This window comes from Mauremys mutica, chromosome 7 (genome assembly GCF_020497125.1).
Source record: "Mauremys mutica isolate MM-2020 ecotype Southern chromosome 7, ASM2049712v1, whole genome shotgun sequence".
Classification (NCBI taxonomy): domain Eukaryota; kingdom Metazoa; phylum Chordata; order Testudines; family Geoemydidae; genus Mauremys; species Mauremys mutica.
In genome coordinates, this window is record NC_059078.1 from 53,669,902 (window position 1) to 53,791,797 (window position 121,896).

The 121,896-nt window shown below is 44.8% G+C and overlaps 1 protein-coding gene across 6 annotated transcripts; it reads left to right on the forward strand.

The window, feature by feature from the left end:
* Nucleotides 1–19,716: 19,716 nt before the first annotated feature.
* Nucleotides 19,717–110,093, forward strand: RHOA (ras homolog family member A). 6 transcript variants are annotated; one of them, XM_045025836.1, is made up of 5 exons: nt 19,717–19,859; nt 84,743–84,900; nt 99,706–99,826; nt 107,029–107,159; nt 108,796–110,093. In XM_045025836.1, the coding sequence occupies exons 1-5, from the start codon at nt 19,721–19,723 to the stop codon at nt 108,967–108,969; spliced, it is 723 nt and encodes a 240-aa protein (XP_044881771.1). In that variant the 5' UTR covers nt 19,717–19,720; the 3' UTR covers nt 108,970–110,093. The 6 variants fall into 6 exon arrangements, with proteins under 6 accessions (XP_044881771.1, XP_044881773.1, XP_044881776.1 ...); XM_045025838.1 differs by lacking the exon at nt 19,717–19,859 and adding an exon at nt 20,729–20,875; XM_045025841.1 differs by lacking the exon at nt 19,717–19,859 and adding an exon at nt 38,578–38,659.
* The last annotated feature ends 11,803 nt before the right edge of the window (nt 110,094–121,896 follow it).

Sequence of the window (121,896 nt, forward strand, 5' to 3'; positions counted from 1 at the left end):
CCTCCTATTTGTATTCATGTATCATTTTTGTGTTCGAAGTTATGAATATTGGCTGTGTACTTCCTTGATTTCTAAGTAGCCTTAGGGTATGGCTACACTTGCAGTTGTACACCTCTGTGAGTTAAACCCACCTTTGTACAGCTGAGTAGGGAAAGCGCTGCAGTCTGTCCACAGTGACAGCTGACAGCGCACTGTCATGGCCACATTTGCAGCATTTGCAGCTGCATTGGAAGCGGTGCATTATGGGCAGCTATCCCAGCATTAAGTGGCTGCAACGTACTTTTCAGATAGGGGGGTGGAGTGTGACAGGAAGCGTAGGGGGGAGAGAGAGTGGGTTTTTGGAGTGATGAGAGTGTGTCAGCACGCTGTCTTGTACGTTCAGACCATCCTCCCTCCCCCACCCCCTCTCACTCACTGAAAGCTGTTTCTTTTTTTCTCATAGACCAGATAAGCTCCGCTTGCCAAAACGGATCCCAATTCCGACCCCCCCTTCAAGCAAACATTAGCTGAATGTTTTCAAACGGAGCCCCCCCCCCGCCTGTCTCTCACTCATTCAAAGCAAACAGTATCTGTGTTTGTTTTTTTGATAAGCAGCCCCCAAAACAGAGCTTTGAAAGGGCACTTCCTCCTCCGGAGTTCACAACAAAACAAGAGAGGACGCTTCAGTTAAAAGGATTATGGGGAATTTCTGGAGGTCAATCAGTGTGTAATAATGTTATTCCCCATTTACACTGGAGCAGCAGCATCTCAGCCAATACGCAACAGCTGTTATTCCTCTTGGGGAGGTGGAGTACCAGCAGCGCTGTAGCCACGGAGACCGCTCCATTTTGTCTTCAGCTGGTTCAAGAGATAGCCTCTCCACCCCCAAGGATACCTGAGAGAAACTGGAACAAAGGACAGTAACTACAGGGGGTGTGAGTGATTGCTAGACCCAGACTAGAAGGAGACTAGTCTGTAAAAGGAAGCTTACTGGAACACCTCTGAGGGTGAGGTTTTATCTGTATTCAGTTGTATTACTGTATTAGGCTTAGGGCATGGCTACACTTGCAGATGTAGAGCACTTTGAGCTAAACCAGCCTTTGGAGAGCGTAGTAGGGAAAGCACTACAGTCTGTCCACACTGACAGCTTCAAGCACAGTGGCATGGCCACATTTGCGGCACTTGCAGCGGCATTGCGAGAGGTGCATTATGAGCAGCTATCCCAGCATGCAAGTGACTGCAATGTGCTTTTCAAATGGGGCTGGTGGGGTGAAGTGTGACAGGGAGTATGATGTGTGTATGTGGGGGGAGAGAAACTGGGTTTGGGGGGGCTGAGAGCATGTCAGCATGCTGTCTTGTAAGTTCAGACAGCAGCAGACCCCCTCTCCCCCCCGCCTCTCTCTCTCACACACAGCATTACACAGTAATGGTTGATTTTTCTCGGGGCAGATAAGCAGCCGGCTGTCAGAAATGGAGCTTTCAAAGGGCACTTCCGCATTCCTGCAGCAATTCAAAACAATGACAAGAGTAGCCACTTGACTTAAGGAGATTATGGGACCTTTCCGGAGGCCGACCAGAACGCAATAATGCAACATCTTGTTCACACTAGTGCCGCAGCACTCCAGCGGGGGCGCAGCAAACGTTATTCCTCTCGCCGAGGTGGAGTACCAGGAGCTCTCTAGCCATGGAGTCAGAGCGTGCTCGGGGAGTGAGCTACTGCGCATGGGGCTCCTTTATTGCGCACTAACTCGCAAGTGTAGCCAAGCGCTTAGACTTGCGTGTTTTGTTTTATTTTACTTGGTAATTCACTTTGTTCTGTCTGTTACTACTTGGAACTACTTAAATTCTACTTTCTGTATTTAATAAAATCACTTTTTACTTATTAATTAACCCAGAGTATGTATTAATACCAGGAGGAGGAGGTAAATAGCTGTGCATATCTCTCTATCAGTGTTATAGAGGGCAAACAATTTATGAGTTTACCCTGTGTAAGCTTTATACAGGGTAAAACAGATTTATTTGGGGTTGGACCCCATTGGGAGTTGGTCATCTGAGTGTTAAAGACAGGAACACTTCTTAAGCTGCTTTCAATTAAGCTCACAGCTGTTAGGGGATGTGGTTCAGACCTGGGTCTGGGTTTGCAGCAGGCTAGCGGGTCTGGCTCAAACCAGGCAGGGCACTGAAGTCCCAAGTTGCCAGGGCAGGAAAGCAGGGGCAGAAGTAGTCTTGTCACATCAGTTGGCAGCCCCAAGGAGGTTTCTGTTATCCAACCCGTCACACTAGGGGTTTGGATGGCAGATCCCAGGGGAGAGAGAGCCGGGGGGGGGGAGGGGTTTTGCTTGGTGGTGTGGGCTGTGCCTTAGGGCACATCTACACTGGCAAAGTTACAGCGCTGCTCAGAGAGCACTGAAGAAAAACCGCTGTTGTATGTTCACGCTGACAGCTGCCTGCACAATAGTGTGTTCACACTTGTAGCACTATTCAGAGCAATGCAGTCTGGGCAGCTATCCCACAGAGCACCTCTTTCTCTTTTGCCGCTAAGACTTGTGGGAAGGCAGAAGGCATCCTGGGTCCTGTCCCAATGCCCTGTGATGCATTGCTTCGCATCCCAGCAATCCCTGTTCTTCCGTCTGCATTTGGCGCCATCTTTCAACGGTTTGTGTACTGCACACCCTGCTCTGCCTATTTCTGGCTGCAGGAATGGATCCCGAGCTGTTGACCAGAATGCTGCTTGCACTGACCAACATGTCATGAGTGGCAGTGAAGTTATTCCTTAAACTACAAAGGCAAGAGGAGTGCGACATTGATCTCAGCACATGTAGTAGCTATGACACGAGAATGCTTGTGGCATTCATGGAGGTGCTGACCACAATGGAGCGCTGCTTTTGAGCTCGGGAAACAAGCACTGAATGGTGGGATCACATCATGATGCACATCTGGGATGATGAGCAGTGGCTGCAGAACTTTCACATGAGGAAAGCGGAAGCCACATTCATGGGACTGTGTGATGAGCTCGCCCCAGCCCTGTGGAATAAGGACACGAGAATGAGAGCTGCCCTGTCGCTGGAGAAGCACATGGCGATTGCACTCTGGAAGCTGGCTACTCCAGACTGCTACTGATCGGTCACTACCCAGTTTGGAATGGGAAAGTCGACCATTGGAGTCGTGTTGATGGAAGTGTGCAGGGCCATTAATCGCATCCTGCTCCAAAAGACCATGACTCTGGGCAACGTGTGTGAGATTGTGGATGACTTTGCACAAATGGGCTTCCCTAACTGCGGAGGGGCGATAGATGGTATGCACATTCCAATTCTGGCACCAGACCACCTAGCCACTGAGTACATTAATCCCAAGGGATATTTCTCAATGGTTCTCCAGGTGCTTGTGGATCACCGTGGGCGTTTCACAGACATTAACGCAGGCTGGTCTGGAAAGGTGCATGACGCATGCATCTTTCGGAACACTGGCCTGTTCATGAAGCTGCAAGAAGGGACTTTCTTCCCAGATCACCGTAAGGGAAGTCAAAATGCCCATTGTGATCCTGGGAGACCCCTCCTACTCCTAATGCCGTGGCTCATGAAGCCATATACATGGCAACTTGTCAGCAGCAAGGAGTGGTTCAACAACAGGCTGAGCAAGTGCAGAATGACTGTGTAGTGTGCATTTGGCTGTTTAAAATCCTGCTGGACATGGCTGATGACAATATTCCTATGCTTATAGCTGCGTGCTGTACGCTCCATAATATTTGTGAAGGGAAGGGTGAAAGCTTCACTCAGGGCTGGACCACAGAGGATCAGCGCCTGGAGGCTCAGTTTGAACAGCCAGAGACCAAGGCTATTAGAAGGGCACAGCGTGGGGCCATAAGGATCATGGATGCTTTAAAGCAGCAATTAGAAACTGAAAGCCACTAATATTTGTTGCTATGCTCAGGATTGCAGTGCTTGTGATGCTAGGAGGTGATTGGTGCACATTATGCAAGAAGGGGCCTTAACATAATTGTATGTTGCTTTGCAGTGCTCTTTTTGCTTTCACTTAATAGAATAAAGATTGCTTTCAAACAAACACAATTATTTTATTGAAAGACAACAACCAGAGGAGAGAGTGAAACGAAAAAATTAATCAGCAGGGAGGGGGAGGGGGGAATGGAAGGCCTCAAGAGGAGGAGGGGTCCCGGGATGGCTACAGATTTGTGTATGTCCAGGGATCATACCCAGCCTTCTCCTTTGGAGTATGATGCAGTGGATGCTACACTTCAGCAGGGCCAAACTGCAAACGGATGGGAGTTGAGTGCAGTGTGTATTGGGAGTCCACATTGCTGGACTGTGAGGAGGGAGGAGTGGAATGCTGCGGGTAGAGAGTGGAGCAGGATGTTGATAAGAGTGTGTTGGTGATGTATGTGTGGGGAGGGGGCGCATGGAAAAGAGTTTTGCAACAGGGAAGGGCGAGTGCAGAGCTGCTCAGTTTGAAGAGCTAGTATTGCTTGGAGCATGTCTGCTTGGCACTCCATAACTGTTAAGAGCCGTTCCATGGCTTCTTTCTAGTGTGCCCTGTTCTCCTTTTGTTCCCTCTTCCTGCTGTCCCGCCAGGAGTGCATCATAACCTCACGCATAAAGTCCTCCTTAGTTAGAGTAACCAGATGCCCGATTTTATAGGGACAGTCCCAATTTTTGGGTCTTTTTCTTATATAGGCTCCTATTACTCCCACCCCGTCCCGATTTTTCACATTTGCTGTCTCGTCACCCTATCTTTAGTTTTTCTTGGACACTTCCTAATTCTTCGCAACCGTTCTGCCACCGATAACAAAGAGGGAGACCAGGCTCCCAAGGTCATCTCTGTGAAGTTTAAATTCAACATTTTACAGAAGCCGTATTGTTTGCAACACAGACAACACTGTTCCAATGCTTTAAAACACAGCCAGTACTCACACACCTGTCACTAACTGGCTGACCCCAGGCAAGCACACATAAGCCATAAGACCCCCAAAATGGTGAGTAGCCACAGGGGCAGGGTAAATCACTGTTCCTGGACCCTGCTGTACACTGGACACGTGGCTCTTGGGCACTTGGGGAGAGCCAGCACTATAGGGGGGGCCTGATAATCATTCCTGTCCCCACACTTTCCACAGGAGGTGATCATTATGGAAGATATCTCGCTGCTGAGGGTGAGCAGGGAATCAATGGAGTGTCTTCTCCAAGTTTGCAGCTTCCGCCCTGGCCCTATGCGGCTAGCCTGTGTACGGCAATGATCCCCCCCGAGATGGCACAGTGGCACAGGAAAGTTACCGTTAATGGGGCAAGAAACAAAGAAGCTCTGCTGAGGAACCTGTGGGAGCGGATTGCCCAGTGTCTCCACAAGAGTTTCCTGGCGATCTCTGAGGGAGATTCCCATGAAGTGAGGGAGTGTATCAACAGCCTGTTCTGCTGCTCAAACTAGGCATGAGGGGGGAGACAAGTCTGCTTTCTGCAACCCTCCTGCCCCCAACAACTCATTTCAGCAATTCCCAAAATCAGATCGACTTACCAAGGGCCTCTTCTCCTGTTTGCGCTTTGCCAAGGTCCAACCGCTGTGACTGGCTAGGCTCCTCCAGGGAAGAAAAGAGCTCCTGTCTGCAAGCATCTCTGGCCTCCAAGTCATTCTCTGCCTCTGGTTCCCCCTCCCCTTCTTCATCCAAGATTGCCTCCTCCTGGCTTGATCCACTCTTGACTGGCACATGAGCCAACAAAGTATCCACAGGGGCCTTCACAGTGAAGGTGGGGTCACCACTGAGTATCGTGTCCTGCTCTTTGTAGAACCGGCAGCTCATGGATGCGGCATTGGAGTGGCAATTAGTAGGCATTCCACAGCTCCTTCACTTTGACCCTGAACTGCAATGTGTCCCAGTCATGGCCCTTTTCTATCATGCACCTAGAAATCTGTCCGTAGGTATCATAATTCCAGTGGCTGGAACGCAGCTGTGACTGCACTGCCTCCTCTCCCCAAATGCTGATGAGGTCCAGCAGCTCGGCATTGCTCCAAGTGGGGGATCGCCTGGTGCATGGAGCAGGCATGGCCACCTGGAAAGATGTGCTGAGACCACTGCACACATCACTGAGCAAACAGGAAGGGGACTTTCAAATTTGCAAAGGAATGTGTGGGGTGGGGCTAGGGTGACCAAATGTCCTGATTTTATAGGGACAGTCCCGATTTTTGGGTCTTTTTCTTATATAGGATCCTATTACCTCCCACCCCTTGTCTCGATTTTTCACATTTGCTGTCTGGTCACCCTAGGTGGGGCTGATGGTTGGTCACCTGAGGGCAGGGCAGTAGAGTTCAAACTGATGTCCAGAGAGGTGAGAACAGGCATTGTGGGACAGCTCCCGGAGGCCAATCACAGTGCTGTAATCACCAGTGTCTACACTGGCACGGCAGTGCTGTCTATGCCTCTTGTCGAGGTGTTTTTTTTAGAGTGCTGCATCTGTGCAGTTTCTGCGCATTAAGTGGCTTGGCAGTGTGTACACCTCAGGAGTTACAGCGCTTAAAGCTGCTTTCCTATGCACAAACTTGCCAGTGTAGATGGGACCTAAGAGTCACAGGCACTATTTAACTTGCCCCTCTCCCCTATTTAAAGATAGAGCTTATTAGGCTCCATAGAGAGTCTCTTGTTTTGTTAAGTGACCACTAGAGCTGAAATCACCAATAATCAGGTCTGAGTGCTTAGATCTGCTGCAGGACAGCATTTCTGTGGAAAAAACAGCCCAGCCTGCACATGCTGTAAGGTTCCCCCACTGAGAGCTGAGTGGAACCTCAAGAGACTGACTCGCAGGGGACCAGGTTCTGGAACAGCTTCCCACTAGGAGTTGTGAGGTCAAACAACTTACTTAGTTTTAAGAGCGAGCTGGACAAATTTATGAGTGAGATTGTATGACAGGGTTGCTTGTGATCATAGGTGCCGACTTCTTCTCTTCCCCGGGGGTGCTTGACCTGCCCCAGGCCCACCCCCACTGTACCCCTTTCCCCAAACCCTACCCCTGCCCTGCCTGTTCCCACCCTCGCTCCACCTCTTCCTGCCCCCTCCCCTGAGCGTGCCCCATCTCCACTGCTCCCCCTCCCTCCTGGTGCTTCCTTCATGCCACAGAACATGCAGAAGGCAATGGGAGGAGGGGGAGGAGTTGATCAGTGGGGCCACCGGCAGGTGGGAGAAGCAAGGGCAAGAGCTAATTCTTTTATGCTCCAACCCTGGAGCACCCATGGAGTCAGCCCCTATGCTTGTGATAGTAGGGGGTGGGGCTCAGCAGCACTGGAGGGTCCCTTTGGGTTATTGTCTTATGTGCCTACAGCTCATGCTTCAGGGTTTCAGCGATCTTCTGGGGTTTTGAGGGGGATGAGGGTTGGTCTCCTTCCTCTGCATCAGGGATGGCCATGGATGGAGATGGGGCATTGGGCAAGGTGGGCCAGGACTCTGAGGTGGCACTGGGCATTCTCTTTCAGGTGCTTGGCCAGTTGATTCTTGCTTATGTGCTCAGGATCTAAAATGATCACCATATGTGGGGTCAGGAAGGAATTTTCCCCCAGGTCAGACTGGGAGGGACCTTGGGGATTTTTTTACCTTTCTTTGCAATGTGGGGTATGGGTCACTTGCCAGGATTATCTGAGTCTCTCTCACTTCATCATTTCCTTGCCATTGCAGGAGCCTTCAGCACCCAGTCTCTCCTGTTCTCTGCCTGTGGCACATAATAGTCTTGTCTCCTATGTGCTGTAATACTTGGGTCAAATTTTGCTTGTTGGGTTTAGTGGGCTGGTGCTGGGGGGTGCTAGTGGCTTGTGCTATACAGCAGGTGGTAGGAAGTCAGATTAGAGCAGCGGTTCTCAACCACGGGTACGCAGAGGTCTTCCAGAGGTACATCAACTCATCTAGATACATGCCTAGTTTTACAACAGGCTTCATAAAAAACACTAGCAAAGTCAGTACAAACTAAAATTTCATACGACTTGTTTATACTGCTCTATATACTAGACACTGGAATGTAAGTACAATATTTATAATCCAGTTGATTTATGATTATATGGTAAAAATGAGAACATAAGCAGTTTTTCAGTAATAGTGTGCTGTGATACTTTTGTATTTTTATGTCTGATTTTGTAAGCAAGTAGTTTTTAAGTGAGGTGAAACTTGGGGACATGCAAGACAAATCAGACAACTGAAAGGGATACAGTAGTCTGGAAAAGTTGAGAGTCACTGAACTAGATGATCTGGTCCCTTCTGGCTTTGAACTCTGACTTTGTTGTCACAGTTGAGAGCAACTGGACCTTTATTTCCCAACTGTGGTCCAGGAAGGGCACCCGCTCCTGGACTTTCAAACTCCCCAGCTGTTGCCTTTCTGGGTGGAGACCTATGTCTCTCTCCCTTCTGACTGGGGTTATTTCCAGGCTGCCAGCTCTCTGCCTTCACTGTGTTATTCCCAGCAGAGGCTTACTTTCTCTTCAGAAAGGGATAAGAGTGACTGTCTGTAAATTACCACACTGTACCACACTGAGATATGTTTCATTCTATGCATCCGAAGAAGTGGGCTGTAGCCCACGAAAGCTTATGCTCAAATACATTTGTTAGTCTCTAAGGTGCCACAAGTACTTCTGTTCTTTTTGCAGATACAGACTAACACGGCTGCTACTCTGACACACTGTACTACTTATGCAAGCCTGTCTTATTCTTAAGGTGAAAGTATTACAGGAAAAAAAATTAAAAACAATAAAAGCACCTACATGCCTGCTCATACGGTTACCACAGGTCACCCCAGTCCTAACATGGGCTCTGGCAACAGCAGTCTTTAAACATCCATGGGGTCTCCTGTGTGGTCACATGTTCATCACAGATCAGTTCAGAACAAGCACCCAGTCTTATGGGGCTTCAGCAGGCCCAGTCCTTCCAACACTTCCGTAAGGATGGGAGGGCCTCCATGGACCAGGAGTCCTATGTTTGCTTAATCAGAAAGAAGGCCCTGAGCCAGTTTAAAACCAGGCTCTTTATCCAAAAATCCTCTTTGTCTATTGGTCCACGGAGAATCTGGTTTGTACTAGTATACATGCACATCTCCAGTGGGTGGCTTCGAAGTACATTAGCCTCCCCCTGCTTCTAAAGAAAATACATACAATGCCACAGTAACACATACTTAATTTCATTTTTAATACAATATACCCCAAAGGCATTAACCCTAACTCAGTAAGATTTAACTTAATTTGATAGATTTTATTTTAATTCCATAAGGTTTGTTCAAGATCAGGTCAGTCTATCAAGCTGATTTTTTAAAAAGGCTCCAGAGGCAATCCTGGCAATTACAGCCTCTTAAGTCTAACTTCTGTACCATGCAAATTGGCAGAAACTATAGTAAAGAACAGAAGTGTCAGACACATAGATGAACACGATTTGTGGGGAAGAGTCAACATGGTTTTTGGAAAGGGAAATCATGCCTCATCAATCTATTAGAATTTTTTGAGGTCAACAAACATGTGGACAAGGGTGATCCAGTAGATATAGTATACTTGGACTTTCAGAAAACCTTTCACAAGGTCCCACATCAAAGGCTCATAAGTAAGGAGTCAAGGGATAAGAGGGAAGGTCCTTTCATGGATCAGTAACTGGTTAAAAGACAGGGAACAAAGGGTAGGAATAGATTGTCAGTTTTCAGAACGGAGAAAGGTAAATAATGGTGTCTCTTAGGGATCTGTAATGGGACCAGTACTGTTCAACATATTCATAAATTATCTGAAAAAAGGGTAAACAGTGAGATAGCAAAGTTTGCAGACGACGCTAAATTACTCAAGATAGTTAATTCCAAAGCTGACTGTGAAGAGTTACAAAAGGCTCTCACACAATTGGGCAATAAAATAGCAGATTAAATTCAATATTGATAAATGCAAAGTAATATACATCGGAAAACATAATCCCAACTATAGATATGATATGATGGGGTCTAAATTAGCTGTTGTCACTCAAGAAAGAGATCTTGGAGTCACTATGGATAGTTCTCTGAAAATATCTGCTCAATGTGCAGCGGCAGTTAAGAAAGCTAACAATGTTAGGAACCACTAGGAAATGGATAGATAATAAGACAGTAAATATCATGATGCCATATATACTCCCCCACCTTGAATACTGCATGAAGTTCTGGTCACCCCATCTCAAAAAAAAATTAGAGTTGGGGAAAATGCAGAAAAGGACAGCAAAAATTATTAGGAGTGTGGAACAGCTTCCATATAAGGAGAGAATAATAAGCCTTGTACTGTTCAGCTTGGAAAAGAGGCAACTAAGAATGAACAGTACTTGTGGCACCTTAGAGACTAACAAGTTTATTTGAGCATAAGCTTTCGTGGGCTACAGACCCACTTCATCGGATGCTTGTAGTGGAAAATATAGTAGGAAGATTATATATATATATTATATATATATACACACACACAGAGAACATGAAACAATGGGTGTTACCATACATACTATAGGGAGAGTGATCAGTTAAGATGAGCTATTATCAGCAGGAGAGAAAAAGAACTGTTTGTAGTGGTAATGAAAATGGCCCATTTCCAGCAATTGACAAGGGGATGTAAGGAACTGGGGATGGGGTGGAATTAGCATGGGGAAATAGTTTTACTTTGTGTAATGGCCCATCCACACATTCAAAAACCAGTTGGAGAACACTTCAATCTCCCTGGCCACTCGATTACAGACCTAAAAGTCGCAATATTACAACAAAAAACCTTCAAAAACAGACTTCAATGAACTGGAAATTGGAATTAATTGGAATTAATTTGCAAATTGGACACTATCAAACTAGGCTTGAATAAAGACTGGGTGCTTCAGAATCAATGAACTGTAAATGGCTCTGTTTACTTGCAAACCTTCCTGTGTAGGTATGGGCCAGCCCAGGAAGAATGGAGGCTGGGGTCTCACAGGACATGTGACCATGTCACATGATACTGGAATCCATCTTAAATCTGGTACTTTTCCATTTACAAGGAGGGGTGGGAGCCCAGAGAAACAAAAGATTCCCACCTTGTGCCAAAGCTAGAAAAGGGGCTGGAGCAGGACAAAGGAGGCTGCCAGTCATGAGAAAGACCCAGCTTACCATCTGAGATGTCTGCTGGAACTAACAAGGACTGTACCAGGGGAAAGGATTGGGCCCAGACTAGGAAGGAGTCTAGTCTGTGAAAGATGCTTATTGAAACATCTCTGAGGGTGAGATATTACCTGTAATCAGTTTCTTAATGTATTAGGCTTAGACTTGCATGTTTTTGCCTTATTTTGCTTGGTGACTTACTTTGTTCTGTCTGTTATTACTTGAAACCACTTAAATCCTACTTTTTATACTTAATAAAATCACTTTTGTTTATTAATTAACTCAGAGTGATTAATACCTGGGGGAGAAAACAGCTGTGCTTATCTCTCTATCAGTGTTATAGAGGGCAGACAATTTATGAATTTACCTGGTATAAGCTTTATACAGAATAAAACATATTTATTTGGAGTTTGGATCCCATTGGGAACTGCATGTCTGGGTGCTGGAGAGGTAACCTGCTGAGCTGTTTTTGGTTAAAGTCTGCAGCTTTGAGGGCGTGTTGAAGTCTGTGTTGCAGCAGGCTAGCGTGTCTGACTCAACAAGGCAGGGTTTTGGAGTCCCAAGCTGGCAGGACTCTGAGCCAGAGGTAATTTCAGCACATCAGGTGGCAGTCCCATCACAGATGGCCTCTGCAGTGTGTATAGGAGAGTTTAGTAACACTTTTCTCTGAGCAAAGCTTGTACTCCACTATGTTTTCCAGAGAAGTTTGCAGCTGCCTCAAATGCACAAGCAGCCATCTCTTTGGGGTTCAATTTACAAGCATTTAACTCTTCTAAGATGTGGGTTGTCTAAGATACAGCCGATGTGTCTTCCAGGGCCGCCCAGAGGATTCAGTGGGGCAAAGCAATTCCGGGGGCCCCTTCCATAAAAAAAATTGCAATACTATACAATACTATATTCTCGTGGGGGCCCCTGTGGGGCCCAGCACAAATTGCCTCACTTGCTCCCCCGCCACGGGCGGCCCTGGGAAAAATAAACCTTCTGTATCTTGGCACAAACCCAGTTTTGAGAAAACTTCTTTACAAAGTATCACTTGTTCTCAGCATCAGCTAGTGCTATAAAAGGCACTAAGGCTCATTACAAGGGTTGGACAAATATTTTCCGTCAAAACTTTTTCTGGATCGAAAACTAGGGGTTTTTAAAAAGCAGAAAAAAAACATGGATAATGTCTGCTTTCCTTCAAAATTTGTTGTTTTTTTTAATTGAAAAGCTGAAATTAATCTGCCAAAACCTGAATATGGTTTGGGGTTTCAGAAGTGTGTGGCCAAATATTTGCTGCTTGCTGTGTTTGATTGTTTAAAGAAACAATAAAAAAATTCTGCTTAAAAAAAATCCAAAACTTTTGAACCACCTCAGCTTGTGACCAAACGCCTGAGCCAGTCAGAGATTTTTCCAGGTTTCTGATACTCTGCTGGCTTCCTTGACTCATATCTGTCTCCATAACTTTGGGTTCATTTAGGTTAGAACATAAGAACAGCCATACTAGGCCAAACCAAAGGTCCATCCAGCCCAGTATCCTGTCTACCGAGAATGGCCAATGCCAAGTGGGAGTGAACCTAACAGGTAATGATCAAGTGATCTCTCTCCTGCCATCCATCTCCACCCTCTGACAAACAGAGGCTAGGGACACCATTCCTTACCCATCCTGGCTAATAGCCATCAACGGACTTAACCTCCATGCATTTATCTGTTTCCTAGAGACTGGCTCCATGGGGTCCCTCACAAACTGGCAACGGTTACTGTGGGTTTGTCTTTAGTATAGCTTATGTACATACTGCACGAACTGAGCATTTGAGCTTGTTCCAGAATCTGGGATGAGCCTATGTTGTGAAAACTTAAATGCTCAAAATAGCACATGCATGTGAATGGACACAGGGTGCTAAAATTAAATTAACCCAGGGGTTCTCAAACTGGGGGTCAGGACCCCTCAGGGGGTCACAAGGTTATTACTGGGGGTCGCGAGCTGTCAGCCTCCACCTCAAACCCCACTTTGCCTCCAGCATTTATAATAGTGTTAAATATATAAAAAAGTGTTTTAATTTATAAGGGGGGGGGGTCGCACTCAGAGGTTTGCTATGTGAAAGGGGTCACCAGTATAAAAGTTTGAGAACTACTGAATTAACCCCTCTGGAGCCTCAGGGAATGTAGAGGAGGGGGGGGGGTGTCTCCCTTGGTAGGGTTGGGAAGGATATTGCTCTTCTCATGTGATCCCTCCCCCAGTGGCTAATTTTAAATGAAGCTACCCTCCTCTGACATGAATCTCCCTATGGCACTGAAATTAAATATAGACTATAATTTGGCATTTGAGAAGTGAAAGGGATGGTAGCCCTAACGGAAAAACTAACAGCTTGGCTCTTCTGCAAGCCTCAAACTGCTGAATGAGCTTTAGGGTAGGGAAGGCTGTGCCTCCCACACAGCCTGGCCCTGCCCCCTATCTGACCCCACGCACTTCCTGCCCCCCCTCAGAATCCCTGACCCATCCTGCTCCTTGTTCCCTCACCGTTCCCCAGAGACCCCCCAACACACCACCCCAAGACCCCACCCCTGCTCCCTGTCCCGTCTCCTATCCACACACCCCCCGCTGAGTCCTGACAGACCCCCTGGAACACCTATACTCCAACCCCCCTGTTCCCTGTCCACACCCCCAACTCTGCCCCCTTCCTGTCCCCAGGACTTCCTGCCCCGCAGCCAAGCCCCCCAGCCCTGGCCCCTTACCCCTGGCTCCCCCCTCACCCGGAGCCTCAGCACATCCAGGAGCGTCCCTTGACAGCTGCAGCATGGCTCCGGCGGGGCCTGAGCTCCTCCCCGCTCAGAGCCACGTGGTAAGGGGGCGGGGCTGCGAGCTCCAGGCTGAGCAGAGGGAGCTGAGCTCAGCCCGGAGCTCGCAGCCCAGGGACGCTGCTGGATGCACTGAGGCTCCGGGAGATGGGCAGAGACGGGGTCGGGTGGGGCTGGGGAGGGAGCCTCAGCCATTCTTGTGGGGGCCCCTGTGGAGCCCGGGGCAAATTGCCCTAATTGCCCCCCCCCAGGGGGCCCTGGTGTCTTCTATAACCTGAACATCTCGAAATTCATCTACTGCCCCTACCACTGACATTAAGAAAACATATGCAGTGACTTAATACTTGACACTCATTTGTATTGGTTCATTCATCAGCCGTGTATGCATATTTTCTGAATGCGGTGAGAGTTCTTCACTTTTTCAACAGCTGAGTCTTTCACTGTTACACTGCATGATTCTAACCAGTCAGTTGAGTTTCTTGCAGAAAGATAGTGAGCATTTGCTGATCTTGGTCAGAACCAGTGTCCAACTTCAGGATTAACAAATGACAATACACTTAACATTGGTCTCCAATTTCTGGTGTATGGCATCTCTTGCTTAAAGAGAAAGTATGATGTGACAGCCATGTTTGTTTGAATAAACTGTGTTGTGTCTCCAGCATTTTTAACAGCCTTGGTAAGTACTACTAAAATTGACTTTGACAATGACTGGCTTATAAGGCTTTCTGTATATCAATGCAGTCCAGAGGATTGGAGTTTCGCAGCCTTTTCACATAGTTTGTCAGCGTTGGCTTTGCTGATCGGTCTGGCAAGCCAAGCTCCTCCACTTTTACTATCGAAATCCATGGTATGCTCACCTTTTGAATACTGCATGCAATTCTGGTCACCCCCCTCTCAAAAAAGATATACTGGAGTTGGAAAAGATAAAGAGAAGGGCAACTAAAATGATTAGGGGTATGGAACAGCTTCCATATAAGGAGATTAAAAAGACTGTAATTTTTCAGCTTGGAAAAGAGAGGACTAAGAGGGGATATGATAGAGGTCTATAAAATCTTGACTGGTGTGGAGAAAGGGAATAAGCTCCTTCACATAACACAAGAACTAGGGGTCACCCAATGCAATTAATAGGCAGCAGGTTTAAAACAAACAAAAGGAAGTACTTCACACAACACAGTCAACTCATGAAACTTTTTGCCAGGGGTTGCTGTGAAGGCCAAAACTATAACAGGGTTCAAAAACGAACTAGATAAGTTCATGGAGGATATGTCCATCAATGGCTATTAGCCAGGATGGGCAGGGATGCAACACCATGCTTTGAGAGCCTCTGCTTGCCAGAAGCTATGAGTGGATGACAGGGGATGGATCACTCGGTAATTGCCCTCGTCTGTTAATTCCCTTTGAAGAACCTGGCATTGGCCTCTGTCAGAAGATAGGATAATGGGCTAGATGGACCATTGGCTATATTGGGTTAGAACATTCTTATGTAAAAATTGATTATATGACAAAAATATTGCAGAAACTGCTCAAGATAACCTCTTGAGATACGAACAATGTGAGATAATGACCTTGCATTTTAAAAATCTTGGCCTATTAAGAAATGTATATTTATGTAAGTTTCTCAGTCACAAATCTAGCATTCTGTAGCAAAGTCATTAAAACACAGTCCCACAAACATGTCTTTATAGTGCCCCTCCTTTCTCCCTCTACACACCTCACTCATAGTTGTTGTCCTTGGTCAGTGAAGACTCAGTGTTCAGAGCTGCTTTCACATGAGTTCACCTCCCACCCTGGGAGGGTGCGGGGATGAAGGCACCTTGCTCATTCCTCCAGCTGCTTGCCACTCTCTAGCCACTCACTCTGTCCACTGTTGTTTGTTGTGCCACCATTCACTCCACCGCCGATGGCCCTGCTCTGTCACCTTCTGCTGCCACTGTCCTAAGTTTCCTGTAAGCTGCGTGGCCGTGCAGCAACCTATTTAGCACTATGCAAGCACTTAGGGAACCCACCCTGGGACCTGCCATGGCTGGGGGAGGGGCATCCCTCCTCCAGACCCAACTCACCCTGCCCAGGCATGCGAAAAAATTGAGGGAAAACTGTGTTCCCTATAAGCTGTGCACTTGAGCAGCTATACAGGAGAGATATAAGTGCTGCCCAGCCAATTAAGAGAGCATGCACAGCTGGCAGCATGTGTTCACGTGCCCCTCCCCACACATTGCTCCATCCTGCAGGCTGTGCAGGGGTGGGAGGAGGGTGCTGATGTCAGCGTGTCCCCCTCTCCCCAGCCCCTGTAGCCCATCTACAGAGTAGGGGAGAGACAGGGGACAGAGCCTGGCTCAGGACTTGGAGCTCCAGCAAGGAATGGTGAGGGGTTGAGTGCCTTTCTTAAAGAGACAGTTCACTGTTTCAGAGATTTCCCCAGCGGCCAGCTCACAGTCTCTGTCTGTCACACACCCTTTCTCCCACTCTCTCTGTCCATGTACCCTAATCTCTGCAGAACAGGGGAGGGGAGACCACACGACTCAGGACAGAGCAGGAGAGCTTTCAGTGAGTGTCTTAAAGAGACAGTGCAGGGCATCTCAGAAACTTTCCCAGCAGCGAGCACAGATGCTGTCTGCGTCTCACACACACAGTCTCTGTTGACACAGTTGCACACACTGTCACACACACACACTCCGTCACCACACAGCCTGTCTCTGTGTCACACTCACCTCCCAACACATACTTGTATTATTTTTGTTGGTACTTCTTGGTACTTCCTGCAATGCACATATATTCTCTGTAATTTTATTCTTTCAAAGTGTGTTATTTTAATGTTTTGACTGGTCTATGCATGTCATAATTTTTGTTTCTCTTGCACTTAATTTAATTCTTTGAGTAGTGAGTTCTAAAATGCCTAACCTGTCTTGGCTGGAGTAATTATCCCCATTTAACATTAAAAAAATACATATTTTATCTAGGTTTTTTGTTTCTACTGGTGGCGCACAACCGCACATACCTTGCTGCACATAACATTTATTCCACACATGGATAGAAAAAATCAGAGGGAACATTTACCCTGACCATTAGAAAGCTTTTTCTCATTTCCAGCTTGAATTTGTTCATGACTAGTTTATATCCATTTGTTCTTGTGCTAACAGTCCTTTAGCTTAACTAGCTCTTCACCCTTCCTGGTGGTTACCCACAATGTGTTTAGAGAGAACAATGAGATCTCCTCCTAGCCACCATTTTGCTAAGCTAAACAAGCCAAGCTCTTCCAGTCTCTTCTCATAAGACAGGCCCCTTCATTTTCCTGATCATCCTACTATCTCTTCTCTGCACCTGTTCCAGTTTTGAGTTTATCATTCTTGAACATGGGTGACCAGAACTGTACATGGTATTCCAAATAAGGTCTTACCAGTACCTTATACAATAGCATTAATACTTCTATCTTCACTGGAAATCCTCGCCTGATACATTCTAGGACTGCATTTGCCTTTTTTGCAGCCATGGCTCATAGTCATCCTGTGATTAACCAACACATCCAGGTCTCTCTCCTCTTCTGTCATTTCCAAGTGATGAGTCTCCAGCTTGTAGCAGAAATTCTTACTGTAAGACTTTAAGTGCTTTGCACACTTTGGAGTAATAAACATGGGATGAAATTCTATAACAGTGTTCACATACAGATCTTCCTGTATAATATTCCGATCCTCCTCAGTATTCATGATGCCTCCCAACTTTCTATCATCAGCAAATTTCATTAACACATTCTTACTAACTGGGGAAAAAGACAGACCTGACACTGTAAGAGTGTGGTCCTGCTGGGTTATGGGAAGTGGGCAGGCACAAGCCCACCCATGGCTAAAGGCCCCTCCCTCAGCCTAAAGGGAAGATCTACTGAACCTGGGACACAAATGAGTACAGGGGACAACAAAAGAAAAAACAGGGATAGGTGTGATGGTCAAAATTAGGGAACCTGATGGGGACACAGAGCAGAGAACCCCAGACAAGGCCCACTGCTCCTGAAACGTGTCAAGGGAGCCAGTGATGTGGCCCAGAGGAACTCTGCCTGGATATGTGAATGGAGAGAGGAATAGAAGTAGGCCCCACAATTGCAGAGAACCCTTCAGCAAAGAATTTTTTTTCCCCTTCTCTCTCTCTAAAATCACAGAAAACTAGGATCCCTGATCACTACTAATCATTTTAGGGGAGTAGGAGTGAAACCCACCGGAGCGGAAATTGGTGGAGAAGGGAAGAACAGCAAGAGACAACTGCACCTCTTACAGTAACAGGCCGTTGTGACTCCTCTTGGCCATCTGCACTCCATGGCCACGCTCCCGCCCCTTTATCCCAGGAACCCCGACAATGACCTCTAGCTATAGATCAGCTCAGATCCCATCAGCAGAGGCAGTTTATTGTTGAAACACAAATGAAAGACACCCCCCATGTGACACTACAGAATACAAAAAGACACAGAAAGCTCTGAAACCCACCCTGCCCAGAGAGTTTATCTTGGCACATTACCTATTCCCGTCTCCCCTCGCCAATCACACACTGCACATCTACTGCTCTGCTCACAGACTGGAAGGATGGATATAATTTGACATTTTTGCTACGAGATATGAGTTGCAGTGTTTGCTAAAGGAACTGAAACCACCAGATGAGTGGCCCGCCAACAGCATGGACACCCACTTCCTCAGCCAGTCAGCTCCCAAGAGAAGTTTTCTTCCCCCAAAGCAACCTTTGGCCAGAGAGATTCTGCAGCTGCAAAATGTAGGCGTTCTACATGCACAGCTGGCAATGAGAGAGAGATTAAGGGGTGCAGGAATACTTGACATCTGCATGAATCTGTCTGTACAAAAATCACTGAATTCAACATGCTCATTTGCATTTTATCAATTTCCTCTGGAGTCACCCTGGAGCCATGCACTGAAGGCAGGGATACTGCATCGCAGAAACAAGCTACGGTCCTGTCACCAATAAGAAGTAATGAAGAAATCACATTCCTGACAGTCAACTCTAGCACAGCTGCACAATCTTCTCCAGGTCAGCTCCCCACCAGCCTTCCGCAGTTAGGTCAGAGTTTCGCCCTTTGTTACCTGCCAAAGGAGAGCACACCCTGCAGTCACTAAGGGCTAGCCAGTCCGCCCACTCAGGGAAAGTTAATGAGCTCCCATACACTGGGAACTGGGTAAAAGTCATCCCTCACAGCAAGGCTAGGCCCAAGGCAGAGTCACTGATTCACCAAGATAATAAAAAATAATAATTGGAGATATACCAATCTCCTAGAACTGGAAGGGACCTTGAAAGGGCATCAAGTCCAGCCCCCTGCCTTCACTAGCAGGGCCAGTTTTTGCCCCAGATCTCTAAGTGGCCCCCTCAAGGATTGAACTCACAACCCTGAGTTTAGCAGGCCAATTCTCAAACCACTGAGCTATCCCTCCCCTCAGATCTCAGTTCTCTCTCCAGCCCTGTTGGCGAAAACCAATGTCACAATGTAAGTACTGCTGGGATGCCCACCAGCATGCAGAGGGCAGGTGCTCCAGGACTACTGTTCAGGAGAAAGGCCTGCAACACCACCCCTCGGTAACAACTAGCGCAGAGGGGCTGTGTGTGGGAGTCCCACACATCCCCCCCCCCCCCACATAAAGAGAAGATTAGCTGGTGCTGGGCACAGCGTTACTGCCTAGCTGGGCGGTTTAGGGGGGATAGCATGACAATACCCACTGGAGATAGGGTAAAAGCCGCAGAGGGGCTTGAACAGCAAGGTCCCAGCTGTCCCTGAGCTGCTAAGCACAGGCTGAGCCCGCACCGAGCTACTCGCAGGGCAACCCCTCCTCCCACGCCAGGGCTGTCCCCTAGTGTCACCTCCCCTGCTCTACCCCCTCACCCTGGCCTCGATGTACTCGATCCGTCGCTCCAGCGCGGTCAGCTTCTCGTTGAGGGTGGCGAGCCGGGAGCGGCAGGACATGTCTGCGGGAGAAGGGTCGGATCAGGGGCTGCACCGGGCTCAGGCTCCGCGGTACCCGGCCAGGACAGGTGCGCCCCCCACTCCGCCCAACGGGGAGCCCCGACCCCAGAACCCGCCCGAAGAGAGCGCGGCGGCCGGCGGGGCCAGGGTGGGGTGGAGACGGGCCTGGGAGGATGGAGTCTAGAGCCGGGCCGGAGGGTCGAACTGGGTGGGTAGCTGGGTGGGGGCGAAGGTCGAGCCGGCCCGGACCTCACTAGGAGAGATGGGGGCTGGAGTCGGGGGGTGAAGGTGGAGCCGGCCGGGGGAAGCGGAGGGAGGAGCCCGACCGAGCCGGGCCTGAGGGAGGAGCCGGGCCGAGCCGAGCGCGCACGCACCGAAGGAGTTGAGGAAATCCGCGATCTTCTTGATGGAGCTGGTGATCACTTCGATGTACTCGCGGTTGGCCCAGTCCTGGTGGATCTCGCGCTGCACCGGGTCCTCTTGCAGCGACATGGCCGCCGCCACCACCGCACACCTAGCCCCGCCCTCCGCGGCACCACCCAGCCCCCTGCCGCATTGCGCATGTGCGGGACACGGATCACCAAGGGGCCTGGGGGCATGGAAAGCGGCTTCCCATACAGGACGGAGCCCCGCCCCCTGCAGCCCTAGCCCCGCCCAAGTTGCCGATCCAAAGGGCCAGGCAACACCAGCCAGGCCGTGCGGCGCTCCCGCTTTCCCGTTGTCAGGAAACACCCACAGGCTCCCAGCCCAAGATCCTGCCCCGCGCGCGGCCCCGTGTCTCTAGTACCCATCCTTGCACTCTTCCCCTATTAGCCTCAAGCCGTCTCGGCCCGAGTGCGCAGGCGCAAGAACGGTAGCGGGTACCAGCGGCGTAAATAGCTCCCGGGCTTTTATAGTGCCGCTTCCCGGCAGCCCTTTCGCCAACTGCGCTGATTGGCTCAGCTGGTGGCGGCGGGCATGCGCTGTGCTGTCCTCCTGTGAGCGCGCACGTCCTGCCTCGCCTGTTGCCGTTCGCTGCTGCTGCTCGCGGGGCCCGTAGAGCAGGAAGCGGCGTTAGCGAGGCGAGACCGAGTCGGGCCTGCAGGTACTGGGTGTGAACTGGGCCTGCCTTCCCCTCGCGCTTCCAACGCGGGCTGCGGGGCTGGCGCCTTTCGGCCGCATCCTGGAGCGCCCCTCCCCCCTTCTGCGGTGCGAGAGTGTAGGGCCCTGGGGACAGGACCCCGGGGATGCCCCACCCTGGGCCTGGTGGGAAACCGGGGGCGAGGGGGTGATTCCCCTCACTCTGAAGGGGACGTGTGAGACCTGTGGGCGGGGTATGGGGAGTTACAGGGGCAGAAATCGTTGTATTGTCTTCCTACGAGCCCAGTGGGTGATACCTCAGGGGTGGACAGGGGTCTGTCTCTCTCTGCTCTTCGCCCCCGGGCTCTGGGATGTGCCTGTGTCATGGGTGCGAGCTGGATCTGTGGAATCGTGAATAGGCGGGGAAGGTGTCCATGTGCTAATTCTCTACTAAAATTCGTGTCCCCTTATGGGAAAATTTGAGGGCTCACTAGTCTGATTTTTCTCTGTTCAAGGCTAAACAGCTATGGTTTCAGTTTTTGCTTTAGGTCCAGTTTAATAGTAATCGTATGTTAATTTCTCTGGATTTCTGTTTTTGTTGACGAAAGGGTGACATTTCTGCAGGGCTTGATAGAGAGAATATTTTTCAAACATGGATCTTGTGTACATACAGAAGTTGTACTGGTTTAACTTTGTGTGGGGATCAGCCTTTAGTAAACTACTTTGAGCATGTCCTTTACTTAAAGAGAACAGGTATGAAAGCCATAATAGGATTCTTTATGAGCACAAGGACATTTATGCGGTGGTGGTGATGGTTCTGTGTCCTTGAGTAAATGTTTTTCGTGTGGTGGGGTATATATTTGCTGTAATTACAGAGAGAGTTTACTGTGAAAATTGCTATTTCAGTTGGTGTGGGAAGTTGGTTTCTTGTGTTAGTACTGTTTGCTACACAGATAATTTTATTTCGTAGTGTGTATATAGCTGGCATATTTTCAGGTTTTTGTAGTAGGTTCTAGTTAAGCTCACAAAGACATTTAAGTGTGTATGGTTGTCACAGAATTCAGTTTTAAATACAATTGAATTTTAAAGTTGCAGGGAAGCACTGTCAGCTGCAAATGGCATAACAACCTTACATTAAATATAGCTGAAAATTGATTGTTGCTCAATATGTCCTTTGATTATTAATTTCTTCCAGTGCAAGATGAAAGTAAGTGAGAGACTTCAGTACAGTGGCTAGAGCTATGAATTTTGTCATGGAAAATATTTGAAAGGACTATTGCTCAGACAGAGTAAATTTTGATTATAAAAGATCAGATTTATCAACATTTGACATATCTAGAATGTCTTAATTTTTTTCACTTTATTCCCAGCTCTTGTTTTTCTTCTAGGACTTCTCTTCCCTGACACCCCCACAATAAGTAGGTAGATATGTGAGGAGCAGTGGGGGGTCTCTTCAGATGCATTAAGCCTCACCTTCTCATATTGCAAGTCATGAAGGCTTCAGGAAAAACTAGATTACTCACAAAAATCTAGCTATGGGCTGAAAGGCTTATTTCTAATATAGAGCAGATAAAACATCTGGTGTTTAGATAATCTAAATGACATAAGTTTTTAAAAGATGTGTAGTCTTACTTTTTGACGCTCAAAAATACCCAAACTTGAAGATAATACTTAAGATGCGTAACAACTTAATACTCAAGTTTTCCATGACTCAGATTGCCAGGCTGTACTTTGGAAATACAATGTTTACTGGTTGAGACCAGTGTCAAGTCTGTACCTCCCTGGAAGGACCCTGCTTGGAAATTTTTGCTGTTTTTCTGCAGGTGAGCTGATCTGTTGTAGCAAACTCCACCCCCTTTCTGACAATCGCCAGAGCACTAGCATTTTAGATTGAAACTCTTAATTCTGGAGCATAATGGCAGTTCTGACTTGACTGTTCTAATTTTTTATTATCTCAGCCCAACATTTAATTTCAGGAAGTTTTCATGGGAATGCTTAATAGGGTGTTCAACTAAACAAAGTAAATCTTGCATTATTCCCCATAGTTTATCAAACCCAAGCTCTTGCAGATTGCCATATGGAGTGAGTGCCAAAGGCAGGGACCCTGCGCTGAAGAAACAGACAATTAAAAACACCCCAACTGATCTTATTGACCACCAGGGTGTAGGACTAGCAACTGCACTTCGGATAACCTGGTCTCTGATCATTCCAGGACTTAAGGGGTGCTTTGGCATCAACTGAAACAAAAAATGGCAAAAATGAACTCTTTTCCTCTTCCCTTCTCAATTGCTCTGGCCTCCCTGTCTGTGTCTCAATCTTTTTATCTTCAGCTCCCCTCTTATCTGTTTCCTCAAACTATTTACATGCCTCCAAATCCTGCCAATTTTTCCTTGACACAATTTCTAGAATCTGCCCAAGCCCTGACTTTCTCATTTTGACTGCTGCAATGTCTTACTCTCTACCTGGCTGCAAGGAGAGTTGAAACAATTGCAGCAAGCCAGACATTTCTTGAGAAATAGTTCTCGCTGCTTTCTGCATGAAGTCCATATCTTGCTTTTGGATGCAAAGATTTGCACTGAGACAAGTTCAGGATCTGTCAAACCGGTGTACTAACTTTATCACTATACAAGTCAGAAATCTGCACCCTCTGACAGGCAGACTTGGAGCAGCTAGAGACATTCCATATGCGCTGTCCATGCCAAATCCTGAGTATAAAGTGGTTTGAGAGACAAAGTTGGTGATATATCTTTTATGGGACCAACTCACCAACAGAAGTAAAAGATATTTATTCACCCACCATGTGTCTTGAATATCATGGGACCAACACAGCTACAACAACACTTCATATGTAAAGTGGTTTGCGAGATTGACATTTTGCAGAAAATCAAAGATCTGGCTTTTCTTCACTCACTCATTATATTCAAAAGTGACATTGCTTGCTCTTTGGCCATGTTGCCAGGATGGAACACCCCAGTTCTCAAACTCTCCATTAACTTTGCCTACTGCGCTGACCACAGTAAGTCCCTCTTCAAATCTTTCAAGCTTTCCTTTACCTTCTATGTTAAATTTAAGCATCTTGTTCTCTGCAGAGCTTTATAACAACCTGGATGTTCTTATCTTCCCCATCCACTTGGTCTGAGACATGCTTCTCTGTCCTTTTAGGGCTTGTTTGAAGTTTTTGTTTTTTTACCTATAGTTAATTATCAGATTATTTGAGGTAGTTAACATATTTTGTAAAGGTTAGTCTGGACCTCCTCTAAAACTTTGTTCCAAGATTCAAACATCTGTAGCTTGCTCTAGTCTAGCAGTATGTCTATACTATGATCAGGATGCATGATTGCAACACATGTTAGCATCTCCAAGCTAGCCAACTTTCTGAAAATAGCAGTGTAGCTGTGGAGGCACACGCTTTTAAGGATGTGTGCCCCCCCCCTTAGGTTAAGTTATTTAGGTTTATAAGTAATTGCTTTTAAATTAAAATAAAATCCTGGTGCCACTTTCTTTTATAAGAGAAGCCTTTAATGTCCGCTCACGCTAGTCTGTGAGCCACTTCGTCTGCAGCTCCTTATTCCTAAACACCTCTCCTTTCTTAAATCAGCCTGCCATGTCTTCTCTCTCTTCTTCCAAGTCCCTTCTTAAAATACACTTTTTCAAAAGGTCTTTTGACCTTCAACTCATTAAAGTAGTACTAACAAAGTAGGTGACTGAAAATCTTTACCAAAAGGGTGAAAAAATAAATCTCAGAGCCAGTGGCACATTTGGAACTTTTCTTCTCAGTCATGCTGTTTTCCATTCCCTTTTCTATTCATCTGTGCTGTTCCCAACCACCCTTTCTGCATTTATACACTTTTTTTTTGTAAGATCTGGTTTACGCACAATTTTTATGCCAATGTAATTTTCAGTTGGGGGTATTGTTAATAGTTATACTGGTAAAAACCCTCGAGTGGATGCAGTTTTATTAATATAAAGGTGCCTGATACCAGTACAGCTCATTACCTTTCCCATATGGAAATAACTGTCAGTATAAAACACTTCTTTAGTGATGTTACTGCATCGACTCAGGGTGGGGTGGGGCATGGAGGGCTTGCGCAACTTTCACTATACCAGTATAGTATGCAGATAATAGTGCAAGCTCTTGTTTTCATGCCTTTCTCTAAAGCTCCAACCACACTGCTGCCGTACCAAAAACAGCCAAGATAATTGCTAGTACTTTGGATTGAATCTGGAAATGAAGCTGTTGCAGATACTTGAGCAGTTCAATCCACTGCTGTGATAGGTGCCCTGACAAACCTAAAATAAATAGCTGCAGCATTCTTCTATAACTGAAGCTTCTAGAGTAGCCTTAAATAGAGTGCATTGCAGTACTTTAACCTGGAGGTGACAACGGTCTAGATAAAGGTTGTGAAGTTTGCATTAGAAAGGAATAGCTGTCTTGTTGGCTGTAGCAGATGCACCATCCCACATATCATCACTGCTACTTGAGGATCCAATAAGACACACAGCTATAATCAATTTTAGTGGAAGCTAGTCATACTCCTTAAATAATGGTGCTGATACCACTTCTTCCTGTTCTCTGCTGATCAACAAGTATCACATCAGTCTTATCTGGGTTGAGTTGTAGCCTGTTTACTTAAATCTAAACATCTTTCCCAATCAGAGGCAGAGTAATGACATCACAGAGTCTGGGTGCAGTAAAGAGTGATTCATAGATTATTAGGGTTGGAAGGGACCTCAGGAGATCATCTAGTCCAACCCCTTGCTCAAAGCAGGACCAGTCCCCAAATGGCCCCCTCAAGGATTGAACTCACAACCCTGGGTTTAGCAGGCCAATTCTCAAACCACTGAGCTATTCCTCCCCTCCCAGGTTAAGATGGCATTGATAGCAAGCCTGTCTAATGTTTCCATCATAGAAACCTAGAGAACTGCTATCTGGAGTTCTGTATGCACATTTATGCAGCACTGTTTTCTCAATTTGGCATCTCAATCTGATGCGTGCTTTAGGCAAACGATTCTCTAGTCCTTGTTTAGAATTAGAAATCCTCAGCCTACTTCCCGGGGGATTGTACTGCTAGCTGTACTCCTATAAAAAGAATATTCAGAGGCTCCCTGGAAGGAAGGCTAATTACCATGGTAACTAGGTTGAAAGTGTTACCTTTGCGTATTCATAATATCCATGCACCTTCCCCTCTTCCACAGACTTCTAACCTTATGGGACTCTGCAGTTTAGCAGAAGAATTGGGTTGGGTGGGGGACTTCATGACTACTTGTAATCTTGCCTCTAAACTTTTAGTGCTATGAGGGGACACGCATGTGATCCAAACAGGCACTGCTTTTCCAGAAGCTCAGTGTTGCTGCAGTGGAAAGTGTCATTCTACAAATGTGAATACAAAAATGCAATTGTCTCCAAGAACCACGGTGACTGTTAAATAGCCTCTTCTCCTATGGGTCTGTCTGCTCTCTTCTGTCCCAGCAAGAGAAGATAAGTACCAGAAGAAAAGAGGAGGTCAAAGGAATTGAGGTGGTGCATCTAAAAGGTTTATCCTCAAGTCCTTGTCCGTAATGCAGGAGTACTAGAAGTGTCAGGGATGAGAGTAACACAGTGGGTGAGGTGACCTGAAGAAGAGCTTTGTGTAGTTTGAAAGCTTGTCTCTCTCACCTGCAGAAGTTGGTCCAATAAAGGATATTCTTTCTTAATCTGCCGTGTGTCTCTAATATCCTGGGACTGACACAGCTACAACTGTACTGCATACAGGGATCAAAGTAGAAAGAAAGAAGGCAGACTTTTTTCTCCTTACTTGAATGCAAATCTAATAAAAGCACTTCACACACATTAGTGAATGTGCACAACTTCCCTGTAACTACATCAATATTAACCTAATTTTGCTTAATATGATCTTAGTTTCCATGGTATTACATGAAGTGCTCTCAAAAGTAGCCAGGAAGGACACACGTTATATAAAACTGGTCAACACCAGTTTGTTGAATAGTATTATCATTAATTTGATACACACAGTCCATGTTTGACACTGTGCAAGGCATGGAAAGGCACAGAACCAGGGGGTTCACAGTTTTAAACTGCTTTTGATAGTGTTTGCAGTGCTTGCCGAGCTACCCAACAGCAGCTTCATCAGCACAATGAAGGGCTCTAAGTCCACCTTGAAATCTAGTCAGTTGACACTCTTCTACAACATGCGTCATTGACTGATGGAGGCCACAGGGACAGAGTGGGTCGTCCTGCAGACCCCATGTTTAGAGATGGGCTGTGCATATTCATTGGCCAGTTTGGAGCTTGTTCAGCAGAGCCCAAAGGTGACGTGGTAGGTCAAATCCAGGAAGTTGAACGCTTGGATCAGCAATAAGGAAACCATTCTAAATGTCTTTATCCAACCACTCACCGCGCCATAGGGTTGCTGCTGACAGATTCAGATCTGGCAGTTGAAACCACAGTGGACACCTCAAAGTAAGTTGTGCTTAGGGGTGACTGAAAATGTCCATGTACAGTGAGAGACCTGGATAGGCAAGTAGCTTTTCCACCAATCTGGCTGTAGACTCTCTGCGATGATTGGCGGGGGAGGGAGGGATGGGGGAGGCTGTGTTGTTCAAAACTGGTAGCCATGGGAAAGGCGTGAGATTCAGGGTACCTGTGTTGATATACATGGTCGAGTTCAATTAGACGTCAGCCAATTTAGTGTGGGGCAAATGATACCACACAGGGGCACAGTATTGCACTGAGGAATAGCAGAGTGCCAAAGCCAGTGTGCAAAGTCTGTACACCTGTATCCCATGTCAAACCAGCTAATTAGTTGATTAGTTTGTTGCTGGCCTTACTTTTTTAGATGGTCATGGAAAGTCAAAGAGCAGTCCAGTTTGACAAGGTAGAGTGGTTTTGCCTCATGTTTCAGTTTTCTATTGAGGAAGATATTTAACTCATATTTAGTGCTTGCATTGTGGAGGTGGAAGACACTCAGAACTGTCTTAGTCACAGTTGGTAGGCGCTTCCAACTGCTATAGTAGTCTGCCATCTTGATGTTCTCCATTCAGTGAAAGAGCATGACTGGGATGTCATCGGCATAGATAAATTTGCGTGACAGTCAGTGGCAGGACATTTGTGCACAGAGTGAACACAGGGTGAATGCAAACACAGAGCCTTGGGATAAGCAGTTGGATTACCTTCTCCATACATTGTTCTGTCTCCCATATGTACCCAAAAATGCCTTTCACGAAGTAGAAGTTCAGCAATATCCACCAACCATGCTGGGAGAGCTTTTGACAGTTTTACCGGAACACCAGCATGCCATATTTTATCATAGGCTGCTGTCCGGTTCAAGGAAACAGCTCCTGCCTTCAAGTTCCATTGAAACCTGTTTTCTTAAATTGGGAGAGAGAGATGATGAGTGATGGTATAAACCAGACTTTTGTAATGTCTTGGACTTAGTACCGTGCAGCATTCTGATTTTTAAACAATAGTGCTGTACAATATCAATAAAGCACACATTTAAACAGATTAACAACTGGCTGGCTGATTCCTCTCAAAGTCAGTGGGCAATTGTTGTTGAAAAAGGAGTTAGTGGGAATCTGCAAGGATCAGTTCTTGTAGGGCTGCACTATTCAATATTTTTTTATCAATTATAAATAAATATAAAGTCACTGCTGAAAAAACTTATGACAAAAAGACTGGAGTGGTAAATGACTGCTCTGTAATGACTGCCCAGAGAATGCAGGCTATTATTACAAGAATGGAGCATTAGCTCCAAAACTTTATTGGTTCACGTATCACCTTCTTAAAAAGTTGTTGTGAAGTGAGTGGATGGAACATCAACCTTATGTACCACCAGTGGTACACATACCAGTTTGGGAATTCCTGGAATGGAAACAGGGTCCTAATGGACAAACATCTCCATGTGGGCTCTCAATGTGATGCTGTGGCAAAAAGGGCTAATATGATCCTTGGATGTATAAACAAAGTGGGAGTAGGGAGGTGATTTTACTTCTGTATGAGGCATTGGTGTGATTGATACTGGAATACTGCATTCTGTTCTTGTGTCAACATTTGTAAAAGGGATGTTTGAAAAACTGGAGAGGGTGCAGAGAAGAACCAAAAAAAAACTATTTGAGGACGGAAAAGGTGATTTACAGTGAGAGGCTTAAATCCGTTTAGCTTATTGGAAAGAGGATCAAGAGGTGATTTGATTACTGTATAAGTACTTTCACAGACAGAAAATACTGAGAACTAATGGGTTCTTTTAGAAAATAGAAAGGGCATGAAAAGAACCAATGGCTGGAAATTGAAGGCAGAAAATTAAAATTAGAAATAAGAGTGTGATTTAGCCAATGGAACAGACTGCCAAAGGAAGTGGTGGATTTGCCATATCGTGAAGTCTTCAAATCAAGGCTGGAAGCCTTTCTGGAAGAGATGCTTTAGTCAATCACAAGCTACTGAGCTCAATACAAGGGTAACCGGTTGCAATTCAGCAGCCCTGTCTGATACCAGGTATAATACTGATGATCTAAAGGTCCTTTCTTGCTGAAAAATCTGTGAATGCTGACACTTACCCAGAGAAGGAATTGAAGTCAGTTTAGACTGTGGAGCGTAGGTGTGAAATGCTGTCTGTGAGAAGCACTACTAAGGAGGTGGTCCTTTATATTCTGCATTATATGAAGCTTCCAAATGCTGGTCAGGTATAACCACAAGTGGGGTGCATGGCAGTAATGCAGTCTGAAGGAGCTGCCTTGTGAGTTCCATATCCAGAAGAGATCTCCATCTCATAACCAGGTGAAGAGGAAAAAGCATTTTGACTGCTGCTGCTTGATCTAAAAGCAGCAGGGATCCAGCAGGGACCCTAGGTCTTCACTGACAAAAGGTGTAAAAACCCTCTATATGGGAACAGAAATCAACTCTTGTTATCTCCTCTGAATGCTTTCCCCAGCTCACCAGCGCTATCTGTATTGAGTCTCAGCCAGCTAGCCATCATCCAAACTGTAGTCTTAAACACTGGGATAGCTGAGACTGCACCTTCCACATCTGATTTGAAAATAAAAAAGTGTAAATGACATATTGATGTCTGCAGCCTGTACTACCTTATTAGCTTGCCTGACAGCCTCCTATTCTCCTTGTCCTTACAATATAAGCTCAAGGAGGTATTCAGTTAAATGTGTAACTAAACTTTGGAACTCACTGCCACAAGTGATTTTTAAAGCCAAAAATTTAGCATGATTCAAAGAAGGATTGGACATATATACATGATAACAAAAATGTCCAGAGTTGTTGCAAACAGAAATTTTGGAAGAGAGAGAAACCCTCATTCTTCAGGGCTTAAACAAACCTCTACCTATATGGATTGGTTAGGAGAAACTTTTGGGAGGGGGCAGAATATCTCACAAATACATTCTGTGGAGTTTGTTCACTATCCTCTGAAGCATCAGGTACTGGTCACTGTCAGAGATGGGATACTGTACAAGATGGACCATGGGTCTGATCCAGTCTGGTGATTCCTATGTTACATGTACGCTGAATGGGAAGGGTTACAAAATAGAACTTTGTGGTGTCCTCTACAAGAAAAAAGAAGAGCAAATGCTCAGCACATCCTGGGGTCTTTCTTGCTGCCTAGTAGCAGCGAGAGCAGGAATTTAGAGTGACATGACTAAGATGCTAACAAATAGGCAAACTCATTAAAATCTGCTTTGATACTTGAGCAAAGCAAGTGATATCCCATCTTTATAAAAAACCCTATTGTTGGTCTAGTTGTCAAGATGATTTCAAAATAGAATAATACACCTACATAGGAACAAACCAGCAAAACATCTATAAAGGAAAATAGTGCCTCTTTAGTCTACTACAGAACTTTGAACTTGTCCAAAAAAAGAATGGATAAAGGATAACTGGTTGTTCTAAGGGCTTGCAAGTTAGTGCGCAATAAAAGAGTCCCATGCGCACTAGCTCACTCCCCACCCACATTGGCAAGGCACGTAGAGCGCTCTGACTCTGCCGCTAGAGTGCTCCTGGTACTCCACCTCGGCGAGAGGAATAACGTTTGCTGTGCCTTGGCTACAACGCACGGGCGTCAGTGTGAACGAGGTGTTGCATTACTGCGCTATGATTGGCCTCTGGAAATGTCCCATAATCCCCTTAAGTCAAGTGACCACTCTTGTCATTGTTTTGAACTCCTGTAGGAATGCGGAAATGCCCTTTCAAAGTTCCGTGTCTGATAGCCAGCATGCAAGCCATTACTGTGGAATGCTGTGTGTGAGAGAGGCTGGTGGGGGTCTGCTGCTGTCTGAACTTACAAGACAGCATGTTGACATGCTCTCAACCCCCCCCAACCCCCCCCTCACATACACACAACACACTCCCTGTCACACTCCAACCCCCACCCCCCATTTGAAAAGCACGTTGCAGCCACTTGCATGCTGGGATAGCTACCACAATGCACTGCTCTCTGTGGCCGTTGCAAGAGCTGCTAATGTGGCCATGCCAGTGCGCTGTCAGCTGTCAGTGCGGACAGATAGACTACAGCACTTTCCCTACTGCACTCTACGAAGGCTGGTTTAACTCAAAGCACTTTACATCTGCAAGTGTAGCCATGCCCTAACTTACTTGGACTTTCACAGAGCCTTTGACAAAGTTCCTCACAAGAGGCTAGTAGCTCATAAGTAAGTTCTGTCATGGATTAGAAACTGGCCAAGAGACAGAAAACAAACCAGAATAGTCAATTTTCAACATGGCCAAAGGCTAACAGCAGGGAGCTGCAAGGTTCTGTACTAGGGCTGATGTTGACCTTATGCTTTTTCCAGAGACAAAGTGGGTGAGGCAATATTTTATTGGAAGAAGAGTTCTGTGAAACTTGAAAGCCCCCCCGCGCCTCTCTCTCCCCCTGCCCCCAACAGAAGTGGGTCCCATAAAAGATATTACTTCACCCATCTTCTCTCTCTCTCTCTCTCTCTCTCTCTCTCTCTCTCGTATCCTGGGAGCAACACAGCAGCAACACCACTGCATACGCCTTTTCCAGGTCATTTAATGTATTAAAGGGGCAACATTTGCAGATGGCAAAGACTAGAGAAAACTTCAAGTAGAAAGAACTGAACAGGTATCTGGGACACAGAATGAAAAATGAAGTTAACTGTGGACAAATGCACAGTTATACCTGATAGAAGGAATAATTTGATCTACTCAAACACCCCACTGGCTTCTAAATTAACTGTCATTTAAGCCATGAGTTATTGTAGTCAACTAATGAAAACATTTGAACAATTTGCAGTAGTGGTCAGGAAAAATGCATCCCAACACTTTTCTATCTAATTCTATATACTATAAATATTTTAATGCCAATATATAAATTGGTGGTACACCATCAAATGGAATATATTTTTTCAGTGGTCATCACCTGTCTCAGAAAGACTATAGAAGATATTGAGGAGCTCAGAGATAGGCAACAAAATTATTAGAGGCATGAAAAGACAAAATCCTTATGAAGAGACTGGAAATGTGTATTGTTAAGCAGAAGCAAATGGCTGTGATAGAGAGATTCGTTATTTTGTATAGTATAGAGAAGATAAATTGCGTGCCACATATTCCCCTGCCCATACCACCACAATAAAGGGATACTAAATTTTCATATGAAAGGCAGCAAATTAATCAATTTTACATCAATGATTAACCTGTGGAACAGATAGCCAGTTGGTGTATGTCAACACAGCAATTTGAGCCTGGGCTCAAGCCTAACTCCCCCTTGCGTCCACACACCCATTGTGTTAACCTAGGGTCCGAGACTGTGTTAAGCTGGAACATAGGGTCCAGGCCTATAGCTTTCCTGTGTGCACACAGCCTTGGCTTGACTCTGGTCCTGAAAATCCTCCGGATGTATTCTAGAGTTCCTATGGGCAGAGGAGCAGCACTCCAGGCAGCCAGCGCAGCAGCCAGAGGTGCCATTATTGGCTGACCAAGGGTGCTCCCTGTTCCTGCTCCTCTTGTGGTGATGGCAGCTCCTGTTCCAGCTCCTCTTTGCTGTTGTGTGAAGCTTGGCTGGAGCAGGGAGCAAAGCTGACAGGCAGGAGGTGGCTCCCTGCTGCTGGGATGTTGGGGGTTATCCCTCCCTCAGCAGCACTGAGCTGGGAGCTCTGCTGCTACCCCTTCCTGCAGGACAGTGCTTGGTCACCATCCTCCTCTCTGGTCCTTACTCCTGGGCTGCCCTTCCCCTCCCTGGGGCTGCATGTGCAGGGGCACCCAGGACCCAGGATGTGTGCACTGTCAGGACAGTGAGTGGGAGCCAGCCTCAAAACTTCCCCACAGCCCCCCATGGATCTTTTATGCCTACCTCCTGGGGTGTGGGGGGGCAGATATAAGGGATCCCGAGGGGTGCTGGAGCACCCTGTACCTCATGCCCTGGGGATGCACTTCATTGCTCTTCAACCAGCAGCAGCCAGGATGGAGGTATGTGCGTGCGTGTTTTTCATCTGAAACCTGCATTTTATGTCAAACTTCAAAACAGATAAAAATAAATAAAACCAAACACATGCTTCCATTCAATGTCCCATTTTAAAAATTAAGAATCACTAAAAGTTTTAATTTTCATACTTTGACAGCCTTGGAGCCTGATGCCTAGTTACCCTTAGAACAGGTGCACGAGGACATTTTCCTGCCAGTGTGACTCCCCCTCGAGGGGGAGAACCCAATTCTCAGATTAGATGGTAGTTCAGTATAAAGCCTCAAACTGCAGTCACTCTACTGGGACAGCTATCAAAGGAGCTCATTATGCAGTTTGTCTCTTCCTTATGGGCACCTGAGTCCCATCAGTAGCACCATCACAGTTAGGAAAAAGGGTGGGCAGTAGAGTTTTCCTTCAGCGCAACACATTTATAGAGCTAGAGTATTGACCCTGGGGGGTGTGGTAGGTACTCTGGGATAAGGTTACTTTGACTTGGATCTGTGCACCACAGTGTGGATTCTAGAGCCCTAGGTTCAAGCACAGTTCAGAAAATCCTTAACCTAGGGTTAAAATGCTGTGTAGATGCTCAAACCCAGAGTTTTCTGATGCAGGTCAGCTGATTTGAGTCCCTCAACACTAGGCTTACACTGTGTAGACCTACTCTTGATGTCACTGGGATCAAGAGCTTAGCGGGATTCAGAGATTGGCTAGGGGTGTGTGTGTGTGTGTGTATAGATGGATATAGATATAGGCAATGAGAATATCCACAGTCAAATTAGCTTGGATTAAAAATAAACTGAAAGATATAAACTTGTAGTTTGTAAGCCAACTTCCATTACATAAGAAATTTCCCCAACAGGCCGTTCATTCCACTATTGTCCATTATGTTGCACCTTCCTCTGAAGCATCTGGTGCAGGTCACTGTGAGAGACAGGACACTACACTTGTCTCTAATCTGGTTTGGCAATTCCTGTGTTTCCGGCCTCCTTTGCTAGTGTTATGCTTCCAATATAACTGTTATGGAAGCTACAATGCAGTTATATTGGAAAGCTGCTCCTCAGTTATTACTTCCTTCCTTCATTTTTTTTCCCCACTCTTGGTATCATTTCCCTAATGTTGAGTAAAATTCTGTGGTCAAGTATTGAAAATCAGGCAAGAAATCTTTAAGTTCTGAAAAACAAAGTGTCTTGTTGCTGCCGTAATATGTTACCCTTTTAAAAATGGTTGTTAGTCCAGTATTATTGTGGTGTTGCAGCAGGTCTTTGGGTTGTTGGTATTGGAAAGTACTTATTTTTCCTAAGGGCTTGGCTACACTTGCGAGTTACAGTGCATTAAAGGAGCCCCAGGCACACTAGCTCACTACCTGTCCACACTGGCAATGCACGTAATGTGCTCTGACTCCATGGCTAGAGCACTCCTAGTATTCCACCTCGGTGAGCAGAATAACGTTTGATGCATCCCCGTTGGAGTGCCCCAGCGTCAGTGTGAACGAGGTGTTGCATTACTGTGCTGTGATCAGCCTCCGGAAATGTCCCATAATCCTCATAAGTCAGCTGGCTACTCTTGTCATTGTTTTGGATATGCCCTTTGAAAACTCCATTTGACAGCCAGCATGCTTATCTGCCCAGAGACAAAGCAACCATTACTGTGGAATGGTGAGTGAGTGAGGAGGGGGAGGTCTGCTGCTGTCTGAACTTACAAGACAACATGCTGACATGCTCTCAGCCATTCCATCCCACCCCCTCCCCGTTTGAAAAGCACGTTGCAGCCACTTGCATGCTGACATAGCTACCACAATACACTGCTCTCTGTGGCCATTGCAAGAGATGCTAATGTGGCCACGCCAGTGCGCTGTCAGCGTGGACAGACTACTGCGCTCTACGAAGGCTGGTTTAACTCAAAAGTGCTCTACATCTGCAAGTGTAGCCATGCCCTAAAAATCTGCTGGGCAGTGCATGTAATTTCTCTTTCTGCAAATGAGCCCCAAATCAGACCCTGCAAAGGGTCTATTGAAACATTCACTGTAGGATCACAAACCAGTTTACTGTATAACTTGGCTGCGTGTCTCTTTCTAACATTGAGATTAACAAAAGAGAGGGTTTTTAGGAGAGGGTTTCCTGCTTCTGCACATTATAGTTAGCTTCTAACCATTGGTTTTCTTTTTAAAATTTAAAAAAAGGAAACTTCTGAAACTACTTTTTAATTGATCTTTGATCAATTTTGAAAACCTCGGTGAACCCTTATTAATATTTCATTGAACTTTCAGCATAGACACTTCCAGCAGTAGAAGTGGAGAAGGCAGGATATGCATTGATTCATGAGGTCTCTGCTAATGGCTGACATTCAAAGCAGAGTGTCTGGAGGTGGCAGCTGCAAAATGGATTAGTTAGTGAAAGGAAAGCAGAATGAGCTGTCCCACACTCATTACTGTAATAGTTGAGAAGCCAAGCGAATTCTTCAAATCCAAGAGTAGCATGCCACTCTGGGTGCTAGCTGAATTGTATGTTGTAACTCAGGATTTGCCTAGATAGAAAAAATGATTTGTGTGTGGATCAGGTAAGTTAAAATGTGTTAGCTAACCCAACCTAACCTTGATTGTTTCCCCCAGTCTAGACAAACTGACTGGAAAGTCTCAACCATCTCACTGACTGTCAGAAACATCCAGAAGATTATTTTTTTACCCTGTTGCTTTAAAGAAGAATGTACTTTTAAAAAAGCCTCAGAATCAGTAATGAAAAGATGACAGTTATTCAATAAGCATTATACGTTATCAAAAGTGCATATGTTAAAATATATGGGCTTTTAAATATCTTATCCAAACAATGAGAAATTAGCAACTCTGGTATGTTAGTGTTACGACTGAGTATCTGTTTGAAATGAGAGCAGGGTTTCTAGCAACTGTCTGTGGAAAAACTATATCAGAAGGCTGTACACATTGTATAGGAGTAGGAAATAGTTTCAATAACATTTGGTGATAACTTTGAAATAACTGCTTTTTGTTGGCAGATGTGTCTCCTGGGACTAGACTTGACTCCTAACTTCTAAATCCAGTTTCTAAAAACTATATTTGGAGAAGCAATCTTGTTTATTTAGATGTATCCAAGTTGCACATTTGAGGGAGGCAAGGGAAGAGAAAATAGGAAGAACTTATTTTTATAAAAATTGTCTCTTAATATTCACTTTATGATATGGCCATTAAACAGCAGAAGATTTAATCATAACTTTCTGATTTTTGTAGTTTGATTTTTATTCTGATGTGTAGCTTCAGAGGAGCAGCCCAACCCAGGAAGTGATGAGATGAGTCAGTTATCCAGTGGTCCACGCTAGTTCAGAAAAGAAACTATTCTCAAGGGCCCTGCGTCCCATGAGGCATAGAGGAGCTGGTCGCATTCTTGCTCAGGCTGGATTGATTTTAAGTCATTTTATCTCAGTCCAATTCTAATAATTTAAATCAGTGAGTGGAAAATTTGGATTTAAAGAAAGCTTAATTGTTTTGTTTGCGCTTCTTCATTCCTTCCTAAAGAAAATATCAATTTATGAGAATGAGCCAACACGTTGATTTGACTTATCACAAAATGTAGCCTTTATACTAGATCTGGTATGCCTTTATGCTAACCAGAAGAATACACTGTAACTATACACATTTATTTATGTAATTACAGTGTTATAGAATAAGAATTTGAACATTTTAATGTGATACATTTTTCAGTAGGTTAGAAAATGACTGTTGTACAGTATTTCTTGTTTAATAGGTTGAACATAAAGCATTGTGCTAAAAGAATACAACTTAAAAATTAGGAAATGAAAGTTTGCATGGGCAGCTGAAAACCAACTTGCATGTCAATTTGCATGTCCAACCTGTGCACTTACTGAGGCCAGGATCCTGTGGAAAAAACAGAATGTGATCCTGCAATTGAAGACTCTATTGTATTGGGTCAGAATTGTGCAGGCAGCCATAACTCTTTCATTTTCCAACTTTTGAGAGTTTGACTTTGCAACCGAGAGTTATTTTAGCATAGTTTGTCTATGTAACTTCTGGTTTTTTAAAAGAAAAAGGTAAACTGTTGTGCAACTGTAACAACCACCTTCTTCCACATCCTGAATCACCCACCCTCAGGGTTTGAACCCCAAACTGTCAGCTCCACAGTACAGGCTGCTACTTCTTGAGCTACAGGATTTAATTATATTAGCTGTCAGCAGGGAAAGGGTATTTTGCCAGAAGAGGGGATGGGAGTCGGGCCCCACCTGGCTGACCCTCTCCTGCCTCCAAAATGGGAGGAGCTCCTGCCCCAGAGCAAGATTGGCCACTGAGTCCAAGGAGTATTTAGGAGGTGCCAGACCTACAGCATATCTCTCTCTCACTGCATGGGAGTTTTCCAGGCCCCTACCCTATGTGGTGCTCTCAAAGGGATTGAGGGTAAACGTGCCGCTGAAGCAATGTGCTGGATCAGAAGGCTAACAGGGTGAGGGGCTTCTCCCGCTACAACTCCTGTCAGCTTCCATGTTTTCCCAATGTAGTACAATGTGTGTTGCTGCTGCTGGTCTGGTGACAGGCCTCAGAATATTCATTTTGGAAGGTTGTCAGATTTTTTTCTGAGGAACGAAAGTGAAAGAAGGCAAAGGGCATTTTTTAGCACTTCATGTGTCAGCCAAATCTAGAATTTCATGAGGCAAAGAAAAGACACTTCTATAGTCTGAAGGTGTTCCCTCTGTCTAATATCAAAAGCCTGCTGCAAACAGTAATGGTGGGAGAGCTTTTTAAAAGGAAAATGTAGCAAGAATCCTTTTGTAATGGAAAGTATTAAGCAACCTAAATAGAGTGGCTGATACTAGCTTCCCCCCCCCCCCCACAATAAAAGATTTACTTATCATTTGTGACAACCTGAATTTGAGTGAAAGTTGAATTCAGTCTAGCACCAACATTTTAAAAAATGTTACCTTAAATGTGTGGATACATTTAAGAAAGTTTATCAAAACATGTTTTACATCTACAGCTAACAGATTTACTAAACAAAGGAAGCTTTATGTGTAATCATTGAATTCATAGATTCTATTGTGACGATCTAGTCTGACCTCCCATATAGCACAGAGTATAGAATTTCTGAAAATTATAACTAAAGCATATCTTTTACAATAACATCCTATCTTGATTTAAAAATTCAGTGGTGGAAAATCCACCACAACACTTGGTAAATTGTTCCAATGGTTAATTATTCTCACTGTTAAAAACATAGGCCTTATTTCTGGTCTGAATTTGTTTAGCTTCAACTTCTAGCCATTGGATTTTGTTAATTCCTTTCTCTGCCAGATTGAAGAGCCTATTGTTAAATATTGAGAGCACCAGAACTGGACACAGTAGAGTTGTTTCACCAGTGTCAAGTATAAAGGTAAAACAACCTCTCTACTCCTACTGTTTTTGCATCTTACAATTGCATTAGCTCTTTTGGCCATAGTGTCACACTGGGAGCTCATGTTCATGGATAATCCACCATGACCCCCAAAACTCTGTCAAAGTCACTGCTTCCCAGGATAGTGTCCCCAACCCTGTAAATACAGCCTGAGTTCTTTGTTCCCAGATGTACATGTTTATGTTTGGTTGTATTAAAACACACATTGTTTGCTTGTGCCTAGTTTGCCAAGCGAGCTAGATAGTTCTGAATCAGTGACCTGTCCTCTGTTATTTACCACTGCCCAATTTTTGTGTCATCTGCGAACTTGATCAGTGGTGTTTTTGTGTTTTGTTCCAGGTCATTGATAAAAATGTTAAATATCATAGGGCCAAAAACTGATCTTTGTGGGACTTCACTGTAAACAGACCTGCATGATGGCAATTCCCCATTTACAGTTACATTTTGTGATCTTAGCCAGTTTTTAATCAATTTATCAAGCATCATATTTACTTTATATCATTCTATTTTTAATCAAAATGTCATGCAGTACCAAGTCAAACGTCATACAGAAGTCTAAGTATATTACATCAACACTATTACCTTTGTCAACCAAATTTATAATCTCATTAAAAGCAAGTTAGTTTGACATAAACCTGTGTTGATTTGCATTATTTATATTACCCTCCTATAGTTCTTTATTAATTGAGTTTCACATCAGCTGCTCCATTATCTTGCTTGGGGTTGATGTCAGGCTGAGAGGCCTACAAGTACCCAGATCATCCTGTTTATCTTTGTTGTTAATTGGGACAACATTAGCTTTCTTCCAGTCTTCTTGAATGTTTCTGGTGCTTCAGGACTTCTTGAAAAACAACACTAACATTCCAACAACCTCCTTATGCAGCTCTTTTAGAACTTCTGGATGCAAGTTATCCAGACAAGTTGTTTTTAAAATGTCTAACTTTAGTGTCTCTGGAGGATGTTAAACAGCAGCTACTAATGTAATCATCACCACATGAGACTATAACATCTGTGTTTTCCCCAAATACAAAACAGAAATATTTATTGAACACTTCTGCATTATTATTTATAAATTTACCATTTCCATCTTATAATGGATTCTGGTTCTTCATAATATATTTTAAAACCTTTGTCCTTAACTCTGCTGGGCATAGAGTTCTCCTTGTGTCCTTTGCTTCCCTTATCAATTTTCTACAATTCCTAGCTTCTGGGTTATATGCATTTGTGGTGTGTGGGTGTTTTTTTACTGCTGCCTTTACTTCCCCTCTAAAGCAGGTTGTTTTTTAGCCAGCACAGACTTCTTAATTGTTGGATTGTGGCTTTTTGGGCATCTACTGCAATGTTTTTCAACAATTTTAAATTTTCATTCACATTTTCTGATTAAATTCATTCTCCCAGCTGATTTGGCTCGTAATTTTTTAGCTTTGTGAAGTTGTCCCTATTAAAGCACCAAGTATATATATTACTGATCTGGACTTCATTCTGTTGGCACATTATAAATGTGGTCAAATCGCGAACACTTTTCCTAGGCGACCATTAACTTCTGGGATCAGTCCCTCTTCATCTGTTAGGAAGTTGTCAACTACAATGTTTAACGTTTAGAAAACTAATGTTTTACAACTGGCAGTACAAGACTTCCATCATATGTCACTCAAACTGAAGCCCCCTGTGATCATGCGGATTTTTTCTGTGCATTATAAATACATGTGTAGATCTCCATGTGTTTCAAGTTCTAGAACTAAGAGCTATTATCTCCCACCTCATTTTTATTTATAAAGTAGAAGATTAAGACAAACTGTCCTGCTTTTTCAATACCCTGTCAGGTTCTAAACTTTGAATAAGTTAGTCCAACTGAAGAAATTATTTTTCATCTCAACAGATGGTATTTTTGTTTAAAAGCCATTCAGCACTTTAGCAAACTCTGGCTCCAGGTGCCTAGCTGGTGACTTTCACCATTTTAGCAGTTTGACTTTCTTTATGACTTTGGCAGAAAATATGTACTGTTTTATGGTGCACCTCAAGCCCTGACATTGATTATGATTGATAGACTATTAGGGGCTCATATCACAGCAGCATAGCCTAACTGACAAAGAATATCCTGGTACTTTGTGTTACAAGAAAATGAGGTGGAGTGAGTATTCGATCTATCCACTCCTTCACTGCCTGGAATTTTTCTGTAGTTTTGTTGAAGTTGTTTCCAGATTTCAACAGTATCCGCAATAGAGAAGGTTCTTTTGCATTTGGTCACTATGGAAACGGGTTTCGGTAAATGCTGCATATTTTCTACATCTTTATTTCAGTGGTGATTGCTTTGGCTATAATAGTTCCATCTGTTTTTGTCATGACTTTCTTTACAAATTGTAGCAGGATTGGTCCGTTCTTAATAAATAGTTCAACACTATCAACAATGTTGACTGCAGACAATGGACTAGATTTTGTAAAATAAAGGACTGTTTTGCCAACTGTCATGATACTGTTGCGAGTCTCACAATAACTGGTATTTTCTTTAGAGCTCAAGTGTATAGAGTCATATGAGTATGTGACAAACTGTTTTCATTTAAAAAAAAAGACCAAAAAAACCCCCAAACGTTCATACCTTCCTGGCTGCAGCAAAACACATGGAAATCTGACCCCTAAAAGGTTCCCAACCCAGAAGGCAAATAAGCCAAAAGTATATATTTTTAGATCTTGTGATCTTTTCGTGCTTCACTCATGAGGCGTTTTTTTTCTTTTTCTTTTTTTTTAATTCAAGCAGTGGAGGGGATGATTGCTCTTTTCCTGCCCTTTAATCCTCTGACCCCAGCTTTTCAGCTGGTCCATTTCAGTTCAGCCCCCTTCCAGGGAGTAACAGATCCATATACAGTCCTTCCCTAGGCCTGTCTAAATTCCCTTCTCTCAGGGCACAGACACTTCCCCAATGGCTGTTGGGAGGGCGGGGGACAGAGGACCCAGGCCCACCCACTACTCCAGGGACTCTCCGAGTAGCAGCCACATGCCACATCCCTTTAACTAACTTCTTTTCCCTGGGCCACTTCCCCATAACCTATCTTAATTGAGTCCTGGTAGCCAGCCAGAAGCTATTCCCTTGCTTCCTCAATCCCTGCCAGCAACAACTTGCTTTAGCCTTTGCAGTCAGCCAGGAGCACCTCTTGCTCCCCCGGTCCTTGCTATCAGACTGAACTCACTCTGGCTGTGCAGCTCCTTTTATATGAGCCTGCTGAGCCCTCGTTGGCTGCTTGCCCTGCAGTGACTGTAGTGCTTAGAGGACCTCCCTAATGCTCCTTCCTGAAATGGGTGTGGCAGCACCCTAAGGCCTCCAGCAGGGGCCTTTGGGCCTCATTACAGGAGGGATTTAAGGGTATGGCTACACTTGAGAGTTGCAGTGCTGGTGGAGGCTTTCCAGCGCTGCAATTAGTAACTGTCCACACCTGCAGGGCACATCCAGTGCTGCAGCTCCCTGGCTGCAGTGCTGGCTGTACACCTGGGTCTGCTTGGGGTATAACCATTGCAGCGCTGGTGTTACAGCGCTGCTCGTAAAGTGTGGCCACACACTAGCGCTGTTATTGGCCTCCAGGGTATTAGGAGATATCCCAGAATGCTTTTAACTAAATTACTCCCTTTGTTTTGTTATGCTGCCTCTCTTTGTTTTGTTGTGACTGAACAATCAATCTGTAACTGACTGAACAATCAAATGAGAGAAACCCACTACCTTGCTGTGAATGAGGCAGGCAGGGGGATGAGTGTTTGCTTGACAAGAGAAACAGCGGGGGCAGGGGTGAGAAAGGGAGTCCGTTGGAGCAGCTGCTTATCTGGTCTGCAGGCTGTTTGCAGTTAAGAGTAAGGGGTCGGGAAAAATTTCTGATTTTGCAAGGCAGGGAGCTGATACACAGTGTCAGCTCCAAAAATCCTCTCCTTCCCCCCCCCACCCCCGGTCCCTGTCACACTGCACCCCACCCCCCTCTTTTGAAAAGCACGTTGCTGCCACTTGAATGCTGGGATAGCTGCCCATAATGCATCACTCCCAACAGCACTGCAAATGCTGCTAATGTGGCCACACTGCAGCGCTGGTAGCTGTGAGTGTGGCCACACACCAGCGCTTTCCCTACACAGCTGTACGACCAGCGCTGTAACTCCCAGCGCTGCAACTCTCAAGTGTAGCCATACCCTAAGGAAGATAATGCTGTAGCTTTGCGGATGTGTATATGAGAGGCAGTGAAGATTGCTTGTTTGCAAACTTAACAGGTGGGTGGGCGATGGAGGCTAGCATCCTGGGGAAGATTGTTGATCAGTAAGGAATGGAAGATGGTAGATAAGGTGGGGGGTGGGCTTGGAAAGTGAAGATAAGCAGCTTATGTTTGATGTAATAGGAAGGGGGAAAACCAGTGGAGGGATTCTTAGGGAGAGGGTGACATGGTCAAAGCAATAGGCTAGGAAAGTGATCTTTGTAGAAGCATTGTGAATGGATATGAACAGGGCAACATAGCATTTGTCAAGGCCAGAGAAAAGAATGTGTGACAGGTTACAAGGGTTCAGAGTAGCAGCCATGTTAGTCTGTATCCGCAAAAAGAACAGGAGTACTTGTGGCAACAAAGGTTATAAGGGCACTCCTTAGCGTAGATCCTAAGGGGTTAAAGCAGCAGCCAATTAACCCTGACCTACTAGAGAGAGCAAGGGCAATATAATGGGCCACCCGGAAGGCAGCAGTGGGAAACAGCTGGGTGTGAACTGTTGCTGTGCCCCCAAGTCTATATATGGAAATTGCTGTTTGTATTTGTTTCTACTGGTTTGTGTTCTGCTTGGACTCTTCATAAGTTTTCATAAACATGTCCCAGGGAAGAAGGGATGACAACTAACTGAAAGCTGCCTGACTGCTTTATTTTATGAGCGGGGAAATCAGGGTGATGTTGCAGTTCTTGAGACATGCTATAAAAGTTTAGATGAGAATGTTTGTTGTGTGGATGGATAGGAAAGACTTTATCTTAAAGATGTTATGTGGAAAGAATCTGCAGGTTTTAGATGTAGCTTGAATATGAGGACTTAAAGGTCCAAATCAAAGATGACTCCCCGATCATGGACCTGAGTTACAGACAGGAGGTGGTGTCCACAGTGATTGAGAAAGGAGCAGAGGGAGAGCTTGGGATGCGGGCGGGGGGGGAGCTCTGTCATAACCATGTTAAGCGTGAGCTGACAGACATCTGCACAGAGATGGCAGGGAGGCTGAGATTTTAGTTTGGACAGAAGGAATAGATGGGTAGATCTATGAGTCTTCAGCATAAAGCTAATTGAATTTGTTTGCAAATGAGATTACCCCAAGATTGTGGCAGTGAAGAAAAGTAATAAGTAGTTATTGCTGAAAGCAGGACTGGGAGAAACAGCAGAGCAAAACAGACAGCTGCAACGTCCCGTGGTCCTGTTGAAGCAAAAAAAGAGAGCTGCTCCTCACAGTAAATGACATGGAAAAGAGAAAAGAAACTGTATTAGAATTGAAGTCTGCCTGAAAAAGTTGAAGGAGGAAATCCTAGTATCCACAAACTTTAGTTAAGGGGTCATTAAATTTGAGCTCTGTAGAAGAGGTGACACAAAGCCTATAGACTTCATGAAATTTCATCACTGTTGTCAAAATGAATTTACTATGAAAAAGGCTAGAGAACATTCAGAACTTATACTCCAAAGCCACAAGCTCAAGTTTGTCCAAAACCATTTCTCTCCTCTTTTAAAAAAGAGATTAGAGCTGGGTGAAATTTTAGCAACACTTAAAAGATCAGGAATTGACTATAGGTGGGGGTTTCCATTTGACTTCTAATTAAGCTTTCAGTATCATTCACATAGACTCTAAAGAAGGGAAGAACTGATAAATCATGACCGATGGTGAAACCCAAGAAAAAGAGGGTAGGAAAAGAGACCCTCTATAGAAAAGTCAGTGACAGATGTGGTATTGTGAAACAGGAGAGCTCGGATACCTGAAGATTAACCAAAAGGGATTTACTGGGCATCATCCAAAATGAGATGTTGAGTAATAACTATATTAATGATAAGAAAATACACAGTTCAGTTTTGATTGGTGTAAATGTGTATGTGTAGTAGCTGTGCTTAATATTTAAAATATAGAGTAAATTAATGTTTAGGGGGTGTTGAGTAGAGTTGTGGAGTGAGTGATCTTGAGAAATTAAAGAATAGATCCAGAGGGGGAATCTCCATGGATTCTGTGTAAATCTTTCTCGCATAACTCAAAACGTAATATAATAGACTGTTCCTAAAGGTGAGAGTTGAGGTTCCATGAGTGGAGAAGGTATGCCTCCGGGCCTGCAAAAGGTAAGTATTCCCAAATATTTAGGAAGGGAGAATACAGGGGGTTGAGGTTCAGCAAACAGATCAGTTATTTGGAGACTGACATTATTGTGATTTTTTTTTACTTTGGGGTTTAAGATTGGGAATACAAATGGAAATGATACAGAAAGGAGAATGTGGGTGAGTGGAAGCGAAATGGCTGAGGTTGGGAAATTTTTATATACATAAAAATAAAATATGGAAGTTTCCAAGAAAAAAAATATGCTAAATCCGGGCATACAGAATTGTGGGGACAATATACTCAGCAATGGACATTTGCCAAACAAAGGGCAGCATATAGATGACTTCTTCAGAGACATAGTTTCCTGCAAAACAAACCAAAAAAACCAAAACCAAAAACAACAAACATATATTATGTTTGGAGGTTTTTTTTGTAGTAATAGTAAGTTTGACAGACTTCTCTGGGTTTGTAAACGTTAGTAAAGACAATTTTCTTTCAGTGTTAGAAAATTCTCAAGCCGTACATTTTGGGTAGTGTAAATGTTTCTCTAAACTAAGTGATAAACTCATTTTGTAATGGTTAATAATTTCTTCCTGGGGCTTGCAAGGAAATGAGTTGTACATTTGTTAAAACTTCCTAAGTAAACCTTTAATTTGAGAATCCTATTTATAGTTGTGTACAGTATACTGGTAATGAAACGGCACATGTAGTTAGGGCTCAATAGCTGTGAGAGAACCTCTAATCTTAGGGCTGGTCTACACTGAACATTTAAATTGGTGTATCTACACCTTGCAGGACTTGTCTATGCTTGAAACGCTGCAGTGGGGCTAGTGTGCCACTGGATTGCTTTAATGAAGACACTACCTACACTGATGGGGGACGGGTTTTCCCACCAGCATAAGTACTCTATCTCGACCTACCACTGCCTACACTGGAGATTAGGTTGGTTTAACTGCATTGCTCGGCGGTATGAATTTTTCACACCCCGAATAATGTAGGTATACTGACCTAATTTCCTAGTGTAGACCAGATTCTGCCATCACTGTAGTTAATTCACCTCCCCGGGAGTCAGTAGCTAGGTCAGTGGAAGAATTTTTCTGTTGACCTAGCACTGTCTATCCCAGGTGTTGCGTCAGCATTGCTATGTTTCTCGGGTGTGGATTTTTTGCACCCCTGAGAGACATAGCTGTATGGATGTAAGTTTTCAGTGTTGATCAGCCCTAAGACTAGAGCAGGGGTAGGCAACCTATGGCACGTTTTCTGAAGGCGGCACGCAAACTGATTTTCAGTGGCACTCACACTGCCTGTGTCTTGGCCACCGGTCCGGGGGGCTCTGCATTTTAATTTAATTTTAAATAAAGCTTCTTAAATATTTTGAAACCGTATTTACTTTACATACAACAATAGTTTAGTTATATATTATAGACTTATAGAAGGAGACCTTCTAAAAAGGTTAAAATATATTACTGGCACGCGAAACCTTAAATTAGAGTGAATAAATGAAGACTCGGCACACCGCTTCTGAAAGGTTGCCGACCCCTGGACTAGAGGTTCTCTTACTGCTGGAAAAAAAGTGCTGCAAAGGAGGTTCCCAATATGTTCAAGAGGGAAGGATTCTACCAAAGTGCTTTCTAATTCCCACCCCCACCCCCCAAAAAAGTGTGGCTCCCCCAGCCCAGACACACCCTTTACCCCTCAGAGGCCAGCTGCATGGACCCCCAGCCCAGACACCCACACTCCCTATCCCTCAGAGCCTAGCCAAATCTCCCTCCAAGCCCAGACACTCTCACCCTCTATTCTCCAGAAGCCAACTGTGGGGACCCCTGGCCCAGACACTCTCACCCACTACCCTTTTAGAACCCAGGGATCCAGAGGGAGAAACAGCCTGATACTGGGCCTTGGCTTGTACAGAGTTTCCTGTGCGCTGCCACCTCCTTCCTTCAGAGCATGCTGGGAACTTGAGCTGCTGGGATCCCTCCTGCCAGCCTTGTCTTTTATTTGTGAGCTGGGCTGTGCCGGGTCCAGCAGCCCCTAGTGGTGGCCAACATTTCTGCAGCCCATTTCTGTGGGAGGAAAAAGAAATTCTGCTCTCCCAACATTAATTTCTGCAAAATTGTGCAGTGGTGCAGAATTCTCCCAGAGTATACGGTGTTGTCAGTCTTGTACCAACTGCCACTGGTGTACATCTGGAACTTTGTGTGTGTGTGTGTAATCTCCTTCCATTTTCTAAAATAATATAGGGCTTTCCTGTTGAAGGTTTTAGCTGTGTAGGTGGTGGTGGGGCACCCACAAGGGAAAACACAGGAAGTGGGGAAGGACTATAAACAGCACTTCAGCTCTTACAAGCTTTTTACAAACAGTCCTCCCTAAATCCCAGTGGAAGTAGGTATTCTCCATTTTGCTAATAGGGAAACTGATGAATGCACGTGAAATGACCTCGTCCAATGCCACAGATCAGGTCAGTGGCAGAGCTTGGATTATAAATTGGGACTCCTGATTTCCATTCCCATTGTTGTACTGCTAGAACTCTCTCATTCTTGGTAGAGGCACAGGGTGCTGCTAAAGGCAGTTGATTTAACACCTAGAAGTATGTGCCTTTTGACAGTATGTGTTGAGGTGACTGAAGGAACAACACAAGCAGGCTCTGGAAGGCTGCTTCCTACTTCCTCCCAATATTCAGGCACTAGGAAAATTGTCACGGCGTGGGCTATTAGGAGAGGAAATAACCAAGGCCCATGTCCTTTGTGGCAGAGATTTGAGACTGTGGTAATTATATCGGACTGAAATTATCCAGGCTTTCTTGTCATCAAAGGAGTATATTTCAAAGCTTGAGCGGTAATCAGATGTCCTGAGTATAAAGAGTGGAAAGAAACGTACTCCTTCCATTATAAAAACTATATAGATTCCGATGACCTTTTAAGCAGCTTTTCTGCCAGTGGCTAGAGGTGGAAAGTTAATTTGGCTTGGAGGTAGCTTTCATGGAGAAGTGCCTTTGAGTTATGCAACAAAAAAAATGGTTTGGATGTGGCAATGGAGCCTTTGAAAACAATCTAATTTTGCACATGTGTAGTACAAATTAGCAGGGTGGATTTGATTAAAATCATGATTTAAATCACTGGTCATAATTTCTACATAAAGGTGCAATCTTGTTGGTGGTTATAAGCTTAATACATATTCTTCACAACTCAAGATTTAGTTTTCATTTTTAAGAAGGTACCCACTATATACATTGTTGTTTTATTTTGAAAATGTTTCAGATTAGTTTGACAGCTATATCAGAAAATGAATGATTATTTCATTTAGCAAAGGTAATTGAAGCAGATATTTATGAAGTCATTTGGAGGTGAACTATCTCCAATTCAACAGGTTAATTATTAATATTTGGAGGATTTTCTTGCCATTCTGTATTACGAGCTCAAGACAGACATTAAAATTGTTTTATTTAACTAAAACAACAGTGTTATGTATTCTGGATTTTTTTTCTTCAACAGCAAACATATATTATTTTAACAAAACAAGCATATGAATTTTTGAATTTAAACATTCAAGTTTTTTAAAATCCTGTTTTTTGTTTTGTTTTTTAAACTAAAATAGTTAAATGAAATAGTCAATTTAATTTTTGTTTTTTTTTAAATGTCAGCCAGGTTTACATGAGAAACTTACAATATTGGCTTCTGCAGCTAACTCAGTCATCTTCTCCTTCATTTTCCTGTTTGTTCATAATATGAAAAGGAAAAACAAGCTTTCCTGCTTTTTCAGGTCCCAAACAATTTCTCAATTTGGAATGAATTAGTCCAAAGGAAGAAAATATTCTTTCTACACCAGCAGAAGACGCTATTGCTGTTAAAAGTGAGATTATCACTTCAACAGTCTCTGAACCCAAGTGCGTAAGTGACTTCCACCAGTTCACTGGTGTGACTTTCTTTAAAACATCATCAGCAAACACATTTCTTGAATGGTTCACCCTTAGCTCTGAAGTTTATTATAGTTGGCATTATGGAGTGACGATTGCTGGATGTCCATGTCATAGCCAACTCCTCTTCTTCAGCCGTTAGGGTTTGACCCTAGTACCGAGTATTGAGAATATTTACAAGAAAATGAGCTGGCGATAGTGCTTGTCCCATTTGTTTTATTACTACTTGTAATTTAATTTTGTCATTGCCTATTTTTCTTTTTAAGATCTCACTCAGTTCCTTCCAAATTTCAACAGCATCAGGAATAAAACAGCTATTTCCCTGCATTTTGTTCAAGGCTACAGAAATAGGCTTCAGGGTACTCAGCATGTGTTCAACATTTCTGTTGAGAACTTTGGCTGTGACAGTGCCATCTATTTTTTCACGATTTTGTTCACAAACTGTCATCAGATTAGGCCAGTTCTTGATATAGAGGTCAAAACAGTCCACTACTGAGTTCCATCACATGTCTTGTGGGAGAGTTAGCTTGATTCCTCTCACTTTTTTCAGAGCAGCTGCTGCAAAGTTGTTGTTACGGAAGGAATTTGGAATTTCAACAACATTAGCCTTTATTTCTGGAACACTGAAGTCTTTGGCTCAAAGGTGCATTAAACGAGCATTGAAACCATATGTTATTAGCTTGTGATTTTCTTCACTCTCTTCTAAATAATTTATTCTCATCTTGGACAAATTTGCAGTATTGTCTGAGACCAAGCTGCGTACTAGACATTTGAATTTTTTTCCCACGGTTTGTTGTTGCTTTTACTGCTACTTCCTGTAACTATTCTGTTGTGTGTGCATTTCCTGATGTATCAATTGTTTCTGTAGGGAAGACATTCTCTTCTTCTGTTGTCACACAAGCATATACAACAGGATCATTGTGGACATTGCTCCACCCATCAAGACTCAGGTTAACAATTTTACCCTCTAGACCTTTTGCACACTGCCCAATTTCTCTTTCATACACTTTATCCTGCAATTTGCCTGTGACATCTGCTCTGTTGGATGGACTGTATCCTGGTCTTAATGACTGAACCATGTTAATGAAGTGTGGGTTCTCAATCATATGGAATAGAGAGTTTGTTGCATAAACAAACCAGGCAATTTTTTAATCAATTACCTTTTTTTGTAATCTGCTGGTTCTTATCACAAACTTATCTGTGGTTGTTTCTGGATGATGGAGATTTTTTTATTCTCTTTTTGCTACAGGTGATACTGTGGCTCTGTGACATACATGATGTAACTGAAACACTATCATTGGCAGATAACTCTGAAACTATAGAAAATGATGGTGATCTTGAAGGTGGATAGTCTTCAGAGTCCTGTATGTTGAGTAGGGATTCTCCAAACAAAATAAGTCACTGCAGTTATTTAATTATTATTACCATACTGCTCATTTAGTATTACTCATTGTATTCACTGACACTCAGTACTACTTTCAAGTTGAAATTGTAAAAGGAAGATCTGCCTATTTCAGCTATTTATTTTTTATCACAACTGCATCTAAAATGATAGTACCATAGAGTACCAACTATATATTTTTGCTCAAACATTAGAATTCAAGAATAGTCCATTATAGGTTTTCTCTTCTAGTGAGAGAATGGTATCTATGATAGATCTCAAATCAATGAAGGCTACACTCAGACCCCAAGACTTCTGGAATATGCTGCTCAAACAGTTTCACTTTTTGTTTCTACATCCTGTCCCTCCCTTCTCACATTTATCTCCAGACTTCTTCTCCTTGTCCAGATCTATTCTGCCCCCAACAATCTTCTATTCATTGAACTTTTTGAAACATTGCACTTTTAGAGAGAGGCAAAGGATTGACTGTGTACACAAATTTGCAGAGGGATAATAAGGTTGAGGTCTGTTATTTCTCACCTCTATTTATTTTATTTAGAAACATTTTTGCTTTAACAGCATATTATCTCTGGAGACACAAATCCGCAGATTGAGAACTGCAAAACTAAGCATCTCTGATGGTAGCTTCTAGACTGAGCACTGAGTCCGATTGGGTAGATAGAAAGTTCAGCCTAAATAATCGATACAGAAACCGCTGAAACCCCATAAGGTTGGGTCCCTAATCCATGAACTATTGGAACTCATTTGCGAAACTTTTCTTAAACATTGCATGAATATATTGTCTCATACTATAGAATTTATAATCCCTATTCCATGATGAGTTATCTTTGAGCTATATTGTATCTTAACTAAAACTACCTTTAGATAGGTTTTTTCCTCAAAAAAATCCAATTTAAATAAAAATCTGTTTTTTAATATCACTGATTTTTATCCACCCTACAAAGTAGACTAATTATACATAAAATAGAGGGGTTTTTTAGACAGATGTAGGATAAGTTGTGCTGTTGTAGTGAAAAACTTAACAAATGATGTGCTGTGAATGAAGCAGAGTTATGCAGGAGCCCTTGATTCGCTCTACCCACATGTTTTTTGGGAAACATCTTCCAGAAGATGGGCATGATGGATCATTACAGTGGTGTCTAGCAAATGTTTCCATACTGTGGATATTCTTTCTTTTCTTTCAGAACAAATCTCTAGGAAATTCCATTATTAAAAATATATAACAAGGACGGTAAAGTTGCACACTGAATCAGCCTTTTCTGACTTTGGAGTCTTTCAGGTTGCCTGGGCAGCCTTAAACTCTGTTAATTTGCATATGTTGTTATAGTCTGCTGGTACATAATTAATATTTCTCTGTTCAATACTGTTTTCTACAACTTCAGTCGTATGTAGCATCTTGAAAAGTACTCCAGTTTTTCTCTTTACACTAACTTCTTTTGCACACTTGTGTGAGAATCTTTGATTTTTGACTTTATAAATAAACTTTTATCATCCGAGTCAGATAGGAAATAAAGGCCTATGATGGGCAAGTCATTCATCTGACATCTCTGATAGACAGTTTTATTTGCCTCCATAGAGCTCCATATTATTTTTTTTTCAGCTGGCTGTTTTTTAAAGAACTTTTTTTTTCCCTAATCATCATCTCTCGAACTCCATACAGCTCCTGTCTAGAGGGTTCTTGAGGTGATTTAAAGCACAATTGAACCTTTCAGGCTACTCATTTATACAATAACAATGAATACTTTGCACACTCCGTAGTATCTTCCACCTGAGTATCTTGACGTTCTTTTACAGAGATATATTAGTCTCTCAATTCCTTGTGCTCTAGGTAAGTATCTCCATTTTTTTTGGAGGAACATAAATCTTATAGCATTAGTAGTTGGCTTTAATCTTGTGGCTTTATGGTAGATTCTGTCATTTCCCTTTCTAATCCATTCTTCCTAGTGCTAGTCATTCCTTCTGATCCCCCCAAGATGAATACATAAAAATGGAATTTTTTTGTAACCCGTTCATAAGCCAACCCTATAATTCAGGGGTCAGCAGACTTTGGCTCCCGGGCCATCAGGATAAGCTGCTGGTGGGCCAAGATGGTTTGTTTACCTGGAGCGTCTGTGCACACGGAGATAAACCTAAGTAAACAAAGTGCCCGGTGCGCCAGCTGCTTACCCAGATGGGCTGGGACAGCAACTGGTGGGGAAATTTTTTTGGAGGGAAGAGCTGGGAGTCAGGGGAGTAACCCCTGTGACCACCCCCCACACAACCCCACCCCTAGCCCAGGACCTCCACGCTCTCGCCATCCTATCCCTTCCTGCCTTATCTGGGAGGGCCAGGGGAGGATGTCTCTGTCCTGGCCGCAGCCTGCTCCGGCGGGCCGGGCCAGGCGGTGCGTCCGCAGCCTGCCAGCCCCGGAGCTGCAGCTGCTTCGGAGGCTGTGGGGAGAGCAGCATGGCCACAAGCGGAGAGACTCTGGCCCCGCCTCTTTCCTTCCCTCTTCCCTTCTGGCTGTGCTTCCTCTCCTTGCTGCCTCTGTTGGCGGGAGGGGCTGTGTCCCACCTCTCCCTCTCTATACCCGTTCATAAGCCGACTCCCTTCTCTGGTGCTTCCCTTTTTAACTAAAAATATTTGGCTTATGAACGAGTATATACGGTAGATATTTTTGCTTCAGTTTGTGTGTAGACAAGCTCTGAATTTGGCCGAGAGTTCATAATAGAGAAAACAGTTTAAAGAACTATTCTTAAACCTTTGGCTTTTAGTGAACTGTGTAAATACTGAAGGACAGCCAGTATTTGAGACCTCACTTTTAAGCTTTACTATTTCCAAAATGCTTTTCCTTTAAAGTTGGAAGTCCTATGGTTTTACATCAAGATTAACTACTGTACAGCAACAAGAATCTACATTCTCACTCTTCATCCAGACTTCACTTGGAGAGTTTCCACAGGCAATGACATTCCTGCTTATAACCAAGCACCCTGTCCAAGAAAAACCATTTGCATTTCCTTTGAGAGAAACTTGGCATAGTTTTAATCACAAGTCTGACTGAATACATTATTTTTATTGAATCACTGCTGACAGAGTATTTTGCTGTAATTCTAGATTAGAGAGCATATTTTGATGGGAAGGAGTGTAACTTCTAAAGCTGAAATTTTAAATAAATTTGTTTCACAGGGTTGAAAGTAAAGCAGTAATTCTTTTTCTTTACATTTTTCATGAAACATCAATGTTTTGTACTCCTCTTTTTTGCCAGTGAGTGCAGTGTCCAGGGTTTTTTCATGGTTTTTCTCCTCCTAACTTCTCCATCTTTAGAAAAGTTAATGGCACAAGGAAAATTGAAACACTATAACTTTGTCACTCTAAAGTTGGGCGTTTTAAAAAGTTAGAGTGGAAAAGATGAGGTGGGGGAAAACAATGTTTATCCTTGTCAAGGCTGATTCCCCACTCTGGCACTTTGAGTGCAGAAGGTGGGGGCCCACAAGGACTCTAAAAATTAATATTTCCACTCCAGGTTTGTATTAAATTCCCAAGGTTACAGCTTTTTCTGACCTTGGATTGGTAAATGCTGTCACCACCCAAGTGAAAAATCCCTCTGAGAACCCAGGAAGGTGCACTTGGGGAATTCCTTCCTGTGGGGTACCCTCAAGCCCTTTAACCCCTGCTCCAGGGAAGAACTGAGAAAGAAAAACAAAGAAAATCAGCTGTTGCTACCAGCTAATTAAATAACATGTGCAGAAACCTCTTAGGACACACAAATTCAACTCTGTTCTTAAAAAAAGGTAAAGTTTATTAAAAAAACAAAAGGAAGAAAATACATTTTGGGAACTTAGGCTATTGCTAGATTTAAAGAGAGCAACTACAATGATTAAGCATCAAGAATAGTCTCTTGAGGTCCAGCTTAAAGGTTATAAGCAAAACAAAAGCATCTGGAGTTAGCACAGAAGAGTCCACAAGCCATAAAGAAATAAAAGGAGATAAACCTGATCGCGTCTTCCTAGACATTTCCTGATCTACTTGCATATCTGGGGTTTCAAATGAGTAGTTTCTAGGTATGATACTGATGATTTTTCATACTTGGCCCCAAGCTTCTTACCTCATGGTTCCAGCCCTCTCCCCGAGAACAACAGACAGACTGAAGGAGAGTTTTGTTTCAATTTTAAAAAGTTCTACCCTTCCCATTGGCTCTTTTGGCCAGGTGTCCACTCACTTCCTTTTACCTATGCATAGCAGTGACTTTTAATCCTTTACTGGTAAAGCAAGTAGAGAACAGCTACTAAGAGGGATTTTATAGCTAACTGCCTGGCTGGGTCCATAAAAGGGAGCTCTTCCTCCCCCCTCATCCCCCATTTTACTTATCACAATCCTATTGCAGTCGATAGTAAAAATTTGGGGGCAGGGGGAGAACCACATCTGAATTTTTGAAAAACAGAAGTAATGATTTTGGCTAACTTATAAATTTTCCATTGAAAAATTACATCAAGATTTGGCTATGGAAAATTTCATTCTTTAATGAAATTTAATTTTTCAGCTAGAAAATTTTTTGGGTGAAAAACTTCAACCAGATTTAGTAGCTTCCTTTTCTGTCCAGGTTCTACAGACTTTAATTTTTATAAAAGTTCCTTATAGTGAACAGTGCTGTTAACATGATTCTAAACCCACGCACAAGATTTTATCGGCCACATGCACCAATTCTGTTGGTACTGAAAAGATGTAGGTTTCATTGCATTCCATAAGGCTCTAAAGCTCTGTTTCCACTTTTAAAAAAAAGTCCAATTGATAGGTCTCATGACTGTTACATTAGAAATCTAGTGCAGTGCTATGTGGATATTTATAACTTCTTTGAGTACTGGTCCCTATGTATATTTCACTGTGGGTGCATACACACATACTTCATGCACTTGAGACTAGAGAAATCTTGCAAGCAGTGTCTGTTGGTCCACACCTGCGACCCTGTTTTCCTCATGCTCTGCACGGTGGGTATGAGGGCCAGGGTGGACCAACTGCTTTTTCAGTTCCTTCTTTACTGCCACATGGCCTTAGTCAGGACTTCCAGTATCTAGAGCTTCTTCTTTCTCTCCAGCCATAAGAACATAAGAACGGCCATACTGGGTCAGACCAAAGGTCCATCTAGCCCAGTATCCTGTCTATCGACAGTGGCCAATGCCAGGTGCCCCAGAGGGAATGAACCTAACAGGTAATGATGAAGTGATCTCTCTCCTGCCATCCATCTCCACCCTCTGACAAACAAACAGTATAGGGACACCATTCCTTACCCATGGTGGCTAATAGTCATTAATGGACTTAACCTCCATGAATTTATCCAGTTCTCTTTTTTTAAACCCTGTTATAGTCCTAGCCTTCAGAACCTCCTCAGGTAAGGAGTTCCACAAGTTGGCTGTGCGCTGTGAGAAGAACTTCTTTTTATTTGTTTTAAACCTGCTGCCTATTAACTTCATTTGGTGACCCCTAGTTCTTGTATTATGGGAATAAGTAAATAACTTTTCCTTATCTACTTTCTCCACATCACTCATAATTGTATATACCTCTATCATATCCCCCCTTAGTCTCCTCTTTTCCAAGCTGAAAAGTCCTAGCCTCTTTAATCTCTCCTCAGATGGGACCTTCTCCAAACCCCTAATCATTTTAGTTGCCCTTCTCTGAACCTTTTCTAGTGCCAGTATATCTTTTTTGAGATGAGGCGACCACATCTGTATGCAGTATTCAAGATGTGGGCGTACCATTGATTTATATAAGGGCAATAATATATTCTCAGTCTTATTCTCTATCCCCTTTTTAATGATTCCTAACATCCTGTTTGCTTTTTAGACTGCCTCTGCACACTGTGTGGACGTCTTTAGAGAACTATCCACGATGACTCCAAGATCTTTTTCCTGATTAGTTGTAGCTAAATTAGCCCCCATCATATTGTATGTATAGTTGGGGTTATTTTTTCCAATATGCATTACTTTACATTTATCCACATTAAATTTCATTTGCCATTTTGTTTCCCAATCACTTAGTTTTGTGAGATCTTTTTGAAGTTTTTCACAGTCTGCTTTGGTCTTAACTATCTTGAGCAGTTTAGTATCATCTACAAACTTTGCCACCTCACTTTTTACCCCTTTCTCCAGATCATTTATGAATAAGTTGAATAGGATTCATCTTGTCTACAAACCTGTAAATGTTTCAGTTTTAGTTTCAGCTTTAGTTTTATTAGTATAGGTAGTGGTTAGTTAGATTCCCCAGTCTAGGAGCCCCTCTGGGTTCCAGTATAGGAATTAGATTATGCCCGGAACACCGGGCTTAAAAAGTGTCTTCTGTCCCCACTCCTTCTCAGTCACTGATGACAACCAACACTGCCTGTACTGCCTTGGAAAAGAGCACACCTCTGCCAGGTGCACCATCTGTCACTCCTTCCTTAGTCAGACTCAACGGATGCAGAAATTCTGATTTTAAAAAGCACCTCATTGAAAAGATTGAGGGCCCAGTCAGACCTGGGCCACCCCCCAACTTTCCTCTAGTACACTGGACAAAGTATCAAGAAATGTGCCATCTATCACAAGGCCTGACTTGGGAGCTAGGGAGATCATGCCTACGGATCCTCTGTCAAGATTTCATCAGTAGAGCAGGGATTGGTCTCATAAGCACAAGAGAAGATCCCTCTCTAAGTCAACTCTGAAGAGGACAGATCCCTCCCGAACACTGATCATGTTGGGTAAGTCTTTGAACCCATCTCCCAAAGACTAAGGATGATCTAACTTCCAGGACTATGATAAAAAGGCTCATGGGACAAGGCTGTGCTGGTACCAGACTCCTCACTAGCAATAACTTCATTAGTAGTACCATCTGGGTCAAGAGGCCGAGAATTGCCAATTCAAATGAAGAGTTCTCATTGGGAACCTCAGCCACCGGCAGTACTACCACAATATCATATGGATGTGGCAACCCAGAGCCTTTCTACATTGGTTCTGTCAGTTTGAGCAGACAGAAACCCCACACGCTCCAGGGAGAGCATAGAGATGCAACACTCCAGAGGATATCTTTGCTCTCCCAGATCTGCAATCTCATTGTTGTCAGGACCATCCCTCTTCTGATCCCACCCGAAGACACTATGGGAGAAATAAATACTCCATCCTGCCTACTATCTGAGACTTTCCTTTCCTTTAGTGGAACTGATGGCACTACTGACTCAGCTGGATCTGGCTTTCTCATCATAAGGGGAAGTACAGTTACTGAAGCAACCATCGTCGTCTCCTCTGAAGGAGATCAGTTCAGACAGGAAAATGAGTTTCCTGGAACCAGCCTCCTCCCCAGTCAGGACATCCCTCTTGGGAACAGTGATGGTATACCATTCCTTGGGGACCTCCATAACCCACCATCAATCCTTCCTCCTGGGACCCATATGCATGATGATCAGGAAGGGTCTGTGCAGTCTGATAAGGACCCCTCCCCTCCAAGAGAGTAAGCAGAGTTTCCTCCTGGCTCTATAGGAGAGGAAGACTATGAGCCAGGTCTGCCAGTACAGATAGGGGTATCTTCCTCATCTCTTGATGAAGTGATCGCTCCAGCTTTGCTGTCCCTTCTTCTCTCCCTATCCCACCCCATGACAAAAAGTAGTTCCAAGAGCTATTGTGCAGGGTAGCAAGGAGCTCAGTCTCCTTACAGGAGGTCCAGGACACTCAGCACAAGCTCCTAGACATCCTGCAGGGTCCAACCAGGTAGCACTCCCAGTGAATGATGCCATACCAGAACCAGCAAGAGCTGTGTGGCTTATACCAGCAACATGTGTCCCTACCCCCAGAGAGCTGAGCAGTGGAGCTTTTTCCTAGCTAAGGGATCAGAATTTCTGTCTACCCATCCTGTACTGAACTCCCTAGTTATTCAGGCTGCCCCAGTAAGATCTAGGCAGCAACACCCAAGAGCCCCTACCCTCCAATAAGCATCTAGACCTAATAGGAGGAAAGTTTTACATCTGCTAGCTTCCAGGTTAGAATATTGAACTGTTGAGCACTCTTGGATAAGTAGGAATTTTGAATTCAGAAAATTGTAGCGTTCAAGGATAAATTACCTCATCAGGCTAGGGCTCAATTTCAGGACCTTATTGATGAAGGAAAGCAGGTGGCCAGAACTTCACTGTAATCTGAGATAGATGCAGCCAACACTTGCATAGAGGTTGATGGCATGTGTTGGGAATCACGGCTACAATCTTCAGTTTCCCAGGGCAGTCCTCAACACTGTGGAGAACTTGTCCTTCGATGAGACCAACCTTTTCAACAAAAAGACTGATGGGTCTTTGCATTCACTAAGGTCTCCAGGGTAGCCCTCCACTCCCTGGATGTATATGTACTCACCATCCCTAAAGAGAAAATACCACAAACATCCCTACCAACAAAGGTCTGTGCTTCAGCCATTTTACTGTCAGCAGTCTTGTGAACCGCCACATAAAAGACAGAGTACAAAAGGAGAATGCTCCACCTGCCCCTTCCACATCAATTGAACCTCACCCACCAGCCAAAACACACTTTTTCAGCTCTCAAACATTCTGTCAACCACTATTGATGCCATGTTGAAACCCACTCCTCACGTGTCCTGTGACTGTCCAATACTCTGCCATAACTGGAGTACAATAACAATGGATAAGTAGATGCTGGATATCCTCCATTCCAGCTATACTATCGAGTTTCACTTCCTACCCCTCCAAAAACCCCTTTCTCATATCCAGGGACCATTCTCAGGAGGAGATCCTACAGGAGGTAGAATCTCTGCTCAAATGGGGAATGATAGAGTGAGTATCTCTACAACTCCAAGGACTAGTGTTCTATTGGCAAATATTTTCTAGTTCACAAAAAGAAGGGAGGATGGAGACCCGTTCTTAACCTGTGCTAATTCAACATTTTTATTTGCAAACTAAAATTCGGCATAGTTAAACTGGCATTGATATTACCATCCTTAGGAAAGGACACACAGTTCACAGCTCTCAGTCTGAAAGATGGTTTATGATGGGTCCTGACCACTGAATACATGGTACTTGCATTTGAAGTCGCACCCAGGGTCTTCACTAAAGTGTTTCTAATAGTATCAGCACAATTCAGACAAAACAGCTTCACAGTCTTCCTGTAGTTATAGTTGGCTTCTCACTGGCATCACTTGCTTAGAAACTGCTTAATCTTCTATCATCCCTAGGAGTCTGAGAGAATTTGGAAAAGTCTATCCTGATCCCAATGTAGATTATAGAATTTATAGGAGCAACCTTGGATTCAGTCAGGTCAAGGACTTATCTCCCAGTAGACTGATTTGATACCATGAGCAACCTGATAGACCAGGTTACATGCAACCCTCAAACATCAGTTCGGATTTGCCTTTCTCTCCTGGTGCTCATAAAATCATGTACATACTTTGTGCCATTCAACAGACTCCATCTCCATTACCTGCAGGCTTGGCTCTGAACAGTATATGTGCCAAGCAAGTATAGCATGAACACCATAGTGACAATTCCCAGCATGGAAAAATCCTGGCCAAGTGTGTTGGTATCTTTCTGACAAGATAATTACAGATGTCTCCTTGCTAGGCTGGGGAGCTCACATGGACAGACACACCGCGGGCCTCTTAGATGCCCTGGGAGACCAGAATGCACTTAACTCTTTGGAACGCCTTCCAGTCTGAGAGGCTTGCAGAGCTTCTCTATCATTCATCCAGTTTCACCATGTACTCATGTCAGACAACACAAGTCTTCTACAGAAACAAGCCTGAGCTGTGAGATTCATCCCTCTGTATAAAGAAGTGGTCACCTTATGGACCTGGTTTATCAAAAGCCGTATCACTTATCAAGCTGTACCTTCCAGGAGCCCAGAATTCATTGTCAGACAGCCTCAGCAGTCATTTTGCTATTGATCATGAATGGGAATTATATGATTCAGGGGTGTAGAGCACTTTCACTCAGTGGGGAACCCCCACTTTGAAGCAAATAAGAAATGCAACGTATCTGCTCTAGGGGAGCTGAAGGAAAGCATTCTAGGCAGAGTGGATAAAAATAGATTATTTTATTTAAATCAGTGTTTTTATATTTACATTATAATTTTTTCTTTTTAAACTTAAATCTGTTAACATATTTTGCATTAAAATGCAGATTTTAAAGGCCTAAACGTATTATGATATTTTAAAACATTTAAATGAAAAATAAATATGCTAAATCCATGAGCCTCTGTCAAAAACTTTGAGTTAAAGCTACTTTTTCTATATAAAGAAAGAATCAGGAGAAAACATCTAACTTTTTGAGGTCAGGCTTTATAAATATGGCACAATAGGTCACATACTATATTATGGGCTTGATCCTGACCCAGTGGCTGTGCTATTAGGGTTAGGAGACTGGCAAACTCACCACAGGCATTGGGACCCAGCCTCTGACATCAGGAGACACCATCATATATCTCATCACGATCATGCACTGAGCTCTACCAGCCCTTGGTTCTAGATGGTTCTGGGTACTTCAAGTAGATGGTTGTGCTCTGTCTCCTTGAGTGTGTACGCAAACAGAAATCCATTAATTTCATAATTGCCTCCCTCTGTCTCTGAACAAATGAAATACTGCAGTGCTAAAGGCATGTGCATTACATGAGAAGTAGTCTTGGTTTATTAGTTCATTGGTTTTGTTTTTTGGGGAGAGAGGAGTTGTGTAACAAGGGAGAAGAAGCAGAGTATGCAGCCAGAAAGAAGCTACACTGGTGTCAAAGCAAGAACTCTGGAAGAAGGGACAACATTCTTCAAAGTGCAGCCTTTAGTGTTGATTTTAACACCTTGGAAGTGGAGGAAAAAGCCTGCCACAGCTACAAGTTGTTTAAAAAAATAATTAAAAAAAAAATCCTATTTGGGAATTTTTCAAGAAATTTCTGAACCTCCAAGTAAAAAGGGGATACATACCAAATCTAAACAGTGCAGCGACATAGAGATATGAGGCCTGGTTGCCCAAATGATACAATATTGCGAAAAATGGTCCTCAGAAGGCATTGACTGACTTTGTTCAGTCAAATCCCCACCACCATCTTCAATCTGGATCTAATGGTTACTAAACATTTTTGCACGATTCTTATGGACTGCCTACCATGTCTTACTATGCTAGTAAATGTATTTTGGATTGATTATTTATGCATTTCAGAATGTTTATGTTCAAAATATAATTGGTATATTTTGGTGGTATTTATCAATTACACTTTTATTGTTACTGCTGGACTTCTGAAATGATTTTTCTTTGCTTAGTATAATCAGACATCCTAGATGTAGATTTCCTGTTTAAAAGTGAAGTTTTATTAGGCATTTACTCCCCCCCCCCCCAAGCTCTTTTGTATGTTAGAGATAAGGGTTTAAATAGATTTTAGATAATCTTTACAATTAATTATTTTCCTGTAAAACTGGGTTTAGAATAAATTATACAAACAGCTGCAGCAGGAGGAATCTGTCATTTAAGTTGTTTATTCATTCATTTATTTATTTATTTTAAGAAATGGACTAATAGTGAGAGTGACTTACTTTGCCATTTGATTTCAGGGTCCAGATTAGACATGAGGTTATCAATGTTCAGTATCTGCAAAGTTGTCAACTTCAGAATCATATGCTGGTACTGCCAGCAGTGCTGCAACTAAACATACTAATCATGGATGAGTTCATAATCAGGACTAGCAATTTCCAGTTGCTCGGTTCATTTATGCAACAAATTATCCCTTTCATCTTGTTCAGAACAAACATTGCATTGGGACGGTTCAATCATTACAACTAGGCTATGCTCCATCTGGTGCAGCTGAATTTGTAGGAGGGTTGATGGATACAGTATATGAGAGGAAAATTGGACAGTGTGCAAAAATTACTGATGGGAAACAGGGTGCGTTTGATTAAATCAAATTGATTTAAATCACTAGTCAGGAAGACTCAATTGAATCATGGATTTCTACATAAAAGTTCATTCTTGTTTGTTCTTATAACCTTAATACATATTCTTCACAACTCAGAGATGTAGGTGTCATTTTTAGAAGGTACCCACTATACATTTTTAAGTGATTTATTTTGAACTTTTCAGATTCATTTTCTGATATAGCTGTAAAACTATATCACGAAAGCTCATGCTAAAATAAATTTGTTAGTCTTTAAGGTGCCACAAGTACTCCTGTTCTTTTTGCAGATACAGACTAACACGGCTGCTACTCTGAAACCTGTAAAACTAATGATTGTTTATTTCATTTACCAAAGGTAACTATCTCCAATTCAACAGGTTAATCATTAATATTTGGAGGATTTTCTTGCCATGCTGTATTAGGAGGAGAACATCACGATATAGACATTTAAGTTGTTTTATTTAAATAAAACAACGTTCTGTATTCTGGATTTTTTTCTTCAGCATAAATATAATATTTTAACAAAACAAGCATATGAATTTTGGAATTTAAACATTCAAGATTTTTAAAATCAGGTGTGCTTTTTTTTGTTAAATTGTTTTTAAGTAAAATAGTTTAATTTTTTTTTTAATATTTTATTAAACGGGACTGTCAGCCAGGTCAACATGAGAAACTTAAAATTTTGGCTTCTGCAACTAACTTCACCTTCATTTTCCTGTTTGTTCATAATCTGGAAAAGAAAAACAAGCTTTCCTGCTTTTTCAGGTCCCAAACAATTTCTCAGTTTGGAATGAATTAATCCAAAGGAAGAAAATATTCTTTCTACGCTGGCAGAAGCAGCTACTGCTGTTAAAAGTGAGATTATCACTTCAACAGTCTCTGAACCCAAGTGCGTAAGTGACTTCCACCAGTTCACTGGTGTGACTTTCTTTAAAACATCATCAGCAAACACATTTCTTGAATGGTTCACCCTTAGCTCTGAAGTTTATTATAGTTGGCATTGTGGAGGGATGATTACCGGATGTCCATGTCATAGCCAACTCCTCTTCTTCAGCCGTTAGGGTTTGACCCTAGTACCGAGTATTGAGAATATTTACAAGAAAATGAGCTGGCGATAGTGCTTGTCCCATTTGTTTTATTACTGCTTGTAATTTAATTCTGTCATTGCCTATTTTTCTTTTTAAGATCTCACTCAGTTCCTTCCAAATTTCAGCAGCATCAGGTATAAAAATAGCTATTTCCCTGCATTTTGTTCAAGGCTACAGAAATAGGCTTTAGGGTACTCAGCATATGTTCAACATTTCTGTTGAGAACTTTGGCTGTGACAGTGCCATCTATTTTTTCACGATTTTGTTCACAGTCATCAGATTAAGCCATTCTTGATATAGAGGTCAAAACAGATCTACTGAGTTCCATCACAGAGCTGTAAACAGGGGAGTTTCAATGGGAGTTCTGTTGGAGGAGCAGTTTCTATGTGTGTAGGCTGGTAGGGGCAGTGTGCTGGGAGAGGGGCTGAGCCCTGATTAGGTGGCAGGGCTTCCCTGCTTAGGAGTCCTATAAAGGCAGCCAGCCAGTCAGGCAGCGGCACAGCAGCCAGAAAACAGAGCTGTAAACAGGGGAGTTTCAGTGGGAGTTTACAGGGGGAGGTTGCGGGGGAGACTTAGAGACCTAAGCAGAGGAACTGACAGGCTAGTGAAGGGAGTGGGTGGTGGTCTGCCAGTGTTCTGGTGCCTGTTGGGGGTTTGTTTTGGTTTGTGTTTCTTGGACTAACAGGTTTTAGGTGGGAAGGCTATGACCGATACAGAGGCAGCAGTAAAAGACACAATGAGGATGACTGGATGTGGAAGCTGCGGTATGTACATGATCCTGGAGGGGTTACCTGAAAAGTTTCGTCTGCATGAAATGTCGCCTGATAGAGCTGATGGAAGAAAAGATCCGAGGATTGGAGATGCAGGTGGAAACTCTGGTTGAGTTTAGAAGGGGGTTCGAGCAGGTAATGGAGCAAAGACATGAGGAGGCTGAAGGGATAAGCTCAGACTTGCAGATGGAAGCAGGACCAAAGAATTCTGAGGGGAGACTGCTCAGTAGGAAAGTGGACGGTGGAAGCATGTGACTAAGAGAACCAGGCAGGAGAAAAGACGGGCCAGTGAAGGAAAAATAGAGCTCAGGAACAGGTTTGCAGAGTTGGAAAATGAAGAAGGGGCACAGCAGGTGGTCGCTGAAGGTGAGAGGGCAAGGAAGAAGAGAAAAGCAGCTAGTCCTACAGGAAGAGGGGAAGAGTCAATGGAGACAACACCAAATATGAGCCCCAGGAAGGATACCGGATGGGTTGCGGAGGATTGCAAGGGTGAATAGGAATCGAGAGGACTTGCAGCCAGTGGGAGCAGGGGATAGACCAGAGAATCATACTGTCACCAGGAAAAGGCAGGTCTACGTGATTGGGGACTCCTTACTGAGAAGAATAGACAGGCCTGTAACTAGAGCTGATCCGGAGAACAGAAGGGTGTGCTCTCTGCCGGGTGCTAAGATACGGGATGTGGACCTGAGGCTGAAAAGGATCCTAACGGGTGTGGGAAAGAATCCATTGATTGTCCTTCATTAGGGAACGAATGATACGGCTACATTCTCGCTGGAACATATCAAGGGAGACTATGCCAGACTGGGGAAGATGCTTAAGGAAATAGAGGCTCAGGTGATCTTCAGTGGGATTCTGCCTGTTCCTAGAGAAGGGCAACAAAGGTGTGACAAGATTATGGCAATCAACAGATGGCTCAGGCAGAGGTGCTATAAGGAGGGCTTTGGGATGTACGGCCACTGGGAAGCATTCATGGACAGAGGACTGTTCTCTCGGGATGGACTTCACCTGAGTAAGGAGGGAAATAGATTTCTAGGATGGAGGCTGGCACAACTAATTAAGAGAGCTTTAAACTAGGAATTTGGGGGAGATGGTTGGGAGATGTCCAGGTAATCTCCATGCCGGAATTTAACATTGAGAGGGAAGAAAACAAAGTAAGAGGATACAGCCGTGGGCAGAAGAATGGATATAAGGAGGAAGGCTAGTGTAGATATCAGTCTAATAGGTGATACTGGTGGTAGAATATCTGTGCCTAATCGGGTAAAGAATGTCAGTGAAGCCAAATGGCAAAAATTAAGATGTCTGTATACTAATGCGAGGAGCCTAGGTAACAAAATGGAGGAACTAGAGCTACTGGTGCAGGAGGTGAAACCGGATATTATAGGGATAACAGAAACATGGTGGAATAGTAGTCATGACTGGAGTACAAGTATTGAAGGCTATGTGCTGTTTAGGAAAGACAGAAATAAAGGCAAAGGTAGTGGAGTAGCATTGTATATCAATGATGAGGTAGACTGTAAAGAAATAAGAAGGGATGGAATGGATAAGACAGTCTGTCTGGGCAAAAATCACATTGAGAGAGAAAGCTACTAGAGCCTCCTCTGAGATAGTGCTTGGGGTGTGCTACAGACAGCCGGGATCTGATTTGGATATGGATAGAGACCTCTCTAATGTTTTTAATGAAGTAAACACTAATGGGAATTGTGTGATCATGGGAGACTTTAACTTCCCAGATATAGACTGGAGGACAAGTGCTACTAACAATAATAGGGCTCAGATTTTTCTGGATGTGATAGCTGATGGATTTCTTCACCAAGTAGTTGAAGAACCAACAAGAGGGGATGCCATTTTAGGTTTGGTTTTGGTGAGTAGTGAGGACCTCATAGAAGAAATGGTTGTAGGGGACAACCTTGGTTTGAGTGATCATGATCTAATTCAGATCAAACTAGATGGAAGGATAAATAAAAATAGATCTGGGACTAGGGTTTTTTATTTCAAAAGGGCTAACTTTAAAGAATTAAGGAAATTAGTTAGGGAAGTGGATTGGACTGAAGAACTTGTGGCTCTAAAGGCGGAGGAATCCTGGAATTACTTCAAGTCAGAGTTGCAGAAACTATCAGAAGCCTGCATCCCAAGAAAGGGGAAAAAAATCATAGGCAGGAATTGTAGACCAAGCTGGATGAGCAAGCATCTCAGAGAGGTGATTAAGAAAAAGCAGAAAGCCTACAAGGAGTAGAAGATGGGCGGGATTAGCAAGGAAAGCTACCTTATTGAGGTCAGAACAGGTAGGGATGAAGTGAGAAAGGCTAAAAGTCTCATAGAGTTGGACCTTGCAAAGGGAATTAAAACCAATAGTAAAAGGTTCTATAGCCATATAAATAAGAAAAACAAAGAGAGAAGAAATGGGACCGCTAAACACTGAGGATGGAATGGAGGTTAAGGATAATCTAGGCATGGCCCAATATCTAAATAAATACTTTGCCTCAGTCTTTAATAAGGCTAATGAGGAGCTTAGGGATAATGGAAGGATGACAAATGGGAATGAGGATATGGAGGTAGATATTACCACATCCGAGGTAGAAGCCAAACTCCAACAGCTTAATGGGACAAAATCGGAGGGCCCAGATAATCTTCATCCAAGAATATTAAAGGAACTGGCACATGAAATTGCAAGCCCATTAGCAAGAATTTTTAATGAATCTGTAAACTCAGGGGTTGCACCGTACAACTGGAGAATTGCTAACATAGTTCCTATTTTTAAGAAAGGGAAAAAAAGTGATCCGAGTAACTATAGGCCTGTTAGTTTGACATCTGTAGTATGTAAGGTCTTTGAAAAATTTTTGAAGGAGAAAGTAGTTAAGGACATTGTCAATGGTAATTGGGACAAAATACAACATGGTTTTACAAAAGGTAGATCGTGCCAAACCAACCTGATCTCCTTCTTTGAGAAGGTAACAGATTTTTTAGACAAAGGAAACACAGTGGATCTAATTTACCTCAATTTCAGTAAGGCATTTGACACGGTTCCACATGAGGAATTATTAGTTAAATTGGAAAAGATAGGGATCAGTATGAAAATTGAAAGGTGGATAAGGAACTGGTTAAAGGGGAGACTACAACGGGTTGTACTGAAAGGTGAACTGTCAGGCTGGAAGGAGGTTGCTAGTGGAGTTCCTCAGGGATCAGTTTTGGGACCAATCTTATTTAACCTTTTTATTACTGACCTTGGCACAAAAAGCGGGAATGTGCTAATAAAGTTTGTGGATGACACAAAGCTGGGAGGTATTGCTAACACAGAGAAGGACCGGGGTATCATACAAGAAGATCTGGATGACCTTGTAAACTGGGATAATAGTAATAGGATGAAATTTAATAGTGAAAAGTGCAAGGTCATGCATTTAGGGATTAATAACAAGAATTTTAGTTATAAATTGGGGACACATCAGTTGGAAGTAACAGAGGAGGAGAAGGACCTCGGAGTATTGGTTGATCACAGGATGACTATGAGCCGCCAATGTGATATGGCCGTTAAAAAAGCTAATGCAATTTTAGGATGCATCAGGCGAGGTATTTCCAGCAAAGATAAGGAGATGTTAGTACTGTTGTACAAGGCACTGGTGAGACCCCATGTGGAATACTGTGTGCAGTTCTGGTCTCCCATGTTTAAGAAGGATTCAAACTGGAACAGGTTCAGAGACGGGCTACTAGGATGATCCGAGAAATGGAAAACCTGTCTTATGAAAGGAGACTCAAAGAGCTTGGCTTGTTTAGCCTAACCAAAAGAAGGCTGAGGGGAGATATGATTGCTCTTTATAAATATATCAGAGGGATTAATATCAGGGAGGGAGAGGAATTATTTAAGCTTAGTACCAATGTGGACACAAGAACAAATGGATATAAACTGGACACTAGGAAGTTTAGACTTGAAATTAGACGAAGGTTTCTAACCATTAGAGGAGTGAAGTTCTGGAACAGCCTTTCAAGGGGAGTAGTGGGGGCAAAAGACATATCTGGCTTTAAGACTAAGCTTGATAAGTTTATGGAGGGGATGGTATGATTGGATAGCCTAATTTTGGCAATTAATTTAGCAATTGATCTTTGATTATTAGCAGATAAGTATGCCCAGTGGTCTGTCATGGGATGTTAGATGGGTTGGGATCTGAGTTATTATAGAGAATTCTTTCCTGGGTGCTGGCTGGTGAGTCTTACCCACATGCTCAGGGTTTAACTGATTGCCATATTTGGGGTCGGGAAGGAATTTTCCTCCAGGGCAGATTTGCAGAGGCCCTGGAGGTTTTTCGCCTTCCTCTGCAGCATGGGGCACGGGTCACTTGCTGGAGGATTCTCTGCAGCTTGAGGTCTTCAAACCACAATTTGAGGACTTCAGTAACTCAGACATAGGTTAGGGGTTTGTTATAGAAGTGGATGGGTGAGATTCTGTGGCCTGCATTGTGCAGGAGGTCAGACTAGATGATCATAATGGTCCCTTCTGACCTTAAAGTCTAAGCTCTGGTCTACACTGGGGGGGGGGGGGGTGTCGAACTAAGGTATGCAAGTTCAGCTACGCGAACTACTCACCCGTCCAGACGCCGCAGGATCGAAGTCTGCGGCTCCCCCGTCGACTCCGCCACCGCCGTTCGCGGTGGTGGAGTTCTGGAGTCAACGGGAGCGTGTTCGGAGTTCGATATATCGCGTCTAGATGAGACGCGATATATTGAACTCTGAGAAGTCGAACGCTACCCGCCGACCCGGGTGGGTAGTATAGACGTAGCCTAAGAGTCTGAGTCTTGTGGGAGAGTTAGTTTGGTTCCTGCCACTTTTTTCAGAGCAGCTGCTGCAAAGTGGTGGTGATTGAAGTATTTTGCAATTTCAACAACATTAGCCTTTATTTCTGGAATACTGAAGTCTTTGGCTCGGAGGTGCATCAAATGAGCACTGCAACCATATGTTGTTAGCTTGGGACTCTCTTCTAAATAATGTTTTCTCATCTTGGATATATTTGCATCAATGTCTGTGACCAAGCTAGATGTCATACTAGACATTTGAATTTTTTTTTTCAGTTTGTTATAGCTTTTACTGCTACTTCTTGTAAGTATTCTGTTGCTTTTGCATTTCCTGATATATCAATTGTTTATGTAAGGAAGACATTCCCTTCTTCTGTTGTCACACAAGCACATACCACAGGATAATTGTGGACATTACGCCACGCATCAAGACTCAGGTTAACAATTTTACCCTCTAGACCTTTTGCACACTGCCCAATTTCTCTTTCATACATTTTATCCAGCAATTTGCCGGCAACATCTGCTCTGTTGGGTGGATTGTATCCTGGTCTTAATGACTGAACCATGTTAATGAAGTGTGGGTACTCAATCATACGGAAAGGAGAGTTTGTTGCATAAACAAACCAGGCAATTTTTAATCAATTACCTCTTTTTTTGTAATATGCTGGTTCTTATCACAAACTTATCTGTGGCTGTTTCTGGATGGGGATTTTTTTTCATTTTGCTACAGGTGATATACTGTGGCTCTGTGACATACATGATGTGACTGAAACACTATCATTGGCAGATAACTCTGAAACTATAGAAAATGATGGTGATCTTGAAGGTGGATAGTCTTTCAGAATCCTTTATGTTGAGGATGGTTTCTCCTAAACAAAATAAGTCAATGCAGTTATTTAATCATCATCATCATCATACTGCTTATTTAGTATTACTCATTGTATTCACTGACACTAAGTACTACTTTCAAGGTGAAATTGTAAAAGGAAGATCTGCCTATTTCAGCTATTTATTTTTTTATCACAACTTCATCTAAAATGATAGTACCATAGAGTAACAACTATATATTTTTGCTCAAACATGAGAATTCAAGAATAGTCCAGAAGGAAGACAGGCAGTCCTTAAGAAAGAAGTATGAAATAAAAAAGTTTACCAACCTGAAGATCCTGCATGTTCAGACATGTTCCTTTCATCCTCTTCAGTGCAGCTTCCTCCTGAGAAAGAACACTTCTCGTGATGTTTCATTTGGGCAAGCAGGCCTTGCATTTCGCACTGTTTGCATTTTGCACGCATGCCTGTCTTACCCACAGGTATAGGAACTTCATTAAAATATTCCGAAACTGGGTCTCTGTTACAGCCTGTTGCCATTATAGGTTTTCCCTTCTAGCGAGAGAATGATATGGTAGATCTCAAATCAGTGAAGGCTACACTCAGAAAGACCTCAAAACTTCTGGAATATGCAGCTCAAACAGTTTTACTTCTGTTTCTACTGCCTGTCCTTCCCCTCTCACATTTATCTCCAGACTTCTTCTCCTTGTCCAGATCTATTCCGCCCCCAACAATCTTCTATTCACTGAACTTTTTGAAATGTTGCACTTTTAGAGAGAGGTAAGGGATTGACTCTGTGTGCACAAATTTGCAGAGGGACAATAAGACTGAGGTCTGTTATTTCTCACCTCTATTTATTTATTTATTTATTTAGAAACATTTTTGCTTTTAAGAAGCATGTTATCTCTGGAGACACACATCCAGTTTGAGAACTGCAAAACTAAGCATCTCTAATAGTGCTCAGTCTAGAAGATACCGGGTCCCATTGGGTAGATAGAAAGATTAATCTATACCGAAGCTCCTGAAACTCCATAAGATTGGGTCCCTAATCCATAGAATCATAGAATCACAGGGTTGGAAAGGACCTCAGGAGGTCATCTAGTCCAACCCCCTGCTCAAAGCAGGACCAAACCCAACTAAATCATCCCAGACAGGGCTTTGTCAAGCCTGACCTTAAAAACCTCTAAGGAAGGAGATTCCACCACCTCCCTAGGTAACCCATTCCAGTTCTTCACCACCCTACTAGTGAAAAAGTTTTTCCTAATGTCCAACCTAAACCTCCCCAACTGCAACTTGAGACCATTACTCCTTGTTCTGTCATCTTCTACCACTGAGAACAGTCTAGATCCATCCTCTTTGGAACCCCCTTTCAGGTAGTTGAAAGCAGCTATCAAATCCCCCCTCATTCTTCTCTTCTGCAGGCTAAACAATCTCAGTTCCCTCAGCCTCTCCTCATAAGTCATGTGCTCCAGCCCCCTAATCATTTTTGTTGCCCTCCGCTGGACTTTCTCCAATCTATCCACATCCTTCTTGTAGTGTGGGGCCCAAAACTGGACACAGTACTCCAAATGAGGCTTCACCAGTGCTGAATAGAGGAGAAAGATCACGTCCCTCGATCTGCTGGAAATGCCCCTACTTATACAACCCAAAATGCCATTAGCCTTCTTGGCAACAAGGGCACACTGTTGACTCATATTCAGCTTTTCGTCCACCGTAACCCCTAGGTCCTTTTCTGCAGAACTGCTGCCCAGCCATTCGGTCCCTAGTCTGTAGCAGTGCATGGGATTCTTCCGTCCTAAGCAGGGGCGGCTCTAGGCACCAGCAAAACAAGCTGCTGCCTAGGGCGGCAAAATATAGGGGGCGGCAAAATCCTGCCGCTGCGAGCCGAGGAGTGGCCTGTCCCACTTGGGGGAGAGGGATGGCCCCTTACCGGTAGCGCGGCCCCGCCTGGCTGCAGAAGACGGGCCGCTCCTCCTCCGCTCGTTCCCCGGGTCCTAAATAGCCCGGCAGCAGCTTGGCTGGGGGGCGGGGCTGAGCCCCGCCCCGCTCAGAGCCGCGTTGTCAGGGGGCGGGGCTACAAGCTCCGGGCCGAGCGGAGGCAGCTGAGCTGAGCCTGGAGCTTGCGGCTCCGCCCCCTCCCCACGCAGTTCTGAGCGGGGAAGAGCTCAGCCCCCTGCGGAGCCATGCGGCTGCCGCGCAGTGAGCCGGGGGTAAGCAGCCGGGGCGGGGGGGGTGGCTAAGGGGCAGGGAGTCCTGGGGACACTCAGGGGGCACAGGTTCTGGGGGGGGGGCGGTCAGGGGCCAGGGAAGGGGGGTTGGATTGGGGGGGGTCTCAGGGAGGTGTTTGTCAGCTCCAAGCCCAGCCCCTCTGAGGTGGGCACCCCCCCAACCCATCCTCCCCACCCAGCCCTGACCCCCAGCTCCAAGCCCAGCCCCTAGGAGCTGGGCACCCCCCCGGCCCCATTCCCCTCACAGCCCTGACCCCCAGCTCTGAGCCCAGCCCCTCTGATCCAGACACCCCCCTCACCCCATTCCCCCCACAGCCCTGACTCCCAGCTCCGAGCCCAGCCCCTCTGATCCAGACACCCCCTCACCCCATTCCCCCCACAGCCCTGACCCCCAGCTCCGAGCCCAGCCCTTCTGATCCGGACTCCTCCCTGACCCCATTCCCCCCACAGCCCTGACCCCCAGCTCTGAGCCCAGCCCCTCTGAGCTGGGCACCCCCGACCCCATCCCCCACTGCCCTGACCCACAGCTCCGAGCCCAGCCCCTCTGATCCGGACACCCCCCTCACCCCATTCCCCCCACTGCCCTGACCCCCAGCTCTGAGCCCAGCTGCTCTGAGGTGGGCACCCTCCGACCCCATCCCCCCACCCCATCCCCCCAGCTCTGAGGCGAGCCCCTCTGAGCCAGACAACCTCCAACCCCATCTCCTCACTGTCCTGAGCCCAGCCCCTGTGAGCCGGGCACCCCCCAGAGCCCAGCTCCCCACACAGCCCTGGGCAACAGCAGCACCACCGCCAGGCAGTGACAGCCCACTGGCACCAACCATCACCATCACCCAGCAACAGCCCATTTTGTAATTGCAAATGTAGACAGACCAGTAAAGCGTTTAATGTTTTTAAATAATGTATTTGGTGTACCGTATTTTCCGGCGTATAAGACGACTTTTGAAACTAAAAAACAACCCCCAAAAATCGGGGGTCGTCTTATACGCCGGGTATAAACAGGCTTCGGCTGAGCCAATCCTGGGAGGCGTCTCTCTGGTGTATGCCATTAATGCATACAAAGCCTGCTCGGATTGGCAAAGGTTGTAATAGCCTGCCTCTCTGATTCAGCCAATCCGAGCAGGCTTAATAGATGACACCGCTCCCGTGAACGCTCCGCCTTCCTTCTCCTCCCCTTCCCCGGCTTCCCGCGAATCAAATGTTCGCGGGAAGCCTGAAAAAAGGAGTGGGCAGGTAAGCCGGGCGTTTGGGGGAGGGGGCGGGAAGGCTTACCTGCGACGCCGGTCCCAGTGTTGGCCCGGGGAGCCGGGCCCCGCGGCTGCGGCGCCGGCTCCGGCGTCGGCCGGGCCCGGGGAGCCGGGCCCCGCGGCTGCAGCTCTGACCCTGGCCCCCGGCAGGGGCAAGAGGCCAGGGCCAGGGCTGGGACTGGGGCGAGGGAGGAGGGGTTGGATCGGGCAGAGGTTCTGGGGGGGGCAGACAGGGGATGAGTATGGGGAAGGGGGCGTTGGGTAGGCGCCGCGTGGGAATTCCTGGGGTCTGTTGGGATGGTGGTGGATGGAGTCGGGGCAGTCAGGGGACAGAGAGCGGGGCAAGTTTGGCAGGGGGTGGGGTCCTGGGGGGGAGTTAGGGTTGGGGGTCTTGGGAAGGAGTGGTCAGGGGACAAGGAGCAGGGCAGGGGGGGTTATGGGTTGTGGTTTCTGAGGGGGGGCAGGACGTGGGTGGGGGGGGTGTACTCACTGGACGGTTCCCTACCGGGTCTTCGGTGGTGGGTCCTTCAGCCTCGGAAGGGGGGGTAGTCTTATACGGCGAGTATAGGCCAAAACCTATGTTTTAAGTGGAAAATTAGGGGGTCGTCTTATACGCCCAGTCGTCTTATACGCCGGAAAATACGGTATTTTCAAATTATTACAAATTAATTTTCACTAGTTATTTTTTACATTTCCAAATACATGTTACTATAGTATTGCAACTTTTTTTTATGGAAGGGGCCCCCAAAATTGCTTTGCCCTGAATCCTCTGGGCGGCCCTACCCAGTGTGTGTGAGGAGCCGGGGAGGGAGGGAAACGGGGTCCCCTGGAGCCGAGCCCGGGCTGCGATGGCGGCGAGGGGCTCCTGGAGTGTGTGAGGAGGTGAGCGGCCGACTGGGTTCGTCGGTGCTGAGCAGGTAGCCCCGCAGCCGGAGATCCTCGCCTTCCCTCCTGCCAGGGCTGGGCCAGGGCACCATGAGGCTGAAGAGCAGCAGGTCCAGGGGGCTCTCCAGGTCTTTGGCCGCCAGCATGTCGAGGGTGAGGGCGGTGAGCACGAACTGATCCACCTTGGCCACCAGCAGTGCTGCGAAGCCCAGGGAGGGGGCCGTGTTCTTTGCGCCACCCCGTAGCCGTGCCGCCACCTGGAAGTACTCCCACTCCGTGCTGCCCAGCAGCTCCACCCGCATGGGGACAGAGTCGCAGCTGGGCCAGGGCTCGGCTGCAGTGTGCTGGTAGCGGATCCCACATTTGGGGGGGGAGGCCAGTGCTGGGGCAACAGGGGGTGTGAGTGAGGGGTACTGGTGGGTGGGGGGGGCTCATGTCTGGGGGCGGGAGGGGGGGCAGCCAAAAAAATTTTTGCTTCGGGCGGCAAAAAACCTAGAGCCGGCCCTGGTCCTAAGTGCAGGACTCTGCACTTGTCCTTGTTGAACCTCATCATATTTCTTTTGGCTCAATCCTCTAATTTGTCTAGGTCCCTCTGTATCCTATCCCTACCCTCCAGCGTATCAACCACTCCTCCCAGTTGAGTGTCATCTGCAAACTTGCTAAGGGTGCAGTCCACACCATCCTCCAGATCGTTAATGAAGATATTGAACAAAACTAGCCCCAGCACCGACCCTTGGGGCACTCCACTTGATACCGGCTGCCAACTAGACATGGAACCATTGATCACTACCCGTTGAGCCCGACTATCTAGCCAGTTTTCTATCCACCTTACCGTCCATTCATCCCGCCCATACTTCTTTAACTTGCTGGCAAGAATACTGTGGGAGACTGTATCAAAAGCTTTGCTAAAGTCAAGAAATAGCACATCCACTGCTTTCCCCTCATCAACAGAGCCGGTTATCTCATCATAGAAGGCAATTAGGTTAGTCAGGCATGACTTGCCCTTGGTGAATCCATGTTGACTGTTCCTGATCACTTTCCCCTCCTTTAAGTGGTTCAGAATTGATTCCTTGAGGACCTGTTCCATGATTTTTCCAGGGACTGAGGTGAGACTGACTGGCCTGTAGTTCCCTGGATCTTCCTTCTTCCCTTTTTTAAAGTTGGGCACTACAATAGCTTTTTTCCAGTCATCCGGGACCTCCCCCGATCGCCATGATTTTTCAAAGATAATGGCCAATGGCTCTGCAATCTCATCGGCCAACTCCTTTAGCACCCTCGGATGCAGCGCATCCGGCCCCATGGACTTGTGCTCGTCCAGCTTTTCTAAATAGTCCCGAACTACTTCTTTCTCCACAGAGAGCTGGTCACCTCCTCCCCATACCGTGCTGCAGAGTGCAGCTGTCTGGGAGCTGACCTTGTCTGTGAAGACAGAGGCAAAAAAAGCATTGAGTACACTAGCTTTCTCCACATCCTCTGTCACTAGGTTCCCTCCCTCATTCAGCAAGGGGCCCACACTTTCCTTGACTTTCTTCTTGTTGCTAACATACCTGAAGAAACCCTTCTTGTTACTCCTAACATCTCCGGCTAGCTGCAACTCCAAGTGTGATTTGGCCTTCCATGAACTATTGGAACTCATTTACAAAACTTTTCTTAAACATTACATGAATATATTGTCTCATACTATAGATTTAGAATTTATAATCCCTATTCCATGATGAGATATCTTTGAGCTATAATGTATCTTAATTAAAACTTGATAAGTTTTTTCCTCAAAAAGCATTTTATCAAAACAATCCAGTTTAAAAAAAAAATCATCTCTTGTCCACTCTGCCAGGAAATTCATTAATGTGCACACAGTGATCCAGTACTATGCACTGGTAACAACAGAAGATGGAGTTGTCTGTCTTTCAGAAACAATTGAAACATCAGAAGATGCCCATACAGCAGAATATTTAAAAGAAGTAGCAGTAAAAGCTGTAACAAACTGAACAAAAATTCAATTATCAAGTGCATAGCTTTTGTCTCAGGAATCCTGGAACTTGCAATATATAGGTGCAGTGCTTATTTGAGGCATCTTTTAGACAAGGGCATTAGTACAACTTTCGGAATAAAGGAAAATGGTGAAATTGCAAAATACTTCCATAACAACCACTTTGTTTCAGCCTCACTGAAGAGAGCAGGTGCATCCAAATGAATTCTCTTCCAAAATGTAGGATGGAATTCAGTGGTTGACTATTTTGAGCTATTTATTAAGAACTGGCCTTTCCTGATGACAATTTGTGAAACAGATTGTGACAAAACAGATGAAACTGTCACAGCTAAAATAGTTAACATCAGACTAAATGGAATTGGAGAAGGTGCACTGAATATACTGAAACGTATTTCCATGGTCTTGGACAAACGGCAGAAAGATTGCTTCTATATTGATGTCCAACAGCAGTGAAGAAGAATACTCAATGACAAAATTAAATTACAGGCAATAAATAAGTGGATGGATCAAGCACTTAACTGCATTTTCTTGCCAATATTCTCAACCTAAAGTACCAGGGGAGATGTCTAAGTGCTGAAGAAGATGATGCTTTGACATGAACATCTAATAATCATCCATACTATGCCAACCATACTAAATTTCAGGGCTGGAGGTGAACCATTCAAGCATTACATGTGTGCTGATGATGATTTAAAGAAATTCCCACTACTGAACAGTTGGAAGTCACTAGCTAAAGCCCCTGGAGCTAGAGTTATTAAAGTGCTAAACCAGCTTTTGACTGTAGTTGTCTCTTCTGCAGGTATAGAGAAAATTCTCCATTTGGACTAACTGGAAAAATCAATTTAGGATTGAAAAAGCAAGAAAACTTTTCTCTCTTCCAGTCTGTGAATAAAAATGATGAGGGAGGAGATGAGATCTTACTAATTTTATAAGTCTGAAGGACTACCTAAGTAATTTAGGAGACTGGCTCATTTTCAAGAGACTTAGGTGAGTAAGAGCTTACGCTCCAGTCACTTTCATTTAGGCATATTTGAAAACTTTCCCTAGCTGATCTGAAATAATCAGTTTAATTCACTGACTATAGTTAATCCTTCTGTTTAATAAATCACTTATTAAATTGCCATCAAATGAGCACAGACAGCCAAGGCTGAGCCTCAGCCATGAAGGATCTCCAGAGGATGTGGAGGGCAAAAGAAAATGAAATTGTATACAAAAGTACAGATTTATCAAACCTATGTACTTCCAGTCCTCTTATATGGACCAGAAACATCTTGTTTAAGCAACATCTATATCAGGAGACTGGAGGCATTTCATATGCCTTGACAGCAGTGAGTACTGGGCATAAAGTGGTTTGATTTTAATCGGGATGAATTACTGAGAACTGACCTTGAGAGGATTACGACCTCATCGATCACCACTGGTTGGCACTTTTTAGTCATATAACCCGCATCAGAGATAAAGTCCCACACACATCGAATCCTGAAGATCAGAGTTGAGGTCAGGAAGGGACATTGCCTGGCCATGGACTGGTGGCAGCCACACGGCCATCCGTGATTAACTTGGCTGTACCAGATCAGTAATAACCCCGTGGAGCTTTTAGTTGCCTGGAATAAAGCCATACAAGGTGGCCATGGACATTCGGCAGAATGGACTCTTGCTGTCTGAGTGTGGTGGTGGTGAAGTCATTTAGCTGTAAATGTGAAATATTGTTTTGATAAGAGAAGTTTATGTATCCAAAACATTTAAGGTTGTTTTGTTTTAATAAAAAATTTTTTGTCGTGTGTGTTTGCATTAGAATGGCAACCTGAATTTAGCTTGACATGAATCACGAGCAAATAGTTAATTAGTAAATAAGATATCATTCACCATTTTCTAATGTACTAAAAATGTACAGTTAATAGGAATCTGAAAATATTAAGCTATATAACTGCTTAAATAAATGTGTATAGTTATAGTGTAGCTTTGTAGGTAGAAAAAAAGAGATGCATCAAAGTGTAAAGGTTCTGTTGAGTTGTAAAGCAACATGTTTTAATAGTTGTATCGACCAATGAGAGTGAACCTTCAAAAAAAGAACAAGATAAATTCGTGGAAGATAGGTCTATCAATGGCTATTAGCCAGGATGGGCAGGAATGGTGTTCCTAGCCTCTGCTTGCCAGAAGCTGGGAATGAGGGACAGGGGATGGATCACTTGATGATTACCTGTTCTGTTCATTCCCCTTGGGACACCTAGCACTGGCCACTGTCGGAACATAAGATACTGGGCTAGATGGACCTTTGGTCTGACTCAGTAGGGTCATTCTTATGTTCTTACCTTTCTTTAGAAAAGTACAAGTACAAAATGGAGAAGTTGACTAAAATAGATTGTTTAAATCAAGGTTTTCCACTTGATGGTTTCAGTCAATCCACCTTGACTACAGGGGCATGCTTTTGTGCTACTTTGCACAGATTAGTTCAGCTATGCCGTCCCTCCTATCCCACTATTACCTCGGGTTCTGTGGAAGATGCAGTTGGATAGGGCATGAGTCATCCTCATCTCCCCCAAATGGCTCAGACAGTTCTGGTTGACACTTTTCCTACAGATGTCATCCCCGTCACCTATAAGCAGTAGGTTCTTCCCTGTTTTCTTGACCCAGCAGAATGGCATAGTCTGGCCTCCCAACCTGAATGTGCTTAATCTCACGGCTTGGTTCCTATTCTGAAGCCATGCAAACCATTCTTAATATCACAGAAGTCTCCAAGAAATGTTACTTAGCCAGGTAGAAAGGTTTCTCTGTCTGGGCCCAGCCAAATCCTATATCTTAGATGGTGGATATTTCTACTATTGTAGACTGTCGTCTTACTCTAAAGACAATGGGCCTTTCCCGTAGCTGGCTACAGGTTCACCTGGTGCCCATCAGTGTATGTCACCTGCCATCAGACAGTTACTCCATCTTTAACACCAGAAGTTTGTGAAGAGACTGGAGAGCAAGCCTGCCCTGGCCTGTTGATGGGGCTAGAGATAAGTCAGCTGTGGTGAGGGGGGCAGGAGCTGGAGAGCCAGGCCACCCCGTACAGAAGTGGCTCCTGTCCTGGGAGCTGGGCCTAGCTCTCTGCTCTTGGCATTGTGACCTTGTGGTCTCATTGTCTCAGTCATCCTCTGAACAAAGAATCCTAAACAAGCATCAGAGGGAGATGAGACTCATGCTTTGCCAGTGGGTTTCACATATATTTGCTGACAGCAGAGGAAGGGTGAGGCTTATGAATCTCCATTCTAGGTTCTGGAAGGAAGTGTGCTCTAGTGGTCACAGATCCTTCATCTCCCCCCCCCCCCCCCACCCTTTCCTTCCAGCCTTCTCCAGTTTTCCTCTCAACTCTTCCCCTATGCTTCTAGTTCCAGTCTCCCACCCCTGGGCTCTTCATTCAGTTTTTCCCCCCACCTATCACTCACACCCCCCCCACACACTTGTTCTCTCTATATCTGAGTGAGATCACTTCCTGCTCCATGCTGCTTGGGAGCCTGTAGAGAGCTTTGAGAGCACAGAAAAAGCAGTCTCCTTGCTCTCAGTTCTGGCATCCAGCAGAGTGCAGGAGCTAGGAAGAGCAATTGCAGGGAAAGTCCTGGTGGGCCCCTGCATGCCTGAGATGGAGCATGCTCCATGAAATCTTGGGAGAATTTAGCTGCCCAACTCTAACAAAAGTCTCCAAGTAGGTGGGACCTCAGATTTTTCAAAGGTATATAATGTAGCCAAAAGGCACACTGGCACTCCCCCACAAGCAAAATACCAAGTCCTTGTTCCAAAGCTTCTCAACAAAATGGTTGTCAGAATTTTTTGGTGATTTTTTTTTTTTCTTCCCTGATGATTTTAGAAAGAGCTGAAATCTTTTGCTGAAATTTTCCCCAAAAATCAATCTGAGGCAGACAGCTGGTGTGGAAAAACTTCAGCCTAGAAGGTTAAAATATGGCAAAGTTACAAGCAACTAAAACCATGGTCTTATAATGGGAAATGTTGGGCAACCTTAAGTCTGACTAGTACTGTCTGTTCCACCTACAGTTAAATGTCACAGTTTTGGGGTAACTGCATCTCTGATCTTTAGACATGACAAATCCTGCATCTTAGCAAGGGATTAGACTAGATGACATTTGCAGTCCCTTCTAACCCTATGTCTCTATGACCCACTCCATGGTTTGCTCAAGAGAGACCCCCTTTGGTCTCAAGCCTCTGGCTGTCACCTGTCACTCACCAGGGACACATCTTTTTCCCCCAGGCCAAGGATTTAAGCTGCAGTCCTCCTGGAATTCCCAGCAGTTCTGGCCTAGCTCAACACATGCAGTTTCACTCTTTCTCCAGGAACAGTTGTTTACTAATGAACTGGGCATCTTCACAAAGCAGAATACAGTAGAACACCAGAGTTATGTACTGACTAGTCAACCACACACCCCATGTGGAATTTGAATTACAGAATCAGGCAGCAGCAGAGATTAAAAAAAAAAAAAAGGCAGCAAGTATAGTACTATGTTAAATGCAAACTACTAGAAAAATAAATAAAAGGGAATCAGCATTTTTCTTCTGCTTTGTAGTTTCAAAGCTGTCTTAAGTCAATGTTAACTTTTGAAAGAACAACCATAATTGTTTGTTACAAATATTTCAGAGTTACGAGCAGCCTCCCTTCCTGAGGTGTTTGTAACTCTGGGGTACATTTATTTTAGATTATCTCTGATGTTTTTTGTCCTATTTTAAAACAATCCAAGGTCTAAACTTACCTTGAGCCCTTCAGACCCTTTGAGCAGGGTTTGCCTCCCCCTTGGTTTACAGGTTTATGTTGGGGTTTTTAATCAAATCGGAGGTGCTGCAGTCAGCTCATGCTGACACTTTATACGGTTGTGGAGCCTTTGTTTCCCAGGCTTCTTAAAGCTGGTAAAACAAGTCAATACCCCTTTGATGGAGGAGGAACAGGGGGGCCAAGCTTCAGATGGTGGGTGTCTGTATAGCCGGTATTGGTATTTTGTGTGAATCACCCCCTTGTGATTCCAGATTCTGTAGGAAACCCAGCCAGTGAGCCAGGAACACACACGTGCAGATATCATTTATCGATTGAAAGGTCTATGGATGTCCTATGGGCCCATGACGACTGGTATGTCTCAGTACAATAATCTTTCAAGGTTTCAGGCTTCCAAGGTCTGGCTCACAGAAATGCAGATAATCTCTATAATGTGGATGCAGTAGTCTCAAAGATATGCCTTTGTTCATCATATCTGTCACAAAATGGTCAGAGGATATGTCCACTGCCAAGAATCCTTATATGGGTGCTGTACTAATGCCATCACTGCTAAAGAAGCTGACATTGGCAGTGTGGAAGCAACAGGAGCTGGACCAATGCCAGTAAGAGCTGAAAAAAGATTTTTACAGATGAGTGGCTTCCAATTTTAATATGCAAACAGGTCCCGCCTAATGCCTGTCCGTTGTCTGCACAAAGAGCAAAGACCAGGTGTATTCATATCCCATCGCCTGGCTGTAGGTGGGTGAGAGATCCCAGTTCTCTGGGGTACCATTAAGTGCAGCGCCACCTTTCTGTCATTTGTTAGCAAACAACAGTTTTATCCTGTTGCCTGGCTGGGGAGGCTCTCTGTCCCCATTTTGCATGTGGGTTGACTGCCATTAGGAATTGAAATCCATTAGAGCTATCCATGCCATAGTGGAAGTCCATTCCCACAATTGATGCCTCTGCTATATTACAGGTCTAGCTAACAAATCCAATCCAAAGGTGTCGCCAGAGGGTTCAGAAATTGTCCACAATCTTTGCAGAATCTTGAAACTTGCATGTTAACAACAGACCTAAAACATGGCTCATATGAAAACTGAATTAGGGGGATGGCGGGGAAAAGGAAATGCACACTTTTGTGAGACATACATTTAGGATGGGAAATGTCAGTTTTTTAGCTTATTTTTACAAGCATGTTTTGAGTAGACATTGTCTTGGGAATGCCTCTATGCACCACAAGAAATACCCTCTGGCTGAGCAGAGATATTGGTGTGCTAACTTTCAGCTAACAGGAGCCACTTTGTTGTATCCTACTGTGACTTTAGGGAGTAAACTGTGTCTTAAAGCTCGTGTGATAACTTCTAAAAACCTTGGGCTGAGTTAAGGAAATGTCATCGTTGAATCCCTTCCATGGAAACTAATCGTCTGATTCATGCCGTGCAGGGTGAGCCTGGTGTGCGTTTCCTCTCCAGTAGCTGAAGCTGCCAAGTTAGCTTATTTTAAAAGAACCCTACATAATTGCAGAGGGGAGATGGAGAGTGATTCATTATAAAATGGAAAAAATAGTAAGCGCCTGTTATGCTCCATTGCTGTAGAGAATCTTTTCTAAGAAATGCATATGTTCCATATAAAGCCCCAGAAAAGTCTTTTAATTCTACATGTGTAGAATATTTTTCACAGAATGTTCTATTCCAGTTGCTGTTAAACCCTTCAGAGTGCAAGCCCATCATTCTGGATGCTGTGCTTCAGGATTTGTTGGCCTTAGTTAATAAAGTATCCAGCATATTTAAGGTAGTTTTATTTATGTACATTTATTAAAACATGTTTTGCAGTTAAAACTAAGGAAGTATTAAATGTAGTTGTTAATGTAGTGTGAATTGTACTCATTGTTTCTGGTCATCTGTCTTTCAAGTTTTTCAAATTCATAGATTACCTCCTCTACAACCTTGTGTTTATGCATAGATTAGAAAAAGAAAATAAGCTTTCCTGCTTTTTCAACTCCCAATTGGTATCTCACCTGTGAACAATCTAGTCATTGAACTGAACTAGTTGAATAAACTGGAATAAAGGAATATTTTCTCTGCACCTGCAGAAGAGGCTACTGTTTGTCATACTTCAAAAAGCAGTTAGCCAGTGAGAACTTCTGATTCAGTGGTTTGAATTTCTTTAAATCTTTGGCAGTAAACCTATACACCTGGCCAGGCGCCTTGGCACCTTAACGAATCTTGTGATCATTGGGTGGTTCACTCAAGGTCTCCTGTGCCAAAAATAAGTTATTACCTTTTATTTAAAACTTTTACTAAAAGTGGATTAAGAATTTGCTTTATTGTGGTTTTCTGACATGTTAGATCGCAATTCCTACACAGGACAGCTTGCTTGCTTACTTACCAGATCAATATTCAGGGTCACCAGTGTTAGATGTTTGGCTGCGTGTGTGTGTTCTCCCTGTGGCTGTTCCAGCTCTGTGCAAACAGCCGTCACAGCAGACCTCGAGTGAGCCGCCCAATGACCACAAGATCCGTTAAGGTGCAAAGGCGCCCAGCCAGGTTTATTGTCAACGAAGCATGGTAATAGCACCTGGCAGACTATGAGGCTAGTAAGACATGTATGCCTGTGGTAATGGACGCAGCTCAGTGAATGGTGGGGCTTTTTATTCCCCTTTGGGTGGACAAAGATATTCTCTCTGAGATGCATCTTTATACCCTGATACAAACAAGTTAGTACTACCTCTGACATAGTTACTGTCCCCTGACGTGGCTCTTTATCACCCATTACCTTGTACATGTTGGTTATATCAAAACATCTCTATTATGTATCGTCATCCTGACCTTATCTTTTAAATGTGTTCCTGTTACCTTTAGGGAATGTGTTTGTACCATTCTTGGTATGGGGTGTTGTGGTACCACCCTTTGGGGGGGGGGGTGTGTGTGTGTTTTTGTGCCTAGCACTTCGTAGGAATCTGTGTGTTTGCAATATCAGCCCTGTTCTTGCCAGATTCTGTAATCAGGGCCTTCCTCATAGCAGCCCTCTAATACAAGGGCTTAAATATCTCAGGCTCTCTTGCTACTACAGGGGTGAGTGTCCTTGGAACTGGCTGTAGCGGGAGACGATTGCTTTCAAGAGCCCATGTAGCATATTCATGGAGCTTACTGATTTAGGAATCTGTCCAACTCACTGAGATAATTCCATCAGTTCTCTTCCTGCATATCAGTAAAGTACTCAGTATATGTGGGTGGCCCTGGATGTCAGGAAGGAGTGGAAAGCCTCTGGTACCTTTATAGTTAAAATACATATTCTATTGGCTCAGCATGGCAAGTTCACAGCTTTGGCCATCAGTTTAACAGAATATTTGTGTAGACATTGATTGGCATTACCAAAGAGGAACTTTCTCTGAGAAAGCAAAAGATTCAGAAAGGAGCCAGAGGATACTACTTGCACACTCTTGCTTCCCCTATCTTGGTAGGTTCCTGTCTTGAGTCTACAAGACACACAAAGAACTACTAAGCACTACGGCATCAGACTATTGGTCTCCCCTCCCCTTTTACCCTGTGATTTACTATGGGAAACAGACAATCACGTGTATTCTTGGGTACCAGATGTCCCAGGAGAATTGTCTTGTTCCTCTGGATTCAGTAGGCTTCCAAACATTTTCCTTAGTTTTCCAGTCACTTTCTACATTAGAAATGTATCCACTTGTGTTCTAACAATGATCTGATTCATTTATCTGACCTAGATACCTGATTCTCCACTTCACATCTGGTTCTGTTTCTCCGTCCTCCAAGTCCATATGGTCCTATGCTGCATGGTGGGGCAAGTGTCCTTAGGGTTGTGAGGTTTTAAGAGGATGGTGAATTGGTCAAAACTGATGACATACACAGCAGTCTTAAGGAACAAGTGTTCCAGTTTTCAAAGTTCTTGCTGATTGGGGACATAGAGATAATCAGTTACTCAGTTTCTATCATTTGTATTATATAATAGATGATTATTTCTGTTATATTTGTCAAGTCCATTTTTTTTTTCCCCCTAGCTATGGCAGCCATTCGGAAAAAGCTGGTTATAGTGGGTGATGGTGCCTGTGGAAAGACCTGTCTGCTGATTGTATTTAGCAAAGACCAGTTCCCTGAAGTTTATGTTCCCACAGTGTTTGAAAATTATGTAGCAGATATTGAAGTGGATGGAAAGCAGGTAGGTACACATTTCTGCAACAGTTAAACAGCACTTATTTTATTCAGAATGGTGAGGAGACCTATGTATGTGAAACCTCTAGAGAGATGTATGTTCTTATAGGACCTAAAACACGTTTAAAACATGTTTGGGGAGAAAGATCATCTATGAGTGGTGATGTGTCTATAGCTGGCTTTTAAGTGTCAACAAAATCGCACCAGCCTTCTTTGAGTTGAGAAGCTTATACAAAATGCAGTTGTCTAGGGTATGATCTTGTTGCAGTAACTTATTTTTCTGGCAGCGGTGGGTGGAATAATGTCAGGATGTCCTCTTGTGAAGAGAAGAGACTGGGTGGCAGCATTTCTGGATAGGTTATCTGGATGATTGTTTTAGCAGTTCCACTGGTCATAATTTTGCAAACATTATGGTTCCTCTTTGTGGGCCTTTATATATTTTCACTTGTGGGAGTTACCTTTTGGTGGCAAGTATGCAGCACCTTGTTCAAAACAATGTCTGGGGGTTAGTATGCAAGTGCCTTCTGGCAGCACTGACATCAGCCGCCCTAGTCTCTATCAAACAGAATGCACCCTCTAGCAGCCTCTGCTCCTTCTTCATAACCACCAGTAGTGAGAGGGGCCCTTCTCTGGTGTCCAGGTTGACTAAGACAACTTTGGTAAATAGCTAATAAAGATATAGTCTAATTAAAAAGCTCAACATAATTTTAAGTATGCCTCCTGAGCTTTTACCTCTGAGCCCTAAGGCTCTCCCAAGCAAGGGCAAATGTGCCTGGCCCTGATCCCAAAATGGGGTTTCAAAAGGCATGCCTCTTGACAGACCACAGTCTGATATGCATGTACGTTGCCATCTGTGTCTAGTCGACACATCTCAGTGTGTGATAAGTGTCACTTTCATTTCTGGAACCCACAGTGGTAGATCTCAGGCTGGAGGCCCACCTGGCTGCCTAAAGCCTTCAACCAAATGCAACATAGGGCCCTGTTTTGGCACTTAGACCAGACAGAACCAGATTCAGTGACGAGGTCCTTGCCTGTGGCACCCAAGAACACTTATTTCCCCAGCTCCAGAACCACCCACCATTAAAGGGCGTGACACAGGATCCCTCCAGCCTCGGTGGCTGCAGCCAAAGCCATCAAGCCTAAGCTGGCACCAACACAGGAGGCTTCCTCCTGCACATCAAGCATTCAGTAATCTCAGCTGGTTATGCTGCTAGTGGCACCAACTACACAGAACCCCTCCTCCTGCTCAGACAGATTTCTGCTCCAGGCTCAGGTATAGACCATCTGTGCAGTGGAAAAGGAGTGCCACCAGTGCAAAAGGAAAGAGAAAGCACATCATCGAGGAGGATGGGCATAGAAAGAACAAATGGCACCTTCTGTCCTGGTCCCCAGTGAGAGAGTGTGTGCAAAAGAACAACCTCCAGCATCAGCCAGAACAGCAAGGCCATTTCCAGCACCAGGTACATTCGTGCCTATACCCTGAGGACTATTGCCACTGAGGACTCCTTGAATGATATCAATACTTGCCAGTCGAAGCTCTGGGCCACCATGTAGAATCCTAGCTTCTCCAATGCATTATTCCCCATCCAGCCCAAAATCTTCAGCTAGCCCCATGGCTGGGTTTATTCCACTCTGGGGTTGGCATGGAGCACCTTTGAATCAGAGTTCCTTTTGGCAACCTCAGCACTGGGACTCGGGACCATTCACTTCCCCTCAGGCATAGGGGTCCTGAAAAGACTTTATACAAGGCTTGCTTCAGTTAATAATGTGGCCCCCTATGCAGGATTCAGTGAAGACTTTGTTGAATGAAGCAATATTTCCACTTTCCAGGCCACTACAGTATACAACTCCAGAAGGTTTGCCATTGACTCCAGCAACAATGGCCATCACCAGCACTTATGCTATCACTGGTAATGCGATCAACACCAGGTCTTTGGCATCTATCCCACTACCACTCCCTAATGCTCAAAATCATAAGATGGACCAGTTGATTGGGGTGGCGATGATCCACAGGAACCAGATAAGTCCTTTATTGGGAATAGTATAGATGCCACTTCCTTAGACAATCAGATTGGAACAGTCATGTCCCTACTGACAAGTACAAACAGTTCCTGAAACTTTTAGGGATGATGGCTTATATGCTTCAGTTATCGACAGGGATCACAACACCAGAAACATTCCTTATTTGACATTTTACAAGGAGATAACTGCCTAACTTCCCAATAGTAGTCTGTTGAACACAGTCAAGGATATGTCTCATCTGTCTCCTCTTCCACCTGTTGTAAAGAAAGTAGATAGCATGTACCCCATCCCCTCCAAAGGTCACCAGTTTCTGCAGCAGCACTTGCTTACCAACTCCCTGGTAGTGTCTGCTGCTCAGGAAAGATGTTGAGGCGCTAGAGCTTCTCGTTCAGCCCACATGAGTACAAAAGGATCCTTCTGGATGAAGGTTCTATTGGGAATCTCTGGGCCTCAGAGTGGTGAATTACCAACCCATAATTGTGGGGTACGGCTACATCAAAATGGGGTTCATTGTATCCCATATGGACTTTCTCCCCAAAGAACAAAAAGAAGCAGCCAGAATCCTGGTCAAGTGAGGGCTGAATGTTGGCTTTGGATTCTTTGAGGGCAGCATATTATGCTACAGATACAAGTGCCAGGAAAATGGAGATCTCTGGGGGCGGGGGAGAGAGAGTGAGTGAGTCCTAGCTTAGATATTCAGGGCTATTGCCGTAGTCTAAGTAAAATCAAGGATCTGCCTTTAAAGAGAAACTGCCTATTTAGTGACACATAGATTAGATCCTAGGAAAGATCAAGACAACTATAGCCATAGCTCATTCACTAGGTGTCTTCCAGTGTAATAGTTTCTTCCAAAGGTGGTTCTCATGCCATGATTTCTGTGACCAGAGACAGATCCCAGCTTATCCTCAAGATGTGTAGCACCAAAGACGATACCAGCCACCTGCCAAACCAAATACTGAGAAATTCTAGTAACACAGTACCAGGATTTCTCATCATATCCCTTTGCAGCATGTAGCATCTGCCTCAAAACAGTGGATTTGAGGGTACTTTCAAGAGAGAAATACCACTCTAACAGCACTTCTTCAGATCTCTGTACCCTATCTCCTCTCTTTGGAACTTGTTGTCTCCTCCTGTAGTGATTGCTACTCCCTTACTTTTGGTCATTGGGTATTGGATACCAATCTGCAGTCTTGGCAGTCTGTCCAGTTCTGCACTTGGTCCCCTCACCACAGTCTCCTTCCTTCCTCTTTTGGGACCAGTCTCATGAGGGGGGAGTCTTATATGAACTGGTATCCCTCCTTGCAAAGGGAGAATAAAATCCCACTGGAATATCAAGGGAATGAATACAATCCTTATTGCCTGATGTCCAAGAAGGCAGGTAATTTTAGATCCATCCTAGTACAAAGGAACCTGAACAAGTACACATACACCTTCAAGTTCAGGATACCTATCTTGAGAGAGAGCATATCTCATCCCTATCCCATGGAGACTGGTACATAACCCTTGATTTAAAGGAGACATGGTACGTGATTCTAGATACCTTCACGTTTCATCAGGAAGAGCCACATCAAATACCTGAGGGGTTCTACATGGGAATCAGCTATCCAGTTCAAAATTTTCTTTCGGCCTGTCCATAAGTCCCTGGTTATTCATGTCTAGCAGTGGTGGCAGCCCATCTCAGATGAAGGGGTGTTTATGTATACCAGCACGATTAACTAGTAAACACAAAACCACAGCAAGAACTGGCATTTTGAATACACTTGTAACCTGTTCTCTGGTACCCCAAATAATCCATGAGAAATTCACAGTCCAACCAATTGATCTGATTGGGGCATTTCTGGATTCAATTCAGGCCAGAGCTTTCCTCTGAGGACAGGTTCCTCAAGATCTAGCAAGCCCTGATCACACTCAGTGCCCAACCAAACCAGCTGACACAGTTCATTTGAACCTTATGAGCCCTGTGGCCTCTTCAGCATACGTGACGGCTCAAGCTAACTTTCATGTGAGATCCCTGCAGTACTGGGTCACAGAACACCACAGTCTAACCATGCAGTTTACAGAGGAAACTTCAGAGCAGTGTTAGTCTGTATCAGTAAAAACAATGAGGAGTCCTTGTGGCACCTTAGAGATTAACAAATTTATTTGGGCATAAGCTTTTGTGGGATATAACCCACTTCATATAACCCACTTCATCAGATGGAATCATATCTCACGAAAGCTTATGCCCAAATAAATTTGTTAGTCTCTAAGGTGCCACAAGGACTCCTCGCTGTTTTTAGAGGAAACTTGTGATCCCTCCTGAAGTCCTGCAACAGCTTTCCTGGTTGGGGCCAGGAAAAATATCTTGTAGGGTATACAGTCCATCCCTTCCGCTCTCACATCCACATTCTCCACTGACCCCTCCACCTTGTCCCCGATGGAAGTCTAGAATCCAAGTGCCATCACCATTATTTTCAGGCCAATGAGATGGGTTCTTAGGGAAATTGATATTGGTTAATAATGAACAACATCACAGCCAGGTTCTCCATCATTAAGTAGAGGAAAGAAACTAGATGTGGTGTACAAAGCACCAGATCCATCTGGTAGGCATATATCTGTTGGGGAAGAAAATATGCAAGCAGCCTTGTTTAGCAGCAAGATGCAGCATCTATATGAATGGTCTCTAAAAACATCAGTGGTCAGAAAATTTTATCAAATGGGGCCACGCAAAAACTATACCATTTCACATCAAGGCAAAATACCAAGCGCCAACTCTGCTGCACCAGAGCAGAAAGAGGCAATACCTCTTTCTGATACATTTCTTCTGAAGTGGGACCTGTCTCTCCCCTGCACCTGTGATCCCAGGGTCATTAGAATCAGTGACTGTCTGCTTTGATTTTTTCCTAACCTGTGACCATGCCAACTCTGGTACACAAATTCCTGGACCTCTCTAGGTAACCACCCTAATCTGCTTGTCTCTGTCTCCAGACTGCTTGTCTCAGTGTAGAATACTGTACCCGAATCCCGAGATGCTACATCTCACAGCATGGACGACAGCCTGGTTAACTAGCATGGACCACACCTGTTCTTAGATTGCAATCCATCATGCTCATAAGAACATAAGAACATAAGAAAGGCCATACCGGGTCAGACCAAAGGTCCATCTAGCCCAGTATCTGTCTACCGACAGTGGCCAATGCCAGGTGCCCCAGAGAGAGTGGACCTAACAGGCAACGATCAAGTGATCTCTCTCCTGCCATCCATCTCCATCCTCTGACGAACAGAGGCTAGGGACACCATTCCTTACCCATCCTGGCTAATAGCCATTTATGGACTTAGCCACCATGAATTTATCCAGTCCCCTTTTAAACATTGTTATAGCCCTAGCCTTCACAACCTCCTCAGGTAAGGAGTTCCACAAGTTGACTGTGCGCTGCGTGAAGAAGAACTTCCTTTTATTTGTTTTAAACCTGCTGCCTATTAATTTCATTTGGTGACCCCTAGTTCTTATATTATGTGAATAAGTAAATAACTTTTCCTTATCCACTTTCTCAACATCACTCATGATTTTATATACCTCTATCATGTCCCCCCTTAGTCTTCTCTTTTCCAAACTGAAGAGTCCTAGCCTCTTTAATCTTTCCTCATATGGGACCTTCTCTAAACCCCTAATCATTTTAGTTGCTCTTTTCTGAACCTTTTCTAGTGCTAGAATATCTTTTTTGAGGTGAGGAGACCACATCTGTACACAGTATTCGAGATGTGGGCGTACCATGGATTTATATAAGGGCAATAATATATTCTCAGTCTTATTCTCTATCCCCTTTTTAATGATTCCTAACATCCTGTTTGCTTTTTTGACCGCCTCTGCACACTGCGTGGACATCTTCAGAGAACTATCCACGATAACTCCAAGATCTTTTTCCTGACTCGTTGTAGCTAAATTAGCCCCCATCATGTTGTATGTATAGTTGGGGTTATTTTTTCCAATGTGCATTACTTTACATTTATCCACATTAAATTTCATTTGCCATTTTGTTGCCCAATCACTTAGTTTTGTGAGATCTTTTTGAAGTTCTTCACAATCTGCTTTGGTCTTAACTATCTTGAGCAGTTTAGTATCATCTGCAAACTTTGCCACCTCACTGATTACCCCTTTCTCCAGATCATTTATGAATAAATTGAATAGGATTGGTCCTAGGACTGACCCTTGGGGAACACCACTAGTTACCCCTCTCCATTCTGAGAATTTACCATTAATTCCTACCCTTTGTTCCCTGTCCTTTAACCAGTTCTCAATCCATGAAAGGACCTTTCCTTTTATCCCATGACAGCTTAATTTACGTAAGAGCCTTTGGTGAGGGACCTTGTCAAAGGCTTTCTGGAAATCTAAGTACACTATGTCCACCGGATCCCCCTTGTCCACATGTTTGTTGACCCCTTCAAAGAACTCTAATAGATTAGTAAGACACGATTTCCCTTTACAGAAACCATGTTGACTATTGCTCAAGAGTTTATGTTTTTCTATGTGTCTGACAATTTTATTCTTTACTATTGTTTCAACTAATTTGCCCGGTACCGACGTTAGACTTACCGGTCTGTAATTGCCGGGATCACCCCTAGAGCCCTTTTTAAATATTGGCGTTACATTAGCTAACTTCCAGTCATTGGGTACCGAAGCCGATTTAAAGGACAGGTTACAAACCTTAGTTAATAGTTCCGCAACTTCACATTTGAGTTCTTTCAGAACTCTTGGGTGAATGCCATCTGGTCCCGGTGACTTGTTAATGTTGAGTTTATCAATTAATTCCAAAACCTCCTCTACTGATACTTCAATCTGTGACAGTTCCTCAGATTTGTCACCTACAAACGCCAGCTCAGGTTTGGGAATCTCCCTAACATCCTCAGCCGTGAAGACTGAAGCAAAGAATCCATTTAGTTTCTCCGCAATGACTTTATCATCTTTAAGCGCTCCTTTTGTATTTTCATCATCAAGGGGCCCCACTGGTTGTTTAGCAGGCTTCCTGCTTCTGATGTACTTAAAAAACATTTTGTTATTACCTTTGGAGTTTTTGGCTAGCCGTTCTTCAAACTCCTCTTTGGCTTTTCTTATTACACTCTTGCACTTAAGTTGGCAGCGTTTGTGCTCCTTTCTATTTGCCTCACTAGGATTTGACTTCCACTTTTTAAAGGAAGTCTTTTTATCTTTCACTGCTTCTTTTACATGGTGGTTAAGCCACGGTGGCTCTTTTTTAGTTCTTTTACAGTTTTTCTTAATTTGGGGTATACATTGAAGTTGGGCCTCTATTATGGTGTCTTTAAAAAGGGCCCACGCAACTTGCAGGGATTTCACTTTAGTCAATGTACCTTTTAACTTTTGTCTAACTAACCCCCTCATTTTTGTATAGTTCCCCCTTTTGAAATTAAAGGCCACAGTGGTAGGCAGTTGGGATGTTCTTCCCACCACAGGGATGTTGAATGCTATTGTATTATGGTCACTATTTCCAAGCGGTCCTGCTATAGTTACCTCTTGGACCAGCTCCTGCGCTCCACTCAGGATTAAATCTAGAGTCGCCTCGCCCCTTGTGGGTTCCCGTACCAGCTGCTCCATGAAGCAGTCATTTAAAGTATCGAGAAATTTTATCTCTGCATTTCGTCCTGAAGTGAAATGTTCCCAGTCAATATGGGGATAATTGAAATCCCCCACTATTATTGGGTTCTTAATTTTGATAGCCTCTCTAATTTCCCTTAGCATTTCATCATCACTATTACTGTCCTGGTCAGGTGGTCGATAATAGATCCCTAATGTTATATTTTTACTAGAGCATGAAATTTCTATCCATAGAGACTCTATGGAACCTGTGGATTCGCTTAAGATTTTTACTTCATTTGAATCTACACTTTCTTTAACATATAGTGCCACTCCTCCCCCTGCACGGCCTGTTCTGTCCTTCCGATATATTTTGTACCCCGGAATGATTGTGTCCCATTGATTGCTCTCAGTCCACCAGGTTTCTGTGATGCCTATTATATCAATATCCTCCTTTATCACAAGGCACTCTAGTTCACCCATCTTATTATTTAGACTTCTGGCATTTGTGTACAAGCACTTTAAAAACTTGTCCCTGTTTATTAGCCTGCCTTTTTCTGATGTGCCAGATTCTTTTTTATGTGACTGTTCATCATCTGATCCGGCCCTTACATTATATTTCTCATTCCTCTGCTCCTGACTATAACCTGGAGATTCTCTATCATCAGACTCTCCCCTAAGAGAAGTCTGTGTCCGATCCACACGCTTCTCTGCAGCAGTCGGCTTTCCCCCATCACCTAGTTTAAAAACTGCTCTACAACCTTTTTAATGTTTAGCGCCAGCAGTCTGGTTCCACTTTGGTTTAGGTGGAGCCCATCTCTCCTGTATAGGCTCCTCCCATCCCAGAAGTTTCCCCAGTTCCTAATGAACGTGAACCCCTCCTCTCTACACCATCGTCTCATCCACGCATTGAGACTCTGAAGCTCTGCCTGCCTACCTGGCCCTGCGCGTGGAACTGGGAGCATTTCTGAAAATGCCACCATAGAGGTCCTGGATTTCAGTCTCTTCCCTAGCAGCCTAAATTTGGCTTCCAGGACATCTCTCCTACCCTTCCCTATGTCATTGGTACCTACATGTACCACGACCACCGGCTCCTCCCCAGCACTACACATAAGTCTATCTAGATGCCTCGAGAGATCCGCAACCTTCGCACCAGGCAGGCAAGTCACCATACGGTTCTCCCGGTCATCACAGACCCAGCTATCTACATTTCTAATAATCGAATCTCCCATTACTAACACCTGCCTTTTCCTAGAAACTGGAGTTCCCTCCCCCGGAGAGGCAACCTCAGTGCGAGAGGCAACCCCAGCACCATCTGGAAGGAGGGTCCCAACTACGGGAAGGTTTCCCTCTGCTCCCATTGCCTGCTCTACTTCCCTGGGCCCTTCTTCCTCCTCAACAGCACAGGTGCTGTCTAAGCGGAGGTGGGACAATTCTACAGTGTCCCGGAAAGCCTCATCAACATACCTCTCTGCCTCTCTCAGCTCCTCCAGTTCTGCCACCCTGGCCTCCAAAGTCTGTACATGGTCTCTGAGGGCCAGGAGCTCCTTGCACCGACTGCACACATACGCAACCCGCCCACAGGGCAGGTAATCATACATGCTACACTCAGTGCAATAAACTGGATAGCCCCCACTCTGCTGCTGGGCTTCTGCCTGCATTTTTAGGAAGAGCTCCTCTTTCAAACAAAAATGAAAAGATTTTGCATCAGGACCAATGACAAGGTTATGCCTCCATTCCAAAATGGGTTTTTGCACATCTGGGCTACTTACTGAATCTTGCAACCCAAGGTCTGGTCTGTTGGGTGCATTTCTTAAGGTTCACCTGGCAGCCGTTTCCGCTATTAGCACCACGTCAGAGGCAGACCAGTTTTCCCTCCACCCCAGTCTCCAGATTTCTAAAGGCTTGACTAATGCTTTTCCCCCAACCAAGGAGTGTCCTTCCTCTTGGGATTTAAATCTTGTACTAATTCCTCCTCTTTCCTCCCCTCCCCATTTTTGAGCTTCCTAGATTAGCTTCTTTAGAACATCTTATTTCTAAATACAGCTTTCCTTATTGCCTCCACCTCTGCAAGGAGGGTAAGTGTACTCCACAAGGGCTACATCACCTTACACCATGGCTCAAAGATGGTTATGAAGCTCCATCATGCCTAAGGCGATGACCACTTACCGGTACATCAGCGCTGTTGCGATCAATGCAGCGGCATCGATTTAGTAGGTCTGGCGAAGACCCACTACATCGATGGCTGAGCGCTATCCCATCGATTTCTGGTACTCCAGCTCCCCGAGAAGAGTAAGGGAAGTAGGTAGGGTTGCCAACTTTCTAACCGCACAAAACCAAATACCCTTGCCCTGCCCTGCCCCCCACTCACTACATTCCCCCTCTCTCGGTGGCTTACTGTCCCCCATCCTCTCTCACGTTCACTGGGCTGGGGTTAGGGAGTGGGAGGGGGTGAGGGCTCTAAATAGGGCATGCTGGCTCTGGGATGGGATGGGGAATGGAGGTGGGGGGGCTCTGGGGTGAGCCTGGGGATGAGGGTTTTAGGGTGTAGCAGGGGGTTCCGGGTTTGGAGGGCTCAGTGTTGGGGCTCAGGGTTGGGGTGCAGGCTTACCTCAGACAGCTCCCGGTCAGCAATGTAGCAGGGCAAAGGCAGGCTCCCTGCCTGTCCTGGCACCGTGCTGCACCCCAGAAGTGGCCAGCAGGTCCATCGCCTAGGTTGGGGGGTTGGGCAGCAGGCTCTGGGTGCCGCCTGCAGGCACCCCCCGCCAGCTCCCATTGGCCACAGTTCCTGGCCAATGAGAGTGTGGAGCCAGTGCTCGGGGCAGAGGCAGCACATGGAGCCCCATGGCCCCCCTGCCTAGGAGCTGGACCTGCTGGCTGCTTCCAGGGCACAGCGCAGTGCCAGGAAAGTTAGGGACTCGCCTGCCTTAAACCTGCAACACTGCTGACTGGAATTTTAATGGCCCAGTCGGCAGGGTTGACCAGAGCTGCCAGAATCCCTTTTTGACCGGGTGTTTTGGTCTAAAACTGGATGCCTGGCAACCCTAAAAGTAGGTGGAAGGTGTCTCCCATTGACACAGCACTGTGTAGACACCTTGGTAAGTCGACCTAAGCTGCGTCAACCTCAGTTACATTATTCATGTAACTGAAGTAGCGTAACTTAGGTCAGCTTACCACGGTAGTGTAGATAAGGCCTAAGCTGGTATCTGACTTGCACCTCAATCAATACATTTCCCTTGCTGTCTTCTTCCTAAAACCCCATTCTCATCTCAGGGAAACACACTGGCACACTGTGTTAAAATAACTCCCTGGGTTTACCTAGACCAGGGGTCTCAAACTCAAATGACCAGGAGGGCCACATGAGGGCTAGTACATTGGCCTAAGGGCCGCATTACTGACACCTCCCCCCCTGCCACCCTCGGCCCCGCCCCTACTCCACCCCTTCCCTGAGGCCCCGCCTCTTCCCACCCCTTCCCTGCCCCCATTCTAACACCTTCCCCAAAATCCCCACCCCAACTCTGCCCCCTCCCTGCCCCCAGGGGGTGCAGGAGCAGTGTGGGGTGTGGCGGGGGCTCAGGGCTGGGAGTTAGGGCGTGGGGTGCAGGAGGGATGAGGGATGTGGCAGGGGGTCAGGGCAGGGGATTGGGGTGCAGGAGGGGTGCGGCAGGGGGCTCTGGGCAGTGGGTTGGGGTGTGGGGTGCAGGAGGGAGGAGGGGTGTGGCAAGGGGTCAGGACAGGATCGGGGTGCAGGAGGGGGAGGGTGTGGCAAGGGGTCAGGACGGGATTAGGGTGCGGCAAGGGGCTCTGGGCAGTGGGTTGGGGTGAGGGGTGCGGCAGGGAGTCAGGGCAGGGGATTGTGGTGCAGGAGGGATGCGGCAGGGGGCTCTGGGCAATGGGTTGGGGTGCAGGAGGAGTGTAGGGTGCGGGAGAGGGCTCAGGGCAGGGGGTCAGGGCAGGGGGTTCGACTGCAGGAGGGGTTCGGGGGGCGGGCTCTGGCCCCCCATGCACCGGGGGCAGGGCAGGCTCCCCGCCCGCCCCCACGCCGCTCCGGGAAGCAGTTGGAACGTGGGGGAGGAGAGGTGCAGGGGTGTGTGTGTTGCTGTTGCTTCAGGCACCGCCCCCAGCATCTCCCATTGGCCGGGAACGGGGAACTGCGGCCAATGGAAGTTGCTGGGAGCGGTGCCTGAAGCAATGTCAACACACACCCCTGTGCCTCTCCTCCCCCAGGTTCTGTCCGCTTCCTGGAGCGGGGCAGGGCAGGCAGGGAGCCTGCCCTGCCCCTGGTGTGCGCCAGATCGGAGCCGCTCTAGGTAAACACTGGGGGAGGGCGGGGGGGGCCACAAGGAGCTTGTGGGCCGCAGAAAATAACCTGGCAGGCCGCATGCAGCTCGTGGGCCACGTGTTTGAGACCTCTGACCTACACAGTACAAAATCTATTAAGACAAACTCTGTTTATAGTTCATGGAGGGACTCCCCATGGCATTTATCTCTACATAGATTGTCCCAGTGTATTAAAGTACCAGTACCTATAGTTTTAAAAAATTGTACTGGAGCCACTCCTACAGCTATGGCTTCTTTCAGGCACATTCTTGTTGGAGAAAGAGAGAGCAGCAACATGGAGTTCAGTGCATACCTTAACCAGGCATTTTTCTTTTGAAATTGAACTCCGATGCAAAATTGGGCAGGACAGTGTTGCAGTCCAAGTTTATTAGTGCTCTCCTTGCCTGCCTTCTTCCTAAGAGAACGTGATGCTCTGTACCTCCGGGGATCACCCAGCACCCCCATGTTCATCCTTGTAAAATGATTGTGTGGTATCCAATGCAAAGTTTGTCATGTTAGGTGTCTTCGGAAGGATCATGATGCACTGAGCATTGTTGTTACAGTAATGTTACATTAAATTATAACCTATAACATTACTATATATAGTTATGAGGCTGAAAATGTATCCTCATGGCTTAAAATAAGCCCAGGCAAAAACTGTCCAAGAGTAGAGAGGCAGTTCACATCTCATCAGGGTAGGTATGGGACAAACCCTGCCCAACTTCACAGGAACAAAGGACGCTGGCCTAGGCAGTAACAGAAGGATCTGTTGGACTCTTGAGTGAGTCACACACACACACCCTCCTTTGGCCAGTTTGGGACTGTGATGAGGTAATGCTCACCTGACTCTGAAGGGGGGTGGGGAGCCAAGAGGGAATAAAGGACATGATAAAAGGGAGAGACATCTGCCATGCTCTTCCTCTCCCACCTACATCTGCTGACACCCCACCAAGTGACTAAAGCGCTGATCAAAGGGGAGAGCCTGGCTGAAGAGCAACCAGCCAGGTTGTGGTGAAAAGCATCTAAGTTTGTAAGGGCATTGAAAGTGTTAAGATCAGCTTAGAGTGCATTTTGCTTTTATTTCATTTGACCAAATCTGACTTATGCTTTGATTTATAATCACTTAAAATTTATCTTTGCAGTTTTTTTGGAGGGAGGGATAGCTTAGTAGTTTAAGCATTGGCTTGCTAAACCCACGGTTGAGTTCAGTCCTTGAGGGGGCCATTTAGGGATCTGGGGCAAAGATCTGTCTGGGGATTGGTCCTGCTTTGAGCAGCAGGTTGGACTAGATGACCTCCTGAGGTCCCTTCCAACCCTGATATTCTATGATTAATTAATTAATAAATGTTTGTTCTACCTGAAGCAGTGCATTTGCTTTGAAGCATGTCAGAAACTCCCCTTGGGATAACAAGCCTGGTACATATCAATTTCTTTGATGAACTCATATAAGCTTGCAGCATCCAGAGGGCATAAAACTGGACATTGCAAGATGGAGGTTCCTGTGTCTGGGACTGGCGATATTGGCTAGTGTCATTTGGTTGCACAATCCAAGGAGCAGCTTACATACCAGAGGCTGTGCGTGAACAGCCCAGGAGTGGGGGCTTTCACAGCAGAGCAGGGTAAGGCTGGCTCCCAGAGTCAAGGATTGGAGTGACCTAGCAGATCACCCGTCCAGATAATACCAGAGGGGAAACGTCTCAGGGAACACTACTCACTAATGTCCCACAAGTGGGAATGCACAGATGCCCTCAAAGGAGAGAAGGAGCTGAGATGGCTAAAGGGTATGCACTGTTGTGTAGACTAGAGCGGCTCCTTCAGCACCACACAAAGGCACTCGTGCACACCCCCAGCAGACACTGCTTTAGAAGAGGGTTCCATGTGTTCACCACCATGAGCCTGCTCCCACAAATGTGAATGCGCCAAGGAGATACAAAGAACAAGTTACTGGTAAGTAAACTTCTCATTCTGAGCCCAGTTCTGCCCTCTGTTACATTAGTGCAACCTTCCTGGAAATCTATGCAGATGCACCCTATAATTGAGAGTAGCATTTGAGCTGTTGTCTTTATAAGTTAAACAATTGACAGTTGCATGGCATTCAAGCATATTGATGTTTGGAGTCCAGTTGCTGCCTGTTGCACTTAACCAGAGCTGCTTGGAAAGTTTCTGAACTCTTTTTTGCATACAGTCCATCCATTTAGTATTTGCAGTTTTACAAATTTATTATTGTAGGTACTTAGTATAGCTTGTAGTTTTCTAGTTTGTTTGTTTTTCCAAAAAATTCTGTGCTGTAGTTCTCCTAGCTCTGCCCCAAATTGAGATCTTAAAAGATGACTTCATTTATTCAGCCCTTAGCAATAATGGGTGTTGCACACGAAAGATCAGCAAATTGCGGGTTTAAGTTTCCACTATGGTGGTGGAACTTCAGTAAAACTACACAGAAATGAGTGGCCCTTCGAAATTTTTGTCTTTTAGTTGGAGTGTGGGGTGAATTTTTTTAATCTGTCCAAGTTCTGGAAAAGCAAGTGCATGTATAGTCCTGTTTTACTGAAAATGTGACCTCTTCAATAGTTTACAGAGTAGTTTCCCAGCCTCAGAGAACTATTTTTAGGCTATTATATCCCTTCAGTTCATCCATCTTGCTTTTCTTTCTGGTAGCTCCCACTCTTCAGAGGTGTAGGGATAACCACTGATATAATGGAAAATCTTGTCAATATGTTAAATTGATTTTTGGATGCAGGGAATAGACAACTCCTCATTTTCCATTTGTGAAAGTGGAGTGCACTGTGTTCCCCTCCTGTTGAATCATGTTCACTGAAATCCACTACTTTGCTTGGATTACTCACACTTGAATCAGATTTCCCCTTGATAATTTTGGCTAACTGCCTTCATTCTTTTTTGTAGGTTGAGTTGGCCCTGTGGGATACTGCAGGACAAGAAGATTATGATCGACTTAGGCCTCTGTCGTATCCAGACACTGATGTTATACTTATGTGTTTTTCAATTGATAGTCCTGATAGTTTAGGTAAGTAAAACTGAATCCAAACCAGGTTTCCTGTATCCTTAGGAGACTGTACTGTGCAGCCTTTAATTCATTTATCTATGGTTTAATATTGAGTGGAAATTCTGATTTCTACTAACCACATTTTTATATACATTGCAATGCTAGCTTCAATATTTTGTGTAATGAATCTTTGTTCTTTCAATAGTGTTCCTGTGGGTGCTCCACTTTAGGTGCATGTGCACCCCATTTGCCTTTGATCGGAGAGTTTTAGTAGCAGTGCCCATTCAACCAGTGCATGCACCCTACACCTCCTTGTGCCTCCTGCTGAGGATATATTGGGTCATGCAGCCAAACTGCCCTCAGTGCCTTCTCAGTTGCCTCCAACTGAGACAGAGCATCTAGCACCCTTCACCCAAATCCTTGGTTGTGTTTCAGCTGTAAATGAACGTGGCAGGCAGCCCCATGCTAAATTGACTGCATACAATAAGGATCAAAACACCTTGACCTTTTGGGCCATATGGCTTATTTGTCTGTGACTCTACACTTCAGGATCACAAATTATCAAGTCCTTATGGCAAAGTACAATCATACCATCAAAAGTCACCTTGTCTGTTGAATCACCTTCCAACAGAACATCGTGAACAGTTCCAGGCCATCATAGCTCGTGGTCAACTATCGGCTAGAACAGGGGTCGGCAACCTTTCAGAAGTGGTGTGCCGAGTCTTCATTTATTCACTCTAATTTAAGGTTTTGTATGCCAGTAATACATTTTAACATTTTTAGAAGGTCTCTTTCTTTAAGTCTATAATATCTAACTAAACTATTGTTGTATGTAAAGTAAATAAGGTTTTTAAAACGTTTAAGACGCTTCATTTAAAATTAAATTAAAATGCAGAGCCCCCCGGACCGGTGGCCAGGACCTGGGCAGTGTGAGTGCCACTGAAAATCAGTTTGTGTGCCGCAGATTGCCTACCCCTGGGCTAGGGCATTGCTACAAGCCTCCATAGATGCAGCTGATATGGCAGCTCTGTCCATTTCCACTGCTGTCATGATGCATTGGGCATCTTGGCTTCAGCTCTCTGAATTCCCTAAAACTCTAGAATAGAGGTTCTCAAACTGTGGTCCACAGACCACCTGCAGTCTGCAAGCTCCATTCAGGTGGTCCGTGGATAGTTCCCTCTAAGGTGCGTGCCTGGACAGCCACACACAAGACAATGAAGGGCCACCCACCTAATTAGTGGAGCCGTGCAGAGGGTGGGGGGAATTTGGGATGTGCAGCGCTGCACAGCCAGAGAAAGAGGCGACTTTCCACAGCTCCAGGGCTGCGGTTGCCAGGGAGAGACTGCTCTCCTTCCCAGCCCCAGCTCGGGGGCTGCCACAGCAGGGGAGAGAGGGCACATCCATCGCATTAGAAAGGTAAGACTACTGATATTAAAATATGAGTTGTGTGCTTTTATTTGTAGAACTGAATTTTTTTTTTTGTTTGGGTTTTTTGTTTTGTTTTATATAGTTCTTTAATCCAAAACAATACTTAGCCAACGGTACAAACAACATTTGGAAAGATCAATAAGTGGTCCGCTGAGACTCTCAGCAATTTTCACGTCTGTGAAAAAAAAAGTTTGAGAACCACTGCTCTAGAACACTCTAGCTCCCCTTTGATAGGCAGAAACTTCGCTGAGAAATGATTAATCATTGCACACCTATATAGAGTACCTGACGGTGGGGCTGGGGCTGAAACTGGAGGGGTATCAGAGAGGGTGTGGGGCACTTTCTCCCCCACCCTCTACCCTGAGTTTCTTGCCACAAATTTCAGCCCCTGCTGACAGCCGGAACCCCAGCCCAAGCAACTTAGCTGCTTGCCTTCTGTGGCGTGGGGCCACAGACAATTGCCCTGCTTCCCACTCCCAGACCCTGGCTCTGTGCATTACTTCTGTCTACTCAGACACCTGTGTGGTTTCCTAGCAAGGACCCGGCATGTGTTATGGTTGAAGCCAGTTTGAAAAGTTGATGTAGAAATAATTTTAGCAGTGAACCGTTTTCTGAAGAAAAGTGTAGGAAAGAAGGGTGATGAAGGGTAGTCAATTGCCACTTGTAGCTAAAGAAGAGTTCACAACAAGAATCCAAACTGCAGTTTAAAAAATAAAAAAAAGAAAGAAACCGCAAATACCATCCGAAATATTTGGAATTTGGATTTACATGGACTGGCTTTGAGGAAGGCCCATGGGCAGAGTGTGTCGTGTGTGGTGAAGTTCTGGCAAAGGAGAGCTTAAAACCATTTAAAATGTTATGGCACTTGCAGACACAGCACAGTTCTCTTCAAACAAAACTGCTCGATTTTTCTCCAGCAAAAGCTGGGAGAGCTACAGGGCTAGAAAAGAGCACTGAGAAAGGCAACTACAGCAAATGAGAGAGCCCTTGAGATCTTTCATGTGTCATACTGGATAGCTAAAACTGGGACACCACACACTATCAGAGAAACTTTTTTCGGCCATGTGCCAAGAAAGTGTTTTCAATTATGGTGGGGCAAGGTGCAGCGACTCAACTTAGTGTCAGGAGAATTGAATCATTGCAAGGCATATTCACGTATGGCAGACGACATGACTGAGCAAGTGATTGCCAAAATCAAGCAAAGTCCTTTTTTGCCATTTAGCTTGACAAAACGATGGATGTCTGGTGCTGTTCAGATACTGACATACATAAAATTTGAGAGTGATGGGAAAAACTCCAAGAGGAATTTCTGTTCTACCAGCCATTACCACAGCATGCTACAGGGGAACAGCTCTTTGCACTTTTGGATGCTTTTGTCTCTGATTCTGGCTTGGAATAACAGTGCTGTGTAGGAATTTGCAGGGACGGTGCTTGTGCCGAGACTGGAAAAAAACAGTCACTCGAGTGAAGGCTGTTGCACTGCAGCAGTTTGGACTCACTGTATTATACACAGGCAAGTTCTAGTTGCAAAAAAAAAAATGCCACCCATTCTAAAACAAGTTCTTGATTAAACTGTTCGCCAGGGCCGTCTTCGGCGGCGGGGGGCCCCTGCTTCGGCGGTAATTCAGCAGTGGGTCCCAGAGTGGAAGAACCCCCCACCGCCGAAGACCCGGAGTGGAAGAAGCTCCGGGGGCCCGGGCCCTGCGAGAGTTTTCCAGGGCACCTGGAGTGAGTGAAGGACCCTGCTCCAGGGGCCCCAAAAAACTCTTGTGGAGGACCCTGCGGGGTCTGGGGCAAATTGCCCCACTTGCCCCCCACCTCTGGGCGGCCCTGCTGTTCACACAGTCAACTTTATCAAGAGTAGCTCAACAAGTGTATGTCTGTTTGGAGTTTTGTTTGATGAGATGAGAGCTGAGCACCGTCAGTTACTTTACCACATAGAAATTAGGTGACTCTCTTGGGGAAAGGTTCTCAATCATTTGTTTGAGCTCAGAGAGGAAGTGAGAATTTTTCATTCAAAGATTCCCCGCTGGTGGAGAAGTTTGCAGATACCAAGTGGCTTGCTTTGCTAGCTTACCTAGCAGACATTTTTGAATGCCAGTACCTCACTTCAAGTACGAGGTACTTCCGCCTTTTCTCTCACTGACCAAATTGAAAGTTGATTCAAGACATTTTCCTTGTGGTATGCTCATGTGGACTGTGGCAGTTTTGAAGGGTGCCTTTTACTGGATAACTTTTTGGATGAAAATGCCTTGCCAAAATATGATTTGCAATCCATTATCAGCCACCTGGAAAGCCTTAAAACTGCAGCTTCGGGAGTACTTCCCTGTAAAGGATCAGAAAACAGGCATGGATTAGAAATCCCTTTAATGCAGAAGTGACTGCAAGTGCTGTTGTCACTTTTTATAGTGAAAGAAACATTAATGGATCTTTCCTGTGATGAGACATTGATGCTGAGATTTTCTGAACAACCCTTTGCTAACTTCTGGATTGCTGTGCGTGAAGAATATCCAGAGCTGTCGTTTGCAGCTTTGAAAGCACTCGTGCCATTTTTCATCCACCTACCTGTGTGAAGCTGGGTTTTCAACACTGACTTTACTGAAAAACAAATACAGGGCTTCCATCTTTATCTCACCCACACAGAGCTCTGCTTCAGGCCTTTATGTCCATCAATACAAGCTCACCTCTCTCATTAGGTGCATATTTATTTTTTACTGCTGGATATAAAGATTGTCTTGCCAGTGGATTGTGAATTAAAATACTTAGTGGCTATTTTTTTGTAGATGCGGCCTTGTAATGCATTTTGATTTCAAATATACTAACTATTCTAGAGTTATACAAGGCACTGAGATCCTGTAGTAATCTTTGTTATCAAAAGGGGGTTGTGGTGCAATGAAATTTGAGAATCGCTGAGGTAGACTGAGTCTGGGCTGAGAGGTTCCATCACTGTCAGCTGCAAAGAGCTGCTCAAGGATGGACCGTGAGGTCTGAGCTGGGGTTTCCTCAGTGACCGGACTCTCATCCTAGCACTTCCTGGGCAGACTGCAAGCTGGGATTTAGTCCAGTGGATAAGCCACTGGACTGGGACTTTGGAGACCTGGTTCTCTTCCAGACTCTGCCACTGATCTTCTGTGTGACCTTGGAAGTTCCTTTACCGCTCTATGCCTCTGTTTCCCTCTGTCATTTCTATTTGGATTGTCAGCTCTCTGGGGCAGGGGCTGCTACTGTAGGTCTATACAGTGCCCAGGATAATAGGGCCCCAATCTCAAGGCATCTAGATGCTAATGTAATACAAATAACAATAGACCATCTACTGAAACCATATCTTATCCCTGGAGTCCATTTGATCTACCAACTTCCAGGCTTAGAACAAGAAGCTAGTTGCAGCAGAAAGGGGACTTTGTGAGATCATTCCAGAGTGGGTAGTTATCCCAAGTTGTCAGAACCAAGGAGCCCTTGGTGCCAGAGACTGAGATGGCCAGGAGGTTCCTCTCCAGCAATGGTGAGCTCTGTTTTAGTGCCAGAGATTGAAGGGGTGCCATCCTTTGCCTATATGAAACTCTCCCCAGCTCAAATGGGATCAGCATTTGAGGGCCTCAGTTCAGTTCCTCCCATCTTGGGAAGTGGCAGCCGTCTGTATCTAGTCCATGAACAGTGTTTTCAAATGTTGTGTACTTGAGAACTTGGGCAGTAATGGTGGACAATGAGAAAAAGCACTAGACTGGAACTCTTGGATTCACACAGGAATAGACTCCATTCTCTAGGGTTTATTGGCGTGGAAAGTTTAATCCTTGGCCATGTTGTAGATGAAGACTGCCAGCTATTGGAGTGTTGACAATGACTTCCACCCCAGGCCAAACAGTTGCATTGTTGTATCAGCTCCCTGAGAGACAGTATAAAGGAATGTCCACTTCTGTCTGGGTCCCAGAGGTGGTCCAGAGCAGTGTTCCCGCTAAGCTGCATACCTGCACAGTCGCACAAGAGTCAATCAAGTGCCGCACATGTCAGGTGCCCCTCCCCACCGTGCCGCGCTGCTCCTGCCCTTTGCCTTGGAGCCCCTGGCCAGCTGCTCCTGGCAGCCTCCTGCTTGCTGTGCAGAGTGGGGGGCTGCTGATGTCAGGATCTTCCCCCCCCCCCCGCCCAGTACCCCATCTCTGCAGAGCCCCGGGGGTGGGGGGGACACGACAGAGCTCAGAAGTGAGACGGAGGTGGTGGTGCTGCTGTGTCTGAAAAAGCAGCATTCAGACTGAGTGCTGATCTACTTAAAGGGGCAGCATGTGTGTGTGTGTGTGTGTGTGTGTGTGTGTGTCTCTCTCTCTCTCACTCTATCTCTCTCGCCCACCTCCCAACACATACTGGTATTACTGTTATTGTTACTTCTTGGTACTTCCTGCAATGCGCACATATCCTCTGTAATTTTATTCTTTCAAAGTGCTGTTATTTGAGTTTTTTGACTGGTCTATGCATGTCATAATTTTTATTTCTCTTACTCTTAAATTTAATTTTTTCAAGTAGTGAGTTCTACAATGTCTATCTAACCTGTCCTGGCTGGAGTAATTATCCCTATGGTAACTTTTAAAAATATATATATTATATTCTACTGGTGGCGCACATCTGCACATTACCTCGATATTGGTGCACAAAGCAAAATTCATTCTGCACATGGATGGAAAAAAATTAGAGGAAACATTGAGGCACTCTTCCTTCTGCCTGTGGAGCTTCCCATTAGTTGCACTGTGCTAAAACAGCAAGCTTGATGTGACAGTCTTGAAAGATACTACTTTCATCTGTCTGTCTCATTGAATATACCAGGTTTGTGTAGGGTAAGAGCTTTGCTCATAACACTGTAGCCCACTATTTGGCCTTTCTTTGTGCCAGGGGTTTCCCCCAAATGCCTGGCTGTTAAGCTGTGTTTGAGTTTTGTTGAGGTAGATGTGATGCCATCTCTACTTCCCATGCTTTAATGCACAGGTTTCCTAGCCTTCACTCATGATGCAGTTGAACAAGTTTATGAAAGGATTGCTCTACCTGCTATTGGGGTTACTTATGGGGAATAGCATTTCCTTGATAGTTGTGGCAAAGGAAACTAAATTCTCCTTTAGCATGTATGGGTTGTGCTCCGGAGACCATGGTGGGACAGGTTTGTTTGAGCTACACTTGAGGTCTGGTGTAGGAATTTCCTCTGCTGTGGTGTTGGAGTCTTGTTCTTGCAAAGCTTGTGCAGCCAACAGTTCAAACATTTGTCAGACCATTCGCTCCGGGTGGCTGAACACCTGCTAAGTCATATAGAAATCATGAAATATCATCTGTTTCATTTGGACAGTCTCAGCACTGACACAGATGGATCCCCAGTCTTACCTTCATGTGCACCAAAAGTCTAAAACTTGTGGGTAGGCTTGGTCTCAGAGAGATGATTATTTAAGGCCTTGTGTACATGCAGAGTATGAGGCCTGACTTTCTGGATATGAATGGGGCTTGGAGAAATGGACACGCTAGTGACCAGAAAAATGGAAATCAGAGACCACTTCAAACAGGAATTTGGGAAGGTGACAGACAGGCCCTGGCTTTAGAATGTTTGTTTTTGTATTTGGTGGTAGTTGCAACAAGAGAGAGGAAATGTGATGTTTAGTGGTTTTATATCTCACCAGAAGCTGAATGAAATTTCATGGAATAAAGCAGCATAGTTCTAGTCAGAAAGCAGCAGATCTTAAAAAGAAAACTGCCCCAAACACTTTTTCTTAGCCTTGTATGTGGATTACTAGACACTTCTGCTTTTTTTCTCCCCCTCCCTCCAGAAAACATCCCAGAGAAGTGGACCCCAGAGGTGAAACATTTCTGCCCCAATGTGCCTATCATCCTGGTAGGAAACAAGAAGGACTTAAGAAATGATGAGCACACACGACGGGAGCTGGCCAAAATGAAGCAGGCAAGTTTCTTTCTGCCCTTCTTACAATAAAACGTGACAGTTTTTGTAATATGGCTAATGAGCACATTAACTAAGTGTCCATACTGATTGACAGCTTTCCCTGGACACCATCCCCTCAGCACCACATCCTGGAACAAAGCTACTTGTCTCCTCATACAGTTTGGCTCCGCTAGGTAGAATAAGAAGTGTTAGATTCCTTTATTGCATCCCGTCTCCTCCACCCCTCTTCTGTGTGCTCCTGTTTCTTGCTAAGCTGATGTAGAGCAGGTCACGCTGGGTGTGTTTTGACTCAGCCCTGCAATGAAGTTTCAGGAACAAAGTGATGATCTGTGGGAAATAGCTAAGTGGGGCTTATATTGAAATTGGAAAATGTTCAGAGCAATACAGATCATAGAGAACTGGCTGAAAATGACAGTTATTCAGGACAGAAAATTGAAAGCCTCTTTTAGATGAAAAATAAACACAATCTGTTACTTAAGTGTTATGGTTGCATAGTTTAAATCAGAACTAAGTTGTTAAATACAGATGTTAAAGAGCCAAACGATGCTCAGTTGCAGTTGGATATTTTCTTTAGTAGTTTCTTACGAAGGATCTTGTCAGAGGCACCAAATGATGCTTTTCTAACCTTCTTGGGGCTTCCTAGCAGTAAAGGTCACTCTCAAAGAAATTAAGGATTTTTCTCTCTCATCAGTTAGACTATTGGTAGATGAATGCCCCAAATTGGAGGAGTGGTTCTAGAAGAGTTGGGAGGTCAGTGATAAGGTAAAATGAACACACCAAGCACATACACAACAAAATAGACATTTAGATTACTATGTAGGATACCATTTATCCAGTACTCATAGTACACTGTCCCACAAAGAAACCATTGCATTGGACAGTGGTTTTAAATAATAACTTGAACAGCCTTGCTTTGGTTTGTTCATGAGTAAAGACAAAATGTGGTTCATTTTGAAACAATCCCCAACAGCAGCATACCAGGTCTAGTAAAAAGTAGTCATCCTTCAGCATGAGAATACCCTGCCCAAATAGGCAAACTTGACTGTCCTGGCATAATGTTTCTTTTAAACGAAAAGTGACACGGCAATTTTTGTAGCTATTAATATTGCTGGGGGGTTTGGTACTGCTACGATAATGACTTGTAAAATTGCGTTTACTTCCCAAGTATCATTAAGTTCCATGACTTTTAAATTGCCAATGGCAACAGTTTGTTTAAACATATATTCCCCTGAAGCATTTGCAACACAAATGTTGAAGCTTTTATTCTATGACATGAGAATTGGACCCTGAATAAATGGACTATAAATAATTGACACTGACTGATCCAAACTGGGCTATCATTTTCATTGTCCAAAATATAAATAAATGAAGTGATGAGGTAAATGAGATTTTAAAAATTCTTCAGTAATGTGAGGTGTTATGTTACAACTTGTGGGAAAGAAAATGTATTTAACATTATTCTTAATTAAACTGGGTCTTAATCCAGAAAATAAATGTGCATTTTAGATTCCAGATGGGATCTAAAATAGAGTATGTAGTTTGCACTTCTGGCAAACCTGGAAGACGATGAAAAGAATGACCTGTTCAGGTGCATTGTTGGACCCTACTAATTTGTTTTTACTATTGTATTGCACAGGAGCCAGTCAAACCTGAAGAAGGCAGAGACATGGCAAACCGCATTGGTGCATTCGGGTACATGGAGTGCTCTGCAAAGACCAAAGACGGTGTGAGGGAGGTTTTTGAAATGGCCACTAGAGCTGCTTTGCAAGCCCGGCGTGGCAAAAAAAAATCTGGCTGCCTTCTCTTGTAAAGCATGGCCAAGGGAAGACAGCCCAGGCAGCACCCTGCACTTGATTAATTTTGAAGTGCTGTTTATTAATCTTAGTGTATGATTACTGGCCTTTTTCATTTATCTATAATTTACTTAAGAGATTTAAAAATCAAATCATCTTGCTACCAATCTTTAGAAGCCAACTATGATTTTTATAACAGTCTGCATCGAATTCGTCTGTGCACACAAGTAACATCAACATTCCTTTAACAAACGTCTGCACGTGCAGTATGTGCCAGGCGCTAATTGAAGACAATTCTCTAACTTCTTGCATCTTTCTAGAAAGAGGAAAAAGCTGATAACACTGAGAATTGAGCTGTAACTACTTTATAACTAGTGTACCATTCAAATTGGGTACAAGAGCTACATGGCTGTATGTGGAGTCCAGAATAACACCAGTGCTTTCACATTTTAGGGAGATTTGATTTTTCATGGCTGCATAGGGTGTAAAACAATAGTTTGAAACTGTGACCACACCCTGAAATAAAAGATCCCATCAAGCTATGAAAAGTGACAGTTCTGTAGTTTCATGTTAGTTACCTTTTAGTTACTATTTAATTAGTGCCACTTAAATGTATGGTACCAAAAATAAATCTATATGCCCCAGCCGCAGTGTAGTATTTTTTGTATAATTGGATTTCCTACTACTGTTACTTGTAATCCCTGCGTAAGGTTTTTCTGGGGGGGTTTTGGGGTTTTTTTTTTTTAAGAAAGTTTATTTGAAAAAAAGTTGAGTGGAAAGCAGCTGATTCCTCCCCCACCTCCCTGTTTGTTTGTAAGTGTCTGACCCATTTGTATGGTATAAATTCTAATCTCTGCACCCAGGAAGAGGTTTTTTCTGTGATCTTCCGGCACCTGCCTTAGGAGCCAGGGAAAGGCAGCCTGTTCACACTCAAGGCAACTGAACATTTCAGAAGCTTTAAGTTAACCTGCTGGACTCAGCTCAAGGCTAAAAAAATGCAAGTTCTTTATGTATTGCTTGGTTACCACCTGGTGGCCAAACTCCCATCTGTGAACTTCTTGCTGATCTGCAGCCAACTAAACTCTTCTTTTCTGTATTTCTTTTTTCCAACAACTAATAGAATAAAGGCAGTTTTCTAAGCTCTCGGTATCCTGGTATTTGTGTTCCTCTTTGCAGGGTATTTGTTATGCAGCTGCCCTGAGGCCCTGCATTTGACAGGCTCAGACAAAAATCTCATTTTGATAGAACTAGGTTAGAAATTCACCTGGCACATCCAGGCATTTGAATACCTTTAGCATCAATGGATTCCACTCTGGAGGCTGCAGCAAATTCTGAGAGTTGCAGAGCCCAACCATTGAATTCCAGCATCTTCTCCCTGCTCTCGAGTGCCCAAAAATGAACCTCTGTGTTGAGGAATCTCTTGTGAAAGATCCTTCAAACTAGACCATCAGCTCCCAGACGTTTAGCTGCTGCAACAGTTGAAGTTCACTTACTTTATTGCGCACGTGAGGAGAGTGTAGCAAGAGGTGATGTGTCAACAGGAGGAGGAGTGTTGGGTGCACACTCTGCAGCAGCAGCATGCCTGAGTGTTGTCGAATGTGTCCTGTGCTACCCACAGAATGTACCTCTTACACCCGGGCAGTTTCCTTTTGATGTTCCCCCTGCCTCTGGAACATCTGAGCCATGCTCCCCTGGTAATGGTATGTGTGAGCTGTGTGCCCTGTGCCACAAAGGAGTGTGGGAGACCCGTAGATACAGAACTTGTGCCATACTCGTTGTATTGGTATATGGACATGAGAGAGGTGGTATGTTAACACTGGGTTACAGAGCTCAGTTTTAACAGGCGCTTTAAACCTTTAAAGTGTAAAAATCTCATTGAAAGAGCAAAACCCAAAGCAGAATGCAAACTTTGAGCAATTCTAACAGCACTCATGGTGGTTTGATGAAAAATATATTGATAATGAGAATAATAAGAATTAAAATAACCAATTTTTTGTGTGTGGGGATTCTTGTTTTTCATTGTACCCCTCTTGCAACAAACCTAAAACACGTCTGGGCCTGGCCTGTGGCCATATTGTTGCTTCTTGTGTGAAGATGTCTAGATATCAGTTATACTGTGGGAGTATTCTCCCTGATGGAAAACAGGCACCAAGTTAAACCTTCTGAACTCTAATTTGAGACAGACCAACTCTTAACTCCTTCACCATCCATCCCTGTAGCCTAAGGAAAAGTTTCCTAAGCCAAGAAAGAGGAGAGCAGGAGTTCAAATCTCATATTTTAGTGCTGTTTAAATTTCCATGTAATTTAGTAAAGCAATAACACGCCCCTGCCATGTAGAAGAAAGGGAAGAGCTGCAGAACACTGCTTTCCCCCTTTCTCAAATTAGTGGAGAACTTATGCAAAGTCACTGTAGCAAAGAACCCTAGCATCTAACCAGAAAAAAAAACACATTAGTGGGTCAAAGCTAGGGATCTGAAGTGTAAGGATTCAAGCTGCTGTTGATCTATGTGGGGAAAGGGATGGTTGTGTGATCCACACAGTGAGAAGAAACAGATTCACATGACTTGCCAATTATCTTTTCTGCTGATTCACACCATGTTTTTCACATTTCAGTCATTTGTTAGTTTGCTTGTGCGACCCACTGTTCACTGTGTGCACACTGGTCCCCCTGTGCTGGTCCACAGAGGAGGAGAGTTTGACCAGTTTTAGGCTGAGTACAAGCTACAAAGACTCACGCTTTTAGTGCTGGAGCTTATCGGTTCAATCCCTGGTGTTGGTCAAGCTGGCACTCATCATATATTGATGTGTTCATAGGTTCAGAAGGGGTGACATAGCTAAGAGCCATTTCAGCAGCGCAGTTTCCTCCTCTGATTCCCAGGTGGGTGCAGCTCCCTTTCTCCCTGACTGAGGGGAGCTATGCTCTGAGATATGCCAAAGCCCTATGAAAAACTACGTTAGTCAGGTACAGTTGTATAGGACACACTCCCCTAACCCCATACTGTAAGGGAAAAGACTTGTGGATTCTTTTTGACCTTCATATAGCCTACAATGCTGTCAATAACGTACTCCAACATTCCCTAAGTCTTTCATGACATCTCCAACCAATACATATCCCAGCTTCATCAAACCCTTCACAGTGACTTCAGCAGCATTAAGACGAAATAAATTCCTAAATGCAGGGAATGTGAGACAGTTGAATGTGCTGATCCTAACTGACACAAAGCAGATGAGGTCACCATTAAGATTTTTGTATGAGCATGCAAGTTTGATGGCATTGGGCGGCTATGTATTATTTCTTATTTCCCTGTTGAAAGGTTTTGGTGGAAAAAAGAGACAGATGCTGAAATCAAAAGGCAACAAATTTAAATGTGATAAAAGGTTACAGAGACAGGACTGAGCCTCATTGCAACTAGATAGTATTAATGCCAAGAGCTTGGTTTATACAAAAAATCTCTTGGTTTATACACTGTAGCTATTTCTGTTCTGCATTTGTAACAAAGCATCAGGATGTATCCATCCCAGAGGATGATGTGGATGGAATAGGAAAATTTACTATCTGTAACAAAGAAAGATGTGAGGCAGCATTGACTAAACTCAAACCTTTTAAAATCAACAAGCCCAGATAATGTGCACCCAAGAGTCTTGAAATAGCTGAGAAGTGCTCTAAACCACTGGTGTTAAAAATTAATCTTGGAAAAGAAGGGAAATGCCAGTGTGGTTCCAATATTTTAAAAAGGGATGCCCCTGGGACCTACAGCCTAGTTAGCCTGACATCAATCCTGGGTAAAATAATGGAAGAGTTCATTTGGGTCTTTTATTTTTAACATCTAATTCTTTGTTGATAATGCCGGTTAGTTTGGTTTCATGGAAGATAAGGCTTGTCAAAGAAATCTTGTCCTTTTTGACAGAATTACAGGTCTGATTGATAAAGGCAACTGTGATGATACAGTATACTTGGATTTCTCCAAGGCATTTGACTTGGTACCACATACAAGTTTTTTAAATCAAAGTGTTATATGGCATTAACAAGGCTCACAGACAGCTCTCAAAATGTAGTTAGTAATGGCAGGTATCCATATGTGGAGCTGTTTCTAGCAGGATTCTGTAGGGATTAGTTCAATGCAATTTAATGATTAAAAATCTAGATGCTGATTGTGACTGAATGCACCCATGTAGTCACATCCTACACGCCACTGTATTGCTCTTCGTACAAAATATGCCTTGTGAGGTATTATTTGAAAACTAATAACTCACTGATCAATAATGTGGTGAAATGTGTATAACAACATTATAAAGCTATAAACGTATGCTGAAATTATGACTGAAATGTGTTTACGAGACAAGTCTGGGAAGGACGTAAACCTGTTTCTCAAGGACTAGCTTTTGCCTCGAGCCAGGTGCCATCAAAGTTGATTGGCAATCACCAGTCAAGTGGCTGTTCTTGGTCAACAGCAGGGAGCAGGAACAGCTCAATCTGCATTTTAGCAAACACCAACATGGAATCTCCTTTATCATGAGACCCCATGTCTCTGTCATCACAGTAAAAAGGAAGTTAACTAGGGGGTGACCCTCAGGAAAATGCATTTCAAAGGGTAGCTGGACTATAAAATGAGGGGCAAAAATGCCCTAGGTGTTTTCTTTCTCTCCTTATTGCGCTCTCTCACCTAAGGAAAAAAGGAACCAGCCTTTGGATTTTGGAAGGAGTTCTGACATGAGAATTTGGTCTGCCCACTCGCTGGAACGTGTGGTGAGGATTTTAACCTTGAACCAAGTCTAGTTTATTAAGTTTTAGCTGCTAGAATGTGTTTTAGCTTTATTTAATTTGTAACCATTTCTGACTTGAATACCTTATGTTTGTACTTACTTAACATCTTTGTAGTTTCAATAAACTTAAACTTAAGCCAGTGCTATGTTTAAACTGAACTGTGGGGGTAACTCCAGTTAAAGTAGCAAACTGTTGTATATTGACCCCTTACAGGGGCAATGGCCCTAAATATCTGAATTGGACAGGGGAGGAGTGGGCCATGCAGAACACACATTTTGGAGATAATTCAGGACTCAGAGGGTGTTGGGGTCACCATCATGCAAGTATTAATGGGACATCAGCTGGGGAGGATTAGTGGTCTGAAGTTGTAGAAAGAATCTTCTGTCTAGATGACTGGTGGTGGGTCTTGCTCACAAGCTCAGGGTCATGCTGATTGCCAGATTTGGGGTTGGGAAGGAATTTTTCCTCAGGTAAACTGTGGCACAATTCAGGCTCCTGAGGTCAGAAATGTCTTATTCTAAAAGTCTCTGGGCTCAGTGCAGGGTAACTGGTGACATGTAATGGTCTGTGACATACAGAAGACCAGACTAGATGAGCTAATGGTCCTTTCTGGTTTTCAATTCTATGAAACTATAATGGATGGGAGTTTTTCTGTAACAGGACCAGAAGTGCCATTGAAAATCACTAAGGGGCTTTGGAAAGCCCCGCTCTGTAAATAGCCCGAGTTAATACAAACCCTCCTGCTTCAAGACATAAACCTGCCCCTCCAGCAGAATTCATAATCATAAGACTGTGAGCAGGACACCCACCCCAGAGCATGTGGGGTAGAGTCTTCGCCTCATGTTCTTGAGTTCTACAACCAAAAGTTCCTTTTCTGTGCCTCTCTCTGCTCCCTCACCACACCCCACTCAGCGTGGCTCTCCTTGGTCAGAGAGGACCCAGGGTTCAGAGGTGCATCTGTGTGAGTTCACCTCTTACTTGGGGAAGAAGGCACCTGGTTGCTCTACCATCTGAGCACTTGCTCTGACTGACTGCTCCGCCAGCTGCAATTCCTCTCCACTAGCTGTCACACCAGCCACTCATTACTCTGTTGGCCACCCCATCAGCTACCATTCCTTGCCACTGGCCACCCTACCAGCTGCTTCCATCAGCTGCCCATCAGTCACCTTTTGCTGCCACCTGCCTCTCTGCTGTGACCTCTTCAGGTCAGTCTCTTATTGATTTTCAGCTCTTAGGAGGCTGAAACATTGTCCCACCACAAGTGATTTCAGATGCTAGTAACGCAATTATTATTTAACATAAAAGACTCTTCATGGACCCTATTTATCTCTGTCTTTGAACATTGGGGAGGAACAATTTAAAACAGACCAGGGACCCTTAGGGAGAGTCCACACCACCTGGCTGGGACACCTGCCCCCACCTCTCTCTGCTTTCACAGGGGTCTGACATTTGAGTCCCTGGCTTAATGAGGTCCTTTCAGCTGAGGGTGACCTCATTCAGGACAGGTTAAGCACAGTTCTGCTGCTCCCCTTTACTCATACAATAAAGACAACAACATTGATAACAGCATTTCACTACCCCTGCATTCAGTGCTAAAGTGATTTGTAACCCAACACCAGCCAAAGTTGATCAGTTGGAGCTACACATCTCCTGTCTGCTGGATATCTAAGCAAACACAGTTTGGTCCTGAAGTCTCCACCCTCCAGGGGTTGCCAGGTGTATGTTTTTTTTAACAGAATGCATGGTCGAAAAGGGATCCCAGTGGCTCCAATCAGCACCACTGACCGGGCCATTAAAAGTCTGCTTGGCAGCGCAGTGGGGCTAAGGGAGGCTGCCTGCCGTGGCTCTGCACAGATCCCAGAAGCAGCAGCAGCATGTCCCCTCTCTGGTGCCTATGAATAGGGGCAGCCAGGAGGCTCTGCACACTGCCCCTGCCCCAAATGCCAGCTCCGCAGCTCTCATTGGCCATCTGGCTGCACCTCTGCATAGGAGCCAAAGGCGGAACTGCCTGAGGTAAGCACCACCCCTGTCCCCTTCCCCTGCCCCAGCCCTTATCCCCCTCCTGCTCTCCAACCCCTTGGGCCCCAGCCCAGAGCATGCTCCTAAACCCCTCATCCCCAGAGCCTGCACCCCCAGCTGGAGCCCTCACTTCCCCTCCTCTAGCCCTGATCCCCCTCCTGCCATCTGAACCCCTTGGTCTCAGCCCAGAGCACCCTCTTACATCCCAAACCCCTCATACCCTGCCACACCCTAGAGTCTGCACCCCCAGCTGGAGCACTTACATCCCCCTGTACCCTAATTCACTGCCTTAGCCCAGAGCCCCCTCTTGCACCCTGAAACCCTCATTTCTAGCCCCACCCCAGAGCCCACACCCCCAGCTGGAGTCCTCACCTCCTCCCGCACCCCCACACCCTGAGCCAGGTGAAAATGAGTGAGTGAGGGTGGGGAGAGCAAGAGACGGGGTGTGTGGAATGAGCGGGGGTGGGGTGTGGCAGGGGACAGGGCAAGGGTGTTCGGTTTTGTGTGAGTAGAAAGTTGGCAACCCTCCACCCTCCCCAACTAGCTGTCAGGGGAGAGTTCATTCAGACCCTGCTTACCTGCACACAGGCGCAGGAGTCCCATTGAACCTCTAGCACTTGAAAGATCATTTGTCTGAGTCCTTTCACTGAGGGCTACATTCACAAAGGGCCTATCTCTTTAGGCCTCCACGTCCAACATTTGGGCACAGTGACAGTCACAACCCCCCTTCACAGCTGGTCCATAACCCTGGAGATAGCGACGTCCCCATGGTCCTTGGTTTCCACTGTTCGGCAGGCATGAAACCGCCTAAGCCCTGGCACTGCCCACAGCCAACAAGCTGCTTAGAGCCCTGGCTCACGACTTCGCCCTGGCCAGATTCTCTAGCTAGGTGATCCCCTGCCTCTCTTGCCGGTGGGGCCTGGTCTGGTAGGTGTGCTCTTAGCTTGTCAAGCCCATACAGCTTGTGGGGTCCCAGAATCCCCCAGGATCTAGGGCTTGCATCTTCCTAGGTCACCCACGTCTTGGGAGCATGGCCTGATCCCTGGGCATTCTGGGGTGGAGCTTTCTCAGTATCTCCCACTTCAAATTAATATTTCAATATTGCTGAATCAGGGACTCGAATCTCTCTCCTCACAGCATGAGTGAGTACCCTGCCATGGGGCTAACATGTCAGCATCTTGCCCATGCACACACTCTCCTTTGCTCTGCCCCAAGGAATACTGAACTATTTAGACAAAACTTTAATGGGCGAGACTGAGCGATCCCACCCCAGAATGCCCTACAACCTGGTGGGTGGGGCATTCCCAGAGGTTGGGAGGCCCAGGTTCAAGTCCCTGTTCCAGATCAGGCAGTGTAGGGGGTTGAAAACAACTCTCCCACATCCCAGGTGCATGCCCTGGGATGTGGAAGGGGGTCAGGTCTCTCTGTCTGGTGTTTCATGAGAAAGGGCTGAGCCTGCTTAAGTGCAATTCACTCCTGACTTTTTTCGATGGCTCCTTGCTCAACATGCTAGTTTCTGAGGATCCCTTGCTTGGGTGCCTGTGTCCTCCCATGCAATGCAGGGCGCACCCAGGCACCTGACTTACAGCTGAGGATTCCAGTGAGGAACAGGATGCCAAAGAGTTACAGACTGTAACATCAGTGCGCCATGCTGACTCTAGCTCTCAGCTCCCACAGTGATGTGTGGCCATAACAAAGCCAGCAGGGAAATGAAAGTGACTGTATTCCCTGCAGGATCTGAATGGTTGCAGTAAATAAGGCAGGGGCCCACATGTTCAGTGATAAATGTTCCCTGAGCCCGCCCAGACTGTGCACTGGATGACACACAAATCCTGCAGCAATAGGCCTGTGCAATCCTTTAGCCATCACTATTAGCCTATCACAAAGCATATGTCCCCAAGGGGGCTGTACAGACAACCTTAAATGTGGCATTTCTTAACTTTCAAGCATTGGACTTTGCAAACTGAGCTGTTTCTTGTGCCCCAGTGTTTGTGTGTACACAGAGCTTTCTCACGGTCACAAGCCCTCACTCCGTTCTGCTGCTCAGCTACTTTCTGATTCCTGTGTGCCTGACACTTGCAACACTGAGAGCTGTGGCCACACCAAGTGTCCTGGGATGCTGGGGTTCTGGAGGGCTGGGGAAACCTCCCACTGCTGTGGTTAGCCATTCGGCCACACTCTTGCTCTTGATTAAAGATGAACTTTCCTGTCTATGCAAATTTGGTGCAGCTCTGATGAGCCTGGCAAGTTGCCAAAGCAGCTGTGGGTTGGAGCCACTTTGGGCAAGTGGGGATGAGCAGGTGCTCTCTTCCTTTCCCAAGTGAAAGCACGACACTTACTGCCTGCAGGCACTGACATGCTGGGGAAGGAAGCAGGTCAGCTTGAGTGTACTGAGCCTGCACCTGCACAGCATGGGGAGAGGTCTGTTTACACAAACGTGTCGCCAAAATCCAAAGACTGTCACCCAGATCTCCCGTGGCAAAGTTCAAAGGAACAAAAGTAACTCCCGTTAGTGGCATTTCATCTTCGTTGCTTCATTTAGGCCTGCATCATGCGGAGTTCCAGCGTTCACAAACCTGTTTATTCTCCATCTTCTCCCTGCCCCTGGGGAAACAGTGTAGATTCAGAACCCATCCACACCACCACCACAGTTTTGTAACCAATCATGATCCAACCACACAGCAACTTCTGACGGGCCTATGGCTGGTCAGGGGAATGGCTAGTTGCATCCATGTCACCATAGCACCAAGTTAATAACTGTTGAATCTTAACTTGACCTGCTGCTCACAAACAGGGAAGAAATAGTAGAGGAAGCAATAGTGGATGGGAACCTGGGAGGCAGTGACCATGAGATGGTCGAGTTCAGGATCCTGACACAAGGAAAAAGGGAAAGCAGTAGAACAGAGACCCTGGACTTCAGAAAAGCAGACTTCGACTCCCTCAGGGAACTGATGGGCAAGGTCCCCTGGGAGAATAACATGACGGGGAAAGGAGTCGAGGAAAGCTGGCTGTATTTCAAAGAAACCTTATTGAGGTTGCAGGAACAAACCATCCCGATGTGTAGGAAGAAAAGTAAATATGGCAGGCGACCAGCTTGGCTTAACAGTGAAATCCTTGCTCGTCTTAAACACAAAAGAACAGCTTACAAGAAGTGGAAGATTGGACAAATAACCAGGGAGGAGTATAAAAGTATTGTTCAGGCATGCAGGTGTGAAATCAGGAAGGCCAAATCACACTTGGAGTTGCAGCTAGCCAAGAGATGTTAGGAGTAACAAGAAGGGTTTCTTTAGGTATGTTAGCAACAGGAAGAAAGTCAAGGAAAGTGTGGGCCCCTTGCTGAATGAGGGAGGGAACCTAGTGACAGAGGATGTGGAGAAAGCTAGTGTACTCAATGCTTTTTTTGCCTCTGTCTTCACAGACAAGGTCAGCTCCCAGACAGCTGCACTCTGCAGCACGGTATGGGGAGGAGGTGACCAGCTCTCTGTGGAGAAAGAAGTAGTTCGGGACTATTTAGAAAAGCTGGACGAGCACAAGTCCATGGGGCCGGATGCGCTGCATCCGAGGGTGCTAAAGGAGTTGGCCGATGAGATTGCAGAGCCATTGGCCATTATCTTTGAAAAATCATGGCAATCGGGGGAGGTCCCGGATGACTGGAAAAAAGCTAATGTAGTGCCCATCTTTAAAAAAGGGAAGAAGGAAGATCCAGGGAACTACAGGCCAGTCAGTCTCACCTCAGTCCCTGGAAAAATCATGGAACAGGTCCTCAAGGAATCAATCCTGAACCACTTAAAGGAGGAGAAAGTGATCAGGAAGAGTCAGCATGGATTCACCAAGGGCAAGTCGTGCCTGACTAACCTAATTGCCTTCTATGACGAGATAACCGGCTCTGTGGATGAGGGGAAAGCAGTGGATGTGCTATTTCTGGACTTTAGCAAAGCTTTTGATACAGTCTCCCACAGTATTCTTGCCAGCAAGTTAAAGAAGTATGGGCTGGATGAATGGACGGTAAGGTGGATAGAAAACTGGCTAGATAGTCGGGCTCAACGGGTAGTGATCAATGGTTCCACGTCTAGTTGGCAGCCGGTATCAAGTGGAGTGCCCCAAGGGTCGGTGCCGGGGCCGGTTTTATTCAATATCTTCATTAACGATCTGGAGGATGGTGTGGACTGCACCCTTAGCAAGTTTGCAGATGACACTCAACTGGGAGGAGTGGTTGATACGCTGGAGGGTAGGGCTAGGATACAGAGGGACCTAGACAAATTAGAGGATTGGGCCAAAAGAAATATGATGAGGTTCAACAAGGACAAGTGCAGAGTCCTGCACTTGGGACAGAAGAATCCCATGCCCTGCTACAGACTAGGGACCGAATGGCTGGGCAGCAGTTCTGCAGAAAAGGACCTAGGGGTTACGGTGGATGAAAAGCTGAATACGAGTCAACAGTATGCCCTTGTTGCCAAGAAGGATAATGGCATTTTGGGTTGTATAAGTAGGGGCATTTCCAGCAGATCAAGGGATGTGATCATTCCCCTCTACTCAGCACTGGTGAGGCCTCATTTGGAGTACTGTGTCCAGTTTTGGGCCCCACACTACAAGAAGGATGTGGACAAATTGGAGAGAGTCCAGCAGAGGGCAACCAAAATGATTAGGGGGCTGGAGCACATGACTTATGAGGAGAGGCTGAGGGAACTGGGATTGTTTAGTCTGCAGAAGAGAAGAATGAGGGGGGATTTGATAGCTGCTTTCAACTACCTGAAAGGGGGTTCCAAAGAGGATGGATCTAGACTGTTCTCAGTGGTAGAAGATGACAGAACAAGGAGTAATGGTCTCAAGTTGCAGAGGGGGAGGTTTAGGTTGGATATTAGGAAAAACTTTTTCACTAGTAGGGTGGTGAAGAACTGGAATGGGTTACCTAGGGAGGTAGTGGAATCTCCTTCCTTAGAGGTTTTTAAGGTCAGGCTTGACAAAGCCCTGGCTGGGATGATTTAGTTGGTTTGGTCCTGCTTTGAGCAGGGGGTTGGACTAGATGACCTCCTGAGGTCCCTTCCAACCCTGAGATTCTATGATTCTATGAACTGGGTGCCACCCCACTTGCTGCCTAGTCTCACACAGCCCCTAGCTCAGCGTTTCTCAAATGTGGCCACCATGACTGCATGCTGCCACCAGGGGCTTTTCCTGCCACCACAGCCTCCTTGTCAGTGATTGGGAGGAGGGGAAGAGGTGGCCCCTTCCCTGGGGCCACCAGCAGGGGTTGGGCTCTGCCCCCCTCTGTAGCCAGAAATGCCAGAGGAGCAGGCAGCTGGTGTGAATTCCCCACCTTCCTGGGGGTGGTGGGGCTCGGGCTTCTGGATTCAGCCCAGGGGTGCCAGTTCTGGCCAGGGGGTTTGGGGCTCCAGCTGCACAGCAGTGGGCTCCAGCCCCTGGCTCCTGCTGTCTCCTCCATTCCTGGCCCTGGCTGCACAGTGGCAGGCTCAGGCTCTGGCCCCAGGCTCACCCCCCCCCCCCTGCCCATCAGCATTGGCCCCCATTGTGTCCACCCACCCCAGGTTTCAGCCACACAGCAGCGGGCTCCGGTCCCTGACCACAGGGCTTTGGGCACCAGCCTAAGTCACCCCCCAGCCATTGTTGCTGGCCCCTGCTGCCTACCATGGCCCCTGCTGCCTATCACCTCTGGCTCCCACTGCCTCCCTATCCACCTCTCCATCCAGGGCTTAATTTGTTCCCCAGCTTGCTGGGGCTGAGTAAATCTGCTGTGAAGAGTGATATTTGTATGTTTGTTAATATCACTTTTCACTGCCTCCCAGCTAGCTAGCAAGTCTGCTGCTGTGAAAAATATTAACAAACATACAAATATCACTTTTCACAGCAGCAAACTTACTAGCTAGCAAGTCTGAAAAAAAGCAACCAAAAAAGCAAAAGAAACAACAACAAAAAAAGACAAGAACATGCAGAGTACCTTATTTGTGTTTCTATTCTGTTTAGGTCCAGTAAGGAATAGAGAGAACTGTACATTATTTTTTTCCCCAAGCTTGCAAAAAAACCCTACATAAATAAATGACAATGATTTGGATGTGTATATGTGCATATTTATTTATTTTTCCTAAAGTTAATTGACAATTTTTCCTAAAATAGTTAGAGCGGCCACTAGCAAGAGTTGTTGGCT

Excerpts from the sequence above, each read along its gene's own strand:
- RHOA (XM_045025836.1), top strand. The coding sequence starts at position 19,721 with ATGTACTCGATCCGTCGCTCCAGCGCGGTCAGCTTCTCGTTGAGGGTG. Across the intron at positions 84,901-99,705 it reads TTGAAGTGGATGGAAAGCAG|GTTGAGTTGGCCCTGTGGGA; the intron begins GTAGGTACACAT and ends TCTTTTTTGTAG. Across the intron at positions 99,827-107,028 it reads TGATAGTCCTGATAGTTTAG|AAAACATCCCAGAGAAGTGG; the intron begins GTAAGTAAAACT and ends CCCTCCCTCCAG.